This window comes from Chiloscyllium punctatum, chromosome 35 (genome assembly GCF_047496795.1).
Source record: "Chiloscyllium punctatum isolate Juve2018m chromosome 35, sChiPun1.3, whole genome shotgun sequence".
Classification (NCBI taxonomy): Eukaryota; Metazoa; Chordata; class Chondrichthyes; order Orectolobiformes; family Hemiscylliidae; genus Chiloscyllium; species Chiloscyllium punctatum.
In genome coordinates this window covers 5,667,091-5,811,269 of record NC_092773.1, presented here as the reverse complement: position 1 = coordinate 5,811,269, position 144,179 = coordinate 5,667,091, and the positions used below count along the sequence as shown (strand labels likewise).

At 43.6% G+C, this 144,179-nt stretch overlaps 1 protein-coding gene across 1 annotated transcript; it reads right to left on the bottom strand.

Moving 5' to 3' along the window:
- Positions 1–37,253: 37,253 nt before the first annotated feature.
- Positions 37,254–143,876, bottom strand: LOC140459553 (calcium-activated potassium channel subunit alpha-1-like). The gene is made up of 31 exons (XM_072553798.1): positions 143,637–143,876; positions 140,710–140,775; positions 140,516–140,623; positions 137,890–138,078; positions 136,080–136,141; positions 133,446–133,536; positions 131,947–132,058; positions 131,178–131,253; positions 130,141–130,216; positions 128,808–128,978; positions 127,726–127,817; positions 121,630–121,740; positions 119,537–119,642; positions 115,749–115,831; positions 112,037–112,106; positions 109,242–109,397; positions 106,419–106,528; positions 101,841–101,909; positions 98,173–98,259; positions 91,113–91,189; positions 87,010–87,094; positions 85,955–86,036; positions 61,244–61,261; positions 60,195–60,290; positions 54,790–55,014; positions 53,857–54,058; positions 51,409–51,486; positions 47,555–47,685; positions 45,029–45,223; positions 42,209–42,315; positions 37,254–37,941 (listed from the first exon to the last, which is right to left on the bottom strand). Exons 1-31 carry the CDS (start codon positions 143,874–143,876, stop codon positions 37,254–37,256), a joined length of 4,059 nt encoding a protein of 1,352 aa, XP_072409899.1.
- Positions 143,877–144,179: the final 303 nt, after the last annotated feature.

Below are 144,179 nucleotides of genomic sequence, written 5' to 3'. Positions count from 1 at the left end.
GTGGGGGGAGGTGTGGGGGAAGGTGGAGTTGGAAGAAGTAGATTTGTGGTCGGAGATTTGATAAGGAGGCAGGTGGAGTCATATTTGTTGCCTCTGTGACACTAAAGTCAAACATATTACCATGCTGCGATATCTTCTGCCAATGCACTCAAACAGGGGACTGAGGACATCATTCTGCACCCAATCTACCTGGAGGCACTTAGGTATGCTGCTGACATCATTGATCTCAGTCTATTGAACACCCTCCAATCAGTTGCTCAAAACACCCACTCTGCATCACATTTGCCACCTCTCTGGCTTTCCCACTCACTGCCCCACTCACTACCTCCTGGGCTACCCCACAAGGGAAGACATTCTTCTCGCACCCACCTTGTGAAGTCCCCTCAAGTCTTGTATATTCCACCTGTAATTCTCCTGAACTCCAATACAAACCTGGCCTATCTGACCTAACCTCATTAGATGATTCCTGCAGTTCAGGCACCAGTTAAGGGAACCTTCACTAAATTGCTTCAACCACATTTATAGCATTTCTCAAATAAAGAGACTTATAACTGCACACAATACTCGAGATGTGACCTCACTAATACATTGTACAATTGTAGTCAGACATCCCTACTTTTATATTCCATTCCCTTTGCAAAGAGGAACACTCTCTTTCTCTTCCTAATCACTAATGCCATTTAATGTCACTGGGGTATTAGTTGGATTCACTCTTTTTTAAAGATGGTTATTACCTGGCACTTGAGTGACTTGAACGTTACTTTCCACTTACCAGCCCAAACCCTGAATATTAACCAGGTCTTGCTGTTTATCAAGATGGACTGCTTTCAATGAGGGGATTTGTGCAAAGGACAATCATCCCCACTTCTGATTTTATGATGGAGGGAAGACCATTGATGAAGCAACTGAAGATGTTTGGGTCTAGTACACTACCCTGAGGAACTCCTATAGAGATGTCCTGGACCTCAGATAATTGACTTCCAACAACCACAGCCATCTTCTTTTTTGAGTCCCCCTGATTCCCACTGACTTCAGTCGTGCTTAGGTTTCTTGATGCCACACTTGATCAGATCATTCTCACCATTCAACATGTTCTGTTTGTTTATGTTTGGATCAAGGGTGAATGAGATCAGGAGCTGAATGGCCTTGGCAGATCCCAACCACATCACCAATGAGCAAGTTTGTAAGGGCCTCTTGACAGCACTACCAGCATACTCTGCTGATGGTTGAGAGGAGGCTCACACAGTGACAAGTGACCAGATTAGATTTATCCTGCTTTTTGTGCTTTTTCACATTATTTTGTAGATGCCAGTTTTGTAGCTGTGCTGGGACAGCATTCCAAGGGATTTGAGCAGTTCTGGAATACAGGACTTCAGTACAAGGACAAGGATGTTACCATGTTCCATAGCCTTTCACCTTTTCTTCATGCTATGTGGAGTCACACTGATACAGGCCATTTGACTCAACAGATTTCTGCTGTTAGTTAACTCCATACTGACCTCCTTACTCCCAACTCAACTTACCCAACGGGGATTTGCTTCTTGTCTGTTCTCACTCCAATTCTCATGTGGTAATCTAGCTACTCCTTAAATGTTTCTGCAATATACACCTCTTTGGGAGTAAAATTCCACATTTACACAACTCTGTCAAAAAATGTTTGTTCTGAATTTCTTACGAGATGTATAGGGATTTTCTTCTTCTTTATAGCCCATATCACTGGACTCAAACACAACCAGAAAATTCATCTCCCTGTGTACTATTCAACCTCCTGTATTTTCACATTCACGGAGTAAAAAGGCACTGGTAGTGCAGCCTTTCCCTATTTGATAGGTTACAAGTTTGTTATTGTTAGTGAACATGATAACATCATTGAATTTGTTCAAAGCGAATGATTTTAAGTATCCTACGTGCCCACAAAGTAATTACCCTTGTTTAAATATTAGCAATATTAACTCTCATGCCTCCTGGAAATAGGTAATACTCTCAAAATACAGTGAAGTCCGCATGGAAACAAGTCAGGTGGGTAACCTTAACTCATGGCTAGCTACTGTCCTCAGTAGTGATGATGTTCTGTCACTAGCGGCTGCTCCAGCTCCCAGTTTCACTCTTGTTAGAGGCTTCAAATTGCTCAGATTGACACCTCAAAGACAATCCTTGACAGTTGCTCCCTGCGATGAGACTCAAAACTCCAAATTTACCCAGAAAACCATCTCGGACCCTGATGACAAACTTCATCCCTCTTCTGACAGACTGTTGAGATGATGGTAGATTTATCGGCTTTTGCTCCCAGGTTCAGAATGGCACAGATAATTTGCAATAACTGTGACAGACATTTCAGAGCTCAGGTAGCATGCTCGCTATCTCAGCATGGACAGATTCCAAGATGATTTTTGAGCCATGATTGTATCAAATGGCAGTGCAGGCTCCAGGGGCTGAACTGCCTTCTCTTCATTCTAGTTCTTATGACATTCCTTCTTCATCCTTTTTAACAGGTCCATCCATGCAGCATTCCCCAAAGCCATATGATAGCCAAGAAATAAATTATTTTTCTTCATTTATGAGGGCGTTGCTGGCTATAGCACTTATTGCCCATCCCTAATTGTCCAGAGGGCAGTTGAGAGTCAACCACGTTGCTGTTGGTCTGGAGTCACATGTAGGCCAGACCAGTTAAAGAGAGCTGTTTCCTTCCTTAAAGAACATCAGTGAGCCAGATGGGTTTTCTGACAGCTGACAATGGTTTTGTGGTAGAATACTAATTTTAGATTTTTACTGAATTCAAATTCCACAATCCATCATGGCGGGATTTAAACCTGTATCCTCAGAACATTATCAAAATCTTTGGAATAATAGTCCAGCGTGCCTCCCCGTATTCTTGTTGTGTACAAAATAGTGCATTTCATGCACTTCGTGAGGTACTTAATTGGCTGTGAAATGTTTTGCAATGGTCTCAACTGGTGAATTAGAGTCATAGCTTTATGCAGCATCGAAACAGACCCTTGGATCCAACTTGTCCATGCTAACCAGATATCCCAAATTAATCTAGTCCCATATGCCAGCGCTTGGCCCATTTCCTTCTAAACTGTTCCTATTCATATACCCATCCAGGTGCCTTTTAAATGTTGACATTGTACCAGCCTCCACCACTTCCTCTGGCAGCTCATTCCATAAACGTACCACCCTCTGTGTATAAAAGTTGCCTTTCAAGTCACTTTAAATCTTTCCCATTCTCACCTTAAACATATGTCCTTTAGTTTTGGACTCCCCCACCCCAGGGAAAAGACCTCATCTATTCACCCTCCCACACCCACCATGATTTTATAAAGCTCTATGAGGTTACCCCTCAGCCTCTGGTGGTCCAGGGAAAACAGTTCCAGCCTTTTCAATCTCCCAATATCACTCAAACCCTGCAACCCTCGCAACGTCCTTGTAAATGTTTTGTGAACCAATTCAAGTTTCACAACATCCTTCCTCCAGCAGGGAGTCCAGAATTGCATGCAGCATTCCAAAAGTGGCTGAAACCAGTGTCCTGGAGAGCTACAACATGACCTCCCAATTCCTCTTCTCAATGCACTTACGATAAAGGAAAACATAGCAAATGTCTTCTTCACTATCCTGTTTCCCTGAGACTCTACTTTCAAGGAACTATTAACCTACACTCCACAGTCTCTTTGTTCAGCAACGCTCTCCAGGACCTTACGGTTAAGTGTATATGTCCTACCCTGATTTGCCTTTCCAAAATGCAGCACCTCACAGTGATCGAAATTGAACTTCACCTGTCCCTCCTCAGCCCATTGGACGATCTGATCAAGATCCCGCTGAATTCTGAGGTAATTTACTTCGTGGTCCATTGCACCTCCAATTTTGATGTCATCTGCAAACTTAATAACCATGCCTCCTATGTTCACACCCAAATCATTTATATAAATGACAAAAAGCAGCGGACCCAACATCGAACCTTGTGACACACCGTTGGTCACAAGCCTCCAGAATGAAAAGCAACCCTCCACCACCACCCTCTGCCTTCTACCTTTGAGCCAGTGCAAGTGGAAGCTCATTGTTTATCATTGCTCCCTCTGGCTGGGCTGATGCAACCTGTGTTTGTAGGTAATTTATTCCAACAGAGGGAGAAGCAATGCAATGTGTGCTGAAACAGTAAACATTGGTAACCAGTAAACTGCTGTAAAGAATGTCAGCTAAACTGTCTATGATGTTGAAGGGCCTTCTCCAGACTTAGGAGGCAAACAGCTCACTGCTTTTGGTGAATAGACTACAACAGAACCTGGTTTGGTGAGTCCACATAGGCACTATCTTCAAATCTTCACACGTGAAAATTGACCCGGTGATTTTTGTCTGTTCTTGGAAACCATTGTGAAGTTGTAGAAAGATTTGAAGGCTAGTTTTTCTCGTAGTCAGTTACTCTGGTTAGGGGATGACATCTGTTATGCTGAGATGGCTGATGAGACCACTGTGTACCCTGCAGAATCTCCCAGAGGTCAGGTCAATCTTGAAAGAGTTAAATTAGTTGTTTGAAGATTTGTTCGGTCTTGCCTCTGCACGCCCTTGTGTGTTTGATGCCTTATGAATGAACCTTCTCGTTTTAGACAGTTACAGGTCATGAATTTTGGTGTATATTTTCACAAATAACTCAGATAGTATCAATGCATTGCCAGTCATTTCACATTATCACCAGATGCAAACATTGCCTAAAGTGTAGGAGTAAATCTTTTCACAACAATTTTGTGACACTGATTAGCATCTGTCTGTTGTTTAGTCTGTCCCCTTCACTTTCAATCTTGGATGTGGTTTTAAAAATAATATTCTTGATCACCCAACTTCAGCTTCCCAGTCAGTGCAGCCTCTCCAGTAGTGTACCTTCCCTCAACACCGAATTCCTGGCAGTGCAGCCTTCTCTCAGTTCTGCACTGGAAGCATTCTTGTTTATCTAGAAAAGCGCAGTATGCAGACAGTAGGGGAGGATCTTACATTGAGTCGCTTTGGAAGGAGCATGTATGAACTTGGACATCTTGTTGGCTGCATTTAGATGAGGACTGGCTAAAAAAGCAGGCCAACCCTTTCACAGGTCCTGCTGCACATGTTCCTTGGGGTAGCCTGTCCCCATCTGGGAGTTTAAATTCACCCAATTGTGCATTTACAAAGCAGTCTTCATCTTAACAAAGTTTGCAGTTTGTATCTGACCTCCCACGCATTGCTGTGGTAGCTCATGTGATTTATGGGATTCCTTGCTTCAATATCTACATTTTTATCAGACAGTGTAGATATTGAAGCAGGAAAAGAAGCCAAAGGCGGGCTCACCAATCTCTCACAAACTGCCTGACTTACAAATAACCCTGAGCATATGTTCATACCTTGCCTCAACTGCGGGTTTGAGAATCTTCAGTTACCAGGATATTTTCTGTGAAAACAACAATATGCATTTTTGTAGCAGCTTTAACATGCTAAACTATCTAATGGTGCTTTATAAATGCAATTAAGAAGTGAATTTGAGTGATCTAAGAGACAGTAGGACAAGGCTGTATTAGTGAGTACAGTGGGTTCTTTCTTGATTGTATGTTTCTGGAGATAAGTCACTTGATTAAACTTAAAATATAAGCCATAGCTAGTAATTTAACCTGGGGCGGTGTTTTTAGAGGAATAAGACGGTGTTATTTTCTGGGTCTGTAGATTGTGAAGGAGCAAAAATGGCCTTTGCAGTGATATGTACTTCTTGTCAGATGTGGGAGTTTAAAGAGAGTTTAAGGGTTACTGCGGATTATATCTGCCATAAATGCTGTTGGATGCGAATCTTATCAGATTGAGTGGATCGGTTGGAGAGACAGATAGAAACGATGAGGAATTTGCAACAGCAACAGTATGTGATGGATGGCAGCTATAGGAAGGGGGGAAAGTCTCAGATACAGTCACATAGATGGGTTAACTCCAGGAAGGGTAAGAGAGGTCGGCACCTAGGGCAGGAGTCTTTTGTGATATAACCATTTCAAACAGGTATGCTGTTTTGGAAAATGTAGGGGGTGATGGATTCTCAGGGGAACGTAGCACGAACAGCCAAGTTTCTGGTATTGAGACTGGCTCTAATGCAACGAGAGGTACGTTGGCTTCCAAGAGATCAATTGTGTTAGGGGATTCTGTAGTCCGAGGTACAGACAGACGTTTCTGTGGCCAGTAGAGAAAAAGCAGAATGGTGTGTTGTTTCCCTGGTGCCAGGATCAAAGATGTCTCGGAAAGGGTGCAGAATGTTCTCACGGGGTAGAGGGGCCAGCAGGAGGTCATTGTCCACATTGGAACCAACGACATTGGAAGGGAAAAGGTTGAGATTCTGAAGGGAGATTACAGAGAGTTCGGCAGGAATTTAAAAAGGAGGTCCCCGAGAGTAGTAATATTTGGAATACTCTTGGTGCTACGAGCTAGTGAGGGCAGGAATAGGAGGATAGAGCAGATGAATGCATGGCTGAAGAGCTGGTGTATGGGAGAAGGATTCACATTTTTGGATCATTGGAATCTGTTTTGGGGTAGAAGTGACCTGTACAAGAAGGACGGATTGCACCTAAATTGGAAAGGGACTAATATACTGGCAGGGAGATTTGTGAGAACTGCTCAGGAGGATTTAAACTAGTAAGGTGGGGGGGGGGGGGGGGGGGGGACCCAGGGAGATAGTGAGGAAAGGGATCAATTTGAGACGGGTACAGCTGAGAACAGAAGTGAGTCAAACAGTCAGGGCAGGCAGGGACAAGGTAGGACTAATAAATTAAACTGCATTTATTTCAATGCAAGGGGCCTAACAGGGAAGGCAGATGAACTCAGGGCATGTTTAGGAACATGGGACTGGGATAACATAGCAATTACAGGAACATGGCTCAGGGATGGGCAGGACTGGCAGCTTAATGTTCCCGGATACAAATGCTGCAGGAAAGATAGAAAGGGAGGCAAGAGAGGAGGGGGAGTGGTATTTTTGATAAGAGATAACATTACAGCTGTGCTGAGGGAGGATATTCCCGGAAATACATCCAGGGAAGTTATTTGGGTGGAACTGAGAAATAAGAAAGGGATGATCACCTTATTGGGATTGTATTATAGACCCCCTAATAGTCAGAGGGAAATTGAGAGACAAACTTGTCAGGAGATCTCAGCTACCTGTAAGAATAATAGGATGATTATGGTCAGGGATTTTAACTTTCCAAACATAGACTGGGACTGCCATAGTGTTAAAGGTTTAGATGGAGAGGAATTTCTTAAGTGTGTACAAGACAATTTTCTGATTCAGTATGTTGATGTACCTAATAGAGCAGGTGCAAAACTTGACCTACTCTTGGGAAATAAGGCAGGGCAGCTGATTGAGGTGTCAGTGGGGGAGCACTTTGGGGCCAGCGACCATAATTCTATTCATTTTAAAATCATAATGGAAAAGGATAGACCAGATCTAAAAGTTGAAGTTCTAAATTGGAGAAAGGCCACTTTTGACGGTATAAGGCAAGAAGTTTCGAAAGCTGATTGGAGGCAGATGTTCGCAGGTAAAGGGACGGTTGGAAAATGGGAAGCCTTCAGAAATGAGATAACAAGAATCCAGAAAATGTATATTCCTGTCAGGGTGAAAAGGAAAGCTGGTAGGTATAGGGAATGCTGGATTACTAAAGAAATTGAGTGTTTGGTTAAGAAAACGAAGGAAGCATATGTCAGGTATAGACAGGAGAGATTGAGTGAATCCTTAGAAGAGTATAAAGGCAGGTAGGAGTATACTTAAGAGGGAAATCAGGAGGGCAAAACGGGGACATGAGATTGCTTTGGCAAATAATTTTTTGAATTAAGGAGAATCCAAAGGGTTTTTACAAAAATATTAATGACAAAAGGGTAACTAGGGAGAGAATAGGGCCCCTCAAAGATCAGCAAGGCGGCCTTTGTGTGGAGCCACAGGAGATGGAGATACTAAATGAATATTTTGCATCAGTATTTACTGTAGAAAAGGATATGGAAGATATAGACTGCAGGAAATAGATGTGACATCTTGCAAAATGTCCATATTACAGATGAGGAAGTGCTGGATGTCTTGAAACACGTAAATCCCCAGGACCTAATCAGGTGTCCCCGAGAACTCTGTAGGAAGCTAGAGAGGTGATTGCTGGGCCCCTTGCTGAGATATTTGTATCATCGATACAGGTGAGGTGCCGGAAGACTGGAGGTTGGCAAACATGGTGCCACTGTTTAAGAAGGGTGGTAAGGACAAGCCAGGGAACTATAGACAGGTGAGCCTGACCTCGGCGTTGGGCAAGTTGTTGGAGGGAATCCTGAGGGACAGGATGTACATGTATTTGGAAAGGCAAGGACTGATTAGGGATAGTCAACATGGCTTTGTGCGCGGGAAATCATGTCTCACAAACTTGATTGAGTTTTTTGAAGAAGTAACAAAGAGGATTGATGAGGGCAGAGCAGTAGGTTTGATCCATATGGACTTCAGTAAGGCTTTCGACAAGGTTCCCCATGAGAGACTGATTAGCAAGGTTAGATCTCATGGAATACAGGGAGAACTAGCCATTTGGATACAGAACTGGCTCAAAGGTAGAAGACAGAGGGTGGTGGTGGAGGGTTGTTTTTCAGACTGGAGGCCTGTGACCAGTGGAGTGCCACAAGGATCGGTGCTGGGTCCACTACTTTTTGCCATTTACCTAAATGATTTGGATGCGAGCATAAGAGGTACAGTTAGTAAGTTTGCAGATGACACCAAAATTGGAGGTGTAGTGGACAGCGAAGAGGGTTACCTCAGATTACAGCAGGATCTGGACCAGATGGGCCAATGGGCTGAGAAGTAGCAGATGGAGTTTAATTCAGATAAATGCGAGGTGCTGTATTTTGGGACAGCAAATCTTAGCAGGACTTATACACTTAATGGTAAGGTCCTCGAGAGTGTTTCTGAACAAGGAGACCTTGGAGTGCATGTTCATAGCTCCTTGAAAGTGGAGTCGCAGGTAGATAGGCTAGTGAAGAAGGCGTTTGGTATGCTTTCCTTTATTAGTCAGAGCATTGAGTACAGGAGTTGGGAGGTCATGTTGCAGCTGTATAGGCCATTGGTTCGGCCACTGTTGGAATATTGCATGCAATTCTGGTCTTCCTATCGGAAAGATGTTGTGAAACTTGAAAGGATTCAGAAAAGATTTACAAGGATGTTGCCAGGGTTGAAGGATTTGAGCTACAGGCAGAGGCTGAACAGGCTGGGGCTATTTTCCCTGGAGCGTCGGAGGCTGAGGGGTGACCTTATAGAGGTTTACAAAATTATGAGGGGCATGGATAGGGTAAATAGACAAAGTCTTTTCCCTGGGGTCGGGAAGTCCAGAACTAGAGGGCATAGGTTTAGGGTGAGAGGGGAAAGATATAAAAGAGACCTAAGGGGCAACTTTTTGACTCAGAGGGTGGTACGTGTATGGAATGATCTGCCAGAGGATGTGGTGGAGGCTGGTACAATTCAAACATTTAAAAGACATCTGGATGGGTATGTGAATAGGAGGGATATGGGCCGGGTGCTGGCAGGTGGGACTAGATTGGGTTGGGTTATCTACTCTGCATGGACAAGTTGGACCAAAGGGTCTGTTTCCATGCTGTACATCTCTATGACTCTAAGTAAATGAAAGGTCAGTGAGTAATGTGTGTGCTGCTAAATAAGGGGACTAGCAGGAATGGCAGTGCAGGGACAGCAATATTCCTCCTGCATGATGTTTGTGGTGAGGACACCATTAGTGTCCCATCCAAGGACAGGAAGTGCACCCAACTCTCGTTCCTCCAAGACTGTGTTAGGGAACTGGAGTGGGAGCTGGATGAACTTCGGATCATTCAGAAGGCAGAGTGTGTGATAGGTAAGAGTTACAGGGAAGTAGTTACTCCTAGGCACAAAGAAAGCTGGGTGACTGTTCGAAGGGGAAAAAACAGTCAGTGGAGGGATCCCCTGTTGTCGTTCTCCCGAAAAGCATGTATACCATTTTGGGTACTGGTGATGGGGACAACTTACCAGGGATATTCAGTGGGGCTCAGGTCTCTGGCACAGAGCCTGTCCCTGTTGCACAGAAGGGAAGGAGGGAAAGGAGGAGAGGGTTAGTCATTGGGGACTTGATAGAGGCGCAGATAGAAGGTTTGTTGGGAAGGAATGTGACTTGCGGTTGGTGTGTTGCCTCCTAGGTGCCAGGGTCTGTGATGTCTCGGATCATATCCTTGGGGTCCTGAAGGGAGAGGGTGACCAGCCCCAAGTCATTGTCCATGTAGGTACCAATGAAGTAGGTAGAAAAAGGGATGGGCATGTAAGGCAGGATTTCAGGGAGCTCGGATGGAAGCTGAGAGCTAGAACAAACAGAGTTGTTATCTCTGGTTTGTTACCTGTGCCACGTGATAGCAAGGCAAGGAATAGGGAGAGATATCAGCTGAACATGTGGCTGCAGGGATGGTGCAGGAGGGAGGGTTTCAGGTTCTTGGATAATCGGGGCTTATTCTGGGGAAGGTGGGACTTGTACAAACAGGATGGTCTTTACTTGAACCAGAGGGCTACTAATATCCTGGGTGGGAAATTTGCTGGTGCTATTCGGGTGGGTTTAAACTAGCTCAGCAGGGAGATGGGAACTGGAGGTGTAGTTGCAGTACACAGGAGGATGAGAGTAGGAAGGATATGGACAGGATTTCAGGGTCACAGGAATGTGCTGGCAGACGGCGAAGTGGTTTAAAGTGTGTCTACTTCAACGCTAGATGTATCCGAAATCAGGTAGGTGAACTTGCAGCATGGATAGGTACCTGGGAATTCGATGTTGTGGCCATTTCGGAGACATGGATAGAGCAGGGTCAGGAATGGATGATGCAGGTTCCAGGGTTTGATTCTTTCATTAAGAACATGGAAGGCAGTAAAAGAGGGGGAAGTGTGGCCTTGTTAGTCAAGGATAGTATAACGGTGGCTGAGAGAGCTTTTGATGAAGACCCGTCTACTGAGGAAGTGTGGGCTGAGATCAGAAACAGGAGAGGAGAGGTCACACTGCAGGGAGTTTTTTATAGGCCTCCGCAGAGTTCCAGGGAGGTGGAAGAGAGGATTAGCAAAATTATTCTGGGTAGGAGTGAAAGGAACAGGGTGGTCATTATGGGATCTTTAACTTCCCCAACATTGACTGGAAATGCTATAACTCTAGTACATTGGATGGATCAGTTGTTGTCCAATGTGTACAGGAGGGTTTCCTGACACAGTATGTCGAAGGGCCGACAAGAGGGGAGGCCACACTGGATCTGGTGCTAGGTAATGAACCAGGCTGGGTGTTTGATTTAGTTGTAGGTGAGCACTTTGGAGAGAGTGACCATAATTCAATTACTGGATTAGTGGTGCTGGAAGAGCACAGCAGTTCAGGCAGCATCCAACGAGCAGCGAAATCAACGTTTCGGGCAAAAGCCCTTCATCAGGACAAGTTTAGCGATGGAAAGGGATAGGTACATGCCACAGGTTAAGGGTTATCGATGGGGCAAGGGCAATTATAACACGATTAGGCAAGAATTAGGATGCATAGAATGGGGTAGGAAAATGTAGGGGATGCAGACAATGGAAATGTGGAGCTGGTTTAAGGAACAGAAATTGCATCTCCTTGATAGGTATGTCCCTGTCAGGCAGGGAGGAAGCGATAAGGTAAGGGAATCGTGGTTTGCAACAGAAATTGCATCTCTTGTTACGAAGAAGAAGGAGGCTTATGTGTTGCTGAAGCAAGATGGTTCAGATGAGGTGATGGAGAGTTACAGATCATCTGGGAAGGATTTAAAGAGAGAGTTAAGAAGAGCAAAGAGAGGACACGAGCAGTCTTTAGCAAATAGAATAAAGGAGAACCCTAAAGCTTTCTATAGGGATGTGAGGAATAAAAGGATGACTAGGATAGGAATAGGGCCAGTCAAACACAGAAGTGGGAAGTTGTGTGTGGACCCTGTGGAGATTGGAGAGTTACTAAACGAACATTTCTCATCGGTTTTTGTAGAGGAGAAGAATGAGGAACAAGATACTAGACGAGAGAGGATCGAGGTTAGTTATGAACAGGTGTTATCAATTCTAGAAGTCATGAAAGTAGACAAGTCCCCTGGGCCGGATGGGATTTATCTGAGGATTCTCTGGGAAGCTAGAGAGGAGATAGCAGAGCCATTGGCTTTGATCTTTGAGTCGTCATTGTCTACAGGCTTGGTACAGAGGACTGGAGGATTGCAAATGTTGTGCCCTTGTTCAAGAAAGTCAGTAGAGATGATCCAGGTAATTATAGACCAGTGAGCCTTACTTCTGTTGTTGGAAAGGTTTTGGAAATGATTATAAGAGATAAGATTTATAATCATCTAGCAAGCAACAATTTGATTTCAGATAGTCAACATGGTTTCATCAAGGGCAGGTTGTGTCTCACAAACCTCATTGAGTTTTTTGAGAAGGTGACCAAGCATGTAGATGAGGGTAGGGCAGTTGACGTGGTATACATGGACTTCAGTAAAGCCTTTGATAAGGTTCCACATGGTAGGCTGATGGAAAATATTCAGCCTGGAGTCCAGTTACTAGTGGTGTGCCACAAGGATCTGTTTAGGGACCAGTGCTGTTGGTCATTTTTATAAATGACTTAGACACTGGCATAGGTAGATGGATTAGTAAATTTGCAGATGACACGAAAGTCGGTGAAGTAGTGGACTGTTTGGAAAAATGTTACAGGTTGCAGGGGGACTTGGATAAACTGCAGAATTGGGCTGAGAGGTAGTAAATAGAGTTCAAGGCAGCTAGGTGAGGTGATGCACTTTGGGAAGAATAACAGGAAGGCAGAGTACTGGGTCAATGGAAAGATTCTTGGTAGAGTGGATGTGCAGAGGGATCTTGGAGTCCATGTACATAAATCCCTGAAAGTTGCCACCCAGGTGGATAGTGCTGTTAAGGCGGCATACGGTGTGTTAGGTTTCATTGGGAGAGGGATTGAGTTCCAGAGCCGCAATATCATGCTGCTACTATACAAAACGCTGGTGCGGCCACACTTGGAATATTGTGTACAGTTCTGGTCCCCATATTTCAGGAAGGATGTGGAAGCATTGGAAAAGGTGCAGAGGAGATTTACCAATATGTTGCCTGGTCTGGAGGGGAAAGTTTTATGAGGAAAGGCTGAGAGACTTGAGTCTGTTCTCATTGGAAAGAAGGCGGCTAAGCGGGACTTTGATAGAGACATACAAGATGATCAAAGGATTATATAGGGAGGACAGTGAAAGTCCTTGGATGATGATGTCAGCGTGTACGAGGGGGCATAACTACAAATTGAGGGGTTTAAGACAGATGTCAGAGGCAGGTTCTTTACACAGAGAGTGGTAAGGGCGTGGAATGCCCTACCTGCCGATGTAGTCAACTCAGCCACATGAGGGAGATTTAAACAATCCTTAGATAAGGACATGGATGATTTTGGGATATTGTAGGACGAGCTGGGAAAAGTTCACAGGTTGGTGCAACATCGAGGGCCAAAGGGCCTGTTCTGCACTGTACTGTTCTATGTTCTATATTCTATTCTGTAAATCAGAAGATCTTGCATTTTCAATGACTTGAGATGACATTTGAAGCTAACACTGTTCATGCTGCACTGAAGGAGAACTGCACTGCCAGAAACTCCAACTTCTCGATGAGCCATCCGACCAAGTTCATTTTCAGATGAATATGAAAAGTCCTGTAAATCATTGGAAGAGACACAAGGGTATTCTTCCCAGTACTTATCCCTCAATTCACCAATCAGACAGAGCAACTTACTGGGTCAGCTCATTCACTAATGGTGGTATATTTTGATGATGACACAAGATTAGTGGTTGCACTTTCATCTTGCTTTTCAAGCAGTTTGGAATTTCCTGAGGACGAGAAAGATCCTGAAGTTGAAACAGTATTTCACCTGTACTTGAAGTGGATAAATTCCTGCATTGGTAAATGAAATTTCCTTTTTTTTTCAGATCTTCATTTTCCAGGTATATATTAATGATCTGGATCTTGGTATATAGGAGACAATCTCAAAGTTTACAGATGACAGTAAACTTGGATGAATTGTAAATTGTGGGGAGAAGAGTGAGACATGGAGATGTTGGTGGAGTGAGCAGACAGTTGGTATTTCAAATTCAATGCAGAGAAGTGTGAGGTTAGATGTCGTTGGAAAGACAATGTAAAATAGGGGGTAAAATTCTAAAGGGGGTGTTAGCAGCAAAGGACCTGGGTATTTGTGTGCACAGGTCATTGAAGGTGGCAGGACAGGTTGAAAAAGCAGTAATAAAGCATACAGTGTTCTTGCCTTTATTAATCAGGGCACAGAGTATAAGATCAGGGAGGTTACGCTGAACTTGTAAAAGATACTTGTTCAACCTCAGCTGGGTGCCACTTTACAGGAAGGGATGGGAACACACTGGAAAAGGCATATTGTATTGTCATGAGAGAGAAGAAGGCTAAGAGGCAATCTGATAGAGATTTTCAAAATCATGAGGGGATTGTTAGAATTGTTTGTGTCAAACTTTTCAAGATCGTAAAAGGATCAAGAACAAAAGGCAAGAGATTTAAAGTGATTTGGAAAAGTAGAAAATGGGAAGAGCAAAACAGCGTTTTCACACAGTGATTAATTTAGGTATAGAAAGTCTGGTGTAAGTCGATTCAGTTGAGGTATTTGAGAAGGTATTGGATGATTGTGATTATACACCAGTTTGCATGCACTACACCCTTCCAAACAAAAATGTGATCAGGTCCAGATCATCAGTGTTTTAGTGACACAGAGAAAACTGCTTTGGATGTTTGAAATCTGAATTAAAGACAGAACGTGCTGAAAACGCTCAGCTGCAGCTGGAGCTGGATGCACCCAGGATCATCTGAGATGCTGAGTGCTTCACAACTGGTGGTTACACCTAAGGTTCAGGCTGACAGTAGCTGGATGATCACCAGAACAGGAAAAGGGAGTAGGCAGAGAGTGCAAGAATCTCCTGTGGCCATTCCCCTCAAAAACAAGTGTACCATTTTGGATACTGTTGTGGGGAATGACCGTTCAAGGGAAAGTAGTAGTATCCAGGTTGGTGGCACTACGACTGTTCTAGGGCACAGCAGGAGAGGGTAAAGGCAAACAGAACCTTAGTGATAGAAGATCGATAGTTAGGGGGACAGGCAGGAGATTCTGTGGTTGCAAACAGGAAGCTAGGATGGTGTGTTGCCTCCTGGGTGCCAGAGTCCAGGATGTCTCAGAGCGGCTCCAGAACGTTCTCAAGGGAGAGGATGAGCAGCCAGAAGTTATTGTGCATGTTGGCACAAATGTCAGGGGTAGAATTAGGGATGAGGTCCTGATTACTGACCTAGAGAGCGAGGAAAAAAAAGTTAAAACCAGGACTTTGACGGTGGTAATCTCCAGGTTACTCCGAGTGCCACATGCTCATCAGGAGAAGAACAAGACGATGTGGCAGATGAAGGTGTGGCTAAAGAAAAGGTGCAGGAGGCAGGGATTCAGATTTTTAGATCATTGGGACCTTTTCTGGGGCAGAGGTGACTTGTTCAAGAGGGACGGGTTGTACCTGAACTGGAGGAGGACTAATGCCTTGGTGGCCAGGTTTGCTCATGCTATAGGGGAGGGTTTAAACTCGGTTGGCAGAGGAGTGGGGCCTTCAACAGCAGGGAGGCAAGTGTGAGGCTGGAAGGAGATACAGTCATCAAAAATAGTTGGAGAGACAGGTCAGGCTGGAACACGATCGGGAGCAAGGAATGTCCGTTGGATTAAATTGCATCTATTTCAGTGCAAGGTGGCTGATGTACTCAGGGCCATGGATAGGTACATAGGACTGCGATATTATAGCCATTACAGAAACATGGCTAAAGGAAGAACAGGATTGGCAGCTTCATGTACCAGGTTACAGGAGGGACAGAAGTGGTGGAAGGAAGGGAGGGGGAGTTGCACTTTTGATTAAAGCGAGTATTACTGCAGTAATCAGAGTTGAAGTCACTGAACAAACATCCAGTGAGGCTTTGTGGGTGGAGCTAAGAAATAAGAAGGGGATAGTGATGTGACTGGGGTTGTAAATAGGCCCCCAAATAGTCAACGGGAATTAGAGGAACAAATATACAGAGAGATTGGGGAGACTTGCAGGAACAATAAGGTTGTCATAGTAGGGAATTTTAATTTTCCTAACATGGACTGGGAATGCCAGAGTGTTCAGGGCTTAGATGGGGTGGAATTTGTTAGGTGCATTCAGGAAAGTTTCCTCAAACAGTATATAGAGGGTCCAAGTCAGGAATGGGCAAAACTTAACCTACTGTTGGGAAATAGGGCAGGACATGTGACAGAGGTGACAGGGAGGGAGCACTTTGGGACCAGTGACCAGAGTTGTATTCATTTAAAAATAGTTATGGAGTGTGACAAAACTGGTCCAGAGGATCAAATTCTAAATTGGAGTAAGGCGAATTTTAATGGAATTAAAAAGGAGCTAGCAGAGGTCACTTGGAGTAGTTTGTTTACAGACAAAGGGAGCTCCGGCAAGTGGGAGGCCTTTACAAGTGAGATCGCTAGAGTTCAAAGTCTATATGTTCCTATGAGGGTGAAGGGCAAGATTGGCAGGAATAGGGAACCCTGGATGACACATTTAGGCTTTGACCAGAAACAAAGGAGGCATGGTTCATGTACAGGCAGCTGGGATCAAGGGAATCCCTGGAGGTATACAGGAAATACAGGACTTTACTGAAGTCGGAAATCAGGAGGGTAAAAAGGAGGCATGAGATAGCCTTGGCTGAGAAGATGAGGGTGAATCTAAAGATGGTTTTTTAAGTATATTAAAGGAAAAAAGAAGAACTAGAGAGAGAATAGGGAGAAAATCAACGAACGTTTCGGGCAAAAGCCCTTCATCAGGAATAGAGGCAGAGTGCCTGAAGGGTGGAGAGATAAATGAGAGGAGGGTGAGGGAAGGGCTTTTGCGCAGATCGTCAATTTTCCTGCTTCTCGGATGCTGCCTGAACTGCTATGCTTTTCCAACACCACTCTAATCTAGTAATTACTGCTCAGAAAAGATTTACAAGGATGTTGCCAGGGTTGGAGAATTTGAGCTACAGGGAGAGGCTGAACAGGCTGGGTCTGTTTTCCCTGGAGCATCGGAGGCTGAAGGGTGACCTTATAAAGGCTTATGAAATCATGAGGGACATGGATAGGATAAATAGACACGTCTCTTCCCTGGGGTGAGGTAGTCCAGAACTAGAGGGCATAGTTTGAGGGGGAGAGGGAAAAGATATAAAAGAGATCCAAGGGGCAACATTTTCACACAGATGGTGATACATGCATGAAAGTGGTGGAGGCTGGTACAATTGCAACATTTAAAAGGCATTTGGACGGGTATATGAATAGGAGGGGTTTGGAGAGATATGGGCCAGGTGCTGGCAGGTGGGACTAGATTGGGTTGGGATGTCTGGTTGGCATGGACGGGTTGGACCGAAGGGTCTGTTTCCGTGCTGTACATTTCTATGACTCTCTGACTCTATGAATGCATTAGGAAAGACAGGGTTTGATTAGGAGCAGTCAGCATGGCTTTGTGAGTAGGAGATCACACCTCACAAAATTGCTAGAATTCTTTGATGAAGTGACCAGGAAGGTTGATGAGGGCAGGGTGGTAGACAGAGTCTATATGGATTTCAGTAAGGCCTTTGATAAGGTTCCACATGGTAGGCTGCTCTGGAAGGTTAGATCACATGGAATCCAGAGGGGGCGGCAAATTGGATACAGAGTTGGCTTGGTGATAGGAAGCAGAGGGTAATAGTGGAAGGATGTTTGTCCGACCGGAGGCCTGTGACTAGTGGAGTGCTTCAGGGCTCCATGCTGGGCCCATTGCTGTTTGTTATCTATATCAATGTATTGGATAAAAAGGTACAAGGCATGATTAGTATGTTTGCAGATGACATCAAAATAGGCAGTAACGTGGACAGTGAGGTAAGTTGTCAGTAATTGCAGCAGGACTTGGATCAGCTAGGGAAGTGGGCCGAGAAATGGCAAATGGAGTTTAATACAGATAAGTGTGAGCTGTTGCATTTGGGGAAGTCAAATTAAAGTAGGAGTTTCATGGTGAATGGTGAAGAAGTGCAGTAGAACAGAGGGACCTTGGAGTTCAGGTGCATGGTTCTCTGAAAGTGGAGTCCCAGGTAGACAGGGCAGTGAAGAAGGCTTTTGGCACACTAGCCTTCATCAGTCCGGGCACTGCGTATAGATGTTGGGAAGTCATATTGCAGTTGTACAGGATGTTGGTGAGGCCGCACTTGGAGTATTGTGTTGAGTTTTGGTTACCTTGCTGTAGGAAGGATGTTATTAAACTGGAAAGAGTACAGAAGAAATTTACAAGGATGTTGCCTGGACTCATCAGCTCATTCTTGATGAAGGGCTTATGCCTGAAACATCGATTCTCCTGCTCCTCAGATGCTGCCTGACCTTCTGTGCTTTTCCAGCACCACACTCTGGACTCTGATCTCCAGCATCTGCAGTCCTCACTTTCTCCCACCTAGTTATAGCAAAAGGTTGGACAAGCTAGGACCTTTTTAGTTAGAGTGTAGGAGACTGAGGGGGGTTGGGGGAGCCTTATAGAGGTGTTCCAGATCATGAGAGGCATGGATAGGGTGAATGCACACAGTCTTTTTCTCAGGGTTGGGAATCGAGGACCAGAAGGCATTAGTTTAAAGTTAGAGGGGAAAGAATAGAAGGGAACCTGAGGGGCGACATTTTTACACAGAGGGCTGCCAGAGGAAGTGATTGAGGTGGGTACATGAACAGCTTTTAAGTCATTTGGATAGATATATGGGTGGGAGTAGGTGGGTTAGCGTGAACAGGCATTTAGATTGGCATGGACCAGTTTAGGCCGAAGCCTCCCTGCTGTATGACACTAGACTCAAAGACCCTGGGTCTTACAGCATCTCCAGAGAGGGGAAAAAGAATGAACATTTCCCGTCAATGACTTCGAACTCGATAGTGTCCTGGATTTGTCACTCAAGAAATGCAATTTCTTTCTTTCAGTTGGGTACCCTTAATTTGCATGCATTTACATCCACTGAAGTTGATTATTTGACTGTGGCTGTTTAATGACCTCAGCCACATGCTTGGTTCCACTTACGAGTTTCGATCAAGATCAGACTCTGTATCAAACTCCAGTAAAATAAAAACAAAATCCTGTGGATGCTGTGGCTTAAGGTGAGAGGGGAAAGATTTAAAAGGGACCTAAGGGCAACGTTTTCACATAGAGGGTGGTGCGCATATGGAATGAGCTGCCAGAAGAAGAGGTGAAGGCTGGTACAATTGCAATGTTAAAAAGACATCTGGATGGGGATATGAAGGTTTAGAGGGATATGGGCCAAGTGCTGGCAAATGGGACTGGATTAGGTTAGGATATCTGGGCAGCATGAGTGAGTTGGAGTGAAGGGTCTATGCATCTCTATGACTTGATGACTGGCATATAAAACAGAAAATGCTGGAGAAACAAAGTTAGCATTTTGGGTCCAGTGACTTTTTCAGACCATTTCTGAGGAAGAGTCATACTGGATTGGAAATGTTGACTTTGTTTCTCGCTCTACAGGTACTGCCAGACTTGCTGGGTTTCTCCAGCACTTTTTTTTATTTTGGTAAAACTCCGACTGCAAGGCCAGTTTTAGCTTCTACCATCCCCAATGCTACCTCTTCAGTTCTCCTCGCCCAGGCCCACACCTTGGGCGGCACGGTGGCGCAGTGGTTAGCACTGCTGTCTCACAGCGCCAGAGACTCGGGTTCAATTCCCGCCTCAGGCGACTGACTGTGTGGAGTTTGCACATTCTCCCCGTGTCTGCATGGGTTTGCTCCGGTTTCCTCCCACAGTCCAAAGATGTGCAGGCCAGGTGAATTGGCCATGCTAAATTGCTGTAGTGTTAGGTAAGGGTTAAGTGTAGGGGAATGGGTGGGTTGTGGGTCGGTGTGGACTTGTTGGGCCGAAGGGCCTGTTTCCACACTGTAAGTAATCTAATCTAATCCCCTTCCATCACCCTCTGCGCCAGCTGGAGTTGGCTAAGGGAAAGGTTATAATTTCATGACCAATTCCTGGGATCAGGAACTGGTCAACAAGAGCATTTTTTATATAAAAAAGAAGAAGCAACATTTTGGCATGTGTTTGAGGAAGTAAAAGGTGACTGTTTTAATTCTGCTTGCTTGGTGATTGATGTGTGGTGCCACTTTCATCGATCAGAATGCAGAGCTTTTGTTGTGAGGCTTATCAACTGTTTTAGCAGACTTGCAGGCTCCAGCACGCAGATATCAGGGCAGCGATCACCTTCCAAGTCTGTGACCTCATTTTGGAAAGACACCTCGGGGCTCTGACTGACTCGATAGGCATTGTTTGTACCTCCACACATCTTACACTGGCTGTATGAGAGGACAGCCTCTATGTAGCAGATCAACAGGTAATTGTAGCGTGGCAGATTATTGACTACATTCCATGCAGCTCAGTGCCAGAGAGTAGATTGATAAAGACAAGACCTTCTGTTCTCTTCAATCTTGTTTTTCTCATACCTTAGTGAGTTTAGCCAGTAACTGTATTCCTGCAGGCTGCTAAGTCTTAGAGATAGGATGAGATCACCTTTCTGAATAATGATGGTTCCACACTGATAAAGGCAGTATCATGATCTCCCACCTCCAACCGACCCTCACTTGACCAAACAGCTGTCGACAAAATTTTTCTCATTACTAAATGAAAGTGTCAAACAGCTGAGAAAAAGGATACTTTCTCCTCAGCTTTTGCCTTGATGCTTTCAGCAGGTTAATCTCTAATGCCTTGGGACACCAGGGCAATCTCACAATGTTGGTGACCCTCAGCAGAATCCTGGCACACAGAGATGGATTTGTTCTCAAGTGAGCGACTGCTATTATGTGTTGTTTTGTCACTAAATGCAATCAACTCGAGTGTACACCTCAATTGTACAAATGTCAAAAGTGTAGACATCTGTCAGCACTCTGCCTTGCAAAAGCTTAGGAAGCTTAATTGACAGAAGGGTGAGTGTTATTTAGCAGACATAACACAACAAAGTGAGGCTGTAAATGCTTAATGATGGTCTTTGAAACCTTCTGACGTAGCTCTGTCAGCACCTCTTGTTGCAGTGAAGTGAAATCTCTCTTTTATTATGTACACAGTACATCAAACATCCTGTTGTACAGAGCAAATTGGCAGAAAAATAAACTTGCACCAAATCGGGCACGTGCTTTTTAAAGGGGATACACCACCACATCAGCACTGCAATTGACTTTTGAATTTGAAATAAAGCAAGGACACATTGCTCTGGGTTATAGCAACTTATGGACAGGAGTAAATTGCATTTCCATAGCACCTTAAAACATCCGAAGCACTTTATGGCCGATTAAGTTCATTTTGGAGTCGGGTCACCATTGCAACAGAAGAAATGCAGCAGCATATTTGTGGATAGCAAGACGCCACAGACAGTAGTGTGATTGTGACCAGGCTGGTATTTGTCGTTGTGATGTTGGCTGAGGGATGAACATTGAACAGCAAATTGGGGTGAACACTACTACTATTGATCATTTGGTGGATTCGTTTACAACTGCTTTGTTTAAAATTGTTCATCAGCATCTGTTCCTGATTCTTTCACTGTCCTTCAAAAAGAGGAGCACATTGACTGGAGTCCACCTGGGCACCCTACCAGGACTCTGACAGGCATGCTGTCAAGTTGGGCTAGTGCAAAGCTTTTGCTGGGCGCCAAGCAGAATATTTAGAGTCTCAACATTTGTTGAGTTGATAGAAGCTGTGCATTATTGTCAACTCAATTAGTCTAGTAGCAAATTTTCCTTTGAGACTGAACAAAACAGATGATATTTCTGGAAGCTTGCTGTGCATGAATGGACTGGTAATATTAAAGCAACCGTGACGCTTCAAAGAATTCTATTAGCTAGAAAACTCTTTCCTGCTTCCTGAAGTCATAAGTGGTACTATATAAATGCAATCTTTCTGTTGGAGTCCAACTACTCCAAGAAATGCTGCTTCCTTCTCCCTGCTCGCCAGCACCACCACCAGACTTGAAAAGGAATTATTTGGTCTCTGGGTTAGCTCACCCACTTTCCCAGCTCAGAATATCACGAGGGGCACTCGCTTTCAGCAAACACAATGGCCACCTCACCATGCTGCTTTCAACAGACCCTGCTGATTGACAGAGCTATGGCTGTGGGTTCGTTGACAGCTTTGAAGAGGCCTGGGCAAGTGCAAGCATGTGAGAGAGGTTGTTTACTGTGGTCTTGTGAGATGAATGCAGATGTGAGAAATCCGTGAAGGGCCTCCTTCACCACCATCCGTGTAGGCTGTTCATTACAATCCTGGCTGCACAGGTGATGTTTGAAATCCTGGGAGTTACTTTGTGTCTATCTGTCATTTCAACAAGTAAGGAACAAATAAAGATTACACTTTAATCCTATAAAGGCAGTAAACTATTACAAGTCAATCACATTATGAAAGCTTTTTGATTTCATTCAACAGAAGTCCAAGAAGAAAGCAGTCTTTCTGATTAAACTGACAAGGTTTTGAAATCTCCTGTCTCATAAATTTTCAAAACAAAGACTTGTATTGATGTAGAGTCTCAGGAACATGCCAAAGTGCCTCACTAGCAAAGATTTAATGTCATTGAACTGCTACAAGGGCAAATGAATGGCTATTGCAAGATGCCAAAAGGCAGCACTGATTATGGTCGAGGTTAAGGGATACGTATTGGCCAGTGCACAGGGAAGAATTCCTTTTTGTTCAAATTGAGTTGTTGGATCCTTATATTCACCCAAAAAAGGAATGGTTTAACCTTTCGAACAAGATATATTTTCTGCTATTGTGCACCACTCTTCAGTATGCCCCCACCCCCGCAAACTTCTGCAGTCCAATGATCCCTGAATATTGCACACCCTTCCCCATATTGCATCTGTCCCTCAATATAGCCCCTTTCCTATGATACAGTAAATTGAATGCATGATTTTCTGACTCTGGGACCAATGCTTGCACTGAGCCACAGATAGCAACATACAATTCCTCTGTATATGAGTCATTAGCTTGTGTTAATTATTTGGCAGGAAAGTGGATCAGATACAACACTGCACAAAAAACTCAACTCAATCAATCATTAAAGTTCTTTCTGTTCTTGTTAACGAGCTAATAGAGAGTGAGAGGAAAAAACAACATTGGAACACCTCAAGCACTTTTTAATTCATCTTATTTGTAATGGTAAATGATTAGCTGCCAGGGAATTTTGTTTTGGATTTACAAACTCACAATCTCATTTTTTACCATAACAAATCACTAACTCATGAATTCATCAGTGTAATTGCTTTAAGATACTGGAGGGGATTATCTTGCAGAGGCGATGGCAGAACATGGGTCTGCTCAGAAAAGGTCCAAATACAACTACTCATGCAGTAATAATAAGGCCAGTTTTTGGGAAGAATTTCTCTTATTCTTACATGTGGTTCTGTTGAAATTTAGGAGAGATTTGCAGGTCTGTCAAGCTCACATCCTGCTTTGAACTCTGGCTGCAATGTCAAGGGAGGGTATCAGCCATAACTAAGCTCTGATGTTTATTATGCAGGAACAGGGGCCAGAGAGCATGTGGCATTGGAGGGATGGAGCTGTGTTTGAAGTTTGAACTCATGGTGATACCAGATACCTTTCCAAATCTGAGTGGGTTAGTTCACTTCTAGGCGTGCTGTTTGTCTTCTGATCCCACTTATTACTAATTACTCTGTCACAATGTCGGTTATTCCTCTTACCTTGTATTTAATTAGAATCCCCAGGTAGTTTGCTTGCAGATTTCTAAATTGCTCCATCCAGCTTCATACACCTCCCTTGCCCTCCAGCCACTTGTGACTCAGATGTTCAGGGCACCACATACCAGTGTGGGGTTATTCTACCTGGGAGGAACCAGAGCCAATCTAATGTAAATCTAGTTCAGGCATAAGGGCATGAATCTTTTTTGCATTTTGTAGTATTTCTTGAGATTATGACTATTGCTAGCAAGGCTGGTATTTATTTCTCGTCTTTGTTGCCCTTGCAGAGAAGCTGCAAGGTGACTTTCTTCTTGTAGGCTTGAGTGACATCTCAGGCAGGACTTGAAGTTGCAGCTACAGAAGTTGACACATGAGTCAAAGCAATAATGAGCTTATATAACTTCAACAGATCAGAGAGTGTCATGGAGAAAATGTAGAGAACCACCAGGAGACGCAGAGACTTCTTCATGAAGTAGGTCTTTTATTTGTAAACAAAAAACCGTGACATTGAGAAAGCAGATTCTCAAATGCCCCTGCACATCAGGGTCCATGGTTTTTTATATCTTTTTTTATCATGTTTCTGTTACCTTATCAGCATGTCCCAAAGTCCCTTACTGTAGCTACGCAATAAACCAGTGATGTTAGTTCTCATTGTCTCTTTACTTAATGTTATTCTAATGCCACGGTTAGATATTTAGTGTCAGCTTTTGCAACAATTGTCTTTCATTCCAGACCCTACTTAATATTTTCCTAATGTCATGATTAGATATTTATTGTCATGTCCCAAATATTTATGGTCCCAATCTTGTTATAATGATACTCAGCAGATGAGGCTAATTTCACTAATTGTGTTATCTCATCTCACCATCGTGACCTTTCAGCCTCAACCCTACTCTGCTCACTGGTGTAAGAGCATTCCACTATTCCTATCCCATCCTGTCCCCTTGGAACAGATCACCAGTGGAGTCCATGCTTTAACCCTTCCCTTGCTTTCATGCTCTTTATTTTCCATAAGAGCTGCCAAAGAAGACTTCAACCAGTGATGTTTGTTCTCATTGTCTCTTTACTTAATGTTATTCTAATGCCACGGTTAGATATTTAGTAGTGTTAGGGGGGGGCACGGTGGCACAGTGGTTAGCACTGCTGCCTCACAGCGCCAGAGACGTGGGTTCAATTCCCGCCTCAGGTGAATGACTGTGTGGAGTTTGCACATTCTCCCTGTGTCTGCGTGGGTTTCCTCCGGGTGCTCCGGTTTCCTCCCACAGTCCAAAGATGTGCAGGTTAGGTGAATTGGCCATGCTAAATTGCCCGCAGTGTTAGGTAGGGGTAGATGTAGGGGTATGGGTGGGTTGCGCTTCGGCGGGGCAGTATGGACTTGTTGGGCCGAAGGGCCTGTTTCCACACTGTAAGTAATCTAATCTAATCTAATCTAATCTAATCTAATCATCTGCTCATTGCCACGATGCCCTCAGTGTCCCATAGTATACCATCAGGTTTCTGATTAAAAGCAATGCAGGAGCCAAGATATATTGGAGCTCAGGCCATTAAACAGAATTGTACATTTCACATGGTTCAGTGTATTTCACTGTGCAAGTTTTTGTGGGAGTTGTCCAAGATACCCCACTCCCCTTATCTGAGCACGGCTTTCCTTTTCAACCATCACTCGATCATGTTTCGAAAGTTACCATTGAACCTGCTTCTGCCATCCTTTCAGACAATGAAGTCCAGTTCTTAAAAATTTGCTTCATCCAAACGTTTCCTCATCTTCTCAATTTCTTAGACTGACCATGCTGTTCAGTTACATTATGGTTCATCTGCCTAATGTGCGTTGAAGCACCTTATCCCTGAATAACTATACGTGACAAAAAAAGGTCATACTTTGAGAAATCCAAGTGCACCCAGCAGCCATAGCCTTTTAATTCTCCAGAGAAATAGACTATTCCAAAGAAAGCAGCTTGAATTTATACACTGGCTTTAGCAGACTAAACATGCCTTTAGTGGATATACTGAAACAAAATTTGACACTGATCTACAAAGGAGATATTAGGAAAAATGCCCAAAAGCTTCATCAAAGAAGTTTTTTGGACTGGCTTAAAGAAGGAAAGAAAAGTGAAAACATTTAGACAGTGAATTGCAGAACTTTGGGCCCAGTCAGTTGAATGCATAGCTACAAGTGTTAGAGCGTTTAAAATGGTGAAGCTCACAAGGCCAGAAATGGAAGAGTGTAAATGTTGCAGATTTCAAGACTAGGAAAGGATCATGGAGTTTTTTAGCCTGAGAATGAGATTTGATAATCTCAGCATTGCTAGATTAAGACTCAGTGAGACCAAAAGGGTCATGGATGGAAGGTTAAGCAGAAAAGATGTCTCTGCTTATATTTTCCAAGAAGCTCTTAGTAGATTAAGCTTCTCAGAGTAAGATTTGAACTTATTATCCTTAGTTGCTTGTTTCCAGTCATTAGTCTAGATTAGAGTAGTGCTGGAAAGGCACAGCAGGTCAGGCAGTATCCGAGGATCGGGCAAAAGCTCTTCATCAGGAATGAAGGCAGGGAGCCTCTGGAGTGCCTTCATCCGTAATGAAGGGCTTTTGCCCGAAACGTCAATTTTCCTGCTCCTCGGATGCTGCCTGACCTGCTGTGCTTTTCCAGCACCACTCTAATCTGGACTCTGATCTCCAGCATCTACAGTCGTCACGTTTACCTGCTTGCAGTCATGACACTGTTTCATAGTATTGTGACTATTATGGTAAATATGAACTGTCAAATTATAACTTGCATCATCTGATTATAATATCTGAGATGTTTCATGGACTAAAACTTTATTCAAAAGGAATAAACTTTGAGGTAAACTGACTGTTTTGGGTCACTGACCATATATTGAGGCAAGTTCCAGGAGACCCATGTCAAATAAATAAATCTGTCTGCACTGAAATTGCCATTTTTATCAAAATGCATAAACCACACAATTGCATCAGCATCATTTCCTGTTTTAATTAACACTTTTGTGATAATTTAAATGCTGGGAATTGAAGAGCTCAACTGCCTAATGGCCAACTTGGAAAGACAATGGCATTAAACTCAAACATACACCATCAACTCCAGCTATTTCTGAGCAGCATGGCAGAAGCAGAGAGGAAGAAAAGTTGATTTATAAGCAAGGCTGGAAGACTTGGGCTTTCTCTTTCTCTCCTCCAACTGTTTCTCTCCTCATCTCAAAAAATAGCACCCAGTTAAAAAAGTAAACTGGTAAATAACCATTTACTGAGAACTCAAAAGTTATCTACAAACATCTCCACTGCTGAAAACACCAGTCAGCAGCGAGGTTTGAGAAGATTTGTAGTTCAGGTGGAGCTTCTGGATGTAAGTTTTCTCACTGAACTGGAAGATTTATTTTTAGACATTTCGTCGCCATACGAGGTAACATCATCAGTGAGCCTCCGGTGAAGCACTGTTGGTATGGCCCACTATTTATTTATGTGTTTAGGTTTCCTTGGGTTGGTGACGGATTGCCTGTGGTAATGTCATTTCCTGTAGTGATGTAATTTCCTGTTCTTTTTCTCAGGGGGTGGTAAATGGGATCCAAGTCTATGTGTTTGTTGATAGAGTTCCAGTTGGAATGACACGCTTCCATGATGCCAAGAGGTCTGAGTAATCAAATTCAACGATTCAGACCTCTTGGCATCATTGTAGCCCACAAACCCATCAACACACTAAAACAGCAGCTAATGAACTTGAAAGACCCTATACAGACAACAAGCAAAACTAATGTCATTTACAAAATACCTTGCAAGGACTGTAACAAACACCACATTGGACAAACAGGCAGAAAACTAGCCACCAGGATGCATGAACATCAACTAGCCACAAAATGACATAACCCTCTCTCACTAGTATCCTTACATACAGATGAGGAAGGGCACCACTTTGACTGGGACAACACATCCATCCTAGGACAAGCCAAACAGAGACACGCACGAGAATTCCTAGAAGCATGTCATTCCAACTGGAACTCTATCAACAAACACGTTGACTTGGATCCCATTTACCACCCCCTGAGGAAAAGAACAGGAAATGACATCACCATCCCAACAAAACCTAAACCCATCAATAAAAATCAGGCCATACTACCAGTGCTTCACCAGAGGCTCACTGATGATGTTACCTCGAATGGCGATGAAACGTCTGAAAACAAACTTCCCAGCTCAACGAGCAAACTTACATCCAGATACTGGTTAACAATTAAACAACGATAGTCTTAGATTTGACACTTTGCAGACTCTGATCTGTGTACCAGATCTATTTAAACTTAGCACCTGCGTTTGTGCACATGTTTGCTGCCACATTGTTATTACTCTTTTTTTGGGGTTAGTAGGGTACACAATTCATCCCCTTTCATTAAACAACCCATTAGTCATTGGCTCCTTCATTTTCTAGTGAACTTGGATTTAATTGGAGTATGATAGCTGTATGACAGACAGAAATAAAAATATTTGTTGTGACCAGAAGAGAGGAGTTTAAAAGGAAAGGATCTGATTCCTCCTTTTCACTTGAATGTAACAGTGTGCCTGTTTGTACGTGGGCCATCACCAGCTGTACAGGATCAGGTATACTAGACTACGAGCAAGAATATTACATCCAGATGTGCTCCAGGTGTTTCTTATTTACAAGTCTTGTCTGTGAAGCTGTAGCCTCCGGCATGAGCCCGAGATTTACAGATTAAACACAACATAGAGGTGTTTATATTCTGAAATGCAGAGTGCGCAGAATCACAACAATAGGAAAAGCTTGCCAGAACTTCTCCTATCTGACTTCTTCAGCTCATTTTCAAGGGATTTGAAAGAGGAGGAAAGCAGTGAATTAATTTGAATGAGTTATATCTCGCTAAAATTAGATGGGACTCAAACAAACACGTTTAATGTTATTCATTTCTCTGTCACTTTTACCCGCTCCATCTGCGTAAATCATAAAGAAGCTTCAAAATGAAGGATCTTATGGGACAACGGCCAGTTGGACCATTGTGTGAATGATGTCCAATTAATCCCATTCTTTTCGCACTGCTGTCCAGCATTTATTTACAGCAGGTCTGACTTCCAAGTGGAGCAATACAGAGTAAAAGACTTCAGAATTAAGAGGAATTAATCCATGTGGTAGACCTACCAGGGGAAAACCACAGTGGTCAGGTCTCTGGCACTGAGCCTGGTTCTGTGGCTCAGAAGGGAAATGGGGAAATGGGGAAAATAAGAGAGCAATAGCGATAGGAGATTCAATGGTGAGGGGACCAGACAGGAGATTCTGTGGTCATGAACGAGACTCCTGGCAGGTTTGTTGCCTCTTGTGTGTCAGGTCAGGAATGGCTCAGATCGAGCCTACAGGCTTCTTAAGGGGGAGGGTGAGCAGCCAGAAGTCGTGGTACACATCGGTACCAATGACATTGCTCGGAGAAGGGATGGGGACTTGAAAAGTCAATACAGGGAGTTAGGTTGGAAGCTAGAAGGCAGGACGAACAGAGTAGTAATCTCAGGATTACTACTGGTGCCATGGGCTAGTGAGGCTAGGAACAGAGAGCGAGTGCAGATGAACACGAGGCTGCAGAGTTGGTGTAGGAGGGAGGCTTCAGATACGTGCATCATTGGGATACCTTCTGGGGAAAGTGGGACCTTTACAAGAAGGACGGGTTGCACCTGAATTGGAGGGGCACCAATATCTGAGGCAGAAGGTTTGCGAGAGTTCGGCGGGAGGGTTTAAACTAGTTTGGCAGAGGGGGTGGGAAGCAGAGCTAGGGATCAGAGGATGGGGTAGCTGGTGAACAGGCAGATGCAGCGTGCAGAGAATCTGTGAAGAAGGATAGACAGGTGATAGGGCAAAGTTGCAGTCAGTGTGATGGGTTGAAGTGTGTCAATTTTAATGCAAAAAATGTCAGGAAAAACGGGGAGGGACTTAGAGCTTGGATCAGTACTTGAAGCTATGATGTTGTGGCCATTGTGGAGACTTGGGTATTCCAGGGGGCAGGAATGGTTGTTAGATGTTCCGGGGTTTAGATTCAAAAGGAATAAGGAGGGAGGTAAAAGTGGTGGGGAGTGGCATTGCTAATCAGGGATAGTATCACAACTGCAGAAAGGGAGGTAGTCGAGGAGGGTTTGTCTCGAGAGTCACTGTGGGTGGAAGTCAGAAACAGGAAAGGCACTGTCACTTTATTGGGAGTTTTCTATAGAACCCTCAATAGCAACAGAGACATGGGGGAGCAGATTGGGAGGCAGATTTTGGAATGGTGCAGAAATAAAAGGGTTGTTGTCATGTCACACTTTCCTAATATTGATTGGAACTTCCTTAGTTCAAATACTTTGGATGGAGCAGTTCTTGTCAGGTGTGTCTAGGAAGGGCTCCTGACTCAATATGTAGGTAGGCCGATGAGAGGGGAGGCCATTATTGGATTTGGTGCTTGTAAACAAACCAGGTCAGGTGTCAGATCTCTCGGTGAGAGAGCATTTCAGTGATAGTGATCACAACTCCCTGACCGTTACTATAGTCATGGAGAGGCAAAGGAGAAGACAGTATGGGAAAGTATTTAATTGTGGTGGGGGAATTACAATGCTATTAGGCAAGAACAGCGCCTGGAGTCAGAGAAGGTAACGGAGGTCCTTGAGGAATATTTTGCTTCAGTATTCACTACTGAGAGGGACCATGTTGTTTGTGAGGACAGTGTGAAACAGGCTGATATGCTCAAACAAATTGATGTTAAGAAGGAGGATGTGCTGGAAATTTTGAAAAACATGAGGCTAGATAAGTCCCCTGGGCCAGATGGGATGTACCCAGGAAATGAGGGAAGAGATTGCTGCGCCTGTGGCAATGATCTTTATGTTCTCACTGTCCACTGGAGTAGTGCCAGATGATTGGAGGGTGGCAAATGTTATTCCTTTGTTCAAGAAAGGGAATGGGAATAGGGAATTACAGACCAGTCAGTGTTATGTCTGTCTCGATTAGAGTGGTGCTGGAAAAGCACAGAAGGTCAGGCAGCATCTGAAGAGCAAGAAAATCAATGTTTTGGGCAAAAGCCCTTGGTTGGCATTATAGGAGAGGATTCTGAGATACAGAATTTGTTATTGCTTGGACAACCATAGCTTGATTTGAAGTAGTCAGCATGGCTTTGTGAGGGGCAGGTGATGCCTTAGAAGCCTTACTGAATTCTGTGTGGATGTGACAAAACACAATGATGAAGGTAAAGAAGTGGCTGTGATGTACATGGATTTTAGCAAGGTGTGTGATAAGGTTCCCCATGGTAGGCTTATTCAGAAAGTAAGCAGACGTGGGATACATGAAAATTTGGCTGTTTGGATACAGAATTGGCTGGCCCATAGAAGTCAGAGGGTCATAGTAGGTGGGAAGTATTCAGTCTGGAGCTCAGTGACCAGTGGTGTTCCACAGGGATCTGTTCTGGGGCCTCTGCTCTTTGTGATTTTTACAACTAACTTGGACGAGGAAGTGGAAGGTTGGGTTAGTAAGTTTGCCAATGACACCAAGGTTGGTGGAGTGGTGGATAGTGTCGAGGACTGTTATAGGTTGAAACCGGACATCGACAGGATGCAGAACTGGCTTGATAAGTGGCAGATGGAGTTCAACCTGGAAAAGTGTGAAGTGATTCAGTTTGGAAGATCAAATTTGAATGGAGAATACAGGGTTAAAGGCAGGGTTCCTGGCAGTGTAGAAGAACAGAGGGATCTTGGGCTCCACAAAGTTGCCACTCAAGTTGATAGGGTTGTTAAGAAGGCGTATGGTGTGTTAGCTTTCATTAGCAGAGTGATTGAGTTTAAGAGCCATGAGGTTATGCTGCAGTCCGAGAGCCCTGGTTAGGCCATGCTTGAAATATTGTGTTCAGGTCTGGTTGCCTCATTATAGGAAGGATGTGGAAGCTTTAGAGAGGGTGCTGTCTGGACCAGAGAGCATGTCTTTTGAAGAAAGGTTGAGGGAGTTAGGGCGTTTCTCATTGGAGTGAACAAAGATGAGAAGTGACTCAATCGAGGTGCACAAGATGATGAGGGGCATAGATAGAGTGAATAGTCAGGGACATTTTCCCAGAGCAGAAATGGCGATCCCAAGGGGGCAAAAATTTTAAGGTGATTGGAGGGAAGTTCAGGGGAGATGTCAGAGGTTAGTTCTTTACACACAGGTGTCTGCATGGAATGCACTGCCAGCGGTGGTAGCAGAGTCAGACATATTAGGAACATTTAAGTGTCTCTTGGATAGTCACATGGGTGATAATAAATTGAAGGCTATGTAGGTTAGTCTGATCTTAGAATAGGATAAAAGGTCATCACAACATCAAGGGCCAAAAGGCCTCTACTGCACTATACTGTTCTATGTTCTGTGTTCTAAAAGCTGGAATATGGAATGTTCTGTCAGTAATTTTAGGTAAATATGTTTTTTAAAAATCTAATTCTTGTAACGCAAGGACTGCTGACAATGTCAACATTTATTGTTTCATCCAAGTTGCCCTGAGAACGTGGTGTTGTGACTCTTACCTCATCTGTGGTAGTCTTCGGTACATCTCATTGTCTTGTTTGGCTACTTCACAGAACAAGTGAGAGTCAGCTATGCAGATGCAAAATTGGAGTCTTGTATAGGCCCAGACTGCTCAAGGATTGGCAGGTAACTTTTCTGAAAGGGCAGAAGGTACAGTTGAGCTCTTTTACAAAATGAAGGATTTCCATGGTGCTAATTTTGCACAATATCATCCTTTCAGAGAGGCAATCCACTCCACAGACAATTCTTCATGCAAATATTTCCATGTCTGACTGTCAGTTTTAACTCTACTTTGCACAGTTCTGAATTGGCTTTCTTTTAATTAGTGTTAATGTGTTCTGAACAAGTAATTTTATCTTGGGATGAACATTATTTCTCATGAGGGCAATAACACTAATGATAGATGGATGGATTCTTGCCAAATTTCAATGGCTTTACTTTCATTGACAGTGAGATCCCAATATATTTCTTGCACTTGTGTGTATTACATGTTTCTTCTCTTAAGATAAACATAATCATAGAGTCAGACAGCATGGAAACAGACCCTTCAGTCCTACTCATCCATGTTGACCACGTTTCCCAAACTAAACAAGTTCCACTTGCCTGTGTTTGGTCCATATCCTTCTAAACCTTTCCTTTTCATGTACCTGTCCAAATGTCTTTTAAGTGTTTTAACTGTACCTGTATCTACTCCAAAGGGTTTTAAAAAATACATTAAAGACAAAGGGTAACTAGGGAGAGAATAGGGCCCCTCAAAGATCAGCAAGGCGGCCTTTGTGTGGTGCCGTAGAAAATGGGGGAGATACTAAATGAGTATTTTGCATCAGTATTTACTGTGGAAAAGGATATGGAAGATATAGACTGTAGGAGAATAGATTGTGACATTTTGCAAAATGTCCAGATTACAGAGGAGGAAGTGCTGGATGTCTTAAAACGGTTAAAAGTGGATAAATCCCCAGGACCTGATCAGGTGTACCCGAGAACTCTGTGGGAAGTTAGAGAAGTGATAGCTGTGTCTCTTGCTGAGATATTTGTATCATCGATTGTCACGGGTGAGGTGCTGAAACACTGGAGGTTGGCAAACGTGGTGCCACTGTTTAAGGGTGGTAATGACAAGCTAGGGAACTGTAGACCAGTGAACCTGAACTTGGTGGTGGGCAAGTTGTTGGAGGGAATCTTGAGGGACAGGATGTACATGTATTTGGAAAGGCAAGGACTGATTAGGGATAGTCAACATGGCTTTGTGCGTGGGAAATCATGTCTCACAAACTTGATTGAGTTTTTTGAAGAAGTAACAAAGAGGATTGATGAGGGCAGAGCAGTAGATGTGGTCTATATGCACTTCAGTAAGGCGTTCGACAGGGTTCCCCATGGGAGACTGATTAGCAAGATTAGATCTCATGGAATACAGGGAGAACTAGCCATTTGGATACAGAACTGGCTCAAAGGTAGAAGACAGAGGGTGGTGGTGGAGGGTTGCTTTTCAGACTGGAGGTCTGTGACCAGTGGAGTGCCACAAGGATCGGTGCTGGGTCCACTACTTTTTGTCATTTACATAAATGATTTGGATGCGAGCATAAGAGGTACAGTTAGTAAGTTTGCCGATGACACCAAAATTGGAGGTGCAGTGGACAGTGAAGAGGGTTACCTCAGATTACAACAGGATCTGGACCAGATGGGCCAATGGGCTGAGAAGTGGCAGATGGAGTGTAATTCAGATAAATGCAAGGTGCTGCATTTTGGAAAGCAAATTTTAGCAGGATTTATACACTTAATGGTAAGGACCTAGGCAGTGTTGCTAAACAAAGAGACCTTGGAGTGCAGGTTCATAGCTCCTTGAAAGTGGAGTCACAGGTAGATAGGATAGTGAAGAAGGTGTTTGGTATGCTTTCCTTTATTGGTCAGAGTATTGAGTACAGGACTTGGGAGGTCATGTTGCGGCCATACAGGACATTGGTTCGGCCACTGTTGGAATACTGCATGCAATTCTGGTCTCCTTCCTATCGGAAAGATGTTGTGAAACTTGAAAGGGTTCAGAAAAGATTTACAAGGATGTTGCCAGGGTTGAAGGATTTGAGCTATAGGGAGAAGCTGAACAGGCTGGGGCTGTTTTCCCTGGAGCGTCGGAGGCTGAGGGGTGACCTTATAGAGGTATACAAAATTATGAGGGGCATGGATAGGATAAATAGACAAGGTCTTTCCTCTGGGGTCAGGGAGTCCAGAACTAGAGGGCATAGGTTTAGGGTGAGAGGGGAAAGATATAAAAGGGACCTTAGGGGCAACGTTTTCACACAGAGGGTGGTACGGGTATAGAATGAGCTGCCAGAGGATCTGGTGGAGGCTGGTACAATTACAACATTTAAAAGCCATCTGGGTGGGTATGTGAATAGGAGGGATATGGGCCGGGTGCTGACAGGTGGGACTAGATTGGGTTGGGTTATCTAGTCTGCATGGACAGGTTGGACCGAAGGGTCTGTTTCCATGCTGTACATCTCTATGACTCTATATTTCACCATGCCTTTGCAGATCAACACAGATTTCATGGGGACTGTAGATCGAGAGCAATTATTGGAAGGTAAATCTATGTCTGGCATGTGGGAGGCTTTTAAATGCCAGTTGATTAAAGAGCAGGACATGCATGTCTCTGCATAACGTGAGGATAGGGATGGCAGACTTCAGGAACTATGGATGACAAGGGAAATTGTAAGCTTGAGTCAAAAGGAAAAAGGAAGCCGACACTCGGTCTCAGCGCCTACAAACTGATGAAGTCCTTGTGGGGTATAGAGAAATTAGAAAGGAGCTTTAAACATGGAATTTGGAAGGCTAAAAGGGGCCATGAAATGTCTTTAGCAAACAGTTTCAAGGAGAATCTCAATTTATTTTATGCCTATATTACAAGAAAGAGGGTAGCAAGGGAAAAAGTAGGCCCACTCAGGGACAAAGGAAGGAAGTAATGTGTGGAGCCATAGCTAAAGTGTGAGAGATCCTTAAGAAGTACTTTACATCAGTATTCACCAAAGAGAGAAGGTCATGACTGATATTGAGATCAGGGATGAATACTCTAGAAATATCAATATATTGAAGAAGGAACTTTTGGATGTCCTAAATTACATTAAGGTAAACAAGTCCCCTGGGCCAGTTGGGATCTGTCCAAAGTTACTGCGAGAGGTAAGGGAAGAAATAACTGGGACATTAGCAGGTATCTTCACATCGTCATTGACAACAGGTGAGGTTCCAGAGGACTGGAGATTAGCCAATGTTGTTCCTTTGTTTAAGAAAGGAAGCAGAGATAATCCAGGAAATTGTAGGCCACTGAGTCTGATGTCGGTGGTGGGGAAGCTCTAGGAGAAGATACTGAGGGGCAAGATATGTGCACATATGGAAGAAGTTGGACTAGTTAGTGACAGGCAGCATGGTTTTGTATGAGTAACCAACCTGACTGAATTTTTTTGAAGTGGTGACAAAGATAATTGATGAGGGAAGGGCTGTGGATATAATTTATAAGGTATTTGATAAAGTCCCATGTGGCAGATTGTTCCAGAAACTAAAGTACACGGGATTCAGGGTGGTCTGGCTAGATGGAAACAAAATTGGCTTGGTCACAGAAGACAGAGGGTAGCGGTGGAAGGGTGTGTTTCACAATGGAGACTGGTACCTGGTGGTGTTAAATAGGGGTCAGTTTTCGGTCCTTGTTGTTTGTTGTGTATAGAAATTATCTGAAGGCAAATGTGAGTGTCTGATTCATAAATTTTCAGATGACACGAAGATTGGTGGAGTTGCTGATAGTGCCGATGATTGTGAAAGGATAAAAGAGGATATAGATTGGCAACTTGGGCACAGAAATGGCAGATGGAGTTTAATCCAGACAAATGCAAGATGATGCAGTTTGGATGATCAAATTGAAGTTTGAATTCTCCTGTAAATGGCAGAACCCTTGGGAACATGAACATGCAGACGGACCTGGGTGTGCAGGTCAACGGTTCCCTAAAAGTGGCAACACAAGTGGCCAAGAGGATGAAGAAAGCAGACAGCATGCTTGCCTTCATCGGCCAGGGCATAGAGTACAAGAGTTGGCAAACCATGTTGCAGTGATGTAAAGGTCCAAGAGTGTGGTGCTGGAAAAACACAGCCAGTCAGGCAGCATCTGAAGGGTAGGAGAGTTGATGTTTTTGGCATAAGCCCTTCATCAGCAATGAGGATCTGATCTCCAGCATCTGCAGTCCTCACTTTCTCCTGCGGTATATAAAACCCTTGTGAGGCCGCATTTGGAGTATTGTGTGCAGTTTTGGTCACCACACAACAAGACAGATGTGGAAGCTTTGGAGAGAGTATAGAGAAGGTTCACCAGGATGTTGCCTTCTCGAGGACATTGGGTTTGAGGAAAGGTGAAACAGATGAGGATTGTGTTCACTGGAAAGATAGCAGCTGAGAGGAGACCTGTCTTCAGAGGTCTACAGAGTTATGAAAAGCATAGATGGGGTGAATAGTCAGAGGCTTTTTCCAAGGGTTTAAGTTTTAATTACAAGGGGGCAGAAATTCAAGGTGAGAGGTGGAATGTTTAAGGGAGATGTGCGAGGGAAGTTTTTCACGCAGAGAGTGGCAAGTGTCTGGAACACACTGCCAGAAGAGGTAATGGAAGCAGATACATTGGTGACATTGAAGAGGCATCTGGATGGTTACATGAATCAGGAGGGAATACAGATCCAATCTTTTAGCTTAGTTAGGGCTTAGTGATCGTCACAGACTTGGAGGGGTGAAGGGCCTGCTCCTGTGCTGTACTTCTCTTTATTCTTTATTCTTAACTGCTTAAAAAGTTCCCAGTCTCATTGTAAGTGTAGGGAGCAGACAGGTCGAAGATCGAAATAAGTAAATAAAGAAGTGTTATCAGAATTTTATTGGTTAATGGTGAGAGAAACACAAAAATGGTTGCAGTAGATCTGCTGCCAGACCCATATGTAATTATCATGAAAAATTCACTCTGGAGCAGTTTCACCAGATCTTTGGCCTTCTCTGGATTCTTCAGCTATAGCTTCTTCACCAGATTTTTGAACTTCCTTTGATTGTCTGCTCTTGTTTTCGTGAGTAGATTTTGTTATCTCTAATTGTCCAATGACAATGTCTTCATGTATTGAATCTCTTTCGAAGTTTCCAGTTGTGGTTACTTTGTCAGGTTTTGGTGGCACCTCAAACAGTCTCACTAATGAGGTTTCACTGGATTTTGACACTTCCATTGATTGCTCAATTGCTGTCGTGTTAACAGATTTAGTTTTGTCCTTTGGATGCATGTGCAAGTCAGTTGTTCTTTTGAAATGTTTCCACTGGTCAATCACAGCCCTTTCCAAAGTTTTTAACCTGTTTTTGGAGGCACTATTGTCTTCGAAAACTCTGTCTGTGCCCAAAATGTGCCTGTCCTCAATTGGTTTCTCCTCATCTTTGACTGATCTATTCTCACTCTCAGACTCTTGACCATCCTTTGGAATCTTTGTGAATCTCATGGAACCTTTTCTGGTCAATGTGTGCAATGGAATAAACTTGGAAGAGTAATTTCTTTGACAGTAGGTGGAAGTAGCCATGGTTTGTGTGTCGTGGAAGGGCACAGTGCACATGATGAAGTCCGTCATATTAAGTTCAAATAAAGGAGAGGGATTTGTGATGACAAATCTGAAAGAGAACAGCACAAATCACTTAGAATCAGAATGACGCAATACAAATGGAGATTATTCAGCCTGCTGAACTTGTGCTGGCTCTTGTTTAGGCTGTACAATCTGTCCCATTTTATTGCCCCTTCCCATAGCCCAACACGTTTCTTTTTAAATTATTCACTTAATTCGCTTTTGAATGTTACTTTTGATTGTATTTGCACTTTCTTTAAGAACAGCTCACACCAACTTTGCTCACAGAGCCAAAAGTGGCAAATTGAAGCTGTGGAATTTGGTGCCATGGTTTGGTTATCTGTCCAAAAAACTTTCTTTGGCTTGTTTTTGTTTTACACTCCTGTGGAGAACTTGAGTATATTTCTTTTCTTGAAAGATATCAAACGAATGTGTGCAGTTCACTTCCAATGAGACTTTACCCAGAGGGAAAAGCCAGTAATAACACTTGGAAATGGACATCCTGGTCATCCCAGGTTTCCAATTTTAAGAATATAAGACAAGGTGGACCAGTATGTTTTAATGGATTTTTCTTCCTGAACCTTAAAGATTCCACAGCATCATTCTGCAGAAGGGCAGTGGGATTATGTCCAGTGTCCCGGCCTCAACTAGCGTCACCAACAAAGTCGATCATTTGGCCATTGGATCATTGTTTATGTCTGTTGCTATGTTTGCTTGGTTGCCACAACGTCTGTGTCACAACAATGATTTTGTATTAACTCAGCTGTCCGAGATGCAAAAGAATTGCAAATGTTTCTTTTTTTCTTAGGTTAATCCTGCCTGAAGTTTTGAGTCAATGCAACTGGTACCTGCAACTGAGGTAAGTGACTAAATAATTTATTTTTCATAGCGGCGTCAGTCTGTGTAGTGTTGATGAGCACAAAAGCAATTCTGTTTTCCTTGCACTAAATCATGGTGCCTAACAGAACATATGAGTGATGTCTGAATTACTTTAATGGCCCAGGCAAATGCTACCTCCCATAGTACTCCACTAGTCGGTCTAGGTGAAGTTCTCAGCTCCCTGGGGTGGACCATGCAATCTATCAGCTTCTTAGCTTAGGCATTACCTACATGGGTGAAGTTGACAGTTAGATGTTCATTCTGGCTTCCATGCTTTAGCAAGGATATTTTGGCCTTAATTTGGGTATAAAGTATATCCAGCTGAATGATACAGGCCTAAAGGGTGAGGTGATAGGATTGTTTGTTTAAATTAGACTTGTATTGCCTTGAGTATAGATTATAGAGTGCTCTAATTCCAGTGTTTAATTTTAATAAAAAGTTTTTATTTAACTTCATTTTCTCATCAACCCGTTCAAATATGTTATTGCGCAGGTCGAACTTCAACCTGGGTATCCTAGTCCAGAGGTAGGGACACAATCACCATGACACAAGAGGGCCTCCAATTCCAATGTGTTTATACAGTTTAAGAAAGATGAGAGTACATGGAGGTAATTTACTTTGTCTTGTGTTGGAGGATGTTCAAAGCAAGCAAGAGTAACCATAAAATCATAACTAAACCAGAAATTGTTGGAGAAAGTCAGCAAGTTTGGCAACATCTGTGCTGAGAAAGCAGAGTTTCATGTCCAGTGACCCTTCTGCAGGATCTTCCGATGATAAGTCGTTGGACTGGTACATTAACTCTGTTTTCTCTCCACAGATTGTTTCAGATCGTCAGCACTGGCAGTTCTTTGCTTTACCTTAAAGTTATAGTGTGCTCATTTGAGGACAGTCAGCTCTGCTGTAACGGTTCTGTTATTGTGTAATCTGGTGTTATAAGAAAATCACTTAATAGCAGCACTATTTAAACTAATGGGGGCCAGAGTCATGTTAGAACTAAGACATGCATTAAAAGTTTGTGCTATAGATACAGTGTCCCCAGTTCATCAATTGCATGTTATCAAAGTTGCATTAATGAAATGAGTGTTATTGCAGAGAACCTCTATTTTCAGAAGGGTGTTTCATGCACAAAAGCTAGTGGAAATCCAGAACTCTCCTTCAAAAAGCTATTAAGGTTGAGGACCAACTGAAAATGTCAAAACTGAGAGGGGTAGCTTTTTGTTGGATAAGGGGATTAAATGGGAGAATTACAATACCAATCAGTCCTTCAGGTTTTTAAAAAATTCATCTGTGGGTTGTAAGCGTCAGTGGCTCACCAGCATTTATGGCCCATGCCGAGTTGCCTTTGAGAAGGTGGTGGTGACCTGCCTTCTTGAACTGATGCAGTCCACATGCTCTGAGTTGACCCACAGTGCCATTAAGGAGGAAATTCCAAAATATTGAGACAGTGAGACAGTGAAGGAAGAGCAATATGTTTCCAAATCAGGATTGTGAGTGGCTTGAAGTGGAACTTGCTGCCCTTGTCCTCCTAGATGGAAGTGGTCATGGAGTTGATAGGTGCTATCTCAGCATTTTTGGTGAATTTCTGCACTGTGTCTTGTAGATTGTACACACTGCTGCTACTGAGCATAGCATTCTGAGTTATGATTTGGAGATGCCGGTGTTGGACTGGGGTGTACAAAGTTAAAAATCACACAACACCAGGTTATAGTCCAACAGGCTTAATTGGAAGCACTAGCTTTCGGAGCGCTGCTCCTTCATCAGGTGGTTGTGGAGGACACGATTGTAAGACACAGAATTTATAGCAGATGTTTACGGTGTGATGTAACTGAAATTATACATTGAAAAATACCTTGATTATTTGTTGAGTCTATCATCTGTTCGAATACCGTGATAGTTTCACTTCTTTCATACGTAAATCATAAAACTTTTTTATAAAAGTTACATTCTCAGGTTAACTGTAACAATTGGTGTTAGCCAGATACTATGTTGAAGGTGACCTGTGTTCTCTGTCTGTGCCATAATTTTAAACTGATTATAAATAAAAAGTGAGTTAATAACCTTACATGAATGTATGCAGTTTTTGAGCAAAGTACAATGTAACTCTGCAAGTACAAATTCACACCACAAACGTATATGTGTGTGTGTGTATGTGTGTGTGTTCTTCGTGACCTGCAACACATTACCAATGAGGATGAGCACCTAGCCAAGACCTTCCCCACACCTCCACTGCTCACCTTTAAACAACCGCCAAACCTCAAACAGATCATTGTTCATAGCAAACTGCCCAGCTTTCAGGACAACTCCATACAACCCTGTCACGTTCAGCGCTGCGAGACATGTCAGAGTGTGGACATGGATACCACCATTACACTTGGGGACACCTCCCACCATGTACCTGGCAGGTACTCATTGATTCAGCCAACATTTTCTATCTTATATGTTGTGGGCAAGGATGCTCTGAGGCGTGGTACATTGGGGAAACCGAGCAAAGGCTATGACAATGGATGAATGGGCACCACTCAACAATCAACAGACAGGAGGGTTCCCTCCCAGTTGGGGAACACTTCAGTGGTCCAGGACATTCGACCTCGAACCTTCGGGTGACCATCCTCCAAGGCAGACTTCAGGACAGGCAGCAGCGAAAAATGGCCAAGTAGAGGCTGATAGCTAAGTTCCACACCCATAGGGAGGGCCTCAACTGGGACCTTGGGTTCATGTCACATTACAGGTGATCACCATTGCACTATACACACACACAGATACTCCTACACAAACTCACACACACACACACACACATATATATATATGTTTGTGGGGTGAATTTGTACTTGCAGAGTTACATTGTACTTTGCTCAAAAACTGCATACACTCATTAAGACTCTGTTAGCTCACTTTTTAGGTTAGAATCAGTCTAAACATTATGGCATAGGCAGAGAACACAGGGGGCTAACACCTTCAACATAATATCTGGCTAACACTAATTGTTACAGTTAACCTGAGCATGTAACTTTTAAAAAAAGTTTTGTGATTTACAGATGAAAGAAGTGAAACTATCATGGTATTCGAACAGATGATAGACTCAACAAACAATCAAGGTATTTTTCAATGTATAATTTCAGTTACATCACACCATAAACATCTGCTATAAATTCTGTGTCTTACAATCGTGTCCTCCACAACCACCTGATGAAGGAGTGTCACTCCGAAAGCTAGTGCTTCCGATTAAACCTGTTGGACTATAACCTGGTGTTGTGTGATTTTTAGCATTCTGAGTTGATTCACTGGAGATGCTGAGTTCTGTTTTGTTCCTATATTACAATGTTCCTGTGACAGATGTCAACAATTGTGGCAGATGTCAACAAATTAAAATGCAGTGGTCAGTGCTCTGAATAGATGTGCTGGGTACATCAAAATTGCACAATAATCAAAAGAATTACCGTTTCTTTGATTGCTTTTCTGGATCTTGCAATCGAAATATTCCAAAGCAAAGTATCCCATAAACATTCAGTGCTTTGCAAAACAGATCCATGTACCTTCCTCCATCCTAGTAAAACCAAAATATCTATTACAGATGATAAAAACCATCTGATGATACATGAATAAAATGAATAAGGACAAATCATTACATTGCAATTGAAACCTACCTGGTGAAGTTCTTTTTCACACAACCTTGAAAGGTGAATGTTGGGACAACTTAAACCTAGGTGTTGACCTTGTCTTTCACAGGCACACACACACTGCTTTCCTTAAAGTCCCAATAGCTCTCACATTGAAGTCTGCAAGCTTAACACAAGCCATGAAAAAATGTACTTACATAGTCATAGAGATGTACAGCATGGAAACAGACCCTTCGATCCAACTCGTCTATAATGTCCAGACATCCCAGATGAATCTAGTCTCATGTGCCAGCACTTGACCTATATCCCTCCAAACCCTTCCTATTCACATACCCATCCAGATGCCTTGTAAATGCTGTAATTGTACCAGGCTCCACCACTTCCTCTGGCAGCTCATTCCGTACATGTACCACCTTCGGTGTGAAAAAATTGCCCCTTAGGTCCCTTTTAAATCTTTCCCCTCTCATCCTAAACATATACCTCTAGTTTTGGACTCCCTCACCTTAGGGAAAAGACCTTGTCTATTTACCCTATCCATGCCCCTCATGATTTTATAAACATCTGTAAGGTCACCCCTCAGCCTCCGACGCTCTAGGGAAAAAAGCCCCAGCCTGTTCAACCTCTCCCTCTTGCTCAAGTCCTCTAACCCTGGCAACATCCTTGTTAATCTTTTCTGAACCCTTTCAAGTTTCACAACATTGTTCTGATAGGAAGGAGACCAGAATTGCATGCAGTATTCCGAAAGTGGCCTAACCAATGTCTTGTACAGCCATAACATGACCTCCCAACTCCTATACTCGATATTCTGACCAATAAAGGAAAGCATACCAAATGCCTTCTCCACTATCCTGTCCAACTGCGAGTCTACTTTCAAGGAACCATGTTCTCTTTGTTCAGCAACAATCCCCAGGCCCTTAACATTAAGTGTATAAGTCCTGCTAAGATTTGCTTTTCCAAAATGCAGCACCTCACATTTATCTGAATTAAACTCCATCTGCCACTTCTCAGCCCATTGATCACCTGATCAAGATCCTGTTGTAGTCTGAGGTAACCTTCTTTGCTGTCCACTACACCTCCAATTTTGGTGTCATCTGCAAACTTACTAAGTACATCTTGTGTTCACATTTAAATCATTTATATAAATGATGAAAAACAGTGGACCCAGCACTGATCCTTGTGGCACCCCACTGCTCACAGGCCTCCAGTCTGAAAAATAACCCTCCACCACCACCCTTTGTCTTCTAGCTTTGATCCAGTTCTGTATCCAAATGGCTAGCTCCAACTGTATTCCACATGATCTAACTTTGCTAGCCAGTCTACCATGAGGAACATTGTCGAACACCTTACTGAAGCCTGAAGAGCTCTGCCCTCTTCAATCCTCTTTGTTACTTCTTCAAAAAACTCAATTATGTTATTGAGACATGATTTTCCACACACAAAGCCGTGTTGACTATCGCTCACCAGTCCTTGCATTTGATGGACAAGCTGCTGCTCTAAGCAGTCCCAGCTGATAGACAGAACATCGTTATCTTACTAAAAGCTTATCTTGACAAAGTCATTTGCTGGTGTTGCCAAATTTTGTTGAATGTTTGAAACTTTCCTTATCCTAAACACCCACCTTCACATTTTCAGCATTGACTCCTCGACAGTTCTACCCTCAGATATAGCCCTACCTTTTACCATGACCAACACTGTCAGTAAAATTACCTTACCTTTTTCATCAGCATTGTTTTTGCAACTAGTCCCACCAGCTCCTGATCCGTGTAAGAATAGGTTGATTAAAAATATCTACACAAGTGATGAAATAAATGTATTATTTTGGGAAGTCTTCAAAGAGTCTGCAGATTGAGTAACTTTTAGAAGGCTCCGACTTGTTTTTGCAACCAATGTATTTATGTACATTGCGCAGTTAAGAGTTTGGTCACTGATGGCCTCCAGGATGATCAATTTATGAGACCTGGCAACAATAAAACCATTGAATGCCAAGGGAAGACTGTTGAGTTTCTCTGCCTGGACATTGACAATTCTTGTATGGCCACTCTCAGACCCGGCCTGAATGATGTTAAGTTTTGCTGTATGTGGGCACAGACTACTTTCATGATCTGAGGACTGGAACTGGAACAGGGAAACCTGAAAGAATTCTGTCCAGGGGTAGGGAGCAGAAGAGATATTTCCCAGATGTAATTGTAAAACAGTCCCAAAACAGTCCAGGAAGAAATTTGGGAGAAACATCTTCATACAGAGAGTGATGAGAATGTGTAGCTCACTACAACCTGAGGTATTTAAAGGAAGCAAAATAAATGCAGGATGGATAAAGAAATGGAAGGATGATCGTGTGGATCAGAGGAAACTGATCTGGATAATGAATGTCAGCTTGGGCCAATTGAGTGGATTGGACTATTTATGTACAATAAGCTCATTGACATCTTTTGTCTTTAATTGTGCCAATTTTTTTGTGATGGAGTACAACTTTGACACTGCTCTGAGATGCCATGTGAGCTGAGTTTGAATCTTCTGACTCAGTGGCTCGAGTGAGGAATCACAGCCCCTTTCACAGGTTGACAACCTTGGTACGTCCTTTTGACACAAGCAAAGAAGACTCAGACACTACCTAGTGTGGGATCATGACAGATAACCTACAGCAAACTCTGCAAAGCGCTCGTCACACAGGGTGATTCGTGCTAGCTTGCAACGGTTCCGCTGCTCTGCTTTGTCCTGAGCATGGATGCTACCCCTCAGGGAATCCTCATCAGCCAACTGTTCTTCGAGCTCTGGTGTCCCACCCCCAGTAACGAGGGTACGTATCAGCATCAGAATGTTGTCATTGAAGTATGTCTGGAAAGCAAAACATGACAGTTGCTTGTAAGGTTCATGGAAGACAGGTTCATTTCTGATGAATCATGATTTTTTCAAACGTTCTCCTGGCCAGTGTCTCACCTTGCTCCCTTTCATGCTTCAACACATTCAAACTCTTACACTCACTCCATCAAATTCTGTCAACCTGTTCTCTTTGACCTGCATTTGTTCCCAATCCACCGAGACCTCTATTTTTAAACTCTCTTCCTTGTGTTCAAACCTTTCATGGCTTCAACCCTTTGCATCTCTGAAAACCTCTCAGCCCTCAAACCCTCAAACATTTCTGCACCACTCCATTTCTGACCTCTTGAGAATTCCCACTGTGGACCGAAGGGCTCATGCCCAAAACGTCGATTCTCCTGCTCCTTTGATGCTGCCTGACCTGCTGCGCTTTTCCAGCAACACATTTTTAAGCTCTGATCTCTAGCATCTGCAGTCCTCACTTTCTCCCATTATTCCACTTGTCCTGGGCCTGAATCTCTCGAATTTTTTTCCTAAATCTCTTCACCTCTCTATCTCTCCTGCCAGCTTTCCTCTTTGATCAAATTGTTAGTAACCTTTGTAATGTCTCTTTTGGTGTGTTAGCTGTTTGAAGGCACAAAATAAATGCAAGTTGTGGTTAGATGAACTCTGATAACCAATTCTGTCCGGTTTCAACAGGGCCTGATCGCGGAAGCTCCATTGCCACCTCTTTGAAAAATAATTTCAGGCATTCTTTTTTTTAATTTCACTTGTGGGATGTGGGTGCCGCTGGCTGGAGACGGTGGTGCTGAACTGCCTTCTTGAACCACTGCAGTCCAAGTGCTGCGGGTTGACCCACAATGCCCTTAGGGAGAGAATTCCAGGATTGTGACCAATCTACACTGAGGGAATGGCGATATATTTCCAAGTCAGGATGGTGAGTGGCTTGGAGTCAAACTTGAAGGGGATGGTATTCCCATGTATGCCATGCCCATATTCTTCTAGATGGGTAGTGGTTGGGGGTGGGGGGAGTTGAAAGTTGCTGCCTCAGGATCTTTGCTGAATTTTTACAGTGCATCTTGTAGATAGTACACACCGCTGTTACTGAGCATTGGTGGTGGAAGGATTGGCTGCTTATAGATGCAGTGTCAGTCAAGCGGGCTGCTTTTTCCTGGATGATGTCCAGCTTCTTGCATGTTGTTGGAGCTGCACACATTCAGGCAAGTGGGCATAATCCATTACACTCCTGACTTGTGCCTTCTAGGTTTTGGGAGTTAGAAGGTGAATTACTTACCTCTGACCTGCTCTGTTGTCATTGTATTTATGTAGGAGTCCAGTTGAGTTTCTGGTCAATGGTCACCCCAGGATGTTGAAAGACGGGGAATTCAGTGATTGTAATACAATTGAAAGTTAAGGATCAGTGGTTAGATTGCCTCTTATTGGAAATGGTCATTGCCTAATATTTGTGTGGCATGAATGTTACTTGCTACTTGTCAACCCAAGTCTGGATATTGTCCAGATCTTGTTCCATTTGAACATGGACTGCTTCAATATCTGAGGAATCACAAATGGAGCCGAACTTTGTGCAATCATCAGCTAACACCCCAACTTTTGATCTTATAATGGAGGAAAGATCATTAAAGAATCAGCTGAAGATGTTTAGTTATAGAGTCATGGAGTCATACAGCATGGAAACAGACGCTCCAGTCTAACCAGTCCATGCCAACTATCATCCCACTTGCCTGTACTTGGCCCATATAGCTCCAAACATTTCCTTTCCATGTACCTACCTAAATGTATTTGAAAAGTTATCACCACCCTCAACCACTTCTTCCTCTGGAAGCTCATTCTGCACACAAACTACTCTCTGTGTAAAAATATTGCTCCTCATGCCTTTTTTTAAATCTTCCATTAAGTCATTGAAGTCCCCCTGCACCTCACAAATCTCATTCCTCACCTCCTTGCGATATTGTTAATGAACCTATTCAGACATATTACCACACTCCTCTGGAGCAAGTGAAACTTGAACGTAGGCCTTCTGACCCAGAGGTCGAAATGGCACCATTGTGCCACAACAGCCCACAACTCACTTCTCTTCTTATGTCCTAGATAAATTACTATCCCAAGATCCCAATTATACCTCTGTCTTGCTGGTACAAAAGTCAACAATTAGACTTATGTTTCGAACTTGTTTTTAATGAGAGCTATCAGAATTTCCAAATCCAGGACAGATCTTTTAACCAACCAAATTTCACCTCAAGTGACGACACTTGGATCCAATTCATTCAGCTTAACCTATGCTGAGATTCCAATGGCCTTGAAAAAAAAAGCAGTTTCCCTTTAACTTACTGTGCACATCAAGGAATTCAAAATATTTGATGCAAACACACATCCACTGGCATATGGCTGCGTAAGGTAAAGGTCCGTATTGGGATCGTCGCGATCCTCCTGATCCAGAAAATGGACATTGGAATCGTGAACTGCAATTAAAAAGGAAGCTGAGAATAAAACAGTGTTTGTAGCAACTCTCAAATCCCTTGAAGAAATATGAGAGGGAGGTAAGGTGTGTCTTGCAGTTTTGGAAGCGCAGCAGCCAAGGAGATAAATGATCAGATTACTTACAGTGTGGAAACAGGCCCTTCGGCCCAACAAGTCCACACCACCCCGCCGAAGCGTAACCCACCCATACCCCTACATCTACATCTACCCCTTACCTAACACTACGGGCAATTTAGCATGGCCAATTCACCTGACCTGCACATCTTTGGACTGTGGGAGGAAACCCACGCAGACATGGGGAGAATGTGCAAACTCCACACAGTCAGTCACCTGAGGTGGGAATTGAACCCGGGTCTCTGGCGCTGTGAGGCAGCAGTGCTAACCACTGTGCTAACCACTGGAGGATCAGTTTCAGTAACCTTAGCGGAGGATTAAATATGAGATGCTGAACTCAAAGGGATGCAGTGGCACAGTGGGAGTGTTAATGGACCAGTAATCCAGAGACCCAGCTAATGCTCTGAGGATATTGGGTTGAATTAAATTTGAAATTCACTAACCCGCAATTAAAAGTAGTTGAGGGATGACCATGAATTGCGTATTATAACAGCCCAACTGATTCATTAAAGTTCTTTCGGGAAGGAAATACTGCCTGAACTGATGTCAATGTAACTCCAGCCACATGACCATGAAGTCCCTGAAATGGCTGAGTCAGCCATTTAATTGTACTGAACCATTACAGTGTTTCATGGAAAGAGTAAAACCAGGCAGATGTTCAGCATCAAACAACTCACCAGAAACGACAACAGCATACTCAGCGTGTCAACCCTGTAAAGGTCTCCTTACCTGGGCAGGATGAGATGGAAGACTTGTGTTCGATTTGGGAGAACTGTGTCACAGACTGTCAAGCAATGGCCCAACATAGTCATATTCACAGAATCAAATCTCCTAGATAATGTAATCTCAGCAATGCTGCCTCAGCAGTGTACAGTCAGGAGGGAGTTGCCCTGGGAATCCTCAGTATTGACTCCAGATCCCATGAAGCCTCATGGAAATCTCCTGCTAATTGACACAGACCTCCTCCCCTTGGCTGACTTACATTTTGAAGTACATTGGGAGGGCACAGTGATGGCCGTAAGAGCACTGAATGTATTCTGGGTGGGTGATTTCAACGTTCATTGTTAATTGTGGTAAAATTGCTGGCTAAGTCCTGAAGGGTTAACTCCCTGACTGGCCCAGTGCCAGGTGGTGAGGGAACCAATGAGTCGAAAGGGTTTTCTAACCGGGTCTGTCACCCTGGACTGGGTGTCCAAAGATCAGGCATTTGATCTTAAATGAGATACCTGACCATACCTTCGCCATTCTACCTATAACAGACATGTCTGTCCATAACAGAATCAGTAGGAATGACCTCCACAAAATGCTGCAGAAACAAGGTCCTGCCTTCACATTGTGGAAGCCCTCCAGCATGTGTGGCATTACCACATGCTCAACGGGACAGATTTCAAACAGATCTAGCAACTCAAGACTAGGCATCCATTAGGCACCGGCGGCCACCAACAGCAGAAACAGAATTGTACTCAATCACATTCTGTAACCTCATGCCCCGGCATATCCCCCAGTCTACCATTATCATTAAGCCAGGGAATCAATCCTGGTTCAATGAAGAGTGCAGGAAGACATTCCTGGAGCAACATCAGGTTTGTCTGAAAATGAACTGTAAACCTGGTCAAGGTTTACTCACACAACATATCAAGCACTGCAAAAACAGCATGCAATGGACAAAGAGGAGCACCTTTACAATGATCAGATAACATCTAAGTTCTACAGTCCTGTCACTTCAAGCCACAAATGGTGGTGGACAATTAAACAACACGTTGTAGGAGGAGGCTCCCGAAATATTCACATCCTCAATGATGAAGGAACCTAGCGCATCATTGTCAAATAATAAGGCTGAAGCATTTTCCACAACCTTCAGCCAAAAGTACAAAGGAAGATGAAGATCAATCATCTCACATCCAGGACATTTCTGCTGAAGTTCATCAGGGTAGTGTCCTTGGACCAACCACCCTCAGCTACTTCATCAAAACCTTCCCTCCATCATAAGATCAGAAGTGGGAATGTTTGCTGATGATTGCAAAATGTTCAACATCATTCCTGACTTCTCAGATACTCATGCAGTTTATGTCCAAATGCATCAAGACTTGAACACTATTCAGGCTTGGGCTGCCAAGTGACAAGTAACTTCTGCCACACAAAGTCCAATCAATGACCACCTCCAGCAAGAAAGACACCAACCAAAGCTCCTTGACATACAATGGCAGTACCATCACTGAATTCCCCTACTATCAACATCCTGGAGATTCCCATTAACAAGAAAATGAACAGGATTAGCTACAAGAACAGGTCAGAGACTAGGAATTCTAGAGAGACTAACTCAACTCCTGACTTCTTGTCAACGATCCACAAGGCACAAGTCAGGAGTGCGATGGAATACTCCCCACTTGCCTGGATGGGTGCAGCTTCAATAACAAAAGAAACTTAACAGCATCCAGGAAAAAGCATCCCTTTCATTAGCACCACACCCACAAACATCCACTCCCTCTACCACCAATAGTGGCACAAGTGTGTATCATTTACAAGATGCACTGCAGAAATTTACCAGTTCTCCTGTGACAACACCTTTGAAAACCACTTCCACTACCATCGAGAAAGACAAGGGCAGCCATATAGGGGAACACCACCAGCTGTAAGTTCATCTCTATTTATGCCTACTGCATTTTCTTGAGTGCTGCAAAGTCCAGGATCCACATACCCCTTGGCTGTGGGAAGTTGTGCTCCTTTCTTTTTCGAGATGCCTGTTTCTAGACTTTTGGTTGCAATTCACCTCCATGCGCCTGGTTTTTGGACATCTGATCCAGGGGGTGTGTTGGGTCAGAAGACCTCCTCGATTCATGAATATTAATATTAATAGTCCCAGTCAGTGAGCTATGGAAGGGACCGTAATTTCACACTGTTAGCCTTGTTTTTCGTGCGTATGCCCTTGAAGAGGAAGCACACAATGTTCAGTGGCACACTTGAGGATTTTCAAGGGCATTGGGTACCAGAAATGAAATCAAATTAAATTTTGATTTTGCAATTTTTTTCTTTATCTTTTTTAAAATAAAGTGACACTGCCCCCAAAAGGCTGCTTTGTTTTCTTCGATTTTTGGTCGTTCTGATGTAATTTGGTGGATAAAGGTATCTCTCCAGAAAAGGAGTTGGAGAGACAAAGGTTTGGAAGGTAAGGTTTAAATGATCACATCAACAGCAATTGGAGGTGGACAATAAATACTGGCTGAGCCAACAACTCCTCCATCGAACATCCACCTGACAGGGATGTCTCATCTGACAAATGGAATCACGGACAGTGAAGCACTGCCCCATAGCTTCACAGTTAATGTTAGCAGAAATAATCTGCTCAAGACTCTGGAGCGGGACTGTCACTCACAACCAACAGTCAAAGATGAAAGTATTACTCTCAGAGCCACAGCTAAGACCACACAGCCCGTGCACTTATTTCAAACTTGTTTCAGAATCCTTGGGGTTTCAAAGTTTGCGCTCTGGGTTGAAGCCAGACATTATTACTGGAGTGTAACTGCAGTCTGATTGTGATGAGAAATTTATAGATCACTTTAAACAGACTTTAGAAAGACATAAGCATTTACCAAGTGCGGTGATGACAGGAATTCTGTAGTACTGCTTGTTCTCGACGGTCGATAAATCAGCACTTGGATTATCATTTCCTGTGAGACAATTGTTAATTGTGAGTAAAGTGTTTTGGAACAAGTTATGATACAATGGTTTCTCAATGGCCTTGGTTTGAATACATGTCCCATAAAGATCACAGGTACACACAATGTTACTAACCCAGTAAACACGTGGGGTAGGAATTGCCCAGTGGTTTCATGGTCCTTGCTGTCAAGCACAAACTTGGATGGTAAACCCATGCTGTGTGAGGAGCAGTGACTTGCCAGTGATTTTCCCTAAATGGGCCATCAATGACCAGGGGACAGGCTCACCATCCTAATTCCAGATAAGTAAAGAAACTTTCTTCTCTCAGTCATTCCATGGAATGTATTTACCACAGAGCACTGTCAAGGCTGAGTTGTTAAGTGTATTCAAACTGTCAGAAACAGAGTTTTCATCAGCAAGGGGATGAAGGGTTATGGGAAAAAGGCAAGAAATTGGAGTTGAGGATTATCAAATTTGCCATGATCTGTTGGGCGGAGCAGATTTGATGGACTGGTGGCGTTCAGGCCTCCCTCTGTCATGATTTTAAAAACGTTGGCTGGCTCTCAAGGTTAAACAGCCGATAAAAGATTCTGTTACTTGAAAGCAGCAACAGAATGTAAGGCATTTAATAGATCCTCTAATAGAATTCCTTCCGTACTGACCCTCCGACAGTGCGGCACTCCCTCTGTATGGACCCTCCAACAGTGCAGTGGTCAGTCGAAGTGGCGCTCTCTCAGTTCTGACCTTGTGACAGCACAGCACACTTTCAGGACTGACCCTGTGACAGTGCGGCACTCCCTCAGTACTGACCCCCCCCCCCCCCCCAACCCCCCCACTCCGACTTACTCAGTGTTACACTCTGTACTAAGGCGGTCATTTTTACCCAAGACCAACTCGGGAAAGGGTGAACATCCTTGACCTCCTTTGTCAGAGAAGAGAGCACTGCCCATTTGATCATAATTAACACATCTCATTATGTGGTCTGACTATCTGATCCTTGATTGAAAAGGAAAATCAAAATCATTGAGAATCTCACAGCTGTAGCCCACTGTCTGGTGTGTGATTGAACATGAACACCAAAGGATTGGTACCTAATTAACTGAGTTATCACTGGCTCATTTCTCAGTTGGCACACTTCCAGTGGCTGTCAGTTGTAGTGCATGTTAATTCATGTTTTGGTGTCTGATATTCTGTTCTCCTCTTCTGGATTGTACAATAAACACTGAGATAAGACAAGTCAAGTAATTAAGACTACAGAGTCTGATGTACAGAAAAGAAAGTCAACTCACATTTCATTTAGAACTGTCATCTCCTTATCATGTAGAAGTGTACATCTGAAGCCCTGTCATAATAGATTTGTCCTGACATCCACTCTCCTTCCTCTTACCTGTTCTCATCATCCCCAGCCCTTCAATTTGGGGTGTGCAGCATTTAATAGATGATGTACCTGACTAGTTTCCAGCTTCAGATGCAGATCAGCCATGTTCTGATGCTGCACCAACCAGTGTTTTGGTCATTAAAGTTTCCCAATGTTCAAATCGTGTTCTTTTGTGCATATGTCTTTGATTTCCTTGCAGATTTGCTCCTTTATTTCTCCATCATTATCTGGAGACCTATTGAAGATCCCAAACTTATGATCTTCCTTTCCTACCTTCTGAAATCTAGCAAAATGGATTCTGTCCTTGCCCAGCATGGGTCTCTCTCTTTTTCCAACATTGCAATGTCTTTGCTAATCAGTGCTGCTTCACCATTTTCTTTTCTGTGTTGTGTATCTTTTTGAAACACATTGTATCTTGCAATATGTAGTGCCCAATTCTGTCTCTACTTCACCTGTTTCCATTCTCTATATGAGGCTATTTGTGATTGAAGTTCACAAATTCTGCAGTTTGTCCAGTTACATAAGTGCAATCGAAACCTATCTCTGTATTCATCATAGTCCTCCTTCATCTGTCCCAGTATGAAAGGTCTTACTTCCTTGCTGATGACTGTTCAACATTTTCACTTTATTAGCCTTATTCCTCTTTGCTAGCTTGTTATTCTCCAAATAATGTAGTTTAAACCACCTGTCACTCGGCAAGTTACTCCTGTTGTGATTGCAATGAGGTCAATCAGGGAGACCTGAAAATATGAGCTCCCTGTCCAATCTGGTCCAATCAGGGAGCCTTCGCTGACAGAGAAGAACAGGAGTGTTCGACAACCTGTTCACTCGTGAGAGCTGGTTCTGTGGAAGCCAGATCAGTGTCAAGGACTGTCCTTGTGCAAATAAAGGGTGACTTGGTGACAGCGTACTGGCCTCTCCTGAGTTATTTCAACTACATTAAGGTACTTTAATATCTCATAACTTAAAATTTCTTAAACATTCAGCTAGTAAGCAAAGGTACCTGCAGCAGATTCCAATATCATGTCACTGATGTCCATGGATTCTTCAAAAAGCATTGCCTTGAGATTGAGTGTTGCTAAGATACACTCCTTGTCTTCCAGGGTCTTCTCCTGCAAATTGGTCCGATTTGATGAGATAATGACGGTCATGTCACAGGAACTGATGCCAACTGCTTTTAAATCAGCACGACATAATGGTGAGCCCTGTATCAAATGCCATAAGGTCATGAGACATAATTTTTTTATCAATATTGAAAGATTCTAAAACACTGACTATGCTTGTTCTGACAACAAAAAGCCAATGCAGCAAGTGAGAGAGAAAGCGTGTATCTCTAAGTGTTTTCACAGCTGGTCAGATACTCTCATTTTTGTCCTGCCACAAACATGGCAGGTACTTTGCACAAAGGAAGACCCACAAAATAATAACAGGGTTAGCAATGAGTTCTGCTTCACTGTCACTGAATTATTTGAAAAGATGTACTGCACTGTCCAAAAGTCAGTACTGAGAGACTACTACACCTTTGGATGTCAAATTGAGGCTGTGTTTATCCTCTGATGCACATTGGGACTGTAGGATGACCAGAAATCATTCGTATACTCATTGCTGTTTATGGGAGCTTGCTGTAGACTAAATATCTGCTTTGACTGCTTCACAGTTTTGGCTTCAGTCTGGTTCAACTTTATTGATTGTAAAATGATTCAACCTGTCCCGAGATTGTGAAAGGTGTGGTGGAAATGCAAATTTTCGCTTTTTGAAAGCGATTGTTCTGAAATGATGTCATCAAATCTTCGGTCTTAACGCCCTGATCTTCTGAGTTGGAGATGATGTAGTGGCCTGCATTTCATGTATCAATATCCCTTTCTGTGCTCACGGGGGACATTCCACATTGCTCAGCCTGCTAAGGAATAAGAGTGTCTCTTGCTCTTGCACTTACCGGTAAAATGAAGATCTTGGGGAAGTTGCTGATGGTTGACCACTCCTGGTTTATGTAATCCAGAGAGCCCACAAACACAATGGCCTTGAGTTCATCGTAGGCGAAGCTGCTTGCTCGTAGAGGCATAACAAAGTTGCGCAGCCCTATCCCAGGACTCTGTGCTTCCCCGAAGATGCAGACTATCACGTGTCTGGAGAGTCGCAGTCTCGTTGCCATTGCACGATTCTGTAAGTAGGAACATTGGGACAGGATTTTATTTAAACGGATACTTCTTGTGATCAGGATCAAACCTGGAAAACAGGAGGAATCCATTCAACCTCTCGAGCCTGTTATACAATAGATAAGCAAAAGATTGCACCTTAGTTTTACTTACTGCAGAACTCATTTAAACCTGCCCAGAACTGGGCGCTGAGTGATAGCAGTGGTTACACATGTGGAAGTAAATGAAACAATAAAACAAAATAATCAACAACATTTCAGACAGCAGATTGTCCTGACTAACATCTCTCTCTCAACCAGGCTTAGGATGATTCTTCAGCCCATTGCTGTCTCTGGGTTTTTCTTCACACAGACTAGCAGCTATGTGTGTTTTGCAGCTACAAATGTCATATCAGAAACTAGAGAAGGGCATATGAAAGTCACTCAACATGGCAACTAACAAAATGAAATCATGCTTTATGTTCCTCCTGCAGGATGTTTGAGGTAGGGGTGACCACCGATGCTCCTGCCGACTTCACCTGCAGGAAGTGCAGCCAGCTCCAGCTCCTCACAGACCGCGTTTTTTTAGATTAGATTAGATTACTTACAGTGTGGAAACAGGCCCTTCGGCCCAACAAGTCCACACCGACCCGCCGAAGCGCAACCCACCATACCCTTTACTCCTTACCTAACACTATGGGCAATTTAGCATTGGCAATTCACCTAACCTGCACATCTTTGGACTGTGGGATGAAACCGGAACACCCGGAGGAAACCCACGCAGACACAGGGAGAATGTGCAAACTCCACACAGTCAGTTGCCTGAGGCGGGAATTGAACCCGAGTCTCTGGTGCTGTGAGGCAGCAGTGCTAACCACTGAGCCACTGTGCCACCCACCATGCGTTAGGGAACTGGAGCTGGAGTTGGATAAACTGTGGATTATTCGAGAGGCTGAGAGGGTGATAGATAGAAGCTACAGGGACATAGTTACGCCAGAGAACAGAGGTAGCTGGGTAACAGTTAGAGGTGGGAAGGGGAGGAAGCAGGCAGTGCAGGGATCCCCTGTGGTCGTTCCCCTCAACAATAAGTATACCGCTTTGGATACTGTTGGGGGGGACGGCCTAACAGGGGTAAGCTGCAGTGACTGGGTCTCTGGCACGAGGTCCGGCTCTGAGGCCCAGAAGGGAAAGGGGGAGAGGAGGATAGCGCTAGTTATAGGAGACTCTCTAGTTAGAGGGACAGACAGGCGGTTCTGTGGACATGGGTGAGACTCTCGGATGGTTTGTTGCCTCCCGGGTGCCAGGGTCCGAGACGTCTCGGACCGTGTCTTCAGAATCCTTAAGGGGGAGGGTGTGCAGCCAGAAGTCGTAGTGCACATTGGCACCAACGGCATAGGTAAGAAGAGGGATGGGGAGGTCATTCAGGAGCTCAGGGAGTTAGGCTGGAAGCTAAAAGGTAGGACGGACAGAGTCGTCATCTCTGGGTTGTTGCCGGTGCCACGTGACAGTGAGGCAAGGAATAGGGAGAGAGTGCAGTTGAACATGTGGCTGCAAAGATGGTGTAGGAGGGAGGGCTTCAGGTATTTGGACAATTGGACTGCATTCTGGGGAAGGTGGGACCTGTACAAGCAGGACGGATTGCACCTGAACCAGAAGGGCACCAATATCCTGGGAGGTAGGTTTGCTAGCACTCTTTAGGGGGATTTAAACTATTTGGCAGGGGGATGGGATCCGGACTTGTAGTCCAGCAAGTAGGTTAGCTGTTTTTCAGGATGTCCAAGAATGTAGGGAGGCTGTGGAGAAGGTAGCACTGATAGGGAATACTTGCGGACACAGAGATGGGTTCAAGTGTGTATACTTCAACGTAAGGACTATCAGAAATAAGGTGGGTGAACTTAAGGCGTGGATCGGTACTTGGGACTACGATGTTGTGACCATCACGGAAACGTGGATAGAAGAGGGACAGGAATGGTTGTTGGAGGTTCCTGGTTACAGATGTTTCAGTAAGATTAGCGGGGGTGGTAAAAAAGGAGGGGGGGTGGATTTGCTAATTAGAAATGGGAAAACGGCTGCAGAAAGGCAGTTCGAGGGGGATCTGCCTTTGGAGGTAGTATGGGCTGAAGTCAGAAACAGGAAAGGAGCAGTCACCTTGTTGGGTGTTTACTATAGGCCCCCCAATAGCAGCAGAGATGTGGAGAAACAGATTGGGAAACAGATTTTGGAAAGGTGCAGAAGCCACAGGGTAGTAGTCCTGGGCGATTTCATCTTCCCAAATATTGATTGAAAGCTCTTTAGATCAAGTAGATTGGATGGGGCAGTGTTTGTGCAGTGTGTCCAGGAAGCTTTTCTAACTCAGTATGTAGATTGTCCGACCAGAGGGGAGGCCATATTGGATTTGGTACTTGGTAACGAACCGGGACAAGTGATGGGATGGTTAGTGTGAGCATTTTGGTGATGGTGACCCCAATTCTGTGACTTTCACCTTGGTTATGGAGAGAGATAGGTGCGTGCAACAGGGTAGGTTTTACAATTGGGGGAAGGGTAAATACGATGCTGTAAGACAGGATCTGAGGAGCATAAGTTGGGAGCATAGGCTATCAGGGAAGGATGTCGTGGAAATGTGGAACTTTTTCAAGGAACAGATACGACGTGTCCTTGATATGTATGTACCTGTCAGGCAGGAAAGAGATGGTTGTGTGAGGGAACCTTGGTTGACGAGGGAGGTTGAATGTCTTGTAAAGAGGAAGGAGGCGGCTTACATAAGGTTGAGGAAACAAGGTTCAGACAGAGCGTTGGAGGGATACAGGATAGCCAGAAGCGAGCTGAAGAAAGGGATTAGGAGAGCTAAGAGAGGGCATGAAAAATCTTTGGCGGGTAGGATCAAGGATAACTCCAAGGCCTTTTATGCTTATGTGAGAAACATGAGAATGACGAGAACGAGGGTAGGTCCGATCAAGGACAGTAGTGGGAGACTGTGTATTGAGTTGGAAGCGATAGGAGAGGTCTTGAATGAGTACTTTTCTTCAGTATTTACAAATGAGAGGGACCGTAATAAGAGGTTCCCCATGGTAGGCTTATGCGGAAAGTCAGGAGGCATGGGATAGTGGGAAGTTTGGCCAGTTGGTTAGAGAACTGGCTAACCGGTCGAAGTCAGAGAGTGGTGGTAGATGGTAAATATTCAACCTGGGAGCCCAGTTACAAGTGGAGTTCCGCAGGGATCAGTTCTGGGTCCTCTGCTGTTTGTAATTTTTATTAATGACTTGAAAGAAGGAGTCGAAGGGTGGGTCAGTAAATTTGCAGATGATACGAAGATTGGTGGAGTTGTGGATAGTGAGGAGGGCTGTTGTCGGCTGCAAAAGGACTTAGATATGATGCAGAGCTGGGCTGAGGAGTGGCAGATGGAGTTCAACCCTGTCAAGTGTCAGGTTGTCCATTTTGGAAGGACAAATAAGAATGCGGAATACAGGGTTAACGGTCGGGTTCTTAGTAAGGTGGAGGAGCAGAGGGATCTTGGGGTCTATGTACATAGATCTTTGAAAGTTGCCACTCAGGTGGATAGAGCTTGTAAGAAGGCCTATGGTGTATTAACGTTCATTAGCAGAGGGATTGAATTCAAGAGTCGTGAAGTGATGTTGCAGCTGTACAGGACCTTGGTAAGGCCACATTTGGAGTACTGTGTGCAGTTCTGGTTGCCTCACTTTAGGAAAGATGTGGAAGCTTTGGAGAGGGTGCAGAGAAGATTTACCAGAATGTTGCCTGGAATGGAGAATAGGTCGTACGAGGATAGGTTGAGAGTGCTAGGCCTTTTCTCATTGGAACGGCGAAGGATGAGGGGTGACTTGATAGAGGTTTATTAGATGATCAGGGGAATAGATAGAGTAGACAGTCAGAAACTTTTTCCCCGGGTACAACAGAGTGTTACAAGGGGACATAAAGTTAAGGTGAAGGGTGGAAGGTATGGGGCGGGGGGGGGGAATGTCAGGGGTAGGTTCTTTACCCAGAGTGTGGTGGGGGCATGGAATGCGCTGCCTGTGGGAGTGGCAGAGTCAGAATCATTGGCGACGTTTAAGCTGCAATTGGATAGGTACATGGATAGGTGCTTAAGCTAGGTCAAATGTTCGGCACAACATTGTGGGCCGAAGGGCCTGTTCTGTGCTGTATTGTTCTATGTTCTATGTTTTTTGAAGGAGTTCCAAATTAATTGATGAGGGAAGTGCGGTAGATGTTGTGTAATTATATTTTCAAACACTTCAGTTCAAGGCTAATGGGGCCAGGCAGGAACAATGGGTTAAAACCACAGTCACGAAGGCAATATGGGCTCATTGGGTCAAATAGCCTCCTTCAGTGCTGTTGCCATTCTTTTCTCAAGCGCCATGAACCTTTGAACCAAGCGACTATGCTGGACACTGATTCACCGAATTCATACAGATGCAAAAGCAGCTGTTTCTGGCTCGGCTGGAAGTCAGTTTGTTTTAATAAGTGGATAGGTACTACTAGGAGCCCATTGTCACAGTGGTTAGCTGCATTAGTCCCATCACCTTAATGAGTGGCCAAAATTGGCCAGGTTTTTCATCCATTTGCTTCTCTCCATGGAAGGAATTACATGGTTTTTATGTGAATTGGGATAGTGTTGTCAAAAATAGTGAAGGCTATATGGAACAGTCTGGAACAAGCAGGGATCAAATCTTTCCTGATGTGACATTATTCAGTCATAAAAAAAGTTTCAATTTGTGGGCAAGTCCAAAACCAGAGGCTAGAAAAATATGTTAGGTGCAAAGAAATCCACTAAGTGGTAAGAATGTGGAACTCCTGACCACAGGGAGTGGTTGAGGTGAATAGCATCGATGCATTTAAAAGCAAGTTGTATAAACATAGAGGGAGCTAAGGAAAGTTGGTGACAGGATATGGAGTATAAAAACTGGCACAGAACACTTGGACCATCTGACTGATTTCAGTGCTGTAAATACTGTACAAATTGCTACCATTGGGACAGGGATTATCATTTCACAAGGAGATTGTGTTCCAAGATCATATGTCATGCCAAGAACTTAATGGAGCAGTGATTCTGACAGACCTTTTGATTGGAACTGTGGTGGAGGACTCAAGCACCTAGCATTGAAGCCAAATCCGTGGGAGACACTGAGAGAGGATACAGAAACTGATATTACAGCTCTTTTGATAACAGTAGCGCAAATCCGATTACCCACCAGTGTGACTTGATTGATGCCCTTTGGTGGGCACCAGTGGAACATACCAGTGGAATCCAATTTCACCTTCTCTCTATTTAGCATTGTTTCAATCCTGTAAATAAAAATGCAACATCGGAAGAATAAAATGTCGCTTATCTCTATGTTCAGATTATGAAGGGAGATGAGCTTTGGCATTGAGGTATAGTCACTGGAGTGTGTCCTACCTTTAGAGAACTTAGCTGCTAACACTCACCATCTTTGTGAACCAGTGGTACCGATGTGGAGAGAAAAATAAGCGACAATATTCGGCTGCATAAAAATGTAGCCAAAGTGGCCACATGCCTCTTTTAGCAGTTTGATATGTAAGCTTATTGGGTAGAAGAGAATAAGATTGTGGCACTGGACTCTTGTGTACTCCTTCCTGTCTTCCTGTGTTTATCTTGGCTGGTAATTTGGTGTGGTATGCTGAGAGTATTACACACCCAGAAGGAGGTCATTTGACTCATTATCTGCTTGAGTGATCCAATTGTCCTGCATCCTCACCCTTTGTTTGATCCAACAACAACTTGCATTTAAGTAATGTCTACAAGATGGAAGAAAATGCTGCCGTGCTTCACGGAAACATTTCCTGACAGAATTTGATCCAAATCCTGGAGGTGGCCATGGGCACTCAGGTGGAGTGCCAACCAGACCTCCCAGTCACCGCCCATTTTAATTTCCCTTCCCACTCCTCCGAAACGACATCGTTGGCCTCCTCCATTGCCACAATGCACCACATTGAAAATTGGAGGAACAACACCTCATCTTCCGCCTGGACAGCCTACAGCCCGAAGGACTCAAATAACCTCTCTTCCCATCGCCCGACTCCCTTCCCAGCCTCTCCCCCTCTCTCATTCTTCTCATGGATCCTTCCTTCCAGCACCAACTGGATTCATTCCTCCCATTGACCAATCAGGTCGTACACTCTACCTGTGTTTACCTATCCTTACCTCACCACTCTGCCCCTCTCCCCACCTGAACCTAGTAGGCTCATTCATAAAGTCAGGAAATATGGGATACAGGGAGATTTGGCTACCTGGATTCAGAATTGGCTGGCTGGTCAGTGGTGAGTGGTGACCTGCAGGGCTCTGTTCTTGGGCCTCTGCTCTTTGTAGTTTTTATAAATGACTTGGATGAGGAGGTTGAGGGGTGGGTTAGTAAATTTGCAGATGACACAAAGGTTGGAGGTGTTGTCGATAGTATAGAGGGCTACTGCAGGCTGCAGCGCTACATAGACAGGATGCAGAGCTGGGCTGAGAAATGGCAGATGGAGTTCAACCTGGATAAATGCATTTTGGAAGGTCAAACTCAAATGCTGAATATAGGATTAAAGACAGGATTCTTGGTAGTGTGGAGGAACAGAAGGATCTTGGTGTTCAAATACATAGATCCTTCCAAGTTGAGGAACAACTGGACAGGGTTGTAAAGAAAGCACATGATGTTTTAGCTTTCATTAACGGGGGGGTTGAGTTTAAGAGCCGTGAGATTTTGCTATAGCTCTACAATTCCCTGGTGAGACCACACTTGGAATATTGTGTCGAGTTCCTCTACTACAGGAAAGATACAGAGGCTTTGGAGAGGGTGCAAAGAAGGTTTACCAGGATGCTACCTGGACTGGAGGGCTTGCCTTATGAAGAAAGGTTGAATAAGCTCGGACATTTCTCTCTGGAGAGAAAGAGGAAGAGAGGAGACCTGATCGAGATATATAGGATAATGAGTGGAATAGATAGAGTCAATAGCCAGAGACTTTTCCCCAGGGCAGAATTGACTGGTACGAGGAGTCGTAGTTTGAAGATATTAGGAGGGAGGTATAAAGGAGACGTCAGAGGTAGGTTCTTTATGCAGGGAGTTGTGAATGCATGGGATGTGTTGCCAGCTGTGGTGGTGGAAGCAGAGTCATTGGGGAGATTTAAGCGACTGCTGGACATGTACATGGATAGCAGTGAGTTGAGGGGTGCGTAGGTTAAGTTACTATATTTTACATGAGGATTAAACCTCGGCACAACATCGTGGGCCAAAGGGCCTGTTCTGTGCTGTACTTTTCTATGTTCTGTGTTCTAAACCCCCTCCCCCCCTTTATCTGCAGCTCCCCTTACTCCCACCCCAAGTCCTGAAGAAGGGTTACAGTCAAAACGTTGATTTCTCTACCTCGTGATGCTGCCTGGCTTGCTGTGTTCTTCCAGCCTCCTGCTTGTGTATCACTAAACCGTTGAAGGCATGAGAAGGTCAGGTGAACAAAAGCTTGCTCAAAGAGATAGATTTCACAGACTATTTCAGTGGAGATGAGAAAAGTATGGAGCAGGGTTAATCAGAATTCAGATCCAGGCAGCTGTTGTATCAAGTAATATTTCTGAAAGAGTCCATGTCAAAGTTGCACTAAGCTGCACCCAACTTGACAAAGTATTTTGATGGTGAGTCAGACAGTATAGCACAAATTCCTGATGGAGACAAATACTGTGTATCATCTTTGGCTCCTGACAATTTTAAGAAATTATGTTGAAATAGTCAGTGTAATTTGTGCCCAATTGCAATCATGCAATAAACTACTTATATTTACATAAGACAAATCTTTCTTCCCATGAAGCCTCACCAGTGGCCTCTACTTGACCAGTAATAATGAGACAGGCTCTTTAACTCAGTGTTGAAAGGAGGATTGAATGCACAATTTTGTCCTGTGTCTGTTTTTTCTGCTTACTGCTATGGGAAGAGAAGAGAGTAAGATTGCTTCTCAGCCTTATCGGACCACGGGTTGGCTGACATACAGCTTATTGACGAGCTGGCTGACTGACTGCAGGGGGAAGAGAAACGGACTTCGATGCTTGACTGCTTGCTGGCTAGGAAACTCAGCTTCGGGAGGAACTGCTTAAAGAAGTGATGAGTGAGTTTTGTTTTAATTGCTGTTTTCTGCTGGGCTGCTACCTGCTTTGACTATTGTTGGATTTGAAGGAGAGAGGAAAGGGGAAATAACTGTACCAGTATCCTGTCACCAACTCACCCTTATTTACACGTGCACTGTACATGGGCTGTGACCAGCTAGTCCCTCGACTGAAGAGACCTTCTGAATCTCCTGTTGGCTGGGTCAAAATCTTGGATTTCTCTCCCTCAAGGCATTGTGGTTAACTGTGGAGTGCAGTGGAAGAAGAAGGGCAACTCAAGGATAATAACTTTTGGTCCAGCCAGCAACGCCCACATTCCACAAATGAATTTTTAAAAAATGGTATACAATTTGTGTCTCCAGAACATTAATCTGGGGTTTGGATTAACTAGTCTAGTGGCATTACTACGATGCCAGCAGTTTCCCTCGGACTTGGTGTTGGTCTGCTTTTGAACCTGTGGCAATACTTTTCCATGAGCCCTCTGGAAGACAGTATACCTTGGTGATGTATTTCTTGTTCAGCAAAGGTGTAAAGGTCAGACAGCAAATACGGTCCACTCAGTTTGACCTTAATTATGGATAAACTTCAAGAATAAATTGGTGTAGAATGAACAGTCACATGAAAAATTGTGGGTTGATTCAGAAGAGTCTGGAAGGATTTGTTAAGCTAAAGTAGTTCCTTATGAATTTGCTGGAGTTTTTGGAAGTGGTATCAGAGGGGATTGATGAGGGGAAGGCTGTTGATCTGGCCTTCCAGTAGGTGTTCAATACTGTGCTCCATTGCGATGAAGAAAGTTATAGGAGGTGGAATAAAAGGAACAGTAGCAATATGGATACAAAATTAACTGTGGTATGGGACACAGAATTATGCTAAAGTGGTGTTTCTGGAGCTCGAGGAAGTTTCTATTGGAATTCCCCAGGTTTTTGGACACTGTAAATTTCCTGATATACATAAATGATCCAGACTTGGTGTGTTGGGGACAAATTCAAAGGCAGTGAACCCAGGAAAATTGTAAATAATGAGAAGAGCAGTGTTGGACTTCTAAAGGACATCGACATCTTGGTGGAGTGGACAGATAGATGTTGATCAAGTTCACTGCAGAGAAGGGTGAGGGTGATCTTGGACTGAGAGAGCACAGTTGTTGGGTAAGCTAGTGTAAATATTTATTTTGTAAAAATCTAAATGGTAACTTGTTGTTGGCATGAAATGTAAAGAGGGTGGCTCAATGATGGTGTGTCGGTCAGTGTACAGTGCCGTGGCCAAAGACATTCAGAGGCTCAAGACAGTGGTGGTTGCCCCAAGGATACTCATGGTGTTGAGACAACTGAGATGTCCGTGGGCTTTTATTTGAACTGACCCCTGTTCAGATAGAATTTACCATTGGCCTTGGGCACTGAAGCCTTCCTTGGGGAGCCATGACACAGTTTGAATCAGTTCGAAGAATCTCCATCTGTGCCCTTCTGTTTGGCATGGAGGGGTTTCCAGTCCACTCATGCGCCCTTCACTTCCTTACCTTGGTACGCTCTCCAGATATACTCTGGCATCCATGTGCTGTGTAGTCATGGTGGAAGTCCCCAGTGGAAAGTGCTCTATCTGGGTGTCCTCACCTCACCCTGACCATTAGGGATCTGGTCTCCAGCAGCTCGGTGCAACTCTTGATTAAGGCCTGACATTTTTAAGGCCTCAAGGAGCCAGTCACCTTAAGTCATTTCTTCAATATTTAACAGGAGTCCTTCTAAATCTCTGGTGCACTTAAGCCTCCTGGTCCTGATCTTTAGACACATCATGTGGAGAGGGTTGGGAAATGGAAGGTCCTCTTCATGGCCTGACCAAGCTATTCCTTAATAAGTCTAGGCAGTAGGCTGTGAAGGGATCTGTTGCACACAGTCAACTGCATGACAGATGTCCGTGATTATATCTGTGCCCAGGCACCCTTAGAGGGGGAGTGCGGCAAGCCCAGTGGTACACTTAAGGAATACCAAGACCAGAGGGCACCAGATAGGGAGTGGAGTGTGACCTCACACCCTCCACTCACCAAAAAATGAAGTCTTAATTTAAACTTGTACATTTCCTTTATGATATTATCGCTTAGGAGCTATCAATCAAAAGGTTAATCAACTTGTTCATGAGCTGTATTAAAACAGTAGAAGCAGGATTAATATCAGCACTGCATGTCAATCACACTGGGCCCACTGCAATAGCAACTGAAGGCATGAAAACAACTGGAAGGATGAAAGAAGTCAGGGATTTTCAAGCAGCCAAAGTTAGAGAGATGCAAATCGTCTCAGGAGGCTCTCTCTACCAGCCCTCTCGCCTATAGCTCTCAGTGAATGATATTTTAGGTCTGACTGATGTCAGTCCTTTCCATTAGAATCTTACAGCACATGATCAGTTACTCGATGACCTCTGATCTCAGATCTACACTGAGTTTACAGTCAGGTCAATTTGATCTCATAGAGACAGTCACTGCTGCTATGTGTTTCTCCACTTCGTGGAAATGGTTATTTTTGGCACAAGGTCTTTATTATGACAAGCTTACATTTTCCCAGTTGACTAAACAGAGCTGGTGTTACTCTTGCCTGATACCAACAGCAATAATTGAGATGCAGGCCCAGCTTAAATGAGGCAAAGAAATGTTTTCAAAGTGCAAGTGCCTGACGTGCCCAGAAACACTAATTTAAAGGCGATCTTGCTTCACTTCAAGCCTTGTTTAGCTGCTTAGTCACAAATCTCTTGAGCGCGAGCCAGCAGGGTTTGTTTTGATGCTGAACTCCACCTTGCCCCCTTAATGCCTCAACCAGATTTATATTTAACCTTCCATCCTTTGAAGGAGAGAGGAGTGTTTCTGTTTTTAAGATTATTAACTTTCCGTGCCATGAGAGGGCTCGGGAGGGTTGCTGACAAGTTCTGATCTCCAGAGCTGGCTTTGGGCCCATGACTTTCCCTTTGCTTAATTAAATGAAGGCTCTGGGTAATGAAACAGCTCAAGTCAGGCTGCTCAAATCCTTGCATTCAGGAAACAAACAAAATCATCTTGTGAGGAAAGGGTCAGTGGGTGTCAGGATCTTTGACTATTTGTCGGCAGTTCTGATCATGGGCTCGCATTCAGCCTCTCCAGTCTGATCAGTTTTCCTTGCTTCCAACTTCCTGCATGTACAAACAGTAACTTTGTAAAGCTGTTGGGATAGATTGATAAAACTGTTTTAATTGTATGCACTAAAGGCAAGCACAGCCTTTGTAAATCACTGGTCAGCTCATGAGTTGGCCAAGTCCAATTCTTGGCAGCACACTTTAGAAATGTCAGGTCCTTGGAGAGGATGCAAAGGAGATGAACTTGAATTTTCTCACAAGAATTCTGGTCTTCAGTGACATGGAGAGGCTGAGGAATCTGGGATCATTCTCCTTTAGGTCGAGGAGAAAATCAGATTGATAGGGCTTATGGAGAGGCAAGTGAGACCAGGGATGGATTTGAATTCTAATAGGGAGACCTTTGTGAAACGGTAATGTGTTGGACAAGGAAGCTGACAGTATCAGAGCGTTGTGAGTCATTGATGATTAAAATTTTAATGAACTCCAGCTGATGTCTGATCCAGTCAGGATGACGGAAAATCAATGCAAAGCAGCGAAGGGAGGGAAAAGTTACGGACTCAAGTGTATCAGCTGCTAATGTTTCAACCAGTGATTAATGGACATCTACATTAAAACATTGAACTGGCGAGCAAGGTTGTCTTATCAAAGTTCTTGAGTAATTTGCTGTATCACAAATCAATTAGCAGGCAATCCATTTCCAAAGGGCTCCGGTAACATGTACAGAGCAGCTGTCAAGGTGGAGACAGTTAGCTGCTAAGCCAGGAGATGGAGTGAAGGGGACATCTGAAATATGCTTTGTGCGAGAGCACTTCATCACCTAGAGCTTCTGTCATCCTGCCTCTTGCCAAGTTTAGAAGGAACACTCATGACCCTGCTCACCAGACCTGCGCCAAAGATACTTTTGTCGCTTTGCAAACTGAAAACTGAAACTGAAGAAATCCACTGATAAATAAGAGAACAAAGAAACTGGATTAAACGGGCAGAAGAGCTGGCTCAAACTGGATGGGCACAATTGCTTGCTTCTGTGCACATGTTTCAAATGTTTTTGTGTCCCCAGGGTTGGCAGGCTGGACATATTAGTTGAGGAGTGATCGAATCAAGCTGTTTGAGATGTTAATCATGGCAGTTCTATTCTCGGCTTACATGACCTACTCCAGGAAGAGTACAACTCTGGTACAAAAGCCTACTATAATCTAAAGCAGCCTGGTCTCGTTTTCTCCACAAGCTGAGTATGATGCGAATATGTTGATCAGAATCCAAATGAAATGGAAGCTGAGGCTGTGATTTGGGATTCTCCATCCACTGAGGTAGAATTGCCTACACTTGACTCATGTGCAGAAAAGCATGAAGAGTTGGGATAGATCAAATATCTCTGCTGATGGGATGTTGTTTCCAGGACAAGGACTGAAACCACGGGTTCTGATACTGCACTTGGCTTCTTCCAATCACTGGCCAAATTATACCTCACTCGGTTGGTCTTGATTACTTTCATAATAACCATCAAAGGCTCCTTCATGTAAAGGCCAACACAGTCCAAGTGTCTTGCATGTGGGTTCCTAATCGAACTGATTAGCTGAACATACTCAAGGAACTGAATAGAAAAAGTGGGAAACTGGGCTTGATCTCCTTAGAGCAGACTGAGAAAGAAATTAGAATCCCTACAGTGTGGAAACAGGCCCTTCAGCCCAACAAGTTTATACTGACCCTCCAAAGAGTATCCCACCCAAACTCATTCCCCTATATTTACCCTGACTCATGCGCACATCCCTGAACACTGTGGGCAATTTAGCACAGCCAATTCACCAAACCTGCACAACTTTGGATTGTGGGAGGAAGCCCATGCAGACACGGGGAGAATGTGCTAATTCCCCACAGACACACAAGGCTGCAATTGAACCTGGGTCCCTGGCGTTGTGAGGCAGTAGTGCTAACCACTGAGCCACTGTGCCACCCCCTTTTTAACAGTGTGCAAGCAGGCCATTTGGCCTACACCAACCTTCTGAAGAGCACCCACCTAGACCAATTTACCCCTAATTTACATTTAACCCTGACTAATCCACCTAACCTACATCCCTGAACACTATGGGCAATTTAGCATGGCCAACCCATCCTAACGTGCACATCTTTGGATTGTGGGAGGAAACCCAGACAGACACCGGGAGAATGTGGAAACTCCACATAGACAGTCGCCTGAGACTGGAATCGAACCCAGGTCCTTAGCACTGTGAGGCAGGAGTGCTAACTACTGAGCCACCATGGCAGTGGAATGGAGGTGTTTACAATTCTAACAGATCATGAAACTGCTTTCTTGTTGAAACAACAAGGACAAACTTGATGACCTGAATGGCCTCCTTCCTAAGCTGTACCATGCTTTTTATTATTTATTAATGGGACGTGGGCATTATTGGCTGGTCCAGGATTAATTGTGCATTCCCAGTTGCCTTGAGAAGGTGGAGCTGCAGTCCATGTGCTGTAGACAGACTCAGAATTAAGGCAGGGCACTGATAAGAAGTGACCAAGGAAGATTCAGGGGAGAAGTCAGCACAGTCACCATAACTGCTTGATGCATAACATGGGGACTATCATGGCAGCTGCACTTTGTCACATCACATACCTTTGGACAGACCTGATTGATAAGTAGTTGTCAGGTGATTTGTTTTTTCTTACTTACAATTGCCATTAACCTTTTCAAACATGCAATGTTTTAGAATAGTGAGATTTAGGCTTGTGGATAAGTAGTTATCAAGTTGTTTCTCAAGTAATGTATTTGGTGTGCATTATTCTTTGGTAAGGATCTAACACTAGAGTTAGCTGTAAATTTATTTCATTGATAAGAGTGCCAGCCTCCTAACAGCTACCGGGTGACAGAGGAGCTGATAGGTGGAAAAGCAACATGATTGTTATGGGTGATTTTGATCTCCTGTGTGTTAACTGGGACTCCCTTAATGCCACGGGCTTGGACTGGGCGGAATTTGTTAGGCACATCCATGAGGGTTTCTTGAATTAATACATAAATAGTCCAACTACAGAAGGGCCGTACGAGACCTGGCACTGGGGAATGAGCTAGCCAGGTAATCAAAGTTTCAATGGGGTAGCATTATGTGAACAGGGATCCCAATTCAATAAGATTGAGGGTGGCTGTTTGAGGAAAAATCCACATTTTGTGTAAAAATCTTGTAAAGACCAGTTCATTACAGTTCAGGACTAGTATGCTCCCATGAAAATTAAGGGTAGCATGGCAAGATTGGGGCACAGAGTATAAAATGGGCAAATTGCGTTGCAGTTGTATAGAACTTTAGTCAGGCCAAAATTGGAATATTGCATACACTTCCAGTTGCCACACTACCAGGAGGGATGTGGAGGCTTTGGAGAAGGTCCAGGCTTGGTTTACCTGGTTTTGGAATTACCAAATATTGCCTGGTTTGGATGGTATTAGCTATGAGGAGAGATTGAACAAATTGGGTTTGTTTGCACTTGAACACTTCAAGCTAAGGAGTGACCTGATAGATGTTTACAAAATTATAGAGGCATGGATAGAATGGATAATCAGAGTCTTTTTTTCCCAAGAGTAGAAATGTCAGTTACTAGGGGACACAGGTTTAACGTAAAAGAGGCAAGTTTAATGGAGATATGAAATGTAAGGTTTTTTACACAGGTTGGTTAAGTGTGTAGAATGCACTCAGAGAGGAGATAGGGTGGTAGAGCTTTACACAATGGAAACAGACCCTTCGATCCAACCCGTCCATGCCGACCAGATATCCCAACCAATCTAGTCCTAGCTGCCACACTCGGCCCATATCCCTCCAAACCCTTCCTATTCATATACCCATCCAAATGCCTCTTAAATGTTGCAATTTGTACCAGCCTCCACCACTTCCTCTGGCAGCTCTTTTCTCCATACCCGTCCTACTCTCTGAGTGAAAAGGTTGCCCCTTAGGTCTCTTTTATATCTTTCCCCTCTCACCCTAAACCTATGCCCTCTAGTTCTGAACTCCCCAATCCCAGGGAAAAGACTTTGCCTATTTATCCTATCCATGCCCCTCATAATTTTGTAAACCTCTATAATGTCACCCCTCAGCCTCAGATGTGGCTGAACCGATGTCCTGTACAACCGCAACATGACCTCCCAACGCCTGTACTCGATACTCTGACCAATAAAGGAAAGGATACCAAACACCTTCTTCACTATCCTATCTACCTGCGACTCCACTTTCAAGGAGCTATGAACCTGTACTCCAAGGTCTCTTTGTTCAGCAACACTCCCTCGGACCTTACCATTAAGTGTATAAGTCCTGCTAAGATTTGCTTTCCCAAAATGCAGCACCTCGCATTTATCTGAATTAAACTCCTACTGCTACTTCTCAGCCCATTGGCCCATCTGGTCCAGATCCTGTTGTAATCTGAGGTAACCCCCTTCGCTGTCCACTGCGCCTCCAATTTTGGTGTCATCAGCAAACTTACTAACTGTACCTCTTATGCTCGCATCCAAATCATTTAGGTAAATGACAAAAAGTAGAGGACCCAGCACCGAACCTTGTGGCACTCCACTGGTCACAGGCCTCTAATCTGAAAAAGAACCTTCCACCACCACCCTCTGTCTCTACTTTTGAGCCAGTTCTGTATCCAAATGGCTAGTTCTCCCTCTATTCCATGAGATCTAACCTTGCTAATCAGTCTCCCATGGGGAACCTTGTCGAATGCCTTACTGAAGTCCATATAGATCAATCCTCTTTGTGACTTCTTCAAAAAACTCAATCAAGTTTGTGAGACATGATTTCCCACGCACAAAGCCATGTTGACTATCCCTAATCAGTCCTTGCCTTTTCAAATACATGTACATCCTGCCCCTCAGGATTCCCTCCAACAACTTGCCCACCACCGACGTCAGTCTATAGTTCCCTGGCTTGTCCTTACCATCCTTCATAAACAGTGGCACCACGTTAGCCAACCTCCAGTCTTCCGGCACCTCACCTGTGATTATCGAGAAGAGGCCCAGCCATCACTTCTCTAGTTTCCCACAGAGTTCTCGGGTACACCTGATCAGGTCCTGGGGATTTATCCAGCTTTATACATTTCAAGACATCCAGCACTCCCTCCTCTGTAATATGGACATTTTGCAAGATGTCACCATCTAATTCCCTACAGTCTATATCTTCCATATCCTTTTCCACAGTAAATACTGATGCAAAATACTCATTTAGTATCTTCCCCATTTTCTGCGGCTCCACACAAAGGCCGCCTGGCTGATTTTTGAGGGGCCCTATTCTCTCCCCAGTTACCCTTTTGTCCTTAATGTATTTGTAAAAACTCTTTGGCTTCTCCTTAATTGTATTTGCCAAAGCTATCTCATGTCCCCATTTTGCCCTCCTGATTTCCCTCTTAAGTATACTCCTACTGCCTTTATACTCTTCTAAGGATTCACTCGATCTATCCTGTCTATACCTGACATATGCTTCCTTCTTTTTCTTAACCAAGCCCTCAATTTCTTTAGTCATCCAACATTCCCTATACCTACCAGCCTTTCCTTTCATCCTAACAGGAATATACTTTCTCTGGATTCTCGTTATCTCATTTCTGAAGATGATCAAAGCAGATACAACTAAGAGGTATGCTGACAGATACATGAACTGACAGGGAATAGAGGGATACGGATCATGTAGAGGCAAAGGATTTTTACTTTAGAAAGGTGTCGTATTGTTAGCACAGAGTTGGTGGGCCAAAGGGCCTGTTCTTGCGCTGTACTGTTGTTTGTTCTTTGTGTTCCAGGATTATGACCCATTGACTTTAAAGGAACAGTGATATATTTCCAAGTAAGGATGGTGAGGGACTAAGAGGGGAAATTGTAAATGGTGGTATTTTCATGTACCTGCTGCCTATGTCCTTCTAGTGGTTGTGTGATTGGAAGGTGCTATCTGGAAACCTTGGTGAATTTTTGTAGTGTTAATACCTCCTATTGCAAAACTCTGGGAATGCTGTGTTCTGAGAGGTGCCATCTTTGGAAGAAGATGTTAAACTTAAGGCCTAATAGTTCCCCTTTCAGTTCCCACTCGTGTTCAGAGAAATACAGGCACATTCTTTTCAATGTCTTGGTCAAAATTTATCCCTCAAGCAGCAAGAGATTTAGCTAGCTATGAACTTGCTTGCTTTGTGTGGGATCTTGCCATGCAGACACTGCCCATTTCTATATCACATCAGAGATCACACTCCAAAGGATTTCATTGGCTGTAAAGTGATCAATTTGATGTTGAACAAAACGTTTTTACTTTCACTCAGTCTGGCCCCACATTACGACTTGTTGTCAGACTTGAATCTCGACCGTATGAGGCAGGCCATTTGGCCCATTGCGTTCACACTAATCCTCTGAACAGCATTCCACCCAGAGTCCTGTATTTTACATGGCCAATCCACCGAACCTGCACATCTTTGGACTGTGGGGGGAAACCGGAGCACTCAGAGGAAACCCTCACGGACACGGGGAGAATGTGCAAACTCCACACAGTCAATAGCCCGAGGATGGGATTAAACCCGGTTCCCAGATGCTGTGAGGCAGCATTGCTAACCACTGAGCCACTGTGCCATCCTTTAAAACCTCCTGCACCCTCAAGACTCTGGTTCACCCATCCAGTCTCATACATCTCAAGTCATTGGTCTGGTTTGATGTCTGTACGTGCTCCCTCCTCAGCAAGCAGAGACGTTGTGCTCCATCTCCCCCCTCGCCTTTCTCTGATTGTACATCAAGGGTTTGTGCCAGCGGAACAGAAACACAGCTCTTGCTGTGAAGTCCAATTCTAACACTGGCCCTTGGCAGTCAAATCGCCCCAGGGCTTGAACTAGTTGAAAAACACGATGCCTTTATCCCCCATCTAACACACCTCCCCCCACCACCGACCCTTCCTTTTATATGCTCGATTATCTACAGCCACAAATTTATTCAGTGTGAAAAATAACGCCACAGAGAAATGTTTGAAAGCGCTTCAAGGGGTTTCTGGGCTGCAAACCTTAGAAGGCAATCAATGCCATTGGATGATTTATTTTGTACTCCTAATCTTTTTACTGAGTCATCGCTCAGATGCTTCTTGGTGACAGATCTTAATAATAATGACCCCTGGAGCAAGTTATTGTATCAACTGTAGAGATATTTATCAAAGTGTCAATCCAAGTAAATGAAATACCACAAGCAATAATGTTACATGTTTAAGGCAGCAATTGGTTACGAAATGCGATTTGCTCTGTCTCCTGTCTACTTTTTTGGAAGGCTGCACTGTGGACGCCTCATGTGATTTATTGAGATGGAAACTGAGACACATCTGCTCTTTCCCACCCTGTTCCACACAAACGAATAGTAACATTTACAAAGAGCCTTTTGCAATCTCAGCTTGCCGCCAAGTATTTCACCACCAGTGAGGTTCTTTTGAAGTGTTGTGGTGCCGGAAATAGGGGAGCCAAAAAGATCACAGTAAAGCTTTCGAAACAGTGGATGATGGCTAGATCAACAGTTTGTTCAGTGATATTGGTTGAGAGATAATATATTGATCAAAGTTTGTGCGAAGATTTGTAGCTCGGGTGCTCGTTGTTGTGGTTGTGTTCGCCGAGCTGGGAATTTGTGTTGTAGACGTTTCGTCCCCTGTCTAGGTCACATCCTCGGTGCTTGGGAGCCTCCTGTGAAGCGCTTCTGTGATCTTTATTCCTAGAGGCATGGCACTCATCCACAGATTCAATCAATAAGCACATCAACCTGGACCTAATATACCGGCCACTGCAGCGGACAGCTGGAACTGACAACCGGAAGCGGCAGATACAAACCACTATAAATGCCAGAGGAAACATCACAGAAGCGCTTCACAGGAGGCTCCCAAGCACCGAGGATGTCACCTAGACAGGGGACGAAACGTCTGCAACACAAACTCCCAGCTCGGCGAACACAACCACAATAATATATTGACCAGGACACTGCGGAAAATTCTTCTGCTTTTCTTAGAAGTAATGCCCTGAGTGTTTTGGGGTCTTTTGCCCATAAAGGGACGTATGGGACCAGCCAGACAGCATCTTGAACAGCACAATATTAGAATCATAGAATCCCTAGAGTGCAGAAAGAGTCCATTTGGCCCATCAAGTCTGTACCAACCCTCTAAAAAGCATCCAACCCAGACCCAGCCCCTACCCTATCTCCATAATCTCATATTTACTATGATGAATCCACCAAACCTGCACCCTCGATAGCTATCGAATACAAGATCTTTGAATTCAAAGCAAGCGTGTTTCCTAGTGAGCCACAGTTGAATGGCCATCCTGCTATGTTCCAGCCAGCAAGCAAGCATGCAGTTGGTAGCATAGTAATATCATAAGAACATTGCTTTGAATCCCACCAGGGCAGATGGCACTAACTGAATTCAGTAAAAAGCTGCAATAAAAACAGTGACCATGTAACCATTGTTGCAAACACCTATCGGTTCACTAATGTCCTTTAAGGAAGAAAATCTGCCTTCTTTATCCAGTCTGCCTACACGTAACTCCAGACCAAAGCAATGTGGTGGACTGTTGATTGCCCTCTGGGTAACTAGGGATGGGAAAGAAATGTTAGTCCAGCCAGCAATGCCCACATCCCATGAATAAATAAAATTAATCTCTGCAAGATCTGCCACCATTCCTCTTCCATCCAATGATACACTAATGACCATTCCTGAACATGCCAGAGGTGCTTTCTTTTAAATTACTCATTGAATCACTGCCATCTCTTTCCCTGTAGATCAAAAAGATCCCATTGCTAAGGAGGGGAACGAGACAATATTCTTTTTGGAACCAACAAGAAGCATTCTTGTTTCTTGAACCTCGTCTTTGGGAAGTACTGAGGTTGCAAAATATGTCGTTGAAACACAGGTCCTTCCTGAAAAATATTATACAGTTACTTGGCTGCGCTTTGTGTTATTGTGCTGCAGTTCATTTTGCTTATCATAATTTTTCAAATAAATGTGTCACAATGCTGTAGCATTGGTTGCATTAGCTGTACGTTTCTAAGTTATTGGATTCTGGCGAAGTACCGGAAGACTGAAATACTGCCAGTGTGACGCTCCTGTTCAAACAGGAAGGCAGGCATAAGGAGGAGAACTATCAGCTGATTAACCTAACATCTATTGTTGGAAAAATGTTAGAATCAGTTATTAAGGAAGTACGAGCAGCACATTTGGAAAATCACATGTAATCAAGCAGTCAGCATGGCTTCGTGAAAAGGGAAATCTTATCTGACTAAACTTTAGAGTTTTTCAAGCAAGTCTGAACAAGACTAAATAGGGGTGATCCAATCGATATGTTGTAGATGGACTTCCAGAAGGAATTCGACAGAGTACCTCACAAAAGGTTACATGGTAAGAGCTCACAGTGTGAGAGGAAGTATATTGGCATGGACAGAGAATTAGCTCATGGGCAGTAAACAGCGAGTGGGGATAAAGGTTTTCTTTTTCAGGTTGGTGACCTGTGACCATTAGGGTTCCACAGGGATCAGTGTTGGAACCACAACTGTTTACAGTATATATTGTTTGGAGGAAGGAAGCAAACGTACTTCAGCCAAATTTTCAGATGACACAAGGATACATGGAAAGGCAGGTTGCGAGAAGGATTCAAACAGTTCACAGAGAGAGATTGATAGATTAAGGAAGTGGACAAAAAGTTGGCAAATGGAGTATCGCATGGAAGTTATTCATTCTGGGAGGGAGAACAGTATTATTGAGATGGAGAAAAGCTGTAGAAAGCTACAACTTAAGGGACTTGTGGGGATGTATCCACAAAACACAGGCTGGACAACATTGCAACAGGTAATTGGGAAAGCTCATGGAATATTGGCCCTTTCATGATAATTCTCTTTAATACTTTACTCACAAGCACTCCAGAGAACATAGAACAGTGGAGTATAAGAGTCAGGAAGTCTAACTGCAACCTTGTAAGGTACTGGGGAGACCACATTTGGACTGCTATGAGCTGTTTTGACCCCTTGTTTAAGGAAAGATATCATTTCAATGGGGGAGGTCCAGAGAAGATTCACAAAGCTAATCCCTGGTATGGAGGGATGATGTTATCAGCAAAGGTGAAACAGGTTGGGACCCTATTCATTGGAGTGTAGAAGAGTGAGAGATGATCTAATTGAAACATGTAGAATTCTTCAGGGGCTTGGTGAGAAGATGTCCCCCTCTCATGGGAGAGTATCAGACCAGAGGACACACTCTCAGAATAAAGGGGCACCAATTTCAGACTGAGATGAGGAGGTATTTCTTCTCTCAGTGGGTTGTGAATCTTTGAAACTCCTTGTCACAGAGAGAGCTGGGGGGGAGAGTCATAGAACATAGAACAATACAGCGCAGAACAGGCCCTTCGGCCTTCGATGTTGCACTGACCAGTGAACTATTCTCAGCTTGTCCCCCTACACGATGCCAAAATCATCCATGTGCTTAGCCAAGGATTGTTTAAATCTCCCTAATGTGAGTTGACTACATTAGCAGGTAGGGCATTCCACACCCTTGCCACTCTGTGTATAGAACCTGCCTCTGACATCTGTCTTAAATCTATAATTTGTAGTTATGCCCCCTTCTACAAGCTGACGTCATCATCCTCGGAAAAAGACTTTCACTGTCTACCCTATCTAATCCTCTGATCATCTTGTATGTCTCTACCAAATCCCCTCTTAGCCTTCTTCTTTCCAATGAGAACAGACCCAAGTCTCTCAGCCTTTCCTCATAAGACCTTCCCTCCAGACCAGGCAACATCCTGGTAAATCTCCTCTGCACCATTTCCAATGTTTCCACATCCTTCCCGAAATATGGGGACCAGAACTGTACACAATGTTCCAAGTGTGGCCGCACCAGCGTTTTATATAGATGCAGCATGATATTGCGGCTACGGAACTCGATCCCTCTACCAATGAAACCTCACACCGAATGCCTTCTTAACAGCACTATCCACCTGAGCGTCTTTCTGTATATTTAAGGCTGAGATGGATAAATTCTTGATCAGTGGGAGAATCAAAGTTGCTGAGGAAAATGCAGGAAAGTGGATGTGAGGAGTGTCAGATCAGCCATGATGCAATAGCAAAGCAGGCATGAGGGGCCAAACAGCCTGCCCCGTTTCTATTTTTTGTGGTCTCATTCTCCTGCCAGTGATGGTGACATAGAAAACAGGACCAGGAGGAGACCATTCAGCCCTTTGAGCGTGCTCCACCAATCAATATGATCATGACTGATCATCCAACCAGTAACTTGGTTCCTGCTTTCTCCCCCATACCCTTCGATCCCTTTAGGCCCAAAAACTATATCTATGCTCCTGCTTGAAAGAAAATCAATGTTTTAGCTTTAACTGCTTTCGAGTTTACTCTTCTCTGGATGAAGACTCACTTGTATCCCACAGTTCCTAAGTTTCTATGCCTTTTCAAACAATTCTGCTTCCAAAATCATTGCCAGTTGCACTATTTTACAACAAATAAATCAATCTTGGATGTGCCAGGGCTGTTTTCTTTGGATAAGAGAAGATTGAGAATAATCTGGTGCTGAAATTTGTGTAATCTTAAGTGGAAAAACCCCCTCTCCTGACCTTTTGATAGAGGGCAGTGAAATAACTCCACAGAGACCAATATCTCATCATCGAGTCACTCTTTATTTACACGTGGACTATTCTCGACACTGATCCAGCTCCCTCAGAGCCAGCTCTCAAAGTGAACAGGATGCCTAACACCCCTGTTCTTAAATGACAGCCAAGGCTCCCTAATTGGATCAGGTTAACATCCCCAAACAGGGAGCTCATATTCTATGAGGTCTACATGGCTGACCTTTTTACAATCACTACATCAAAGTCACTGATGAAACAGCTGAAGATGGTTGGACTGAGGTCATTCCCCAGAGAAACTCTTGCAGCGATGTCCTGGAGCTGAGATAACTGACCTCCATCAACCACAGCCATCTCACTATATTCCAGGTATGACTGCAACCAGTGAAGAACTCCTCCCCTCAGTCCACCAAATCCAATTTTGCTCAGGCTCCCTAAAACTACATGTGGTCAGTTGCTACATAGATTCTGCTCAGTATGTCACCTATCTCCTGACCATTACAGGTAGTTGTTTTTTAATAGTTCATCGGATGTAGGCATTGCAGGTTAGGCCAGCATGAATTGTAAAGTCCCAATCACCCTAAGGGCAGCTAAGAGTTAATTATGTTGCGGTGATGGCAGATTTCCTTCCTTAAAGGATGTGAACCAGATGGTTGCATGGTTGCCATTAGGCTTATTTTTAAGCAACATTTTTGTGGTTTCTTATTTTAGCTTTTTTTGTTATTCTTATTGCTTCACCATTAGACATGGTTAGATTTGAGCCTATGTCTCCAGGAGATTTTCCTGGTATTCTACCTTCCTAATCAAGTGACACTACATTGTAACAACTCATTGCCTTTGCAGTATCCAATGTCTTCAACTCCTTCTGGCTATCACATAAAATGAATCACTTTGATTGAAAGCTGGCCATGGTGATGTTGGGGACCTCTGGAGGAGGTCAACGTGGATCATCCACTCAGGACTTCTGACTGAATATTAATACAAATAGTTCAGACTTATCTTTTTCACTGATGTGCTGAGAATGGCGATATTGTGATGTCTTCACTTCCTATCAATTGGTTAATTGCTCACCATCATTCACAGTTGGATGAGGCAGGATAGTAAAATTTACATCTGACCTGGTTGTGGAATTGCTTAACTCTGTCTACCATTTGCTGTTCCAGTTGTTTGGCAGCTTGACTAGGTTGATAGCTCACCTTTAGGTATGTATGGGACTGACCTTGACATGCCCGCCTGCCACAGTCTTCATTGACCAGGCTTGATCCCCTTGTTTTGTGGTGAAAGTAAAGTGAGGATATGCGGATGCTATGAGGTTGTAGGTTGTTGTTGAATATAATTCTGCTTACTGATGACCCATAATGCCTCATGGTTACCCAGTTTACGTTGGGTAGATTTGTTTGAAATCTATCCCATTTAGCACAGTGATAATGCCACTCAACATGATGAAGGGTATCCCTTAATGTGAAGATGGTACTTCATCTCCACAAGGATCTGCGGTGGTCACTCCAACCAATACTTTCAGACCTGGTGTAGCAGCAAGGACCTTTAAGATTTTGACAGCTTGGTGGGAAGGAGCCACTCTTGCTCTCACTACCAGAATACATTCTATGACCTTGCCACCATTAGTGCATCCAAATAGTTTTCAACATGGAATAGTCTTCATGGAAGACCTATTGTCTGTAAGGTATGTTTCAGCGAGTATGACTAATCGTTGGGATAGCGCTCCCACTTATTGGCACAAGCCCTGGGTGTTCATGTGGAGGACCTTCAAGGTTGACAGTGCTGAGTTTTCCATTGCGATTTCTGGTGATGCTGAATGGACATAGAATAGAGTCATAGACTTGTATAGAACGGAAACCGACCCTTCGATCCAACTCAACCATGCCAACTAGATATCCTAAATTAATCTAGTCCCATTTGGCCCATATTCCTCTAAACCCTTGTAATTATATCAGTCTCCACAATTTCCTCTGGTGGCTCATTCCATGCACACACCACCCTCTACTTGAAAATGTTGCTCGTCAGGTCCCTGTAAATCTTTCCCCTCTTCCATTAAACTTATTACCGTCTAGTTTTGGACTCCCTCACCTCAGGGAAAAGACCGTTCACTCTATTCATGCCCCTCATGATTTTTATTCATTGCTTTCTTTTCAAATTTGTTGTAGTTTTGACACAACTAAGCAATTTGCTGTCACCCATGTTTTTATAGGTCTTAAGCCCTCAGGAGGCTAGCCCAGGGAAGAATATCAGATCTCCTTCGCTAAAAGACATTAGTGACCAAATGGGTTTTCATGACCATCGAGAGTGGTCAACTGGTTGAGATTAAACTAGCTTTTGACTCTTCTGCACAGTTCCAACCTCTGATTCTCCCGATGGAGACAAGTTCCTCATTTCATTTCATCATTTCCTCTGTAAGAGACATCATTCATGGAGTTTTAAATTCCACCAGCTTCCATGTGGAATTTGAACTCATGTCCCTGGATTACTAGCTCCGGCCTCTGCATTACTAGTCCATTGATAATGCCACCACCCTACCACCTCCCCTTCTTTATCCAGCCTTTCCTCTGTGTTCGAAAGCTAAAAGCACTGAATGCGTTGGTAAAATGATGAGGAAGGGATGAGTCTAGGAGTTCCTCCTGCAAAAAATAGCCTTCATAACTCATCCACCTGTTTAAGAAAGCATGCATCTTCATCTTTCACTGATGACTTATTTGTATTTAGTAAGCCAAGTGATTCTCATCTTTCAGAGCTTCCAACCTCATATTGAGCAATAAATCAGCTCTAATTGCAGTATCCTCCAACTCGCTCTAAGGGATGAGGCCTAATTTGGAATGGTCAATGGCTAATTCCCAGGAGTTAGGCGAGCAATATATCAACAAGGATATATTGGCCTTGGAGGTGGTGTAATGCAGATTCACCAGAATAAGACTGGGATATCTTCAGCTCAGAGCTTATGAGCTGGAGACTGAAATATGACACTGATATACGTCAGGGACAGAGTAAGTTTCCTCGCTTCTTTGTCTCAGGAGGTGGTTAAACCTCTCAGGATTTGGTCTTCTGATTTAATCTATGATCCGTGACAGAAAAGTGTGGCCGAAACGGAGGCAGATGAGGGGTCAGAAGTGTGGGATCTGCATCCTTTGCAATTGTCCAACAGGTTTCAGGTTATTTGAGCTTGTTTGGGTGAGCTTGAAGGCTGCAGGATGAATGGATCAATTGACAGACCATGGTTCATGAGGCCATTCAAGTGGGTGAAGCAAGAAGGAATATAGTAGAAATCCAGGCCAGTATATGGAGGGGTGAAGGTACTGTTCTCTGCAGCAAAGAGCAAGATTCCAAACACTTTTGTTGCCTGCTCAGTTCCAGAGATCAGGACTCCAAGGCGGACTTCAGGACAGGCAACAACACAAAGTGGCCAAGCAGAGGCTGATAGCTTAGCTCGGTAGCCATGGGCATGACATCAACTGGGACCTTGGGTTCATGTCACACTAGAGTATACTGCACTATACGCTTTCCCTCACACACACACTTATGTACTCACGCACTAACACAGACCCTTGCTCATACACAAGCTCTCTCTCATATGCACATACATACATGCCCCCACACTTGCACCCATGCACGCACCCTCTCACAGGCTTATACCTCATCACGCCCATAATTTACCGAGCGTTCACACGTGCAAACACACACTCTGTTACGTGTACTCACACTCGCGCACACACTCACTCACTCTCTCTTCTGCATGCACGTGCACATATAAGTCTATGGGGTGAATCTGTATTTGCAGATACATTCTATTTTGCTCAAAAAATGCACAATCTGCAGGTAGTCAATCCATGTAATATTTGGTAAAATCCATTTTGGAAATAGAACCAGTCTGATTCAAGATTGGGATACAGAGAGACTCTAACCTCACACCTGTTATGCATTATCTGAGCTGAGATGATACATTTTGTTTGAAAATCTGAAGTTATCTTGAGAATGTGATTTAAATGAAGTTCTGGGATGTACATATTAAAGAACCGAAGCCAGCAAAGCCATTCTAAAAGATGAAAAACTTAACAATCTAGGTTGTTCAATGTGTCATTTCAGCTGCATGACACTGTAAACCTTTGCCATAAATTCTGTGTCTTATGGTCCTGCTCCACAACCACCTGGTGAAGAAGCTGTGCTTCGAAAGCTAGTGTTTCCAATTAAACCTGTTGGACTGTAATCTGGTGTTGTGTGATTTTTAACTCAGTATAAGGAGATAATGTCAAATTAAGAAGCACCACCACAAACATAATATTTGTTTGATGTAAAAGGATGGAAAGGGAAGTGATGGCTATTACCATAGGACTAATAATCCATAAATCCAGGTTCTGGAGACCTGGGTTTAAATCCAACAATGCCAGATGGTGGAATTTGAATGCAATAAAAATCTGGATTTAAGAGTCTAATGATGACCAATGCCAATTGTCAGCAAAAACCCAAGTGGTTAACCAATGTTCTTTAGGGAAGGAAATCCGCTGACCTTCCCTGGTCTGGCCTACATATGATTCCAGACCCACAACAATGTGGTTGACTGTCAACTGTCCTCAAGGCAATTAGAGGATGGGCAATAAATGCTGGCTCAGCCAGTGACACCCTCATCCTATGAGTGAACAGTAATAAGTGACTTGAGCCAGCTGTGTAATTCGCAGATAGCTCATATGATGGAAGAAATTGATCCATTGCTCAAAGATTGGTTTGGCAGAAGTGGTTCCAGTTCATGGGGGACTGACACCAGTTTTGCTGAAAGGGGGACTGTCCTGCTGGGTCCATCTGAACTGTCCTTGAGTTGATGTTTGTACTGTTAACAGTCTGTACAATAGGGAATAAGAGAAACGTTTAAACTAAATAGTGCAGCAAAGAATTAAGTTTGGTAGATGTGATGAATTAAAGTGTAGAGACAAAACAAGGTAAAAAATTATTACAATAGGAAATGACAGATTGTGTCGTGAAGGGACAGAGTCAAATCTAAGAGTAAATCAACAGTTACGGCTAAAGATTACAAAAAAAAGAACAAAACTGTGTCTGAATGCAAGTAGCATTTGGAAGAAAGAGATGAACTATTGTGCACATAGAAATAAATTTGTCCAATTTAACAGTTATTGCAAAGACATAGCTACAGAATGACATAGAGTGGGACCCACATATTGATAGGAAGGAAGGACAGGAGGCTTGGAAAAGATGGAGACTAGGTGTGTTAATTAGCACATTGGAGATGGATAACAGTTTGGATATAGATGAAAAGCTTTGAAGGTAAGAAGTCACTTGTTGGTGTACAGGGTCTGTAGGTCACCCCATGATAAAAGGATTATAAAGAAGAGAATATGGGGAGATTTCTTTTTTAAAAGTATGGGAGTAATCACAAGGGCTTTGATCCTTCATGTAGATTGGACTAGAAAAGAAAACCCGTGTGTGAAAGTAGCCGAGGTGAGAAGTTCATCCAATATTGTTGTGATAGTTTCTGAGGACATTATGTCATGGAGCTGGTCAGAGGGCAGGTGACACTGTGCTTGGGAAAGTGAAATGAAATAGGATCAATGAATCAATCTTACAGTGGATGGTGTCCCTAAGTAGCAGCGATCATAACATTATGGAATTTTATGGTCAATTTGTGTGAGAAACTGGAGTTGTTGGAGACTAGTCTTTCAGATGGAAGTTTAGGCAGTGAAATAAAACAACAGATTAGCATTACTTGGAAGAACTGGAAGAAGTGCTGTGACATGTTGTGTAATGGAAAGGTACTGCTGACTCTGAAAGGAAGAATCTATACGACAGTTGTGAGGCCAGCCTTATTAGATAGAGCAGAAATTTGGGAAAAATCAAGAAGACAGCAGCAATAACTTTTTTTAATACAATCCCGCCATTGTGGAAACAGGTCTTTCAGCCCAACAAGTCCACACCAACCCTCCGAAGAGTAACCCACCCAGACCCATTCCCCTACATTTACCCCTGACTAATGCACCTAACCTATGTTGTGGAGGCAGCTTGAATTAGGGCATTTAAAAGTAACTAGGATTAGAATATCCTTTATCGTTACATGTACTCAAGTACAGAAGTACAGGAGTAAAGTGAAAGATTACACAATGTCACCTCTTATGGTGCCATTTTAGGTACAAGTACCAAAGTACAAATCTTAGACACTGAAGAGGAATAAAAAGAAAAGTAGTTGCATTACTTTTACATTACAGTGTTTAAAGAATAAGGTAAAAATAAGATATAGTTGGAGGATTAACGTTCCAGTCAGATAAAAAAAAATGAAAAGGAACATTGTGCAAGGTCAAGGGAAGAAGGCAGAATGGTATTAAATGGGCAGCTCTTTTGGAGAACTGAAGCAGGCAAATGGGACTGAAAGGCCTCTTTGTTTGCCATAACAGTTCTGCGATTCTGTATACAGGTGGTCAATGGAGATTAAGGAAGCTTCAAACAATGTAGCCGAGGAGAGATTGAAATGACATGGTTATCTACTGCAGAGAGAAGGAGGAGATGGAGTCAGGTGGATGTGGAGCTGGGATTCCCAGGAAGAAGGGGGAGAAGAGCTCAAACCAGATGAAAATGTGTGGTGATTTTGCAGCAGCCCAATTGGGAGATGAATGGCTGAGTAACAGGAGGATGTGAATTTGAGTATTTAACCAGAATTGTAGGAACCCCAGCTGAAACAGAAGCCAAAGGAAAGAAAACTGTTGAGTATAGAGCACCCTTAAGATTAGATTGTTGATGTTATCCAGGCCTCAAGTTCCCAATAACTTTTCGTGTCCTGATTCTGATGGAGCCAAAACTCTCAGTTTGTGGGCGCAGGTTTGAACTTCACCTTTGCTAGGAGAGTAAGAGTACAAGAGGGATTGGGGAAGGAGAGTGGGAGGGACAGACTCGACGGAGTGATGACAGTAAAAGATTGGGGATAGTGGCAGGAGAGATTGGAGGAGAGAAGGAAAGAATTTAAGCTGTGGTGGGGGCGAGGAGGGGGTGCTGGGGCAGTTTGTCTCCTTTCCAAGCTGCATTTTTTTGTTTCTGTTCTTGATGAAATGTTTTTTAAGCTTCCATGAACGTGTTCCAAATAATCTGTCATCGCTGGCAGGCACCGTTGTAAATTCTATTAGTTAGGGATATTTGACATCAAACCTATTGTAAGCTTGTCATGAAAAATACTGTTTACAATGGATTGTGGCAGGACTGCTGTCTGCAATGTGAGCTGACGACTAAACAATAAGCAGATTCAATATGAAGTATTTCTGCACTCTATGTCAGTACTTAGGCAAATTATGGGCCTCACAGTTCTGGAGGATGAATAATCAGTGCCATACAACCCACTTCTTTATTTGAAAATGTGAATTAGGAGGCCAGGGAACTAACAGATCATTTTGAAAGATGGTGTTCTGCAACAACTGGGCCCCAACGAGAAGCGATCTCAACTGTAACTCATGAAATTATAAGTTCAACTTCAACTTCTCAGGCTACATCACACAATTCGGGCAAAAAGTCTCAGTGCACTACTAAGGGAGCGCTGTAGTGTCAGAGTTGTTACTGAGGGAATGTTACACTCTGCGAGTGGTAGTTACTGAGAGAGTGCTACAGTGTCAGAGGGTCAATCCTCAGGAACGCCACACTGTCAGAGGGTCAATATTCAGGGAGCTCTATCCTGTCGAAGGATGAGTACTGAGGGAGTGCTGCACTGTCAGAGGGTCAGTACTGAGGGAGTGCTACACTGTCAGAGGGTCAGTACTGACGTAATGAATGATTAAATTCATAATTATTTATTTGTAGTCAGAATAATGGAAATGTACTCTGAATCTTCAGTTTCACAAATACCATCAGAAGTAGTCACAAAATATTTTTAAAAAACGCCTTTCAACTATTTGTAATCCATATTTCTATGAGCAAGTTATCATGGAAGCTCTCCTGTGTAAACATCACACTCTAAATATATTCACCTCCCTTGAGTAGAGCTGTTTCTCCTCAGTCTCGCCAAGTGTCACCCATCAAATCTGACAAACTTTCCTCCCTAAGTTGTTTCAAGTTTTACGTTTGTCGCATTATTTGAATTAAAACAAATTCAAAAGTAGGCACAGGAGTTGGTCAGATTTCCCAGTCATAAAACAGATATTGTTTCAGCATTGATGGGAGACACGCATTGGTAACCTGCTGAATCCCATTTACCGAAGACTCTGAAGGAGTAGTCTGGACAACTGAAAATTCTGATGGATCATTCCCTTCTGCCTGGGCCTCTCCAAAAGTCTCTCTTTAAATTAAACAATTCAGTGCCTTCCAAAGAAATTAAGTCAATAGTTACTCAGGAAATGTTAGTCAGTTTAAAAACACAGTCTAACTCCTAAGTAACTGTTCAACTGACCCCATTCTTAACTCACACAGCAACAACTACACCTCCCCCAGACCCATTACATTCTCCAGTCCCAGATCTGACACGTCTGTTAGCAGACACACCCCTCTCCTGTTCTGGACCTAACACCCTGACACTGCTTCGGACCCGATGCATCCCTTCCCCACTTCATCCCTTGGAATCTGAAGACCTGTTATCCACCTTGGACTCAAAGCCCACACCTCCAGACCTGATTTTTCAAAATCTGACCTACTCGAAATACTGCACCATTTACCTGGTCCCTTGCACCCTGCACCTTACCCCTAGCTACCTGACATCCTCACCACCTGGTACCCTTCTCCTCATGGCACCCTGCCCCACCTGGCACTCTGATTACTTACATGTCAACCTCCTCCTACCCATCTGGCATCCAACTCCCCAGGCACCCAACTAGCAAACTGCTGCGATTGCCACTTCTTGGAAAATCTGTCCCAGGATATCCGAATTCAGATGAATGGCTGAAGATTAGTTCACTTCTCTGTGCTTTGATTTTTAAGCCCCCCTCACATGTCTTCAGATCTTGGCATGAGTCCTCTGCTGGTAAACTCAAGGAAAGTCAATGTGCCAATGATCAAATGGACAGACAGATATTTAGGTGTGAGTGCCTCATAGACAGGTTTTTTTTTGTTTTGTCATTGGTTCCTGGCAGAAATATAACTTGGTGCCACAGAAAATAAATCTCAGTGTACCTGAACACTATTATCACTGCCTGTGTCTATAAGCTGGAGATCAAAGCACTAACAGGTAAATTCAGACCGAGTTAGAGGGACATATGCCCTGAGTTGTGGGGTGGACAACAGCGGTATCGGATTGGGAGGCTGGGTATCTGGCTTACTTTTCAAGTGACGCGCCCTGCCTTGGCAGCACTCCCAACGACTGGCTTCGGATCACAGAATAATGAAGTTTTTCATTGTCATATGCTAGAAAGGAAAAGAAAGGCTGAAGAGAATCATGAAGCCAACAGAAGACCAAAGTTTTAGAGCTAAAATCAAAGAAAATTACAGCATAGGAACAGGCCCTTCAAACCTGCACCAATCCATATCCTCTATCTGAACCTGTGCCTGTTTTCTAAGGATCTGTATCCCTTTGCTCCCTGCCCATTCATGTATCTGTCCAGATACATCTTAAATGATGATATCGTTCCCGCACCTACCACTTCTACTGGCAACGCGTTCCAGGCCCCCGCCACCCTCTGCGTAAAGAACTTACCACACATATCTCCCCTAAACATTTTCCCTCTCACCTTGAACACGTCGCCCCTAGTAATTGAGTCCCCCACTCTGGGGAAAAAGCTTCTTGCTCTCCACCCTGTCCATGCCTTTCATGATTTTGTAGACTTCAATCAGGTCTCCCCGCAACCTCCGTCTTTCTAATGAAAATAATCCTAATCTACTCAATCTCTCTTCATAGTTAGTGCCCTCCATACCAGGCAACATCCTGGTGAACCTCCTCTGCACCCTCTCCAAAGCATCCACATGATTTTGGTAATGTGGCAACCAAACTGTACGTAGTGTTCCAAATGCGGCCAAACCAAAGTCCTATATAACTGTAACATGACCTGCCAACTCTTGTATTCAGTACCCCGTCCAATGGAGGAAAGCATGCTGTATGGCCTTCTTGACCACTCTCCTGACCTGTGTTGCCACTTTCAGGGAACAATGGACCTGAACGCCCATATCTCTCTGTATGTCAACTTTCCCCAGGACTTTTCCATTTACTGTATAGTTGGTTCTTGAATTGGGTCTTCCAAAATGCATCACTTCGCATTTGCCTGGATTGAACTCAGTCTGCCATTTTTCTGGCTAACTCTCCAATCTACCTATATTCTGCTGTATTCTCTGATAGTCCCCTTCACTATCTGCTACTCTACCAATCTTCGTGTCATCTAATGAGGCAACCGATACCTTCCTCCAAATCATTTATATACATATATCTCAAACAACAGTGGTCCCAGCACGGATCCCTGTGGAACACCCACTGGTCACAGGTCTCCATTTTGAGTAGCTCTCTTTTTGGTTTATTAATCAACCCTTTTTTCCACATCTGCTGAAATCCCAACTGCTTCTAACCCTCAGTTTTGTGGCCAGTTTGAATGGCCTTTCCTTGGACCTAATTTATCCCTCATTTATCCCTTGTCGAAATACCTTTCCTGTTTTATTTTGTGCCAGTTAATGCAATTCACCATCGCATTCTTAATGGCAAATAGTGATGTGCTACAAATGCTGGCCCAGCCAGTGAACCACATCCCATGACTGAATTTGAAGAAAACTCTTTGGGAAGTTACAACATGGTTTATGTTCAGAGTTCGAAGTTCCCACAACACTGGCTGGTCGGATGTTCCCAAGGCCAGAACCTCAGCAGTCAGGTACATAGTAACACCTATTCTACTCCTTTCCTTTGAAAGTAAACTGAAAGTAAAGCTTCCTCAATACTGTCCCTCTCAGACACTCCCAGGACAGGGACAGCATGGGGTAACATACAGAACAAAGCTCCTTCTATTCTTTTAAACTGATAATAAAATTTCTCCACACTGTCCCCATGAAGTACAGTCAGGACAGGGACAATACTGGGTAGGATACAAAGTAAAGCTTTCTCTACCCAGCTGTCCCCTGTCGAACACTCCCAGGACAGGAGCAACATGGGGTTTGATACAGAATAAAGCTCCTTCTACTCTTCTTAAACTGAACTTAAAGTTCTGTCTACTCTTTTCCTTCTGAAATGAAATTCTCTCGAATTGTTCCCATCAAACACTGGCAAGGCAGATTCAGCATGGGATTGAGAAAGCTCCCTCTAGACTAACTAATTAAATACTCCTCAACAGAACTAGGATTTCAGAACATGTGGAGCTCACGCCCAGGACGCACAGTCACTCAGGAACAGGATGGAAAAGAATCAAGTTCTTTTATTTCCAACGACCTAACACCAGCATATTTTACTGTCCAGTTATCTAAGGGTTGTTCCACTATAGAGTGTCCTACTTGCTGAATGAACCACACAAACATGTCAATGCAAAACCTTGACCTTCCGCAAACCTGAAGAACAAAGGCAGCAGATGTGTAGCAACACCGTACGATCTAAGTTTCTCATTAAGTCAGCCCTTCCAAAAACTTTTCTATTTCTTCGCTACACAAACTTCAGTGGCTAAGAAAGCTGACACTCTTATGGCAATGGTTTCTCAGTTTACATGGGCTCAATAATTGTTAGCCGTTTTCTTCAAAGGGAAGTAAGCTTCTATTTGATGTGAATTCATTCATGAAGCCGTAACAATGATGGGCATCAGAAACATAGTATTGTAGATGATGGCCAGCCAGGCCTTAAACCTGGTAAGAAAGAAAAGCTTCCTGATCCACTTTCATGTGTTTGGAAGCTGGAGGGACCACAGATGAAGCACATGTCAATCAACCTCTGTTCACCACAGCATTGAGTGACTTGCCCATTTCCAAAGCAACTTGGCAACCGAATGAAGGGACCAGAAATGATGTGCCCACAAATCTCTCTCATGTAGCTCACCAAGATGATCTATAAGAGCTTCCCCAGAGTAGCCAGTAATAAGTTTTTCTAAAACAAGAAGTTCTGACATGCAATCCCTCTCAACTGCATTGCAAGACAAACATTCTACTGTGAATGCATCACACCCTGAATTTTGGGTTGGGAGGGGAGGAGTGGGTTTCATAGAGCGAAGAAAATAATGTATGTCTCAAACTAGTTACTAATAAATGAGAAAGAATGATTTGATAGCAGCAGTCAATGAACACTGCATAGCATAGAATCATAGTGTGGAAAGAGGTCAGTCAGCCTATTGAGTCTGCACCAACTCTCTGAAGAGCATCCCACCAGACCCAGCCTCCCAGCCTATCCCTGTAACTCCACCTGGAGTTTTCACCATGGCCAATGCACCTATCCTGCACATCTTTGGACTGTGGAAGGAAACAGGAGCACCGAGAGGAAACCCAGACAGACAAAGCTGGAATCAAACCCAGGTCCCTGGCACTGTGAGGCAGGAGTGCTAACCACTGAGCTACTGTGCTGCCCTTCAAATGATCTGTTTCTGTATGTTTGACTCTATGGCTCTAATTACTTTCATATCGTCTGTGACACTAACCCACATACCCAGACAAACTTACACTCCTAAACACCCATTCATCCTCACACACACTCAATACTTAGAATTCTCAATGCTAAAACAGAAGATCCTAGATTCAAATCCCATTCCAGAAATGTGAGCACATTATCTATGCTGACACTTCCAGTGTAATACCGATGGAGTCACACTTTCAATGACCCAGTGTTAGTAACGCCTAGCAGATGTTATGAACAGACAAGTCAGATGCCAAACTGGAACATTGCTTAATAGATTGCCTAGTTGTTGCTCGTCCTAGAATCTCTCCAGACTTACATTGGCTGCACGGTTTCATATATGTTCATAGAGACACAGAAGATAGGAGGAGGCCATTCAGCCCTGAGAGCTTGGTTCACCATTCATCATGATCATGGTTGATTGTCCAACCCAATAATCTCATCCTGCTATCTCGCCATAACCTTTGACCCCATTCAATCCAAGTGTTACATCTGGCCACCTGTTGAATACATCCAATGTTTTGACATCAACTACTTCCTATGATAATGAATTCCACAGGCTCACCACTGTTTGGGTGAAGAAATGTCTCCCATCTCCGTCCTAAATGGTCTCCCATGAATCCCCAGACTGTGACCCCTGATGGACACACCCACTATCGGGAACGTCCTGCCTGCATCTACCCTGTCAAGTCCTGTTCGAATTTTACAGGTCTCTGTGAAATCCCTCCTCATTCATCCAAACTCCAGCGTAAACAGCTCTAACTGAGTCAATCTCTCCTCATACGTGACTGTAGTTAATCAGTATTCAACTAGCTGTGAAGCACTCTGAGGCATTGTAATAATGCAGTTAGAAATACTCACTTCTTTTGCATCCACACTTCTTAATTCGCCTGGGATCAACAATATCTTGATGACATTCAATGCAGTATATATTTGCTCTGTGGGTGTGAATAATCAATGCATTAAGCTATGGATGAATACTTCAAACTCCATTTAACAATCCAAAATGACTGTGACCAGAGGAAGTGGATAAGTAAAGAGAGTGGTCCATTCAGCTTCTCCCAGAAAGCATTTTGAAATTTGCATGAACCATACTCTGGATCACTGATAGCATTCATAGCTCTGGGTTAAAAGATTGCAGGTTTGAGTTACACTTTGGGCCCTTTCGCAGATAATGTCTAGACTGAGAATCCCCTTACCATAAAAATACACCTCTTAGTTTTGAACACACCCACCTGAGGGAAATGACCATATCTATGCCCCTCATAATTTTATGAACCTCTGTAAGGTCACCCTTAAACTCCACCACTCCACTGGAAACATTCCAAGCCTATTTTTATAAGTCAAGCTCTCCATTCCCAGCAACATCTTATACATCTTTCTGAAGCCTCTCTAATTTAATAGAAAGAGCCATGGATAGTGTTGTAGAACAGAGAGACCAAGGCATTCAGGCTTATAATTATTTGAAATCTGCATCATTGGCATTCACGGTGGATAAGAAAGCACTTGGTGTGCTTGCCTTCATTGCTCAGACCTTTGAGTATAGGAGTTGGGACGCCATGTTGAGGTTATACAGGACATGGGTGAGGCTTCTTCTGTACTTAGTGCAGTTCTTGTCGCCCTGCTATAGGAAGGATATAAGTCCTCACTGATATAAATTGTAAAAGATTGAGATAAGGGAATCATGGGTTATAGGACATTGATGAGAATGTAAAATTCAAAACGCAAACAGATTGGCCATGATCTTCTTGAATGGCAGAGCAAGCTTAAGGGCCGAATGATCTTTTTCTCCTCCAAATTCATATGCTTGGATGTATTGAGAGAGAGCAGCATTGCTGGAGGCTGATTTTTGGGGAATTGCTCCACTGTCAAGGATTAGCATTGAGGGAACACTGTTCTCTAAGGTTCAACACTGATGGAGCACGACAAGGTCAGAAAATCAGTGATGAGGGTGCACTGACTGTATATTTGTGGGAATTGGTACTGAGGGACAGCTGTCCTGTTGGAAGGTCAGTGCTGAGGAAGAGATGGTACTGAGAATCTGACAGTTTTCTGATTGGATTACACTGTAATACTGTTTTGATATTGGGATAAGTACAGGAAGTATGAAAATATGGTGAAGATTAGTGGGAAGCCAGAGGATTGGGAAGCTTTTAAAAACCAGCAGAAGGGGAGAAGATGAAATGTCAGGGCAAGCTAGCTTGTTATATCAAAGGAGATTGCAAGAGGTTTTTCAGATATATAACAGTTAAGAGAGGCAAGAGTGGATATGGGCTTGTATAAAAATGAGGCTGGAGAAGGAGGAATGGGGACCAACGAAATGGTGATGGAACTGAAAAGGTATTTTATATCACTCAGTGGAAAACATCAGCAGTATGCCAGAACTTCAAGAAGGTCAGAAGGCAGAGGTCAACGTAATGACCATCACTAAAGGGAGGTGCTGGAAAAGCTGAAACATCTCATAGAGTCATAGAGATGTACATCGTGGAAACAGACCCTTCAGTCCAACCCATCCATGCTGATCAGACGTCCCAACCCAATCTAGTCCCACCAGCCAGCATCCGGCCCACATCTTTTCTATCCATATACCCATCCAGATGCCTTTTAAATGTTGCAATTGTACCAACCTCCACCACTTCCTCTGGCAGCTCATTCCATACACGTACCACCCTCTGTGTGAAAGAGTTGCCCTTTAGGTCCCTTTTATATCTTACCCCTCTCACCCTAAACCTATGCCCCTCTAGTTCTGGACTCCCCCACCCCAGGGAAAAGACTTTGTCTATTTATCCTATCTATGCCCCTCATAATTTTGTAAATGTCTCCCAATCTTCAGGAGCTTCTGAAAGAAGCTTAATCACCTTGTTTTTATAAGTACATATGCATAATTTTGGTTCAAATGTTAATTATCCATATTCAGCCCAATTTCTGCCTTTGGTTAGAAAGATGGTTCAAATTGGTATGATGATGGTTAAAATTTCAAAACAAATCTTATAGAACATAGAACATAGTACAGCACGGTACAGGCCCTTCAGCCCTCGATGTTGCGCCGACCTGTCATACCAATCTGAAGCCCATCTAACCTACACTATTCCACGTATGTCCATATGCTTGTCCAATGACGACTTAAATGCACTTAAAGTTGGCGAATCTACTACCGTTGCAGGCAAAGCAGTCCATACCCTTACTACTCTCTGAGTAAAGAAACTCCCTCTGACATCTGTCCTATATCTATCACCCCTCAATTTAAAGCTATGCCCCCTCATGCTCGCCGTCACCATACTTGGAAAAAGGCTCTCCCTGTCCACCCTACCTAACCTTCTGATTATGTTATATGTCTCTATTAAGTCACCTCTCAACCTTCTTCTCTCTAACGAAAACAGTCTCAAGTCCCTCAGCCTTTCCTCGTAAGACCTTCCCTCCATACCAGGCAACATCCTAGTAAATCTCTTCTGCACCCTTTCCAAAGCTTCCACATCCTTCTTATAATGTGGTGACCAGAACTGTACACAATACTCCAAGTGCGGCCGCACCAGAGTTTTGTACAGCTGTAGCATAACCTCATGGTTCCAGAACTCGATCCCTCTATTAATAAAAGCTAAAACACTGTATGCCTTCTTAACAACCCTGTCAACCTATGTGGCAACTTTCAAGGATCTGTGTACCTGGACACCGAGATCCCTCTGCTCATCTACACTACCAAGAATTTTATCATTAGCCCAATACTTTGCATTCCGTTTACTCCGACCAAAGTGAATCACCTCACACTTGTCCGCATTAAACTCCATTTGCCACCTCTCAGCCCAGCTCTGCAGCTTATCTATGTCTCTCTGTAACCTACATCATCCTTCATCACTATCCACAACTCCACCGACCTTAGTGTCATCTGTGAATTTACTAACCCACCCTTCTACGCCCTCATCCAGGTCATTTATAAAAATAACGAACAGCAGTGCACCCAACACTGACCCTTGCGGTACACCACTAGTAACTGGATTCCAGGATGAACATTTCCCATCAACCACCACCCTCTGTCTTCTTTCAGCAAACCAATTACTGTTCCAAACTGCTATATCTCCCACAATCCCATTCCTCCACATTTTGTACAATAGCCTACTGTGGGGAACCTTATCAAACACCTTGCTGGAATCTATACACACCACATCAACCGGTTTACTCTCATCTACCTGTTTGGTCACCTTCTCAAAGAACTCAATAAGGTTTGTGAGGCACGACCTACCCTTCACAAAACCGTGCTGACTATCCCTAATCAAATTATTCTTTTCTAAATTATTATAAATCCTATCTCCTAGAACCTTTTCCAACACTTTACCAACAACTGAAGTAAGGCTGACTGGTCTATAATTACCAGGATTGTCTCTACTCCCCTTCTTGAACAGGGGAACCACATTTGCTATCCTCCAGTCTTCTGGCACTATTCCTGTCGACAATGATGATTTAAAGATCAATGCCAAAGGCTCAGCAATCTCCTCCCTGGCTTCCCAGAGGATCCCAGGATAAATCCCATCCAGCCCAGGGGACTTATCTATTTTCACACTCTGCAGGATTTCTAATATCTCTTCCTTGTGAACCTCAATCCCAGCTGGTCTAGTTGCCTGTATCTCAGTAATCTCCTCAACAACATTGTCGTTTTCTAGAGCGAATACTGTCGAAAAATATTCATTTAGTGCTTCCCCTATCTCCTCTGACTCCACACACAACTTCCCACTACTATCCTTGATTGGCCCTAATCTTACTCTCGTCATTCTTTTATTCCTTAAATACCTATAGAAAGCCTGAGGGTTTACCCTGATCCTATCCACCAACAACTTCTCATCTCTCCTCCTGGCTCTTCTGAGCTCTCTCTTTAGGTCTTTCCTGGCTACCTTGTAACCCTCAAGTGCCCTAACTGAGCCTTCACATCCCATCCTAACATAAGCCTTCTTCTTCCTCTTGACCAGAGATTCCACTTCCTTCATAAACCATGACTCCCGCGCTCTACAGCTTCCCCCCTGCCTGACAGGTACATACTTATCTAGGACACACAGGAGCATTTCCTTGAATAAGCTCCATATTTCTAATGTGCCCATCCCCTGCAGTTTCCTTCCCCATCCTATGCTTCCTAAACCTTGCCTAATCACATCGTAATTGCCTTTTCCCTAGCTGTAACTCTTGCCTAATGGTATACACCTACCCCTTTCTATCACTAAAGTAAACATAACAGAATTGTGATCGCTATCACCAAAGTGCTCACCTACTTCCAAGTCTAACACCTGGCTGGGCTCATTACCCATACCAAATCTAATGTGGCTTCACCCCTTGTTGGCCTGTGTACGTACTGTGTCAGGAAGCCCTCCTGCACACACTGGACAAAAACTGACCCATCTATAGTACTCATACTATAGTGTTCCCAGTCAATATTTGGAAAGTTGAAGTCCCCCATGACAACTACCCTGTCTCTCTCACTCCTATCGAGAATCATCTTTGCTATCCTTTCCACTACATCTCTGGAACTATTTGGAGTAATTGCTTTGATTTATTAAATACTACTTGATGCCAATTTCAAAAATAACAAACTTTGACTAATGAAGCTGCAATAAAATTCAATAAAATGTATTCCATATCAATTGCATTTTTTTTCCTGTATAAGCAACCCTGTCAATTTCCTATTCATATAGGAATTACTTGAGCTTCATGAAGGCATGTTCGAAGGAATGCGATTGACAGTTCCTAATTATATTTAGGAGAAAAGATATTATAATCCTTCACTTACAATTTGATAGTTGGATAACCTCATACTCCAAACTGTGAGGCAACACCTGCATAAACTGGTGAAGGATAAATCATGCACACCAGATGGTGTGAAGGCAATAGTTAAAACTATGGAGGCATTGATGTGATCCTTCAGGATTTCTTGGAGTTTGGGAGAGTCCCAGAGGACAGGAAAATGGCTAATATCACACCCAAGGAAGGCAGAAGTCAAGAAACTACAGGCCAACAAGTGTGATCTCGATCATTGGGAAGATTTTACTGTCCATGATTAAGGAAGTGCGTGGTAAAATTCTGCTGAGTCAGCACGGATTCATTAAGGGTGATCACACCTGATAAATCTCTTAGACCATAAGACCACAAGATTTCACAGCAGAATTAGGTTGTTCTGTTGAGTCGGTTTCACCGTTCTAGCATGGCTGATTGATGTTTCTCAAGCCCATTCTCCTTCCTTCTCTTCATTACCATTGAACCCCTTACTCATCAAAGAATTCTTTGAGGAGGTAACGAGCAAGTTAGCCAAAGGAGGGCCAGTGAATGTGATCTATTTGGCAGAAGAAGGTGCCACACAGGCTGCTAATTAAGATGGAGGCAGAGAGTGGGGATACAAGGATCTTTTTCAGGATGGCAGCTGGTGACTAGTGAAGTTCTGCAGGGATCAGTGATGGGACCCCAACTACGAATTAATGACCAGGACAAAAGAACTGAGGCTATTATCACCAGATTGCAGATGACTCAAAGATCGATGGTGGGACAGGTAGTGTTGTGGAAGTGGGGTGCTTGCAGAAGGAGTTGGACAGGCTAGGAGAGTGGGCAAAGAAGTGGCCAATGGAATACAGTGTGGGAAAATGAGAGGTTATGCTCTTTGTTCAGAAGAATCAAGGAGTAGACTTTTTTTGAAATGTGGAAAGGCTTTCTAAATCTGAACCTGAAAGGGATTTGAGAGTCTTAGTTCAGGATTCTCTCAACATGCAGGTTCAGTTGGCAGTTAGGAAGGCAAATGTAGTCATCGAATCCTGATAGTGTGGAAGCAAGCCATTCGACCCATCGATCCAAACCAACCCTCTGAAGAGCATCCCACCCAGACAGACCTCCTTACCTATTTTGTAATTTCCCATAGCTAATCAACCTAGACTGCATATCCCTGGACACGAGAGGGGAATTTAGCATGACTAATTCATCTAATCTGCACACCTTTGGACGTGGGAGCAAAGTGCAGCACCCAAGGGAAACCAATGCAAACACAGGGAGAATCTGCAAACACTACACAGACCTGAGGGTGAAATGGAGCCCAGGTCCCTGGCATTATGAGGCAGCCATGCTAACCACTGATGCTGCGGTCAGTTTTCATTTGGAGAGGGTTCGAGTACAAGAGTAGGAATGTACTGCTAAGGCTGTATAAGATTCTTGTCAGATTGCACACGGAATAATTTGAGCACTTTTGGGCCCCTTATCTCAGAAAGGATGTGCTGGTTTTGGAGAGGAACCAGAGGATGTTTACAAAAATGATCCTGGAGATGAAGTGCTTGTCCTAAGAGGCGTGGTTATGACTCTGGGTCTGTACTGGATGGAGTTTAGATGGATGAAGGGGGGGAATCTGATTGAAGCTTACAGAATACTGAGAGGCCTGAACAGAATGGAGATGGAGGAGATGTTTCCACCAGCAGGAGAGAAGAGGACAGCCTCAGACTGACACTCTATAACTGAGATAAGGAAGAACTTCTTCAGCCAAGGGTGTTGAATCTGTGGAACTGATTGCCATAGAAGGCTGTGGAGACCAAGTCATTGAGTGTATTTGAGACAGAGATAGATACGTTTTTGACGAGAAGGAGATTGAGATTTACGAGAAGAAGCTGGAGAATGGGATTGAGAAATATATCAGCTATGATCGAATGGTGGAGACAACTCAGTGGGCAAAATGGCCAAATTCTGCTGCTAAACCTTATATATGTACTAGCTACTGCATTGAAATCTAACCTATAGAATTAAGTTTCCAACAGTTTTTGTATCATTAAAAGGCTTGCAACTTTAGATGCATTTCCTGAAAGTACCAATAATATTTCTTGTTACATTCCACATTTATGAATGTAACACCTTAGATGCGCCACATAGCTAATTATGACCACCGAGTGACTTGTTTATTTGTGGAAATTACCTTTGTACAAGGGTACGTTTCTTGGCAATGAAGAACCCGAGAGTATGTTCCTGAATCAGAATGCTAGGATCTGGGTTGATCAGTATACTGGAGAAGGAGAGAAAGCAGAACATGAGTACATGAATGATGTCAGCGTGGGCTTACAAATTTTCATATACAACTTAAACATTAATGTGCACGCTTCCATATGCATACACACCAACTGACAACAACAACTTGCATTTATATACAGGTTGTTCTGCTATAACACGTGTTTCATCAGCGTAAATTGGCTATAACGGGATTGATGAATTGTGGGTGTTGTTTGGATAACGTGAACTTTCTAATGAATGGGTGTAATGAATTTCTATTAGTGACCTTCTGCAGCATGATTTTCTATAGCAGTTTTCCACAGTGCGAGGTTGCAATGGAAGGCAAATGTAGTCATCGAATCCTGATAGTGTGGAAGCAAGCCATTCGACCCATCGATCCAAACCAACCCACTGTCACATTACAGCAGAACAACCTGTGTGGTACCTTAAATGCAATGGATCAATTTGATTAAGAGTATTCTTGATTCAAATGCTGAGGGATATAACCCTGCTTCTCCTGTCTCCCATTCTGGTTGGAGTGCAGCCTCTGAGTTAGAAATGCAATGAAATTACCTGGATGTGTGCAGCTCCAACAATACTCAACAATCCTGCCACCATCCAGGATAATACAGTCTACTTGAGTAGCAAGTGAGGACTGCAGATGCTGGAGATCAGAGCTGGAAATGTGTCGCTGGAAAAGCGCAGCAGGTCAGGCAGCATCCAAGGAACAGGAGAATCGACGTTTCGGGCATGAGCCCTTCTTCAGTAGCACCCCATTCACCACCTTCAACACTCATTCCCTTCAGTGAATGCACATTGGCAGGATTGTGTACCCTCTACAAGATGCATTAGTGCAGTTCAACAAGGCTCCCTACACAGCACGATCGAATCCCTCAAAATGTACCATCTGGAAGGACAACAATAGCATGCACAAGGGAACATCACTATTTGCAAAGTCCCCTCCAAGTCATACATCATCCTGTAAGGGTGTGAAACACTTCAACGAGGAACTTTAGCACCTAGCAACATGATTGATGAATTGTGAAAAGTTGGATAACAGGAACTTTCTGCTGAATGGGTATAGTGATTTTCTGTTGGCGATCTTCGACAGTGTGATTTTCTGTACTGGTCTTCCATAGTGCGAACAGGAATATTAAACATAAAATGTATTTTAACAGTATCAAAAAGAATTAAATAAAGTAAACATCAGGAACTAAAGGTTATAAGTTTGAAAGATTTATGGACTAAATTCAAATTCTACCCTTAACTTCCCCAAAGAGTTTCCCTATCTTCTGAAACCATGAAGGTTAATTCACTTCTCCTGGGCTTAATCAAAGAAGTGCCATAGCCCTTCTCAATTCACTTTAGTTCTGCCCAGTACTCCAGCTTTTCTTCTTAGTACAAATTATGTTGGATCCTTCCATTAAGTTCTGAGTAAGTGATCCTTCAATTTTTCTTTATCAATCTCAGTTCACTTAATTCTTGTCCTGGCTTTTTGGTTTTTGCCAATCTATTCCCATACCTTCTGTAAAGTTGTTTCCAAGTTAACAGTTCAAGCCGACTCCATTTTATGACAAAGCTGTATGAGGACTAATGTCAATTGTTTTTCCACAAACTCCAACCTAGAGTAAACCTTCCAGTTGCTTTTCCTTCTCGAAATCCAAACAGAAAAATAGCCACATTTACATTCCACATAGGGATCCATTATATTAATATGTTTCCTGCTTGAAATATTCACCCAATTGACAAGCGTTTATTTTCTTTCGCTCTCGTCAATCTGTGAGCCTACCAAATCTGCAACTGTTTCGGTTTACTCTTGAACTGAATTGTTGTTGTTTCTGTCTGTAAGCACACACATAAAACAACAGGACCGTCTAAGTAAAGCTTCACTCTAAATCACGATTTCTGTCACAACATGGCATGCTTTTGAATTTCCTGAAACAAAGTAATTTTGCCTTCAACATAACGCTTTGATTTTGTAACCCATATAAATAATGTATATTTTCAACGGATGTATTCCTTCTCACCAGACTCCCTGACTTCATTATAAGGTTAGAGCTGCATTCATTCATTGTTCTAGCTATTTTTCACATCAGCTTTAACCTTGCACAACTCTCATGGTCTGCCTCTTAAGGGTAATAAACCCAGGCTTGTTCGAATTGCACCTGTTCAGGGGCGCTCAGTTTGTCAATCAAATTCCACTTCATTTTTCATTTCACACTTTGAGCTTCAAAGTAAAATTTATATTCCTGACGCTAACAGTTACTTTCTAAAATATATAAAACATGAATGAGATATTTGCGACATTCCTGATTTTTGTTTTGTTCATCCATGGGATATGGGCGATGCTGGCAAGGCCAACATTTATTGCTCTTGGGGGGGTTTGGCATATCCACAATGCTGTTAGGTAGTTCCAGGATTTTAATCAGGTGACAGTGAAGGAATGGCAATGGATTTCCAGATCAGGTGCGTGACTTGGAGGGGAATTTGTCAAACGTGGTCTTCCTATGTATCTGCTGAACTTGCCCTTTCAGATGGCAGACTTGTGTTTGGAAGGTGAGGTCAAAGGAGCCTGTGTCAACAGAGTAGTGATCCAAATGCCCAGGCAAATGCATTGGTGACATGGGTTCAGAGCTCACCATCACAGGTGGGCAGAATTTAAATTGCAGACATCATGTGCTAAATGGCTCCTACATTTTATCATCTTTGTTGAGTTATTACAATGCATTGTGTAAATGGTGCACATTCATGGCGTTGTGTGTGTCAGTGATAATGGACGTGCGAATGTTGAAGTTCGTTGATAATGTGCCAAACAGGCAGTTGCTTTATCCTGGATGGTGTCAAGCTTCTTAAGTATTGTTGGAGCTGTTAGTTCAGTTCAGTTTCTGTCAATGGTAACTCCCAGGATTTTGATAGTGGAGAAGTCAGTGATGGCAATGGCTATTGAATATCAAATGGCATTAGTTAGATTCTCATTTGTTGAAGGTGGCCTTTGCCTGACACATCAATGTTACTTGTCGTGTGCTCGCACATACCTGGATATTGTCCAGGTCTTGCTACATTTGGACATACCTGAGGAGTCATGAATGGTGTTGGACATTGTGCAATCATCAGCAAACATCCCAAATTCTGACCTTTTAGTGGAGGCAAGATTAATGATGAAGCAGCTGAAGATGGTTGAAACTTAAACTATATGACAGTTCCTGCCACTGTCAGTGGATGAAAATCCTGGAACTCTCTTCTGAGCAGCATTGTGGGTGTTCTGACACCACATGGACAACAACAATTAAGGAAGGTTTAAGGTGCAGCTCACCATCACCTTTTAGAGATGGGGAATATATATTGACAACGTCCACACCCTGAGAATGATGAAAAAGAAATGTACAGAGCGAAACTTTTACAAGATATTCTGCTTGCAACTTTTCATGTCTCTTTTGGTGTTTTATTTGCTTGTATTCTGTCCCTGTTTGATGTTCTGAGAATGTAACCCAAAAATTTACATGAGTTTGAATGGTAATATGAGTTTCAAATAAAGCAATTTTTTTTAGCACATGATTTTCAAGAATAAAATCTATGATAATCAGGAGCAATCTGTACCTGATGTTGTCTGAGCTGGTCCTATATTGAATGGCTATCAATAGAAGCTTTAGCCGAACATAGCACACCCTGGGGAGAGGCAAGTGCGGAGACAGAAGTGGTTAAACATTGAATAGTGAATCACTGCAGTCAATAGAATAGCCTTAAAAAAATCATTTTCTACATGGATTTCCAATTTATATCCTTATTTCAGCATTCCACAATCAATCACATATTTTAGTCATTTTAAGCTTCTTTGCTGTTACCATGGAGTTGTCAATTACAGAATGAGGCCATTGACCCATTGGTCCTGTACTGCCTCTTTAAACAACATGTCCTCCTTCCTCTTTGTCATACTCTGTCTACCTTTCAATTATTTTCCCAAATCTATCTGTAATCTGAATCAATCTAAATTCTTTGGGAAATTATGGTGAATGTAAATTGGAGAAGAGAATGTTTGAAAATGTATGCCACAGCAGGTGGTGGAATTTGAGTTCAGTCAAAATCTTGAATAAAGAGTCTAATGCTGACCATGTATCCATTGCCGATTGTTGGGAGAATCCCATCTGGTTTGCTCATGTCCTTTGGGGAAGGAAACTGTCATCCTTACCTGGTCTGGCTGACATGTAACTCCAGGCACACAACAATTTGGTTGACTCTTAAGTGCCTTCTGGGCAACTAGGGATGGGCAATAAATGCTGGCCTAACCAGAAACTCCTACATCCCATGAATGAATAAGACAAGAAGTCTTCCCAATTCCATTCATTCTCTTGCACTTTGTTCCCCCCCACCCTCCTCTGCGGATGCTGTGAATGTACTCCTCCTGCTTCCATACATCATGTCAGGCTGAAAAGCTTCTTCTGGTTCCAATATAACAGCTGACGGGGCTGAATGGCCACGTCTAGTTTGTGTAAACTCATTGATAGTGGCACTGCCACAATTCTCCAAACCCCGTTTCATTGCTAGCATCACCATCCTTTTCCTTGGAGACATTCTGAAACTAAACCAACAAACTTTGTGTCATAGTTTACTGCAGTGAGCTCCCAGCCACGTTTTTCCACGACAATTACATGTTTTCCACCTCTGTGACATAACCAACATCACTCTCTCTCACTTCACTTGCTGCATAACTCCACATCTGTGCCCTGCAGGCCTGACCATTCCAGTGCCCTCCAGCTGACTGTCCACTCTGGCAACTCAGATTCATTCAAATCTTTGTACAAAACCCCTTCACCCATCACTCCATATTCACCGACATTCACAAATTTTGGCTCCAGGATAAGTAATGCTTCAATTTTATAATTCTACTATTTGCCTTCTAACCTCCTTCATAGACTCTCCCTTCCCTATCTCTTTGACCTCCTTGAACTCCAAAACACTCGCAAGATACTGGCAACTTTGATCTTTTGCGCTTGTCTGATTTTAAATCTCCGATAAACATTTTGAGATTGGCTTGTGTATTCGAAGTGCTGTTGTTCTGCTCAATACCTGCTGGTGGCAGTGCAGGATCAGAAATCTATAACTAAGCCAATGTCACCACGACAAGGCTGTATGTTGTATTGCATTTAGCTTGGAAAAGGAACATTGGCAGGAAACTAAGGTCATGACAAATTCACCTTAATTTTGAGCCTGGGTTTGCACAACAAAGGAAGCTCAGAAGAACGGAGAGCCAAAAGGACACCATGTGGCACGCTGATTCAGTGTTAGCAATGCTGCCTTACACTACCAGGGGCCTGGGTTCAGTTCCAATCTTGGGTGAATGTGTGGGGCTTTTCTGTTCTCCTTGTGTGTGTGTGGCTTTCCTTCGGGTGCTCTGGCTTCCTCCCACAGTCCAAAGAAGTGCAGGTTAGGTGAATTGGCTGTGGGAAATTGTTTGTGGTGTTTCGGGATATGTCGGCTGTAAATGCAGGGATGAGGTGGTGAGATGCTTTTCGGAGGGCTGGCATGGATTCACCTGTTTCCACACTGTAGGCATTCTGTGATTTGCATTTGATAGTATTCAGATCCCTGGAGGTGGTAGGACAGGTTGATGGGGTCTCTCGGAAAACATACAACATACTTGCCTTTATCAGTTGTGGTGTAAATTATGAGACCAGGGAGATTACGTTGGAGCTGTACAGGACTTGAGTTCGGTCACCTTACTATAGAAAGGATTTGATTGCACTGGAAGGGGTGAATAGGAGATTTCCCTGGAATGCAGCATTTCTGCTATGAAGAGGCTGGATAAGCATGAGTTGTTTTCTTTGGAGCAGAGAAGGTTGAGAGGGGACCTGATAGAGATGTATAAGATTATGAGGGGCATGGACAGGGTGAATAGAACAAAGAACATTACAGCACAGGAACAGGCTCTTCGGCCCTCTAAACCTGCATTGATCCAGATTCTCTATCTAAACCTGTCACCTATTTTCCAAGGATCTGTGTCCCTCAGCTCCCTGCCCATTCATCTATCTGAAAATGTGTTGGTGGAAAGCGCAGCAGGTCAGGCCGCATCCAAAGAGCAGGAGAATCTCCTAGAAGATTTTAATCTACTGCGAATCCTCTTGCAAGGATGCCTTCCTTGAAGAAGCTTTCTTTCTCCCATTCATCTATCTGTCTAGATACATCGTAAATGATGCTATCGTGCCTGCCTCTACCACCTGTGCTGACAACACATTCCAGGTACCCACCACCCTCTGTGTAAAGAACTTTCTACACATATCTTCCCGAGACTTTTCCCCTGTCTATACCTCTCATGATTTTGTAGACCTCAATCAGGTCTCCCCTAGACCTCCATCTTCCTAATGAAAATAATCCTAATCTACTCAACCTCTCTTCATAGCTAGCACCTTTCATACCAGGCAACATTCTCGTAAACTGTCTCTGCACCCTTCCAAAGTATCCACATCCTTTTGGTAATATGGCAACTAGAACTGTATGGAGTATTCCAAATGTGGCTGAACCAAAGATCTATACAACTGTAACATGACCTGCCAACTCTTGTACTCAATACCCCGTCCAATGAAGGACAGCATGCCATATGCCTTCTTGACCACTCTATTGACCTGCTTGGCTACCTTCAGGGTACAATGGACCCAAACACCCAGATCTCTCTGTACATTACTTTTCCCCAGGACTTTTCACATACTGTATAGTTCGCTCTTGAATTTAATCTTCCAAAATGCATCACCTCGCATTTGCCTGATTGAGCTCCATCTGCCATTTCTCCACCCAACTCTCCTATCTATCTATATTCTGCTGCATTCTCTGACAGTCCCTTCACTATCTGGTACTCCATCAATCTTAGTGTCATCTGCAAACGTGCTCATTAGTCCATCGATACCTTCCTCCAAATCAATTACGTACATCACAAACAACAGTGGTCCCAGCACGGATCGCTGTTTGAACACAGTGGTCACAGTTCTCCACTTTGAGTAACTCCCTTCCACGACTACTCTCTGTCTCTGGTTGCCCAGCCAGTTCTTTATCATCTCGCTAGTACATCCTGGACCCCATGCGACATCACTTTCTCCATCAGCCTACCACGGGGAACCTTATCAAATGCCTTACTGAATACTATTTTTATGACATCTACAGCCCTTACCTCATCAATCAACTTTGTCACTTCCTCAGAGAAGTAGATGTTCCCCTTAGTTGAAGGGTCAATAACAAGGGGCCATCATTTTAAAGTGAAAAGCAGGAAGCTTGAGGGGATTTGAGGAAATCATTTTTAACCATTGGTGAACACACCGCCTGGGAGAGTAGTTGAGGTGGAAAACGTCATAACCTTGAAAAAGTACTTAGACGAGTGCTTGAAGTGTCATAACATTAATGGCTATGGACCTAGTGCAAGAAAATTGGCCTAGTGTAGGTCACGGTGTATTTTTTTCTTGGATAGACTCAGTGGGCCAAAGTACCTCTCCTGCATTGCATGATTCTAAGAACAAGGGTGATCACAGTGATTTCGGGGTGCCTTATTCCTGGATGGTAATGATCCTGCAGCCACAAGGCAGTATCCCTAGTTTTACAACTGTGAATGTTTCAACTGTGGACTTGACCTCTCCTTGTGTTTGTAATTTGTTTTGTTGATCTCAGCATGGTGGAAGCTGTAATTGCTCAGTGTAGTTTCTGGAGAGCAATGAGGAAGTCATTGAGGCACACCACTGCCCGGCTCCCATTCTAGATTCACAGCCCTTTGGAGACAGGAGGGTTCAATTCAAGAAGAAACTTGGTGCTGTCATGATGGCAAAATGTTCAAAGCACTTTGTGACCAGTGAAGTCCTTTGAAAATGTAGACTAGCCACTATTGTAATGTTGGAAATGGAAGAACTAATTTGCACACTAATCTGGAATCTACAATGCAAGCATAAACTTCAGGAGAAAACACATGAACTTAACTGGAGATTGAATTCAGTTTCTGAGCGACTTTGAAGCTTGAGCAGTGCCATTAGAAATTCACCAGGCTTTAGATCATATTGTTACAATGGGAGAGGGTGATTGAAAGGTAGCACTCTAGGTATAATGTGGAATGTTAGGAGGAAGTGTCAGCAAGTTCTTTGGGGGACATTCCCCCTCCCTCCCACTCCCAAATTATGGCTGCAACAATGTTGGGAAGTCACTCACTCGCACACAGAATTAAAGGGCATGCCGACGAAGCTGTCAGACAGAAACTCGGTGTAAATTTCCTGGCTGAGTCCTTCTTTGTAGATTTCGAGCCAGTTTCCGGTTTTATGCTGCAAATGGCAAAAGCACTTATAAGCAACAGGAAAATCCAAGAGAGAAGCAAGTTTCAGGGCAGAAAATACAACATTTGTGAGTGAATTCAGAGTGAATTATCAAACTGATACTCCCACTGCAAATTTATCTTTGTCGAAAAGGATTATTCCAATAAGACGTGTTTAAGTAGCTCATGGTTTCAAAGACTCACTCACTGGTAACTGTTCATAAGTCTTTCAAGCTAACCCACCAAAAGGATGGCAGCTAGTGGAGTTCCACTGGGATCAGTGTTGGGAACACAACTATGCATGTTCTACATTAACAGACTGAACAAAGTAGGTCCATCTCAGCCTCTGCCAGTGCTCCCAAATCTCACAGATTCCAATCTTCAGTCAATTTGATTCACTCTGCGTGATTATCAACAAATGGTTGGAAACACTATGGGTCCTGACCACATTCCAACAGCAGTAGTGAAGTCTTGTGCTCTAGAATTTGACACTCCCCTAGCCAAGCTCTTCCAGTAAGTGTAGTTACAGCACTGTCATCTATCTGACAATATGGAACATTGCCCAGGTATGTCCTGAACACAAAAAGGACAAATCTAAACCAGATTAGCATTTATTTTGAGAGGGCTAATATACATTAACTGAGATATCGTGCTGAGGCTGTAGAAGGCTCTGATCAGAAAGCATTTGGAATATTATGATCAGTTTTGGGCCTCGTATCTAAGGAAGGATGCACTGGCTTTATAGGGGATCCAGAGGAGACTTACAGCAATAATCCGAGAGATGAAGGGGTTTTCATATGAGGAGCAATTGAGGACTCTGGATCTGTACAGGATGGAGTTCAGAAGGATGAGGGAGAATCTGATTGTTTAGATTATTTAGATTACTTACGGTGTGGAAACAGGCCCTTCGGCCCAACAAGTCCACACCGACCCGCCGAAGCGCAACCCACCCAGACCCATTTCCCTACATTTACCCCTTCACCGAACAATACAGGCAATTTAACATGGCCAATTCACCTAACCTGCACATTTTTGGTCTGTGGGAGGAAACCGGAGCACCCGGAGGAAACCCACGCAGACACGGGGAGAATGTGCAAACTCCACACAGACAGTCGCCTGAGGCGGGAATTGAACCCGGTCCCTGGCGCTGTGCCACCGTACCTCCCACGATAATGACAGAATACTGAGAAGCCAGAATAGAATGGAGACGATGTTTCCACCAGTAGGAGAAACAAGGACCCGAGGGCCTCAGAGTGAAAGGATAGTGCTTTACAACTGAGATAAGGAAGAATTTCTTCAGCCTGAGGGTGGCGAGTCTGTGGGACAAAGTGCTGTGGAGGCTAAGCTACTTAGTGTATTTAAGACAGAGATAGATAGGTCCTTGATTGGTAAGGGATCAAGGGTTACAGAGGGAAGGCAGTAGAATGGGGTTGAGAAACATATCAGCCATAATCAAATGGCAGAACAAATATGATGGGCTGAATGGTCTAATTCTGCTCCTCTTTATGGTCTTACAATGTAAAACGGACTCAATGCTCTGATATCAAAGCTGCTCTGAGCAAATGGCCGGGGAACTTGAAGAGAAGATTTATGGGTATGTTTTCCCTGTTTGCTGTGGGGTTTTCTCAGTTGTTTTTCTCTCTGTCAGGCATTGGGAATGTCTTGTCTGAACGCTTTGATTCTTACTTGAGGAGGGTTGTTGTTGTATTGAAGGCAATTCAGAGGAGGTTCACTAAATTGATTCCAAAGATGAGGGTTTAACTTATGAACAGAAATTGAGAAGTTTAGGCCTTTGGTCTGGAATTTTGAAGAAATAGAGGATATCTAATTGTGGTATATAAGACACTAAAGGGGATTGACAACGTAGATGTAGAAAGAATGTCTCTTCATGTAGGAAAGTCATAGAGATGTACAGCACAGAAACAGACCCTTCGGCCCAGCGCATCCATGCCAAGCAGATATCCCAACTCAATCTAGTCCCATTTACCAGCACTTGGCCCATTTCCCTCTAATCCCGTCCTATTCATATACCCATCCAGATGCCTTTTAAGTGTTGCAATTGTACCAGCCTCCACCACTTCCTCTGGCAGCTCATTCCATATATGTACCACCCTCTGCGTGAAAATGTTGCTGCTTAGGTCTCTTCTATATCTTTCCCCTCTCACCCTAAGCTCTCTAGTTCTGGACTCCCCCACCCAGGGAAAAGAGCTTGTCTATTTACTCTCTCCATGCCCCTCATGATTTCATAAACAAGAGAGACGATGAGAAATGTCCCCAGATAGAGAAGTTATTGTTTTAAAACAAAGATGAGGAGAAATTCCTTCTCCCAATAGATTGTGAATCTGTGGATTTCACTATCTCAGAATGTGATGGATGCCAGGAAATTGAGTTTTTATTTATTGTAAGTACTCAGTGTAACTCCAACCAATGGAGTTTTAGTTCCCCTGATTCCCCTTGACTGCGATTCTTGGTTGTGCATGGTATCCAGCCCTGACCTGATGCTCTCACTTTGAGCTGGTGTTTGTTGCATCAGCAAACACCTTCAGTGGTTTTTCTCTGCCCTCAAGCCCTCCCATGGTCCTTCTGTACAGGCTGAGATGATAGTTGCGCATCCTGACAACTGTCTCTAGAATTTTATTCATTCAGCTCAACACCTCACCCACAAGTCTCACTAGCTGTTCAGGGGAAGATTAGATTTGCGTCGATTGCCCACTCTTCCTTACCACTACTTGGGTGTTCTTGACAAAGAGATTGGCCAACAGCGTGGAGAAACCTGGGACGATGCAGTTCTGAGCAATAAATCCCATTTTCAACTCCGACAAGCAGATCACACTATCTCTCTTCTTCATGTCCCAACTGGGGATGTTCTGCAGGTAGGCCTGTTATTATCACAAATCTCAATGACACAAGTACAGTATAAAAACATACTTATACAGCACTGATACAAGGTGGGTGAGGCATCTAGGGATAGGGTTAAAAAAATAGTTGTTGGAGTTGAAGGATCTTGCCAATAAAGTGGGAAATGAAGGTCAAGATGGGAAGGTGGGATTTTGTTTATTTATTATTTTATTTCTCATACCTATGAATGCAGAATCCTGAAATATTTTTGAGACAGAGGTAGATAATGTTTTGATGACCAAGGTGATGAAAGATGGTCGGGTATATGCAGGAATGCAGAGTTGAGTTTAAAATCAGATCAGCTATAATCTTATTGAATGGCAGACCAGGCTGAAAGGACTGAGTGGCCTATTTTTGTTCTTTGTTTGTGTGTCGGTTTTTATTTATGTTCAGGAAACGTGGCCATTGCTAGCTAGGCTAACATTTATTACATCATTCCTGATGAAGGGCTTTTGCCCGAAGCATTGATTTTCCTGCTCCTCGGATACTGCCTGACCTGCTGTGCTTTTCCAACACCACTCTAATCTAGCCTCTGATCTCCAGCATCTGCAGACCTCAGTTTTGCATTACATTTATTACATGGCCGTTACTGGCTGGACTAACATTTATCGCATTAATTGACCTAGAATAGGTAGTGGTGAACTGCTGCAGTCCATGCAGTGCTAGTATACCCATAGTTCTGTTAGAGAGGCAGTTTCAGGATCTTGACCCAGTGACACTCAACGAATGGCAATATATTTCCAAGTCAGGATGGTGAGTAGCTTGAAGGGGAACTTGCAGAGGGTGGTGTTCCCGTGTATCTGCTGCTCTTGTCCTACTCAATGATAGAGAACCCAGGTTTGGAAGATGCTGTCAAAGGAACCTTGGTGACTTACTGCAATGCATCTTGTAGATGGTACACACTGCTGTCGCTAGGTGTTGCTGGTGGAGGAGTGAAGCTTTGTGGATATGATGCCAGTGAGTGGATTGCTTTATTCCACAAGGCGTCAAGTTTCTTGAGTGGTCACAAAGCTGATTTCTTATTTCTCAAAGCTGTTCCTTTTCTCAAGGATACTGTGCCCTTGATTTTTTTTTCAGAGGTTTCATAAAACTCTCCCAGCACCGAGGTGACTAGTTTGGTACAGAAATGAAAAAGGATTTTGAGAGGCCTTTTGTTTATAGGTAAACAGATGAGACTTCAGGCCAAAGTGGTCATGTTTTAGAAGTGACCTGTATAATGAAAGGGGAGTGGTCAGCTCTTTAGCTGAGCAGTTCAGTCCAGAACTAGTGAGACGTTTAGCAGTGGACTGTGTGAACAGGCTGCAAAAACTCTCTCTCTCCTTCTGCCCTCCGAACTTCAACCTGTAAGCATTTGTTCCATTTTTTTACTGTTTTTTTGAAGGGGGTGTGCTTATTGGGACTATAATTAACTCTAGTTTAGATAGACTGAGTTCTGTAAGGGTTCTTTATTCTGTTCTCTATGTTTCATTGTGTAATTTTGTGAATACATGTTTGTCTGTTATAAAACCTGGTAGTCAGCCTAGGTAATTTACTCCAGTTAGTTCTCACTGTACACTTACCAAAACAAATTGCAAAGTTATGGATGGCCTGCCTGCTTAAGAATGTTTTGAGTGGTCTGGCCTAGTCCATAACAGAGTGTTGTTGGGGCCCCACTTATCCAGGTTACTGGGGAGTATTCCATCATACTCCTGACTTGTGTCCTGTAGATGGTGGACATGCTTTGGGGAGTCAGGAGGTGAGTTACTCACTCCAGGATTTCTAGACTCTGACCTGCTATTGTAGCCACTGTCTTTAAGTAGCAAGTCAATTTTAGTTTCTGGTCACTGGTAGCCCCAGGGACTTGTTTAGTTGGTTCAGGAAAATGGTGGAAAGTGGATTACTGAGATTGAGCAATGTAAAATTTGCTGTGATACAAAGCTTTTTATGAATGCAGGACATCCCAAAATTATTGAGGTACTTGTGATGTGTTGTCACTTTGAATAGGAAATGGCAAAATCACAAAAGGTTAAAGGACTGGTCTGGTCAGGAGTGAGAGCTGTCGAGAAATACATGTTTGACGTCATGCTATTGGATTATTTACAAACACACAATAGGGCAGACAGGGCCTCATTGTAATTATCTGAATGCCAGTAGGAATGTAAACCTCGTTTGTGAACACAAGTCCTTGGGAAAGGATCTTCTACTTGTGAGCAGTAAAATCAGTTCGCTGGATAGCTGGTTTATGATGAGGAGTGATGCTAACAGTGTGGATTCAATTCCTGCACTGGCTGACAGTACCACAAAGGACTCTTGTTCTCAACTTCTCCCCTTTCCTGAAGTGTGATGAGCCTCAGGTCAAACCACTACCAGTCGTGTGTCCCTCCAATGAGACAGCAGTTCTGATAGTCTGGTAGGACGTTGGTGACTTAATGTTTTACTACCTGAGGTACCAGAGTGGTCTTACTGAGGTATGTCTTAAACAGTGAGTTAGAGGTCATGCAAAAATGAGGCAAAATGGTGGGGGATTCCTGATTGTTCCCTTTTCCCAAAAATGATTCTGATTTTATAAGATATCACGCAATGTGTCAGGGTGAGACCACCAGAGTCAAATTCTCAGCCCTCCAACAATGACCTGGCTTACCTTGCTGTGGTATTGCAGTACCTGGGCAATCACTCTTATTTCAGGACAGTACTGCTTGACAGCTATTGCCCTACAACCAGGAAGGAAAGAAAAATGTTATAAGCAGTTAAAGATGAAGACATTTGAGAGCTGTTAGACACGTGGATCATTGCACATCTGTCAGGACACAGTTCCTGTTGGCAGTTTGGGATTAAGAATTGGAGTGATTGCACTGTGGGAAATAACCAACAGGATATGAAAGAGATAGACTTCTAAGAGAGAGTTCATGGAATAGAGAAAGGGAGTTCTGGGAATAAAGGGATGGGGTTCAATGAGAGAGTTCGAGGAATAGAGGGATGTGGTTTGATGGGACAGTAAGGGAACTGAAGGGATTGGCTTTGCTGATAGACATATCTGCTTTGAAGGATGGAATAGTCTTTTGGTCATATCTTACTTTTCATATATTTCTACATCAGCCAATAATGTATGACATTTTTTGTGAAATCTGCTTGAGCAAGATGTTAAATTTCCCAATTGACCTGTCTTAGGGCTTTACATCTCCAGTCCTTCACCTGGACTGTCACAGCCTGTTTTTGGGTTGCAGGATACCAGTCCCTCATGAATTGTTGGCTGAATTTCCACTTGTGTCATTCATACAACCTGGTAACAACTGATGGGAGGAATCCACACCTCGTTTGGCCCTGAATGACTGAGCTATCTGAGCCACATTGCCCCTGAAAACAGAATTGTGACTAGAACCCGAAAAAGCAGCTACTTTGAGGGAGAATTTGTACCTGAGAGAGGTGAGAATTATGATGGCAACTGCTCAGATCAGAAAATGCATATCACAGCCAAAGAAATGCCCTTGGAAACTAATGGTGTAATGTCAATAATGCAGCTACCAATTAGTGCACAGCAAGCTCCCACCAATAGCTGTGTGGTAATGACCAGAAAAAAAATGTTTTCTTGATAGTTCTCGAGTCATAGAGATGTACAGCATGAAAACAGACCCTTCAGTCCAACCTGTCTATGCCAACCAGATATCCCAACCCAATCTAGTCCCACCTACCAGCACCCGGCCCATATCCCTCCAAACCCTTCCTATTCATATACCCATCCAGATGCCTCTTAAATGCTGCAATTGTACCAGTCTCCACCACTTCCTCTGGCAGCTCATTCCATACACATACCACACTCTGCGTGAAAAAGCTGCTCCTTGGGTCTCTTTTATATCTTTCCCCTCTAACCCTAAACTTATGCCCTCTAGTTCTGGACTCCTGACCCCAGGGAAAAGACTTTGCCTATTTACCCTATCCATGCCCCTCATAATTTTGTAAAACCTCTATAAGGTCACCCCTCAGCCTCCGACACTCCAGGGAAAACAGCCCCAGCCTGTTCAGCCTCTCCCTATAGCTGAAATCCTCCAACCCTGGCATCATCCTTGTAAATCTTTTCTAAACCCTTTCAAGTTTCACAACATCTTTCTGATTGGAAGGAAACCAGAATTGCACGCAATATTCCAATAGTGGCCTAACCAATGTCCTGTCCAGCCGCAACATGACCTCCCAACTCCTGTACTCAATACTCTGACCGATAAAGGGAAGCATACCAAACGCCTTCTTCACTATCCTATCTACCTGCGACTCCACTTTCAAGGAGCTATGAACCTGCACTCCAAGGTCTCTTTGTTTAGCAACACTCCCTAGGACATTACCATTAAGTGTATAAGTCCTGCTAAGATTTGCTTTCCCAAAATGCAGCACCTCACATTTATCTGAATTAAACTCCATCTGCTACTTCTCAGCCCATTGGCCCATCTGGTCCAGATCCTGTTGTAATCTGAGGTAACCTTCTTTGCTGTCCACCGCACCTCCAATTTTAGTGTCATCTACAAACATATTAATTAAACCTCCTATGTTCGCATCCAAATCATTTATGTAAATGACAAAAAGTAGAGGACCCAGCACTGAACCTTGTGGCACTCCACTGGTCACAGGCCTCCAGTCTGAAAAACAACCCTCCACCACCACCCTCTGTCTCTACTTTTGAGCCAGTTCTGTATCTAAATGGCTAGTTCTCCCTGTATTCCATGAGATCTAACCTTGCTAATCAGTCTCCCATGGGGAACCTTGTTGAACACCTTACTGAAGTCCATATAGATCATGTCTACTGCTCTGCCCTCATCAATCCTCTTTGTTACTTCTTCAAAAAACTCAATCAAGTTTGTGAGACATGATTTCCCACACACAAAGCCATGCTGACTATCCCTAATCAGTCCTTGCCTTTCCAAATACATGTACATCCTGTCCCTCAGGATTCCCTCCAACAATTTGCCCACCACCGAGGTCAGGCTTATTGGTCTATAGTTCCCTGGCTTGTCCTTACCACCCTTCTTAAACAGTGGCACCACATTTGCCAACCTCCAGTCTTCCGGGCACCTCACCTGTGACTATCGATGATACAAATTTCTCAGCAAGAGATCCAGCAATCCCTTCTCTCGCTTCCCACAGATATGTTCGTTATTGTCCAGGACACAAGAGAGAACTGCCTCTCTATTTTGCCAACAGTGTATATGACTAAAACAGCCCATTGACTCAATTTATCAAGATCTTTTTGTAAACTTTGATAACCTTCATCACTATCCACGACACCAATTTTGGTGTCATGCACAAACTTATTAACCATGCCTCCTATATTCTCATCCAAATTTTTTCTATAAATGACAAACAAAAGTGGAGCCAGTACTAAGCCCTGGATAGGCTGGGACACTTTTCCCAGGAACATAGAAGCCTTATTGAGATTGTTAAAATCATGAGGGGTATAGATAAGGTGAATAGCAAAGGTCTTTTCCGTGGTTGGGTGAGTTCAAAACGAGAGGGTATATTTTTAAGTTGAGAGGAGAGAATTTTAAAAAGCCAATGAGGGACAACTTTTTACACAGAGTGATTCATGTGTGGAATGAACTGCCAGAGAAAGTGGTGGATGCTGATACAGTTACAATATTTAAAAGGTATTTGGATAAGTACATGAATAGGAAAGCATTGGAGGGAGTGTGGTGCTGGAAAAGCACAGCAGGTCAGGCAGCATCTGAGGAGCAGGAGAATCGACGTTTCGGGCAAAAGCCCTTCATCAGGAATGGAGGGCTTTTGCCCGAAACATCGATTCTCCTGCTCCTCAGGTGCTGCCTGACCTGCTGTGCTTTTCCAGCACCACAGTCTAGACTCTAATCTCCAGCATCTGCAGTCCTCACTTTCTCCCAGGTTTGGAAGGATACAGGCAGGTGGGACTATTTAATTGGGGACCATGTCAGCATGGACTAGTTGGGTTGAAGGGTCTGTTTTATGGCTCTACAAGTCTAATTCATGTGGAAAGATGGGCACAGGAAAAAATGTAAGTCACATCAAAGATCAGCTCAGAGCAAACAGCAGGAATGTTTTTTTTGGGAAAAACATCTTTGGATGAGAGAAGAAACTATGACCTTGCCCCATTGTTCACACAGAATCAAAAGACTCGATGACACCCTTCAAATGAAGTCAGCAGAGCTCTCCCAGGCATCCTGACCAACAGTTCTTCCTGCACTAATTTTCATCAGAAATAATCCCATTGAGTCGGCTGAAATGTTTGGTACAGATTGTACTGCTGAGTAAAGCCATTGCCTTCTGGTGATGTGCTCAGAGGAGTCAGGGTTCTGCATCAGTGCAGCTTGACCTACCTTTCCACACCCAATTCCTACCTCATGATATTTGCAGAATCTTCCGCTTCAGGATTCAGGCAGTTTTTGTCTGCCAAAATTAGACAGGCATCTGCATTGTCCGGCTACAGAGGGAAAAGAATTCATTCGTACAAAATAGGAAATATAAATAGAACAAACTCTTCACTTCTTTCCATTGCCAAGAAACAATCATCATTTTCTTCCATCCCTTTCACGAAGCCATGCCGTTAAGAACTATTCCCTTAAAAATGATTGGAAATCTAAAAACAGACGATCACATTGATCACATTTGTCTGAGAGTCCAATCAGATCCAGAGAGGCTGAAGCAACAAATGCATAATTATCTTGCTACAAATGTTCTCAGGAGCCATGATATTAAGGCACTACTTATATTCATGCTCAGTAAGTTCCTGTTGAGGAAGTATCTGACCTTGAAGCTTCAGCCATCATGGGGCAGACTTGGGAAGTGAGAGGCGTTTTGGTGACCATTAATTTTTGTTTTCCTGTTTGGACCGAGGGTACTGACCAAGAGGAGTAGCATGGGCCAGAGAGCTCTCCTAATAAGTCAACTTGACTACATTCTGTCAAAAATCAATGACCTTGCCAGACCACTCATCTCCTGGCTTACCTTTTCATGGGATTGTCCAGCATTGGGGTGGTAAAAGATTCGGCTACAAATGGAGGTTTAGGAGGAGGTGGATGATAAATTCACTGCGTTGGACGGTAACGAGCTTGAGCTTCAGAGGAACAGGTGAGGTAAGGACCCTTTCACCAGGATCAGTATCATTTAAAGGAACAGGTGAGGTAAGGACCCTTACAGAAAAGCATTTAGATTGAGGGCTCTGAGCGTTAGTTTGGGAATGAATTTAGACAAGAACAATAGTGTTTAAGTGGGACTAAGGGGAAAGTAAACCAGAGATCCATATTCTGCTGAGTGAGAGTATGCCTGGGGCCCTCAGACCAATGATTTGCACATCCTGTATGATATGAGAAATCCTAAACACTCATGGTTGCCTGGATGACCATGAACAGGAGGTATCTCTGGCTGGAGCACTCATTTAGCAGCTAGAGTGCATTAGACAGCATGTTTCAGGATATGGTCATCCCACAGCTTAGGGAAGTATAGGTACACGCAGAGAGGGAATGGATTGGCGGCAGACAGAAGAAGGGGACCAGGCAGATTGTGAGGAAACCCCCTCACACAGTGTTTTTCAGCCTTGGAAAGTCAGAGTGAGAATTCTCTGTGAAGCAAGCCAGAGCCAAGGCCATGGTAATGTGGGTGGCTTTAAAAACCACCACTGCCACTTGGGCAGATAGCTTTTTTTGCTGCAGCTTGTTCGGGATGTGCCATGTTTCAGTTCAACACACAAACTAGATTTGCTTCTTGGAAATGTATTTAAGGGTGGCTCAGTGATTAGCACTGCTGCCTCACAGCACCGGGGACCTGGGTTCAATTCCAGCCTCAGGTGACTGTCTGTGTGGAGTTTGCACACACTCCCTGTGTCTATGTGGATTTCCATCCGGGTGCTTAGTTTCCCTCCAAAATCCAAAGATGTGCACATTAGGCAAATTGGCCATGCTAAATTGAGAAGGGCACATGCCCGAAACGTCGATTCTCCTGCTCCTTGGATTCTGCCTGACCTGCTGCGCTTTTCCAGCAACACATTTTCAGCTCTGATCTACAGCATCTGCAGTCCTCACTTTCTCCATGCTAAATTGTCCATAGTGTTCAGGGATGAGTAGGTTAGGTGCATTGGTCAGGGGCAAATATAGAGTCGCAGGGTAGGGGAATGGGTCTAGATGGGTTACTCTTCAGAGGGTCAATGTGGACTTGTTGAGCTGAAGGGCCTGGTTCCCCACTGTCATCTAATCTAAAAAGTGGGAAAGGATGACAGTGGCAGAGGATTTGTGAGTGAGAGGAGTACACAGGCATTTTCATGGGTGTAGATGTAGCCCCAGAATGGGACATTGCCTCCTGGAGGCCAGGGTCAGGATATCATGGAATATCTGCTGGGCATTCTGAAAGGGAAGGTTGAACAGCCCGAAATTGGACCAACGACTTCGGAAGAATGGGAAATGAGATCCTGCAAGCAGGCATTACAAGTTAGGTAGAAAATTGGAAAAAAAAGGACTTCAGATATTAATGTTTACATTACTTTTGATGCCAAGCAGCAGTGAATATTGGAAGAGGGGGTTATTGCTGAAGGGAGGGCCTTAGATTCCTCAGGCATTGAGATCATTCTGGCAAAGGTGAGAACTTTACAAAATGGATATTGTGACAAGTAGTTCTGAGAGGAGAGAATCTGAGATGGAATTAGATATTACATGCGAGTGAGTCTCGAAGGCACAGGGGACATAGGTCAGATCAGAAAGGAGTAAGTTTAGCAAAGTGAAATGGAGTATATTTGAATGCAAGGAGCCTGAGGAATAAGACAGATGAGCTGAGCATACAGATAGTCACATGGGAGTATGGTATCAAAGGTATAATTGAGATTTAGCTGAAAGTTCGGCAGGTTTGGCAACTCACTATTCCTAATTATAGGGCATTCAGATGAGATAGAAAATGGAATAGAAGAGAAGGAGAATTGCAATACTGATGAAGGAATTAATTATTGACAATTGATCAGTGGAGGAATCAAGGGTTATGGGGAAAGAGGTGAGAAAATGGATGTGTGAAGTGCAGGAAAAGGTATGATCCTATTGAAAGGTGGAGAAGGCTTGAAGGGCCAGATGGTCTACTCCTGCTCCTCGTTCTTACATTCTTAACTGGGACAGATTTAAGGAGAAAAGGCAGGGAGGGAGCAAAATTCTTAAATTCCTTCCAGGAGAACATTTTTAGCCAGTATTTAGAGACCCAAAGAGGAGAGGGGCAGTTCTGGACCTAATCTTTGGAAATGAGCCCAGGCAGGTAGAACGTGAATCTGTAGGGGAGCAGTTTGGAGATAGTGACCATAACTTATATTTCGGATAGTATGGAAAAGGAGAAGGATAGGCTGGGAATAAAAGCTCCCAAGTGGGGAAAGGCTAATTTGACTAAGATCTTGACCCATGCGGTCTGGGAGTAGCCAGTCGTAGATAAAACTGTCGACATTCAAGGGTGAACGACATAGAGTGGGACCTGGATCGATGAACCCTGGGGTCATGGGGCAGAATGGTGGGGATTAAGAAACTGGAGAAGTCTGTGGCAGGTATTGAGAGCAGGGTCTCTGGAGGAGTATGAAAGGGCTAGGGGGGAGCTTTAAAAGGAAATTAGGAAAGCAGACTACAGGAGAAAGCACTGGCCGATAGAATGATAGAGAACTCAAGGATCTTTAAAAATATATAACAAGCCACTAAAAAAGATGTATGTAGGAGTGGCCCTGAGGATTTAAATACTGAAGGATTGAAACTGATACCTTTGTATTATCCAAGAATACTGTCTGTCATTGTCCAAAGGTTGTTACAGCTCTATTTTAATTCCTCATTCCTGGAAAAGATCGCTACTCAACAAAGAACAACTGCTGTGTTCATATAACCCTGTTTCTACGGTGTTAGATCAAAGGTGTAGGACCCCAAAATGAATATGGCTAACCACAAGGCATTGCCAAGAGACCAGACAACGGGTGTGATGATTTCCTCAACAGAGTCACCTACAATGAGAAACCTGCAATGGGTACCTCAACATGCAATACTCTGTTGCAGTCAGGAGATCAGATCAGGGGATGTTTTTTTCATGGTAGATTAACCCAAATAAATAGAGGAGTGGCAATTGAGTGCACTTCAGCCTCTGTCTTATCTCCTTAACACAAGCAGCATCTTAACGTTCTTACCCGAATCCTGTCCAAATCACTGGGGCTGAGCACTGATCCTTGGAAAAACTTCATCTGAGTTGTGTGTCGTTTGAACAAGGCCTGAAGCTCAAGGCCAGGGTTAAAGCTGTAAGGAAGCAAGGCAGGCATGTTCATTGAGAAGACATTTCTGTAAACCAAGATTAGATTGTCATGTGATTCCCAGTTTCCTGCTGAGTCCTCGGATACATGTGGAGGTAGCAGCATCTGTCATTTCATTCCCACAAATTGACCAAAGTGAAAATGAAGTTCTCTCTTTAAGAACTTAAGAACTTGGAGCATAAGGAGGCCATTCAGCGCCTTGAGCCTGCTCTGCCATTTAATATGATCTCATCTCGCCTCAACACCACCTTCCTGCCCAGTCTCCATAACCCTTCAACCCATTATTAATTAAATAACTGGCTCTATAATTAGCGTCAATCAACCAGGTTCATTTCAAGCCTATAAGCAGCAGTAAGTTTAAGGTCTATCCAAGTGATTCTGCAGTTCAGATACACAGGCAGAGTTCTGGGTCCTTCCCTTTTCATACTTCTTTACCGGGGAGCATTTTCTGGCTGGGTTCACACTTATTGTCCATGTGGTGGTGGTGTGTTCTCTTTTTGAACCACTGTAACTCAAGCATGTACAGTACCTTTAAGAAAGAATGCTGTTTGAACTGAGAGCTTACAAGCCCCTGTGATAAGACTGGATGGCAGTCCCAGAGTGTACTGGGAAATTGAAAATATGTAACATTTGGCTGTGAAATGGATATCTGAGTTGGTTGCTGTTTTGTACAATAATCTGAATTTAACCAATCAGTTTAAATTATGCCCCAGGATACTAAAACCCAATTGCGTTTGAATTTATTGTTTTGCCAACATCGAACTGATGAGACAGTCTGATGTTGGAGATATAAGAATGCGACCATTTTGAAAATTGGAGACAGAGCAATGGCCATCGAGAGAGACTCAAGAAATAAGGAAACACTCTCAATCAGAGGGATCGTTTCATATGAAACCTATTCGCAATAAAGAGAAAGAAGACGACCCAGGGAGATCTTCAGCCAGAAGAAGACAGACACCGAAGATGAGAGTGGCTTTGAAATTAAGTTGCTGTAATTTATTAAGTGTCTTATTGGAACACTATATTGTTATAGAGTTGGAGGCAGATCATAAACAGTTTAGAGAAAAAGGGGCTTCGGGTTGTGAATAGTTGACATTTAATGTTTGCTTTTAGAGTTAAAAAAATAAGTTGATGTTATTTTCTCTAACTAGGGGAATTTGGGAGTTCCCTGTCATTCATGTTTTAACAGATTACAAGGTGAGGTGAGCTTTTCTGGGTGTTTGGTTTAATTAACAGAGGGGTTCACCGCTGCATCGTAACAATGCACAGCGAATGCAAGAAATAGGAGCAGCTGAATATCACACCATCAAGGCTGTTCAGCACATGTTATTCAGAAGAGAGTTTGGGTATTTTGACTGTGAGAAAGTGAAGGGGCAGTGATATGTTTCCAAGTCTGGATGGTGTCTGATTTGAAGGGGAACTTGAAAGTGTGGTGTGCTTGTGCTCTTGCTGCCCTGATCTTTTCAAATGCTCAAGGACAGGGAATTTTTGTGAACAATATGAGGTTTGACTGCTGCTTCAGTTCGAATGATAGGGTCACATTTCCTATGGTAGTAACATCGGCTAAAGCAGCTCAAAGTAAATTCTGTTTGCAGTGTCTTGTTAGCACTAATTCATGAACTCACTCGTGTCCTCTGCCATCTGTCCATGTTCTGAACCATGCCAAGATAGTTGACACTTAACTTCCCTCTGAGTCAAGGATTATAAATGGGAGGAAAGTGAAGTTAAGGATCCAGTCAGATCAGCCACAGTGTTATTGAGTGGCAGATCAGGTTTGATGGGCTAAATAGCCATTTATGTTCCTGATTTTGATGTTTTGATGACCTTCAGTCAGATCCAATGTGGTTTGGGATGGGAAATATTTTCCAGCCTTACCATCAATACCCACATCAGAAGAATTTTTCTTTTGAAATATATTTCATATCTTACAAGGAAGCTAGGAAAAAGGGTACTTATCAGCATTCAGAACTTACTTCTCCATAACTACAACGTCTGTTAAACTTTCCTCTCTTTCTTTACGAGTGAAATCCTTCAGAAAATCATGGATACTGTTCCGAGTAATGTGACCACAGACTATAACATATCTGTAACAGATCGCATACAAAGGTGAAAGACTTCACAATCACACTACACTTGAGCTATAGGTCATTTCTTTGTTCTTTCTGAATCTGGTTTTGTCGTCACTCTCCCTTGGAGATTTTCTATGAGTAGAACAGCTGTTGGGGCAGCATGATGGCTCAGTGGTCAGCATTGTTGCCTTACAGTGCCAGCGAGCCAGGTTCAATTCCAGACTTGGGCAACTGTCTGTGTGGAGTTTGCGCATTTTGCCTGTGTCTGCGTGGGTTTCCTTCAGGTGCTCCAGTTTCCTCTTACAGTGTAAAGCTGTGTAGGTTAGGTGGATTAGCCATGGAGAATGTAGGGTTACAGGGATAGAGTAGCGGGGCAAGCCTGGGTGAGATACTTAGAGTCAGTGTGGATGTATTGGGCCAGATAGCCTGTCTCCACACTGTAGGGGTTCGATTCGATTCTAACTCTTACTGAATTCACTGGAGAGTAAAAGAGGCCAGCTCAGGAATGGACACAATAGACTGTACAAGAGGAAAAAAAGGAGGCAGGAATAAAATCCCGGTGTTGAATCATCTTAGTTTTCATTTGCACGACATGTCAGCAGCTCATTGAGCGTGGGGTGGCGGGATTGGATATTCAAGACAGAAATGCTAAAGCATGTCTTCTTCTGCTTCTTGTACCAATCGTCTCTCACTAATTTAATCATCCATTGTAGTTCCTGTTCACCCAGAAAACGCTGCCCCACTGCATGTTTGGATTAGATTACTTCCAGTGTGGAAACAGGCCCTTCGGCCCAACAAGTCCACACCGACCCACCTAGACCCATTCCCCCACATTTACCCCTTCACCTAACGCTAAGGGCAATTTAGCATGGCTTAACCTGCACATTTTTGGAATGTGGGAGGAAACCGGAGCACCCAGAGGAAACCCACGCAGACACAGGGAGAATGTGCAAACTCCACACAGACAGTTGCCTGAGGCAGGAATTGAACCCGGGTCTCTGGCACTGTGAGGTAACGGTGCTAACCACTGTGCCACTGTGCCACCATGCCACCCATAAAAGGACAAAGGTAAACCACAGGTCATGGTAATAATGACACAATCAGTTGCCTCATTCTCTTTACAATACTGGGTTTGTATGCCACATCTCGTCAAGGTTTGCCCCTGTTATCTGGAGAAATAAAGTGTATGGGTCAGTAGGAATTGAGATTTGAACAGTATGATGAATGGTACTGAATTCACGGCTCTGTACTGACCCTAGTTGTTGAAAATCTTTTAACTGATGATTCTCACTAGCAACCTCCCAGTGGCAACTTCTTCCCATTCTCAGTTATGATTTGCTGTTGTTTTGGGGATACAAAATCTCAGCCAATCATACAACGTTTGTATGTGTGATATGCATGAAAAATATCTGGCCTGGTAAACTTTGATTGTGCTGGTCACCCCTTCCTCTGACAGCCATGAAGAGGGAGATGGCATGGGGCAGGGTGACATTAGGCACATGGACACACATGACGACCGCGGAGCCATCAGTTGGCCAACTTGACACACGAGATGGGAGCAGCGGCCGATTTGAGTGGGAGCAGCGGCCGAGGAAAAGCGAACCCGGGAGACTACAGCTAAGGTAAGACAGTTTGTTTCAAAATTACTTACCTGTAGCGGGCAGCAGAAGTTATAGGGGACTCTCTAGTTAGAGGGACGAACAGGCGGTTCTGTGGACATGGGCGAGACTCTCGGATGGTTTGTTGCCTCCCGGGTGCTAGGGTCCGAGACGTCTCGGACCGTGTCTTCAGAATCCTTAAGGGGGAGGGTGTGCAGCCAGAAGTCGTGGTACACATTGGCACCAACGACATAGGTAGGAAGAGGGGTGGGGAGGTCATTCAAGAGCTCAAGGAGTTAGGCTGGAAGCTAAAAGCTAGGACAGACAGAGTCTTCATCTCTGGGTTGTTGCCGGTGCCACGTGACAGTGAGGCAAAGAATAGGGAGAGAGTGCAGTTGAACATGTGGCTGCAAAGATGGTGTAGGAGGGAGGGCTTCAGGTATTTGGACAATTGGACTGCATTCTGGGGAAGGTGGGACCTGTATAAACAGGATGGGTTGCACCTGAACCAGAAGGGCACCAATATCCTGGGGGGTAGGTTTGCTAGCACTCTTCGGGAGGGTTTAAACTATTTTGGCAGGGGGATGGGATCCGGACTTGTAGTCCAGCAAGTAAGCTAGCTGTGTGTCAGGATGTCCAAGAATGTAGGGAGGCTGTGGAGAAGGTAGCACTGACAGGGACTACTTGTGGACACAGAGATGGGCTCAAGTGCGTATACTTCAACGCAAGGAGTATCAGAAATAAGGTGGGTGAACTTAAGGCATGGATCGGTACCTGGGACTACGATGTTGTGGCCATCACGGAAACATGGATAGATGAGGGACAGGAATGGCTGTTGGAGGTTCCTGGTTACAGATGTTTCAGTAAGATTAGGGAGGGTGGTAAAAAAGGAGGGGGGGTGGCATTGCTAATTAGAAATGGTATAACGGCTGCAGAAAGGAAGTTCGAGGGGGATCTGCCTTTGGAGGTAGTATAGGCTGAAGTCAGAAATAGGAAAGGTGCAGTCACCTTAATGGGTGTTTATTATAGGCCCCCCAATAGCAGCAGAGATGTGGAGAAACAGGTTGGGAAACAGATTTTGGAAAGGTGCAGAAGCCACAGGGTCGTAGTCATGGGCGACTTCAACTTCCCAAATATTGATTGGAAGCTCTTTAGATCAAGTAGATTGGATGGGGCGGTGTTTGTGCAGTGTGTCCAGGAAGCTTTTCTAACGCAGTATGTAGAGTGTCCAACCAGAGGGGAGGCCATATTAGATTTGGTACTCGGTAATGAACCGGGACAAGTGGTGGGCTTGTTAGTGGGTGAACATTTTGGTGATGGTGACCACAATTCTGTGACTTTCACCTTGGTTATGGAGAGAGATAGGTGCGCACAACAAGGTAGATTTTACAATTGGGGGAAGGGAAATTACGATGCTGTAAGACAGGATTTGAGGAGCATACGTTGGGAGCATAGGCTGTCAGGGAAGGATGTGGTGGAAATGTGGAACTTTTTCAAGGAGCAGATACGACGTGTGCTTGATATGTATGTACCGATCAGGCAGGAAAGAAATGGTCGTGTGAGGGAGCCTTGGTTGACGAGGGAGGTTGAATGTCTAGTAAAGAGGAAGAAGGAGGCTTACATAAGGTTGAGGAAACAGGGTTCAGACAGAGCAGTGGAGGGATACAGGATAGCCAGAAGGGACCTGAAGAAAGGGATTAGGAGAGCTAAGAGAGGGCATGAAAAATCCTTGGCGGATAGGATCAAGGATAACCCCAAGGCATTTTATGCGTATGTGAGAAACCTGAGAATGACGAGAACGAGGGTAGGTCCGATCAAGGACAGTAGTGGGAGACTGTGTATTGAGTCGGAAGAGATAGGAGATGTCTTGAACAAGTACTTCTCTTCAGTATTTACGAACGAGAGGGACCGTATTGTTGAAGAGGAGAGTGTGAAATGGACTGTTAAGCTAGAAGAGATACCTGTTAGGAAGGAAGATGTGTTGGACATTTTGAAAAACTTGAGGATAGACAAGTCCCCCAGGCCTGACGGGATATATCCTAGGATTATGTGGGAAGCAAGAGAGGAAATTGCAGTACCGTTGGCAATGATCTTCTCGTCTTCACTGGCAACGGGGGTGGTACCAGGGGACTGGAGAGTAGCGAATGTTGTGCCCCTGTTCAAAAAGGGAATAGGGATAACCCCGGGAATTACAGGCCAGTTAGTCTTACTTCTGTGGTAGGCAAAGTAATGGAAAGGGTACTGAGGGATAGGATTTATGAGTATCTGGAAAGACACTGCTTGATTAGGGACAGCCAGCACGGATTTGTAAGGGTAGGTCTTGCCTTACAAGTCTTATTGAATTCTTCGAGGAGGTGACCAAGCATGTGGATGAGGGTAGAGCAGTGGATGTAGTGTACATGGATTTTAGTAAGGCATTTGATAAGGTTCCCCATGGTAGGCTTATGCGGAAAGTCAGGAGGCATGGGATAGAGGGAAATTTGGCCAATTGGATAGAAAACTGGCTAACCAGTCGAAGGCAGAGAGTGGTGGTAGATGGTAAATATTCAGCCTGGAGCCCAGTTACAAGTGGAGTTCCGCAGGGATCAGTTCTGGGTCCTCTGCTGTTTGTAATTTTTATTAATGACTTAGATGAGGGAGTCGAAGGGTGGGTCAGTAAATTTGCAGATGATACGAAGATAGGTGGAGTTGTGGACAGTGAGGAGGGCTGTTGTCGGCTGCAGAGGGACTTAGATATGATGCAGAGCTGGGCTGAGGAGTGGCAGATGGAGTTCAACCCTGCCAAGTGTGAGGTTGTCCATTTTGGAAGAACAAATAAGAATGCGGAATACAGGGTTAATGGTAGGGTTCTTAGTCAGGTGGAGGAACAGAGGGATCTTGGGGTCTATGTACATAGATCTTTGAAGGTTGCCACTCAGGTGGATAGAGTTTGTAAGAAGGCCTATGGAGTATTATCGTTCATTAGCAGAGGGATTGAATTCAAGAGTCGTGAAGTGATGTTGCAGCTGTACAGGACTTTGGTAAGGCCACAGTTGGAGTACTGTGTGCAGTTCTGGTCGCCTCACTTTAGGAAAGATGTGGAAGCTTTGGAGAGGGTGCAGAGAAGATTTACCAGGATGTTGCCTGGAATGGAGAGTAGGTCGTACGAGGATAGGCTGAGAGTTCTCGGCCTTTTCTCGTTGGAACGGCGAAGGATGAGGGGTGACTTGATAGAGGTTTATAAGATGATCAGAGGAATAGATAGAGTAGACAGTCAGAAACTTTTTCCCCGGGTACAACAGAGTGTTACAAGGGGACATAAATTTATGGTGAAGGGTGGAAGGTATAGGGGAGATGTCAGGGGTAGGTTCTTTACCCAGAGAGTGGTGGGGGCATGGAATGCGCTGCCCGTGGGAGTGGTAGAGTCAGAATCATTGGCGACCTTTAAGCGGCATTTGGATAGGTACATGGATGGGTGCTTAATCTAGGTTAGAAGTTCGGCACAACATCGTGGGCCGAAGGGCCTGTTCTGTGCTGTATTGTTCTATGTTCTATGTTCTATGTTCTATGGCCGCCGGACCACAATATGGAGAGAGACAGCAGAGCAAACACAGACACTGCCTGGGGTCACCAGGATGCCAGCACAATGCACTCACAACCCAGTTGATTAGTTTAAGGCGGGTGGGGGAGAGAATACACATGAGTAATGAACAATACCTGCCAAAATGTCTGGGTCCAGCCAACACCTCTTATAGAAATGCTAACAGCTGGATACACACTCAATACAAAGTGCTAATGGCCAGGGCTGCAGTAAGTGTCCTTTTCAGGAAGAGTGATTAGCACCCATTACCACAGCAATGGACTTCTGTGCTGACAGTGAAACTGACAATGACCACATGGAAGTTAACAAACGCTGCACTGGAACTGACAAAGACTGTATTGAAACTGCCAATGATTCTGCAATGATTGCCATAAACAAACCATGTTACAAAGATAATAATCTCATCACTGACCTATTGTATCACAAGATGTATAAAAGTTTCTTGACATGTGCTCCGGGTTGAGAGAAGACTCACAGCTGACCACTGTGCTGTTGGTGTCTCTCTCTCTCTCTCTCTCTCTCCCTGGAGCTCTGGTATTTCCTAGTACAGTAAACTCTGTTGTTGAACCCCGACTGACTCTGAGGCTAGTGATTTTCCCAGCAACAGCCACAACACTGTCACAGCAGCAGTCCCTGGATAGCCTGCAGGAACAGGAAGCCTGACTAATTTTATATCTCCCATTGATCAAATGACACTAAAACCTGCACCCCTTCGAAGTTTCAGCTGGATTTGGATGACCCAGTAAATGTTTGCAGATAAATCAATCAAAAGACCAACCTCATCAAGAAAAAGTGTGTAGAAAAGAGATGGCGAATACTCACTTTTTACCTGTGAAGTGGCTGTATTTCCCAGTATATTTCCGATGGCTCCCAATAATTTCTATAATCTCAGGGACATGACTCGCAAATAAAGCCTGTTAGTGTTGACAAGATTTTAAATGTTTAATTACTTTCATTTCATAGCTGTCAGCCATTTCTGCAATTGTACCATATATAAACCAGAGGATATCGCTCGCATTTTGCAGAGAAAGGATGAAAGCAAGATTTGCACTTCTGCAATGCCTTTCTTGACTGGGAGATCCCAAAGCATTCCACTGCCAATGGAGTACTTTGGAAGTAACATTGCAGATAACGGAGCAGTGAATTTGCATACAGCAAGCTCCCACAAATCACAATGTGATAATGATCATATGATCAGTTTTATGAATATTGGTTAAAGGATATGTAATAATCAGCTAACCTAGAATAACTGTTCCCTGATACCTCTGATGGAGCTGATGTGGGGGTGCTGGTGTTGGACTGAGGTGGACAAGGTCAGAAATCACACGAGCACCAGGTTATAGGACAACAGGTTAATTTGAAATCGCAAGCTTTCGGAGCACTCCCCTTTGTCAGGAGAGGTCCTTCAGCCTTGTGCTCCACTTTGTAGACTGAGACTTGAATTGACAATCTTCAGATTCTTTCCAGTCTACAGAACAGCAAGAGACCATTACAGAGGAACCTCAATTATCCGGCATTCGATTATCTGGCATTCGATTATCCGAACATGTTCTTTGGATTATCAAGGCTCCTCTGTAATCCAAAGGGTCTGTGTTGTTTATACTGCAATCCACATAAGCCTTTCCCACCTCTGTCCGTTGTACACTTTCAGCATAACCATCTTTCCTTTTGTTACTCATGTGTTTATCAAGCATCATCTGAAAAGCATCTGTGCTGTTTACCTCAATGGGGAGGAATGCAGGTATGGCTGCTGACTGAGAGCAATAGTGTGGCGCCAAGTTCAGTAATAATTGTCCCATCAGAGAGAAAAATGAATCCCATTAATCAGTGTTGGATTCACAATGCACATTTGAGGCAAGAGACTTTGACATCACAGACAGAGTAAAATAAAGGAATTGATTTACCAAGCCCAAAATGATGAAGAATACCATGAAGACCTGGCCGACTGTAGTTTTGACAATCAAGTCACCATATCCAACAGTAGACATGGTGACCATGAGGAGATAGACACACTGCCAGTAGGTTAAACTTTGTTCATTGGGTTCTGTGAGCCAGGGGTCTCCTGAATTTTCAATCTTAAAACAAAGATAATAACAATTAATCACAGTCATGTAAGGAATTTCTTCAGATCAACATTCACATTAGAAAAATATTATAACAAAGACGAACCCTTGGAGGTGAGTAAAATTACTCACAATATCCTTCAATCTTTAAATATGATCACCTTCTTCACTCTTATTCTGTGAAGAATAACTGTCACCATGCCACAGCCAAGGCACCCACCTTCAATGGGGCAGGGGAAGAGAATGCAGGTGCAGAATGGGAACTCAAACTCCAGCTCTTCCTGAGGACTACAAAATGACTGAACAATCTGCAACTGTTTACAGTTTCCGTGTTGAACAAGCTCAATCCCACATGATGCTCCACTTATTCATCACTTTATCTCGCTTCTCCAACGCCTTGTGCTCAAACCTTGTGTGGCCTCAATCTCTCCTCCCTCTCCCTTGAACCTGCTCCAGCCCTGTAACCTATCTCATCACACAACTTACTGATTCCAGAATCTTCCCCAGCACTCTGGTCGCATCAAAGGGCAGAGCATAGGGCACTTTGATGTGGAATTGTTAGAATCCTTACAATGTGGAAGCAGACCATTCAGACCACTGAGTCCACACCAACCCTCCAAAGAACATCCCATCCCCCTACCCTATCCCTGTAACCGTCCTTATACATTGCTAATCCACATAGCTTGCACATCCCTGGACACTATTGGCAATTTAGCGTGGCCAATCTATGCTAAACTGCACACCTGTGGGAAGAAACCCAGGCAGACACGGGGAGAATGTACCAACTCCACACAGAGACAATTGCCTGAGGCTGGAATCGAACCCATGGCCCTGGCACTGTGAGGCAGCAGTGCTAATCACCGAGCCACCATGCTGTCCTTTGTTAAATTTCTCAGCTTCCCCCCCTTCTTCCTTTAAGTCTATCATTAAAAGCAACCTTTTATGATTCTGTACTGATAACAACTTACAAATCTCACCTTCTTTGACTGACTGACAATCTATTTTCCTCTCGACCATGATCCACACAGGCCCTCTTCCTATAGTTAAATGTAGATGTCTTTGTTGTTAATAACGCCAAGACCTATTGCCAAAAATGTGTGACACGTTGCATTCTTGTGAAAATGACTGGATGCATATTAGTTTGAGGCACTGAATTGCCAGATTGTGAACTTACTATGTGTATGAAGCCAGCAGCCGTGAACCATGTGCCCAGAAACACTGACAGCAGACTTGCCAATTTGATTTTTGAACTGCAAAGTTAAAAGATTCAGAAGAAAGTTGAATGGTGAATAACAGAAATATAACACAATGCTTATCAGTTTTCTCTGTCAAATGTTTCCCTCTTCTCCTCCAGAGGGCCCAAGATTAAACCTTCAGGAGCTGGTTCAGCTCACTAGGCAGTGCTCTAACCTCTGCTTCCAAGAACCATAGGTTTAATCTCCACTCCAGTTTGACTGAGGGAGTGCTGGTAATCATAAGTGCTGACCTTTCAATGCTGAACTGAAGCCCTGTTAATGCATTCATGTCTGATCTGGACCTGAAATACATTAGCCTCCTTAATTTGGACCCTCACCCAATAAGCACCTAGATCCATCCAGAACTTCTTCACATTACTTTGAGGATTGTGAAAAAAATCAAATCTCTCAAGCTGTCCTTTTGAATTCTTTTCATAGTTTCAGCACCACAAAAATATCACCTCTCTACCCTCTTTGCCCCAAACAATACCAGCCTAGGCAATGCAACAGGCCAGAGAGTCACAGAGTTTTAGGCCTATCATGTCTCTGCTACTCATAACGCACTATCTACTCTTGTTTCATTTTATCACAATTGGGCCATACTCTATGGGCCAGTTGTGATAAAATGGAACAAGAGTAGACAATGCTTTATGAGTAGCAGAGACATATGGGCCTAAAAGTCTGTGACTCTCTGTCCAGTTTACACAACTCCAGATGTGGTCTGATCAAGGCTTTGAAGCATTGTACACTCCCCTTTGTGTTCCAAACTCAGTCAGTCAAAGTCTGGCATGTGTAGATTTTTTGTGAGTAATCAGTTAGGCCTTTCACACTAACATGAAAAGTGACTGCAAAGACAAAGTAAGGATTCATCAGGCGATACTTGCGATCAGTATTTGACATCCTCTGGCAATCTCGTCATTGGATGACATCACTTTCCCAAGTTGATATCAATTTGACCAGTCACAACGGAACTTACTTTCTCTTCAGAATCCGGAGGTATTGTAGGATTTCAGGTAATTGCAGCAAGCGAAGAGATCTCATGAACCTTAAGCCTGGAAAAATAATGCAAAACAAAGCAATCACCCCAACCTGCTGAATTTTAAATGGTAGGCTTCCTTTGTGCCTGAAAGATTGAGATGCCAATCAGGGTGAACCAAAACGATAACTGACAGCTTGGGTTCATCAGGTTGAACAAAATCTGGATAGAAGCTGCCTGACATTTTCTGTTGTTAACTGACAAAAGAGCACATTAATTAAATTTCATTTTACAATTTACTATGGTGGGGATCTGAGATCTTGCCAGCCCAGCTCCCCTGATAGCTGCCTAGTTGGGTCAGCACTTCCAGTAGATGACATTCTTAGAGAGTTCTTTTCACTTATCAAAACTCCAGTGTCAAAAATATCATCTGTTCATTTAACAGTAGAGATTAGCTGGTGTTACCATGATAACTCAAACACAAGACAGACCATCAAGCCTCCAGGAGTGTTGCATCTGAAAAAGGTGATAACAATCCGATTCACTGCTCTCGGCCTGCTTTTCCAGAACTCCTAGTTTCCTCAGAGTAGATTTCCAGAGTTTCCTGATTATTCCAGCAAAACATAACTACCTCTGGGTTATCAGAATAACAGGTGGTTTCAGGAAATCATTAATGCGAAGAAGGCAACATGAATATCTTAAATCTGGGGTGATGGCTGCCCAAGACGGAGTGAGAAAAAGTAAACCACCTTTCTATTTGCACACTCACCAATACAGTCCTTACGGAAATAGAGTGCGACGATAACTGGAGGGATAGTGAAGAAGTCCACGACAGAGTTGAGCTCAAACCAGAACTGAAGCTTGTCTTGAGCTGCAATGAACTGTTGTGGATAAATAACAAACAGATAACCTTCAGGCCAAAGTCTCCCAGTAACTGCCAGCTAGGGATCACTCAATCGTAACAAGAGGTAGGAGCATTGAATGACATCTCCCTCTCCCTAATCTTTAATTTAGAGGATTATGGAGATTTATGATGGTTTTAGGGCTGGAGGAGATAGCAAAGCAAGGGCATGGTGAAAATCTGGAGGGATTTGTAAATAAGTTTTTCAACATCTTCAGGGTTAGCATTGAGCAGAAATTGAACTGGACTGGCCATATGTAAACTGTGGCTACAAGAGCAGGTTAGAGGCAGTGGGACCTCACTTCTGACTCATCAAAGTCTGTCCACCATCTACAAGGCATAAGTCAGGCGTGATGGAATATTCCCCACTTTCCTGGATGGATGCAGTTCAAACACACTCAAGGAGCTTGACACATCCAAACAATGTGGTCTGTTTGACTGGCACCACACCCACTAACATTTACTGCCTCCAGCTCATGCTCAGTAACAGCAGTATGTACTGTCCACAAGACACACTGAGGTATCCTAGATAGCACCTTTAAAAGCCTCAACCACTTCTATCCAGAAGGACTAGGACAGCAGATACATTGGAGCACCTGCCCGAATAGATTCTCCTCCAAGCCACTCACCATCCTGACTTGGAAGTATATCGCCATTCCATCAGTGCTGCTGAGTCAAAATTTTGGAACTCTTTCCCGAACAGCATTGGGTGTTCCCCTCCACCAAATCAAACTCAGCCTTCAAGAAGGCAGCTCACAACCACCTTCTCTCGGGCAATTAGAAATGGACAATAAACGCTGACTATCCAGTGATGATGCCCACACCACATGAATTACTTTGTTAAAAAAAAATTGGAGGCATTTGCGGGCTGGGAATGTTAACCTCAGTGTTGTGCTCAAGTCTTAAGAGTGGGATTTCATGATGTTTATAAGCTGTGACTCAGTGAGTAGTGGTCTCACCTCTGAGTTGCAATGAAAGTTGATTCTCCCCATTACAGTGCTGAGGGAATATTGCACTAGCAAATGCTGCCTTTCAGATGAGGAATGTTAACAACAGCTCTACCTGCTCTCTTACCCGCACACAAAAGATTCCATGGCATTATGAGCAAAAGAGCAGGTAAGTTCTCCCTTTTGAATTGGCCAGTATTTATCCCTCCACCAACACCACAAAAGCAAGTAACCAGGTTTTGACTGTGGGATTTTGCTACATGCAAACTGGCTGCTCTTCAAAGTGTGATTCATTGCAACTTGGGATGTCCTGACATTGAGAAATATACTGCTGAAATGTGAGTCTTTCTTTTCAGGGATGATAATGCATTGAAATGAGACTGATTTCCACTTAGATTCAAATGACAGAAAATTACTTACACGCATTCCAAAGTAAAATAAAAAGAATGCATTAAAGCATAGATCAACCATCTGTAGAGTGCTCAGAACCACTTTTGTGCTTTCATTACTCCTGCAGAAAGGGAACAGCATGTTCAATTCATTGAATCAAAGTTCTGCTTCAAATCTTCTCTCCCCACAATCTCACTTAACTCTCTTTTTATCTACACCAAAAAGAATTTCACCAAGCATTCATCAAAATAGAAGGTTACAGCATTTTGCTGTGAGATAAATAATTTTGACAGTTTCTTGAAAAGAGGAGGGAGAATTTGAGAGGACCTGACTATGAGATCACTTGTTCCGAGCTTGTTGAGAACATTATAGAGAAATAGTCTATTGACTTTGGGGTATTGGTAGTTTTTGCAGGGTACTATCTGGGACTAGAGATTTGAGTGGATGGAATAAAAACAGAAATTGCAGGAAAAGCTCAGCAGGTCTGACAGCATCTGTGACAAGAAATCAGAGTTAACATTTCAGATCCAGTGACTCTTCCTCAGAACTGAAATGAAATATCTCTTTTGAATATGAATATATACCTGCCAATGGCAACCACATTTAGGAAAGTGATTAATGTGGCAGGAGAGGATTCTGATGATTTAGAAAAGTGAACGGATGAGCGAACAGAATGTCCACATCCAGCAGGTCAGCGTCAACTTGATAACTAGACACAGATAATTCTCATCTTACTTAGCGCTTCCTTTCTTGAGTGAACCGTAGATCCGAATAGGAATTCCCACAGGAAAACCAGAATTAGGTTCTTTACTGGAGCAGCCAGTATTCTTTTCTTTTCTTTTGCTGAATCTTGTGAAATACCCCAAGTCACTAATGTTTGAGTCCTAAGGAGCATCCTGGTGGGATAGTTACTGATACCACATCTTCACCAAAGCACACTGCTGTTGCAACACTTCTGCCTCTGACTCATGCTGGGAGAGATTTACGAGTCTGCAAGCTACAAACACTCTTCCATTCATTTCTTTTTGCCTTTCAAAAAAGCTGTGAGGTTTCCATGTTCTACCAAGGGGAAGATGAGGCAACTATGGCTGACAAGTCCAGGCAGCATCCTGGTAAAACTCCTCTATTCCATTTCTAAAGCTTCCACATCCTTCCTATAATGAGGCAACCAGAACTGAACACAATATTCCAAGCGTGGTCAAACCAGGACTCTAGAGAGCTGCAACATAACCTCAATCCCCCTGCTAATGAAAGCCAACACACCACACGCCTTCTTAACAACCCTACCAACCAGGATAGCAACTTTGAGTGATCTACGGATGTGGACCCCTCTGTTCCTCCACACTGCCAAGAATCTTGCCTTTAAACCTATATTCTTCATTCCAAAGTGAATCACTTCAACCTTCCCAGAGTGAACTCCATCTCCTGTTGGAGGGCCTTTGCCCGAAACGTCGATTTCGAAGCTACTTGGATGCTGCCTGAACTGCTGTGCTCTTCCAGCACCACTAATCCAGAATCCATCTGCCACTTATCAGCCCAGCTCTGCATCCTGTCAATGTCCCATTGCAACCTACAAAAGCAAAATACTGCAGACACTGGAAATTAGAATCAAACACAAAGAATTCTGGAGAAACTCTGCAGGATTGGCAGCACCTGTTAAGAGAGAGAAACAAAACTTAACCCTTTCAGTCCAATAAATGTGTTCAGAAGAAGAGCCAAATTGGACTGGAAATGTTACCTTTCTGGTCACCAGTGCTGCCAGTCCTACATAGTTTCTCCAACATTCTCTGTGTGTGTTTCATATTCTGGACTCATGGATTTGCATTGCACTATGGCCGATGGTGAAATTTGAATTCAGTAAAAATCTGGAATTAAAAGTATGCCTAATTGCGACCCTGCAACCACTGTCAGTCATTGTCAAAACCAACCTGTTTCGTTAATGTCCTTTAGGGAAGGAAATCTTCTGAATTGGCCTAGCCTGGCCTACATGTGAGTTCAGACCCACAGCTACGCGTTCAACTCTGAACATTGGATGTGGGCAATACTTGCTGGCCTAGCTAGCTATAACCATATCCCATGAATTAATGTAAAAATGTAAATCTGGAAATACCAAAATAGCAGAACGAAACAGGTCCTAAAAAATAAACAAATTCAAGTGAAATAATGTTAAACGGAGCAATGTTAAATAAGGACAACTGTTTTAACTCCTCCAATTTTCACTCAGATTATCTGGCACAAGACACTCTCAAATTAATACTGGGTGAAGAACCCCAAGTTAGAATTCCATGAATTGCAAAAGGTTGTACAGCATCAGTCCATTCGAACAGTGATTAACAACCTTGACCTCACATTGCAGCCTTCACATCTGTGGCAGTTCAGTCCTATTTAAGGGGAGATCCTGTTGAACCATATGTGAGTGTGCGCTTGCCTGTGAGACCAGTCCTCACAAAGCCAACAGGGAGGCAATTATACAAAGATAAGGGCTTGCGCAAACCTGTGTCACGTTGGCGGTATTGTGCAGATTGCAGTGAGCAAATAATAATGAGAGATGGGCATTGTCCTTTTAAAATGGGCAAAGTCACCAAGTCTCCCAACATCCTCATAAGGAAGCCCAGCAAGCATCAACAGCAGTCTCTCAGTTTCTTTCTCAAATACAATACTTACTCTATTGATGTGACGAAGTAGATGAAAAGGGAACCAAAGCTCAGTAAGAATACCATCATTACCTGTCAAAGACACATGAGTCTCATTAGAAGGATAACTGTGAATTGATCTTGGGACCCATTTCCATGAACCTGGAAGGGTAATTGAAGGCAGAGGTTTGATGGAGCTCCACACTTGTTCCTCTATCAGACTAAACAGCCACTGCTGAAGCAAAACTGGAATTTACCCACATTCACTCTTATCTTCCGAACACACACTCACCTTCCCTATTCCTCACCCGGCCTACCTGTCCCCCTCGTATTCTCCCTATTCCACACACACTCCCTCCTACTTACACCCAAACTCACCATCCCTTATCCACTCGATCTGTTCCACAGTCTCACTCTCCATGCCCGTCCAATTTTCCCCATCTCAAACATAATCTCCCCATCCCACATATAGAACATAGAACATAGAACAATACAGCACAGAACAGGCCCTTCGACCCACGATGTTGTGCCGAACATTTGTCCTATATTTTTCCCTGTCCCACACCCAGTCCCTCAAACCTCCACCTTGGAGCATTTGCAGGTCTTTTGAAGCTTAATTGGTGTGACATTTGACCACCTCGTACATTGCACCCCAGCCTGATCAGATTATATGTTCCAGGCAGTTGCTGGTTAGTTTAATAAATATATATATCATGGTTAATTTTGGAACTCAGTTTCTAAAATTGAGGCAGATGAATTTTGGTTTCAATTCTGTGAATGTAGTTTATTTTTAAAAGGCCAGAAACTTATTCAACCTATGAAAGTTTGCAAAGATGTTTTCAGTTTTTAGAACTGGGAAGAAGTTGAGGTTAACAGTCCAAGAATGAGAATTGAAAGAAGTCATAAAACTGTCTCAACCATCCCAGAAGCGAGACTGGAGAGAGTCAGTTAAGTATTTAATTAAAGAGATGAGAAAGGTTTGATATTTAGATTAGAAAATGTGTTGCTGGAAAAGCGCAGAAATGCAGAAGGGCTTATGCCCGAAACGTCGATTCTCCTGTTCCTTGGATGCTGCCTGACCTGCTGCGCTTTTCCAGCAACACATTTTCAGCTCTGATCTCCAGCATCTGCAGTCTTCACTTTCTCCTTGATATTTAGATTAGATTCCATACAGTGTGGAAACAGGCCCTGCAGCCCAACAAGTCCACACCAACCCTCCGAAGAGCAACCCACCCAGATCCATTCCCCTAAATCTACCACTATGGGCAATTTAGCATGGCCAAGTCACCTAACCTGCATATTTTTGGACTGTGGGAGGAAACTGGAGCACCCAGAGGAAACCCACACAGACACGGCGAGAAAGTGCAAACTCCACATAGACAGTTGCCTGAGGCAGGAATTGAACCCGGGTCTCTGGCGCTGTGAGGCAGCAGTGCTAACCACTGTGCCACCCACTGCCACCATGCTGCATTTCTCTGGGAATTCAGCAGCTTTAAAGGATATTGCTTGGAAACATTTAAACTTTGTGTTGTTGATATGGTATGATATATTTTTATTTTTTGTGCAGTAAATTCATTTTCTGTTGTTAGAGAACATGCGCAGCTTTGTGTGAAAAGGTATCCGTGACTTGCCACCATGGTAACCAACAACACATATATTAATCATATGATCTATCAAGTCGAGTTTCAATCAAGACTCTGACTTGTCAAGTACTTCTGTAATCAGCTGTGATCCTGACAGTAGTCATCTGAGAGAAAATATCTCAGGTTACTGATCTGCTTCCTTGCCCAGAGTCCCAGAAACAGCTGGTAGTTTTATTTCCATCTTAGTTTCATTTTTACAGAGCCCTGTTTGAAGTCTGATTTTAAGTCTAGGTGTCTCAGGTGAAACTTCTCATTCTTGTTACTCACAAGCCCTTGGCCAATCAGAGACTGAGCTGATATCATTCGCTGCGCCCATTCCTGGACTGCGTGCATCAGATTGACGTCCCTTATGTTTGAAGTTTCTGTGGCATTCAGGCGTGCAATCTCCTAAAACACAATGGGTATCAACAGGTGAAGCAACACTTAGCATTCCTCATGGCACAAGCAACGCAAGTAGATTTCCAAACATTTATTGGAAGAATTGTGTTGGTTTAGGAGTGACAGGTCTTGTGCTGCAGCAATACTCGCAGGTATTTGCGTAACCATGGTCCAACCACTGTTGGAAATATCCCAAGAAGAGCCAGCTAGGCTTGCCAACTGCAGTTGGTCCATTGTCCTCCATGAGTTCCTTCCTCCAAGTTCTCTGACCCCACATTCCCATTCTTGTTTGCTCAAAATATATTCTCATGGTGCCTTTCCCACCAGCTGCCAATCAGAAATCTGCATCAATGTTTTATAACTGACTGATCCATGGCTCTCAGGTAAACAGCTATTCTTGCCCCCACGTCCAAGCCCTTCATAACTCAGATATAAGGGTGCTCTCAATCTTTTGCAAATGCAGTGTCTTCAACTGACCAGTGGCTTTTTTTCCCACATTTTGTTTGCTGCATTGTTCTGTAGATAAGCTTTTAATTTCTGGGGTCCTGGGTGATGACAACCTGAGAGGAGAGACATTGAAGTGCAATGCGCTGCAGGATGAGGAACGCTTTCTATTTGTTTACTTTCCCTTTAATCAACACCAAACTGATTGTGCAGATCATGCATTTCATTCACTGTTTTGGTCAATGGCATATCCTGTGACTTTACAAAGAGCTGTGTCCATACCTTCTTTTCCACCTTCCTATCAACAGTTAAATAGATGTACTATTGACCCAGCTCAACTAAAATTCTTAAATTCCCCTGTCTCAGCCTTTCACTTCCTAGTTTCTGTTTCTGTCATTGTCTGTTTATATATTTGTCCCTCATTCTGACTGTCTTTCTTTGTCTCTATCGTTCTCCAACTGTCTGTTTCCCTTCATTTTTCTGTCTCCCTCGTGCTCTAAACTTTACGCTCACTTCCCTTTCTCTATTCGGTCTCTATTCCTTCCTTTGTGTTTGACTCTGCCTCTAGCCATTTCTTTCTCCCTCTCTGTCCATTTCTCGGTCCCATACTCTCTTATCTCAGTCTGTTTCCTTCTCTCACTCACACTCTGTCTGGCTCTCTCTTTAGTTTAAGGGCATGGACTCACTGTATGCAGTGGACATGTTTGTCAGTGTGGAGTTGTTGGGCCAAGGGGCCTGTTTCCACACTGTTGGGATTCTGTGCTTTGTGCCACCAGACAATGGACACTGCCAGCCATTCACGCTGTACAGAAACTGGGGCAAGGTGGAACATTTGAGCAGCTACAAACAGTCCCTAGAATTCGTTAATTCTGAGGTAGGCTTGTTATATGCAAGACAAATATTCTTGTATTACAGTAGCACATCCCAAAGCATGAAGTTTAACATTATAAATAACACCTTTGTGATTAACTCCAGTAGAACATAAATGGAGAGACAATATGAAATGAATGACACGATAAAAACATCTTTAAAAGGAGGTACAGGAGCAGAGGAACCTGGGTGTATTTGTGCATAAGTTCTTGAAGAGAGCAGGACAGGTGGAGAGAGAAGTTCATAAAGCACACAATCTCCTCAGTTTTTTCTAATAGCAGCATAGAGCACAAGAGCAAGGCAGTGATGTTTAAGACACCAGTTCAGTCTCAGCTGGAGTTCTGTGTAGGGAAGGATGTGAAGACAATGGCGAGAGTGCAGAACAGAATGTTTCCAGAAGTGAGGAATCTCAGGTATGAAGACAGACTGGAGAAGATGAGACTTGGGAAGAACGGAAGCCTTCAAAATCATGAGAGGTCTGGGAAGAGTAAAAATGTTCCCTCTGGTGAAAGGATCGAGGATGAGAGGGTGAGGATTTAAAGTAATTTGTAAAAGAAGCAAAAGCCTTTTCATGATATAATTATTTAGTTTCCAAAATGCATTATCTTGAGAGGGTGGTGGTGGGTTCAGGTGTGACTTGCAAAAGGGAATTAGACAGTTCTTTGAATGTGCACAGTTACAGAGAGAAGGCAGGGAGAATTAAGTGGGATGCAGATTGTGAAAGCTGGGCAGATAGAATGGGCTGAATAGCCTCCTTTTGCACCCTATCAGTTCTGTGATTCCAGAGACCTGAGCACATAAACCAGGCTGACATTTCTGAGGGCATCGAAAGGGCTGACTTTTGAATGAGATGTAAACCCGAGGCCTCCATTGCCTCTCATTTGGATGTAAGATATGTCCTGACACTTTTCAAAGAAGAGTAGAGAGTTCTCCCTGCCGTCTTGGTCAATATTTATCCTGCAATCAAGGTCCCGAAAAAGCTCATGATCACATTGCTTGTGGGATGTCACACAGACTGGCTGTCACCACACTGACTGTAGTTCAGAAGTATATTTGCTGGAATGCTGTTTGGAATAGCCTGGGGTTGTGAAGGATGTTCGATAAACACAAGCATGGTCATGGCAAACTATACCTCCGGTGTCAATCCCTGAACTCGTTTCTCCAGGACAATGTTGCTGATCTTGTGCTTTCCAACGATAGAGATTTCATGACTTTGTAACAAGCTTTTCCTTCTTGCCCACTAGTTCAAAGGAAAGAAAGGAAGAAATTAATTAAATGTACTGACTTGAAAAAGTATTTCAGGATACAATCTCATCCAATTTATACAGTCATAGAGTCATACGGCTTGGAATCAGATCCTTTTGCCCAACTTGTCCGTGCCAATCTGGCTTCCTAAGAGCAAAGAACAAAGAAAATTTACATCCCAGGAATAGGCCCTTCAGCCCTCTAAGTCTGAGCCGATCCAAATGTACTGTCTAAACCTGTCAGTCACTTCCTAAGTCTTTGTATCCCTCTGCTCCCAACCTACTCATGCATTTGTCCAGACGCATCTTAAATGAATCTCCCGTGCCTGCCTCTACCACCTCTGCTGGCAACACATTCCAAACACCCACCACCCTCTGTGTGAAGTACTTGCCGCGTGTATCCCCCTTAAACTTTCCACCTCTCACCTTGAAAACCTGACCTCTCGTTATTGAATCCTTCACCCTGGGAAAAAGCTTGTCTCTATCCACCCTGTCTATACCCTTCATGATATTGTAAACCTCAATCAGGTCCCCTCTCAATCTCCTTTTTTCTAGTGAAAATAAACCTAACCTACTCAACCTCTCTTCATAGCTAGCACCTTCCATACCAGGCAACTTCCTCGTAAACCTTCCCTGCACCCTCTCCAAAGCGTCTACATCCTTTTGGGAATGTGGCGATCAGAACTGTACACAGTATTCTAAATGCGGCCGAACCAATGTCTTGTACAATTTTAACATGACTTGCCAGCTCTTATACTCAATACCCCGTCCAATGACGGCAAGCATACCATATGCCTTCTTGACCACTCTATCCACCTGTGCAGCAACCTTCAGGGTACAATGGACCTGCACTCCCAGATCTCTCTGCCCATCAACTTTTCCCAAGGCTCTTCCATTCATTGTATAGCTCACTCTAGAATTAGACTTGCCTAAATGCACCACCTCACATTTGTCTGGATTGAAAGCCATCTGCCACTTTTCCACCCAACTCTCCAGTCTATCTATATCCTCCTGTATTCTCTGACAGTCCCTTATGCTTTCTGCTACTCCACCAATCTTTGTGTCACCTGCAAACTTGCTAATCATAACAACAGTGCCCTCTTCCAGATCATTTATGTATATCACAAACAACAGTAGCCCCAACACTGATCCCTGTGGAACACCACTGGTCACCTTTCTCCATTTCGAGAAACTCCCTTCAACTACTACTCTCTGTCTCCTGTCACTCAACCAGTTCTTTATCCACCTAGCTAGAACACCCTGCACACCATGTGACTTCACTTTCTCCATTAGTCTACCATGGGGAACCTTATCAAACGCCTTACTAAAGTCCATGTATATGATATCAACAGCCTTTCCTTCATCTAACAACTTGGTCACTTCCTTGAAGAACTCTATTAAGTTGGTAAGGCACAATCTCCCCCGCACCAAACCATGTTGCCTATCACTGATAAGCTCATTTTTTTCGAATATAAATAGATCCTATCTCTCAGTACCCTCTCCAGCAACTTCCCCACCACTGACGTCAGGCTCACTGGACTGTAGTTACCCGGAATATCCCTACTACCCTTCTTGTACTGAACGACTTCCATTTGACTCTCTCCCTCTAAATCTTTCCTATCAATGTACTTGTCCAAATGTTTTTTTTAAATGTTGTAACAGTTTCTCTGGCAGCTTGTTCCATGAATGCATTACCCTCTGTGTGAAAAAGTGACCCCCCCACGCCAGGTCCCTTTTGAACCTTTCCCCCCTTAATCTTAACTGAAAATGTGTTGCTGGAAAAGCACAGCAGGTCAGGCAGCATCCAAGGAGCAGGAGGATTCGCAGTAGGTTAAAATCTTCTCGGAGAAATTGAGGACTCTCCTGCTCCTTGGATGCTGCCTGACCTGCTGCGCTTTTCCAGCAACACATTTTCAGCTCTGATCTCCAGCATCTGCAGTCCTCACTTTCCCCCTTAACCTTAAACCTATGCCCTCTAGTTTTGGATTCTCCAACTGTTGGAGAAAGACTTTGGCCATTAAGCTTGTCTGTGCCCATCATGCTTTTATAATCCTCTATAAGGTCTGAGACATCCCCGTCTTCAGCCACACTAATTAGAAGCATATGGGTTCAAGTTCCATCCCAGGGACAGCAGTGTGTAATCTATACTGAAAAACACTTCATTCTTGATGAAGCCTTTTGGGCTGCCCAAAGTCCTCATTTATCACAATCAATGCCTCCTGCCTAATCCTCAGCTTCAAACCCATCAGAGAGCACCACTACCTCAAGCAAGAAGGCAGTACACCACACACCGTCCCATGCCAAGGTTTATTTCTTCTGCCGTCCTCTTGTGCTCCATCTCTTAACCTCCTGTTATCTCGGAGGCAGATGGACCTACCTCATTTCCCCAGGTGCGGAGAACATATCAGGCAGAAAATTATTAACCTCAATCCTCTTTCTCCATCTACTTTCAGAGATCTGTGGACATACACTCCAAGATTCCTCTGTAGCTCATCTCTGATCACCATGCTCATGTTCATTGTGTGTTCTACTGACTTGGTTGCTCTACCCAAATGTATGAGCTCACTCTTCTTCAGACTTAATACCATTTTTGCACTGACCTAACAACTGCACTGCGATCTAGCTGCTGTTGTTATTCTTTATCTTCACATGGAGTGCAGCCAAGGTGTAGGCTGTCATATTAATCCAAGAACAAAATCCACTTAGATAGTTTGAGAAGTTACAGTGTTGTCTAAGTTCAAAGCTTCTCTTTTCTTTGGAACAAACTCAGCCAGCTGGACCTCAGAGAATCTGAGTTCCCTGTTTGGGCCGTTAATCTGCTCCAATCAGGGAGCCCTGGCTGACAGATAGAAACAGAAGTGTCAGAGATGCTGACACTGTCAGAGCTGAATCTGAATGAAGCAGTCTTAAAGTCAAAGACTGCTCATGTACAAATAAAAGTTTGTTTGGTGATGGACACCAGCCTCTGTGGAGTTATTTCAATCACAGATCAGATGTTCCCTAATTTACCTTTGGTTTTTGTCCATGAGTAAATCCAGATAGTAGATCCCAAGCAGTCCTCAGGCCTCTGTATAAGAGGATGAACAGCATGCCTCCAATGAAGACGGTGAATGAGGAACCAATCGCACCCCACCACATGTCCTGGCTCATGATACGGCAGTTGTGGCTTGGCTTCCTGATGTCACTGTTGGTTTCACCAAAGTTGCTGAAGTTACCTTTTAAAAAGTTAATGTCACGTGATTTTCCCATTGTATTTGAGATTATTTCCTTGTTCTTAGTGTCCTCACTGTGTTACTTTTCAGACTTATTGAGGTTATGAATGACCCCCATTGTGAGTCATTCTTAGAATCTTAGAATGTTACAACACAGGAAGAAGTCATTGGACCCAGTCTGTAGCTGTGTTGGCTTCTTGCTGCAGTTGTCCAACCCATGTCCACACCCCAGCCTTTTTTCTCCAAAGCTTTATAATTAGTTCTTTTCCAATACATTATCCAGGGGGCTGCCTCTCGGTCTTAATGACCCTCTGTATGAAGTCAGAAGTCAGTTAACACT

Bases quoted from the DNA above. Each gene is read 5' to 3' on its own strand.
- LOC140459553 (XM_072553798.1), bottom strand. From the start codon at position 143,876: ATGGGAAAATCACGTGACATTAACTTTTTAAAAGGTAACTTCAGCAAC. The intron at 119,643-121,629 runs GTAAGTTCTGAA...GCTTCCTTACAG, and splicing joins GACGTTGTAGTTATGGAGAA to CTTTAACCCTGGCCTTGAGC. The intron at 45,224-47,554 runs GTAAGTTAAAGG...TTTGCTTTCCAG, and splicing joins TGAATTCCTTGATGTGCACA to ACATACTTCAATGACAACAT.